The following is a 144,179-nucleotide window of genomic DNA, read 5'->3' as shown; positions in this document are numbered from 1 at the left end:
GCACCGGAATCTTTCTGCGTGGAGTTTGCATGAACCCCGTGCAGCGTGGGTTCTCTCCGGGTTCTCCGGCTTCCTCCCACACAGTCCAAAAACACGTTGAGGTTAATTGGTGATTCTAAATTGTCTGTAGGTGTGAATGTGAGTGTGCTTGGTTGTCTGTCTCTAAGTGTGGCCCTGCGATGGACTGGCGACCTGTCCAGGGTGTCCCCTGCCTTCGCCCTAAGTCGGCTGGGATAGGCTCCAGCCCCCCCGCGACCCTAGTGAGGATTAAGCGGTGTATAGATAATGGATGGATGGATGGATGGATTTGGCAACTTTCCGGAGACACTGTAGAGGAGTTGTTCAAGGAATGCCAGAAAGCCGAAAGTTTTACGATTTGTTTTTGGCTCTGATAATTGGAGTCAATTCGGTGATTCTTTTAAAGACATCATGCCTTTCAAACCCACTGGCATGTTCTGTGGTTAAGAGTGTTAAATATATATTAATACTATATTTTAAAGTGTCACTGACTGAAAAACTGTTTGCCGTTGCTTTCCCCTTGGTAATCATGTCTGCATTTATTAAAAATGTTTGCCAATATGTGTTTGGTTCATTTTTGAATGGATGTGTACATGTATTTCCTGTGTGAGCCCAAGTGTGAATGTGAGCCCTTTAACTTTTGACTTGCAAGCACCCCACGGCTGCTCTGATTGGTTGCCTCAGATCTTTCAATTTCATTGTTAGCATATCAAATTTTATTTATTTCTTTTTTACTGATGGCATACAATTGGACAGTTCCTGACAGCCCTGTCTTCCTTGTCCCTCCTCAAGCCTCCAGATACATAAAAACATAGTATATGCAACTAAATATGTAAACCCTGACAATGGGGTTGCAGCCATGGTCGACACATTTGTGTTAGCAACTGTATTATATATTGCTGGCATTATGCAATCTAACATCCCTGCTACAAACTAACTTTGTAAAGCTTCCTGTGGTTTTGAAGTTGGAGCTTGGAATGACGTCACACCTGAACTGACCATGTTCTAAAAGAACAAGTTGGAAAACCAAGATGAGCATCGCCTCTGATTTCAGGTTAGTCACAGATACCACTTGTTACCAAATGCATTACGTGCAATCATTTCAATACAAACAACGTAGCAACATGTCCACAGATACAGATTGGACAGTAGTTTGTGAAAAGTTGATTTAATAAGACACAAACAAGACAGAAGTGCTATAAACGGTGTATCACTACAGCTTTCTCAGGTTGAGCTTGGTGAGGTTTTTCCAACGTTGCCAGTAGGATGTCTGACCACAGAGGGCATTCAGTTTAAATTTCCAACTGGGAACTTGTAATTCCTCACTTTTCTGTTCAAATGAAAAGCACCATACAGCTTTACAGGGCCACCAGCATGGCCACAGAATCGTTTCTTTATTAACCAGTAACCAGATCTTGCCACTATAGGTGTTTCTTTGAATTTTGGCTTAATTTTCTGGGAAATTATGTTTGCTGAGGTTGGCTTAGCTTAAACACTGACCATGCAGAGGCAGCAGAAACAAATTACAGTTTATTTAAATGTCTAAACTAGTTCTAACATTTACTCCTCAGGTTTTCTGAAGGTGCAAAAGCATGCATGGAACCCACCAGTTGAAATTTGAATAGAAATTTCTGCTAATAGTTTTCTCAAGTTCAGCGTCTACTACCCTGACTTGCCTGCACAGGTGTGTATAAAAACATACCCAGCTTGTGTATACAGTGAGATAAAGCGTGTGTTTTGTAGTTTAAGTTTTGAAAAGTGTGACTATTACTGCAGAAACAATGCTCTTGTTTTGCTGCGTTTATGGATATTTCAGGTCAGATGGCAAGCCAGATGTTGCATTCCCCAGCTCTGGCAAGCCACAAGAGTTTAACGTTTTATTCTGAGTCATAAAGAAAGCTCTTGCTGGAAAAAAGAAAGATGTATTCATTTACTACTGGTTAGTGTTTACAACTTTTTCCAGCTGTTTCCCTATAACCTGTTCATCATAACACAATATTTGCCATTGCTGGTGTTATTTTACATATAACATATCAAATCAAATCAAATCAGATCAAATCAAGTTTATTGTCATTTTGCTGTACATACAACGGTAGTACAAACAAGATGAGAGAGCATTTCTTCAGGATTCAACAACTAAAAGCAATGAAATAAAGAAGTGTTTGCATATCTGGATCAGCAGTTCAACATTCTGACAGCTTGTGGAATGAAGCTGCTGAAGCTGTTGATCATTCTGGAGGTTCTTCCTTTAATGCTCCAGAAATGTTTGCCTGATGGCAGCAGTTCAAACAGTTTATGGAGAGGGTGTGAGGAGTCCCTGACAGTGTTCAGTGTCCTGCTCTTGCAGCAGCTCTGGGAAAGTTCAGAGCTAGCTGCCTGTCTGTCTGTCTGTCCACCTGGAATGATGTCTTCTCCTCCAGCTGTATGTCCGTCTGGGATGTTGTCATGGAGTCTTGTTTCTGTTAAAGCAAACACACAGCAGTCCCTCCACTCTCTGCGGGTTTCTCCCAGCAAATGTAGCTCGTCCAGCTTGTTGTTAAGCGATGGTTCTGCTGGTCTGGAGGGTTTAGCCTGTAGCCTGGCATGGATCCCGGCTCTCTTTCCCCTCCTCTGTTTACCTTCGTACCGTTTGCGCTTCCTTCTCTCTCGGTTAACTGCCTGCGTAGTCTCTGATCGGACTCTGTGTTGGTGTAGTATGTCCAAATCACAACCGACCGCTGCAGTTTTAGCAACATTCATTCCCCGCCATCTCTATGGAAACAAAAACTTTCTGTAAATTGATTTAATTGCACTCAAGTTTCAAAATATAGGCGACTTAAAATAGGATATTAGACATACCAAACGCGCAACAGCAGACACTATAACACTATAGTATTGCCCAACTCAGTAAACGTAATATCTGATTATGCTATGAACTGCAAATGCTTCTTTGACTTTGATTATTAAAAGGAACGATATTTTCCCTAAGATATCCATTAACACAGACACAAGGTTATGTGTATTTACACAATATGGCTGTTTGATGAAGATAAAAGCAACTGTAGATATAAAATACGACTTTATGGGAGACAACAATCACTATGAGGAGTCAGCACTGCTTTCTTTCAACACTGTTTTTGATCTCCACAAATTTCTGATGAAAATATTTGTCTTTTCAGCTGTTAAATGCTTTTTGCTCTTCACTATTTTGTGGCCAAAGCACAAAAAATACATAAGTTATGTCAAATTATCAATAGAAGTTAAGTCCGGTTCATACTTATCTTGCAGAAAACATACATATTTATATGATGGTCAAGAGAAAACTGTATTTCTGTCCCGTTTGTATTTGTCCCGGTAACAACGGAACACTACAGATGATTTTTTTCCCTCATCATTAGGAGGCACAGCCATTCATCAAGTCTTTGCAGATGCTTTGGTGGCAGTTAGTAATAAAAAAACCCCAAACTAAACTAAGTTACATATACTATATGGTCCCTAATTCTTCTCTATGTCAATCTGAAATAAAAGAAGACAGTGGTATGGTCGTTTTATTATCTTTAAGGTTTTAGTTCTGCTTACTTTTTGTATAAACCTGCCCTCACTGACTATGCATGACCTTCAAGGTATCTTGGAAGCGATTCAGGTGTAAACACAACAAAGATATTATATTTTAACCAAGGATATTCTCCCATATGAAATATAGATCACCCTGCACTAGTAAATGAAATATCCACACTAATAATGTGATTTTATTGTGAAATCCCTCTTTTGTTTTACCTTTCAGTCCTTCTTATTCAGAGAGCTTCATTTCTGTGAGAGTCACTCTGCCAAAGAAATTATTCATAGTTTTCAATCAGCAATTCGTCTGTGTTTAACAGTAATTGAATTTTGATATGGGGGCAATTATTCATCATTTAAGGTTATTTGCATTAATTTGAAATATTAATGGATTCTTTTGGGGTGACAGAGGAGATGAGTATTTGGTCACAGAGGAGCTACGCCACTTCAGGCACATATCCTCTGATTTTACCCAGCATCCTCCTCGGCTGGCTCAGGTCGGATGGAGGGAGGCTGCAGTCTGCAGATTGTTCCTGCTTAAAAAATATTATCCAGAAATCTAACGGGATTCTGGGAACACTCAGAAAGGAGCTTAAGAAAATCCTCCAATGTTTCTTGAATCAGTGTCCTCAGAATTATAATTGCAAATGGTGATTTTTGTTAAATCCAGTTTAACCTACACTGAAAAAAAGTGTTAAAAACATTTTTAAGTGTATTTAACAGCTACAGATTTCCTCTGTTATGTTGAATTACAGATGATAACTACTAAATTACACAAAAAGTACAAATTTGCATTCAACATTCCAAACCTGTAAATAATGTCCACAAGTTAGTTAGATTAAACAATAATAGATTCTTCTCCTGTTTTTACAGGTGTTTGATGGGAAACTTACTTCTATTTCTGCACTAAAGGGATTAATACAGATTTTTTTTTCTGTTATTAATGCAATTTCTGATATATTTACTGTAGTTTTTGCTTATTCTGCAGGTGACAATTTATAAACTTCTATTATATTTGTGTAATTTGACAGTTATTATCGTATCAGTGATGTCTTGTAGGTTTTTTAATGTTTATTTTTCGCTAAGCTGCAATGAATGAGTCAGTAAACTCCTAAAAACATCAATTTGAGTTACACACAGTCACAGTTTTTTAATGTATTGTTTTTTTTACCTTATTTTTTCTGGCATCCTTGCTGGCATCCTAAAATAGCACCAGAATGTGTGCCAATTTTGTTGTAGTGGCCAAACTTATGGCAGACGTTTACCTGTATTCTGGCTTAACAAGCCCATCCTGTACCTTGTGGTCTGGCTGCACTTCATTGTCATTCTACTCTAGGGGGGAAAGGCGCTCTGGATTGTTTGTATGTCTGTAAAGCAATCACAGTGGTCTGGGACAGAGTTAAGTGAAGGATGTGGCTCCACTGCTCCCTCTGAATAGTGACAGGTGTTTCGGTGGAATATTGGCATGCAGGGAGGTGAGCACTGTAATTAAAATGGATAATCCACCGAAAAACACGAGCAGGGCTGTCTTATTGCATGATCCACATCCTCAGCAAAACTTTTCAGTGTGGCAGGTTGCTGCTAAAGTGGACCTTGAAAACAGTAACACGCAGATGGTAAAGGGAGACGACAAAATCTACTGTAATTAATGGCCAAGACAGGCCTATACCTGCAACCTGCACTCTGTAAGTCAGGCTAGCAAGACTGTATAGAAAATGTTCTGAGTTTTAGAGAACTATATCCATATTTCATAATCACAATGTCATCTAACAAACTCAGCATACACAGAAGTCAAAGACGACGCCTGTTAATTAGTGAAGTTAACTCCGCTGCTACATGATTGTATAATATCCACTTCATTATACAGACTTGACTTTTTCACTTTGTTAAGGGATTTATAGGTAACCTACTTACGTTACTTTAACAGTTTCACTCTGACTCAAATAATAGGCTCTCTTTTTTTTTATTTGTAATGTTATTGTCCTTGTTATTCTGTAGTTTTGCACTTCAAAATGTGAACTTTGTTTCCATGTTGTACTGTACTGCTTTACACCGTGACACACAGTTTGTCAGAATACAATGAGCTTAATTAAAATAGACTAATTAGTAAAATGGTTGACAGGTTTATCGTTAAACAAATAGTCGTTAGTGGCAGCCCTGTGTTAAAGTCTGCAGAAGAACAGACCAATTGTCCTTTATTTCCTGCTTTAACAGTTTTAAATGGAGCTGAGCGGTGGTACTTCAGTGCACTCTGCTGGTGATACAGTTATAACACCTGTCAAATGCTTCTTTTCATTCAGTTTTGTGTTCCTGCATCACTGACAGTGCTATTTTCGGTTTGTTTGTCCCCTCAGACATTTTTAGCACCAGCCTCCACTGATACTGACATTCAGCTCGGAGTAATGCTGTAAGCTTCACAGTGCTGCAAGCATGGCTGTACTCATTTTTTCCTCCTTTCTTTTCCCTCCGAGTAACAGATGATAAGAAGCAATCCTGTGGTGCTACATTTTCCACTCAAATTTCAAGTGTAATGAGATTTTTTGGGCTGGATGCACAGCGAGGTTACAGTATGAGGAAGGCGGCTGTGAGAGATAAGAACAGATTGGTGTGTTAATAACAGAGAGGAGACCGTTTCAGTCTGAAAGAAATGATTTTCTGATTCAGTGCTCAGAGCTCCTTGATTGTTTTGACAACCTGTTAAGAAATTCAGGAGGAGGATGGCCAGCTCATGAAATTTGCAGATCCTGATTGACTTTAGGATATTTTCCTAAAGGGCATCCATGTGTGTGTAGGCTGTTGGAGGTGGGTTTGGATGTCTTTCTCAGCTGGTCTCTTCTAGGATTGGAGACGGGGGGGGCAGACTCCTCCACCCATCAGTGTAGCTGCTCTCTTAGATCCAGCAGACAGACAGATATTGGATCTTTTTTTTATTTTTTATTTTTTTATCTTGCACTCCTCGCTGTCTGGTCACGCTTGACTTTACTCAGTCTTTGCACATTTTGACAGACCTCAGCGGTTTCTCCACAGGTGTGAATGTACTTAATTTACTGTACTGGGGTGTAGCTGCGGAAAGATTTTAAAACTACTAAGGCCATGAGTCCAAGTCTCCCTGAACACCACCACAGAGAAATCTGACCACACTCCAAAAGGAAAGTCTATAAAATAGGTTTCATTACTGAGAGTTGTAAGATTTTGTAAATTGGATTTGAGTTTGAAGGTTCAAATTGTGTTTCAAACTTATCCAGCAACATCTGATTAAGAAACAGTGTAACTTATTTTGGGAGCTTAAAAAAGATCACAATTATGTAGACTTAGTCTGCCACATCTGCACTGATCTAAATTTTTGCAGCTTTGCGCAGTACAACATATAAGTATAAACTGTTAAAAAAAAAAAAACAACAACTATTAAAACCGTTATGTCAACCTTGTTAGCAAACAGTAGCTTTTTTTAGTCTAACACTTCCTAAACAGCATTATCATTCATGTCTGCCTTTCACTCTCTTTTAGCTCTGCTGTTAGTCTTTACAAACTCCTGAAGAAAACATCTGATTCTTTAGCTGGTAATTACTAGCGTTCTAGTCAATAGCCTCCAGAGGCTAGCAATTAGCATTGTAATGATAGTCCCTAGACTCGTGACAATCATTCTTAGGTTAATCACTAGCAACCCTTGGCTAGCGGCTAGCATTTTTGAACTAGTCACTAGCATCCCTAAGCTACCAGCTAGTATTTCTCAGTTAGTCATAAACATCCATAGACTAGAGACAAGAGTTACTTGGCTAGATGTTGCATACCTACCTGATTAGCATATGTAGGAAGGTTACCAGCATCCCTAGGCTAGGAACTTGTATTCTTAGGCTAGTTAGCAACATCCCTAGTCTCCTGACTAGCGTTCTTAAGCTAGTCGTTAACATTCCAAGGCCAGCGACTATCATTTTTAGCCTCGTCACTATCATCACTAAGCAAGCATAAACAATTTCAAGGCTAGTGCCTAGTTTCCCTAGGGTAACAACTAGCATTCCTGAGCTAACAAGTAGCATTGCTAGGCTAGCAAGCAACATTGTTTGACTAACACGTACCATCCTAAATTAGATGTTAACTAACCTACACTAGTGACGAGCATTCCTCAACAGGTCATTACCATCCTTCAGCTAATGACTAGCATTCCTAGGCTAATCATTAGCATCCCAAAGGTAGCAATAAGCTTACTTAGGCTAGTCACTGACATCCCCAGGCAGTGAACAACAATTCCTACGCCATTAGCATCCCTAGACTTACAACTAGCATTCCTAGGCTAGATGTTACCATACCCACACCAGTGAAGTGCATTCCAAGGCCAGTGCCTTGCTTTGCTAGGATAGTCACAAACCAGAATTACTAGTCAAAAGCATCTGCAAGCTAGTGACTAGATTTCCTAAGCTAGTTACCGGCATACCTAGTGCCAAGCACTCCTTGACTACTGACTAGCATGCATAGACAAGTGACTAGCTTTTGTAGGTGATAACCCCAGTGATTAGCCCTTTGAATTCCAATCACTAGCCTAGATCCAGCCAAATTCCTTCTGGCCTCCCAAGTTGTCATGATTTTTTACTCTGGAAATAAGACTGTCCAAATTTCCCTCAAAACAGCATGGTCTTTGTTTTGTAAATGATGGTCCAATGTCAGGAAAAACAGAAGATAAACCAAGATATGCTTTCAGACAAGGCTACCTTGTGATTGACTTCCATTGGGTCCAAGTTGTCAGTCAGGTTGTTGTGATGTCTGGTTTCAAACAAACAAAATTCTGACAATCAAAAAGGCATAAAACCATTCGCTAATGTCACTGAGGCTAAGTTTGCCTTTTATATACAGTCTCTGCTCAGAACCAAAATGGTGGACAGGATCATATGTAAAGGCTTTCCTGGAGTCTGAATAGAAACCTCTGCCATGTTGCTGAAATCCCCTAATTCCCAGCAAAACTCCTGACCTCCATGTTCTCTGCCCTGATGCTTTACTTCTTGCGAGTTTCTACCATCAAGTATTCAGTACGTGACTTTGTGAAGTCAGAACGATTCATTTCCACGTCCTAAATCTGCCATCCACCCTCAAAATCCACCTCAAGAAATCCCACTGACTTCACTGACTGAAAGATGTCGGCTAATATGCAGATCAGCGGCTGGAGCGGATACTTTCCCCTCCTTTAACTTCTCTGTTTTAATGTATCACCTTGAAATCCACAGGGCATCCTCCCAGGAGTCCCTTTGTCTATGAATGCTAATGGGATCTCTCTATGTTAATAATAAATAGCTGCTGATAAAATAATAAATTTCTAATGTCCCTCTCAGACCTTTTTCTCTCTCCTCCTTCTCAGATTAGTTTATCAGGGCTTTGCCGCCCCCCAAACACTTTGGGCTTAATTATTTAAAATGCTTGAAAAATTCATATCCTTCTTTTTTTGGGGTGCAAAAGCCATCGTTCAGCCTGTGAAAATTTGGAAAAAGAGGCGGAGGGGGATGAAATATTCAGCAGTGCGCAGGCCCTTCAATTATTTTTCAGATGCATGAATGTTAAAAAACACATGCAGAGTGAAATGAGCATTTTAAGGCAGAATAATTCCTACAGCAATATAATACGCCACTGTCAATTATTTAGGGCTAAATCTCCCTGCCGAGACTTCACGCATTTATGTTTAATCACGTTTAGGGACTTTGGATACAATAACTTGGCTGTCATTTGTTTTTTTCACCCTGCAGCAATGCAATTAAGTGTAAAAAATAGATATTTTATGCTGGCAAATATTAAAAAAGTGTCCATTTGGGAGCACATCCCAGAGGCTTTTGCTTTTTGTTGGATGGTCAGACACCGAAGCTGTTTCTATTCCTTCCCATCAATGTTTAACAGACAACAAAACATGAAAAAAAAGATGTTTCCATTCTCATCTGTAATTTAAGCATTCCTCCGTGTTATATCCTATCCCCGGTATCGCTCTTTCCCAACACAAATGCTTTTGTTTGCTAGCTGTCATCGTGTTGTATTATTTAGAGGCAGAACAAACAGAAAGCCTTCGCCGTCTTCTTCTCCTCTTCCTAATTCATTTGAACGCTGGCTCCTCAGGCCTGTCAGCGCATCCACCACAGGGATCAATTTCACCACCGCAAACCCACCGGATCACATCAGATGGGGACGCACGCTCTCAAAAAACGCCCTCGCTATCTTTGGTACCGGCCCTCTGAGGGTGAAATCTTTTGGGGGGAGCTTTCCTCACGCTGTGAAAAACTTTGAGGAGACGGGGTTGCAGATTAATAACAGTTTAAAACTCCTTCATGTAATTGAAAAGAACATAAATGAGAGTTAAATGATGGGCTTGGAGACGTATTTCAGTCTCAAATTAATTTAAATTGCTGCGTGACATGCCCAGAGGTTCTGGGTCAGTTTTTTTTTTCCATCGTCTGTCTCCTCCTCTGTCCCTGTTTTACCTACTATTTAAATAAAGAACAAGGAAATACAACTGAGCTCTACAGAAGAACCTTTGAAATGAAACAGGCCACAAGGTTGCTCATAAAAGTCAAGAAAAGTTATTTGAAAATGTAATTTTAAAGTTCAGCAGAAGTGAAGTACGTGAAACAACAGTAAAGTAATCAGCAACTTTTTTCAATTAAGTCATTTTCGATGCTAAAATAACCCAGAATTTCATGTGAGGATTTTCATCTTTTCTCATTGCAAACCTAACACCTTTGGGTTTTCTAAACTATTAACAGGACATTGATATGAAATTAAATGAGTATTGCAACTGAATTAAATCTCCTAAAAATCTAAACAAAAATTAAACTGAAAGAAAAAAAAAATCTGTAGAAAAATTATGCAAAAATGCTACATTTGATCGATGGTCATTGTGCTGTCCTTTGGTTCTTTGTGTGTAGTACGTGGTTGAGAGCACATGATGCCTGCATGTTCAGACCTCACTGCCTAAGCTGTTGCTTTATGTTTGCCTTGGACAAGAATCGTCCTTTTACAAGAATGAAAAGGAAAGGAAATTGTTGGAATAAAAACTGAATAAATTTCTGTGGTCTCAAGACAAGTGTGCCTCGTGACTTCCGATGTAAGCTAACGGTCTACCTTGGACACAGAAGCGTCTGAGGGCAGTATAGTCATCATCAGTCTGAAAACTTTATTTTATTTCATCACTATCGAGCTTTTTTTCAGCCTGCAGCTGTGTCTCAAACCAGTGTTGGACTTGTGGGTGAGCTCAGAGGTCTCGGCTTTCCCAACAGAGAGCAAACAAACACATTTTAGCAAGGGTGGCCTAAAGATGATAATATGGCATTTATTAGATCTCAAACCCTGTGCACTTGAAAACATTGCATGTTTACGTGAGCAAAACGTTCTCGTGAAAGCGCCCTTCTGCTCTGCAGGACTGTGACCATAGACAAACCCTTGGTGCTGTCAACCATTGGTTTCCTTAACTGTGGTTTTGAAACTCAGTGTAGTGGCTCCGGATATTGTCATCTTGTCAGTACCTAACTTTTCTTAAGTGCTAATCCAAAAATGAGCAAAGAGATGGAGCAAGAGTGGAGCTGATGGAATAAGGAAACACCTCTGGGCCAATTTTGTATTACTTTTTTTTTTAATGTATTTTAAAGTGGCCCCCTGTACAGTCATAAATGGGGGAATTAGCCATAGAGACCAAAACAGTTTTTTTGTGCTAGGCTATAAGCATGTTTATTTCTACTGAAAAGTTGGACATTTTATCATTGGTGTTTATGGGCAGCAGTGACTTTTTTGGAGCTTCAAGTGGACATTTGAAGAACTGCATTGTATTTGTTGACTTGTATTGTCCTTTCATGCTGGACACACTTTTTAGCACTGGAGGTTGCTTCTTGGTCGTTGAGCGAGTCCTCAATCATCTCTGTTGGCTGGTAATTGCTCAACATTTTCTCTGCCAGCTGACTTTTGAGACTTTAGAGGCGGGGACAGTAGCTGATGTCTCTGTTTTACCAGCGCTGCAAAACTACATTTTGGCATATTAAGTTATAGGTTTTGACTTTAACTTGAATTTGGTACATGTAGCCAGCTGTGAGGACCTGCAGTGTTTAACAGCATTGGATAGTTGGTACCAAAAAACAGCTGTCAGTGTCCTATTCTAATGTCTCATAAGTCCACTTGGTCAACGAGCGAGTCTTGGAGCAGTTGTGAGTGCTTGTCATGACCCCGTTCTTGCTGGACAGCATTTCTGCACATGAAGCAGAAAGATCCCCTCACGAGGATTGTTTTCTGCACCCATATCACGTGCATGTGCCTGGTTTTTACATGCACAAATTTTGAGACTGATAAGACACCATAAACAAAATAAACAAAACCAACATCTGATCAGTGCAACACCTCCAACCATAAAGGCCAAAGTACTTCATTCTTACTTGCTGAATATTACCTAAGTGAGCGTAAAGAACAGGTATTTTTCACCTCTGTTTGGTTAGATTTAGGAGAAGAGCAGGGTTTCAGGTAAATGGTCTTGGTTACAATAACAAACACACAAAGTCTGAAGTTTTGTTCGTCCATCTGTCCACCCAGACCTCCTCTCTACATAATTTGTCATTTTTTGCGATTACATAACAATGTTTATACTTTGCCTTCAGACAAGTTGTAACCGACAAATATTTTAAAAAAATATATAAAATCTGTGTTAATTAATTAAACATTGAAGGGTTCATTTGCAAAAACAGATAACTTCATTTTCACAAACCTTCAGAAAACCCACTTTTCTCAGTCAATATCAATCAAAATTAAGTGATCTCTATTTTTGTTATGTCATTTCTACTGAGTCAAATCCACTCAACTTCAGCTTGATTGATATTATCTCAAGCAAAGAACAAAAAACAAAAGTTTTTTGAAAATCTACAAAGATGGAGTTTTATTTTTTTTTTTGCAAATTAACTCTTCAATAAAATCAAAATGCACTTTTGAAGTTGCCATTTTTGCACATACTTCATTTGGAGCACAGTTTCTTTAATGTTCATACTTTGAGTCTTGTGCTGAATTTGAGGAAATTCGGTAGCCTATAATAACAGTTAAAACACTAAAAATACTATGTATTCTGTAGATTATCAGTGTTGTACCCTGTAGGAGCACAATATTTACAAAATGCCAATTGATATATTGATACTGTCTTGTTGTCAATAGTCTGTATTTTTCCACTGTTCCTACAGTTTCATTAGAACTTCTTTTACTTCTATAGTATAATTTCATTGTATAAATCAAGTATTACCCAACTGATTGCATACAACTTGAACATTTTTACCAGTTTCTGATAATGTATCACATTATCTGAAGTGAAACTACATTCTAAAATGAGCTGTCAAGCCTAAACTATGAGAGTAACATCTACGAAACCTGTAATGTGAAGAAGAAGATGGACAATGTGTGAATGAGCTGGGTATTATTTTAAAGATGACTTAATTTCAATAATTAAGTAGTCATGTGAATGAAAGTAAACTGAATTTGAAAGCATACACATCATTAAAACATTTATTAACCAGCTTCATGCAATAAATTATTCATTTGAACAGCTCCTTCTAAGAATCATGTCTGCTACATAGCTCACATTATCATCGTATTAATAATGTTATATTAGCATTACGGTATGAATTATTAACAATTGTGGTTAAACTGCAAGTCTGGACTGTTTGTTGCTGTTGTGGGACATCACAAGTTGCACACAATAGACAAAGTGTGTGTTGATGGCACAAAATCAGATTTAGGAAAGGCATCAATTAAGTAAAACACACTATGGCGATTGTTACGGTTATTTCAATTTTCAGTTTTGCACTATCCTTGTTTATTTACATGTTTGCACTTTTCATCCACCGCCATTATCTCGTCAAAATATCCTGAAGTCTTTAGTTTATGATCAAATACCTGCACACAGCCAGACTTAGCCAGAAGAAGTTAATCAAATCAAATTAAATGACTACGACATGCAAATGCAGCTCTCAGAATCTTTGGTAAGTGATAAGCTAAAAATAGGCAAGGTTTATAAGTGCTACTACTGTTTGAATACTCAGAGTTTTACAATTCACATTTGAGGACAAATTAAGGACAGTCAGTTTTTGCTGAAGAAAATGTTTTTTTCATGGAGATAAATGAAAACTTAAATGGAAACTTTTCCCTGCCTAGTATTTACACAGGGTGTTACTGTTGGTGCTCCAGATCGGTTTCTCTTTCTCAGAACTTTGCAACTCTGACAGCACAGGAGACAAAACACCACTGAGGAAGGAAGAGAGAAGAAAAAAGCTCCTGGTTCATTTTCTGACTGCCTGCAGTGGCATTACCAGTATAGCTACTGCTAACTGTCTCGCTGTTGTCCAGAAACAGCCGTAAGAAACCCAGTTTGAAATACAAACCTTGATCTCATGCTGTGCCGGTTGTATTAATAAGTAGCTGTGTTTTGTTGTTTACTGATCTAGTAGGAATAATACCAACTGAATGTCAGTCTTAATTCTGACAATATGATGAAAAACCCACTTGCAGAGGAGGTTAAGGTTAACAATGGCGAGCCTGAACCAGGTATCAGTGGATGGGGACTTCTAGGTTAGTTCTCGGAGCAGACTGCTGGGAGTCTCTAAGTATTAGTGGTGGGGGACACAGGGTCAGTGGTGTTTTTAGATTGAAAGCATGTCTCACAGAGGCCCCTGCGAGCCGTAGCCTCCACCAGGGAGGTCTGCGGGTGTGGTTGATGGAGGGTGAAGGGTGAAGCTCCATTGGCAAAGTGTGGCTGGTTGTCTATAAGCCAGAGGAGGGAGCGTGTGTGTAGCACCGTCATGCCACCACACCATGCGTTTTTATCATGTTTTTGTATGGTGGTTAGCATCAAAGACATTGAAATGAAACTAATGAAAATTTCCTCAAACAATTTTCTTACTGTATTGACGAAGTGTGTGTTGTCAATATGACATATTGTTGCTTTACTCAGGCCTTGTTTCCACAGTTATTCCAGTTGTTCCGTTATTCTTTTCCGCTACCTGGGGAAGGCTACCAGCTACCAAAAGTACTATTCCCTAAATTCTTTGGTTGAACACTTACAGAAACACTTATTTTGAGCAGTAAATTGACACTACATTATCCTGGAAGATTTCTTACCAGGTGGCAGACAGAAACGTGTAATGAAAATGAAGCTGAGAGGGAGCTAACCCAGCGACCTGTCAATCACAAGGTCTCCTCACCTTCAAACATGCCCGTCTTTACCTATTTTCTTTAATTTACTGAAAAAAAATGCTTTATTCAAAAAGCCTTGAAGCTAACAATTGAGACTGTAAACTCATTAGGAAAATGTTTACTGAGGAAACAGATCGAGGGAGAAGTAAAGTAAATTTCTCATACACTTCAGTATAGTCAGACTTCTTTCTGCAACCAGAAGAGTCACCTCCTGCTGGCTTTTAGAAATATTGCAGATTTTTTTTTTTTGTTTACGCACTTAAGCACTATATTCGATTTTCAGACTTGGTGCTACTTCCATCTTTTATATACAGTCTGTGGTATTATCATACGGCTCTACTTCCTGTTATATATATAATATACATTTTAAACATTTTTGTCAGCATCCCCAACCTGCATATTGTGAAGATATATCAGGTATGAAAGGACAGCAAAGTGCATAAAGTAGGAGGACAGAAATGAGAAAGAAGGCACAGACAATATATATATATATATATATATATATATATATGTTTTAGACATCAAGTGTGCTGAATTGATGATGAGCGGTAGGTGCTGTTACTGAGAATGTGTTATACTTTAAGTGCACACACACATATACGGCTGATAATCCCTGCAGGCCCCGGGGCCTTGCTCTCAGGCCCCTCAACCGGGTGACAACAAACCTGCCTGTCTGATTTATGGAAATGCAGATGGAGTTTTTATTACACCTCCTCATGATACACACAGACACATACAAAGATGCTTCTTGGTTCAGCTAAAAGAAGGACAAAGGAGGTCAAACACAGTCAGAAATGTGTCAACTCTGCAGCAGAAATGGTGATTGGATCTGGGCTGGCTGTGTGTAATTGTATTCCTCATGTTGCGAGGACATTAATCTGTTTATACAGTCTCATAAGTCAGTGTAATGTCCTCTGAAGGGATGGAAACTTTACTGCTGTGTGTGTGTGTTGGATCTGTGCACAAAGACGTCTTGATATTTAATCGCTGTAATTAACATGTTTAAGGATACAATCAATTATACAGTATGTTCTGCTGCTAATAATTAATGCTCAGGTCAGTGCGTAGTCTGCAGGTGTTGTTTAAATATAAATATCTGTGTAATATTTGTGTTTGTGTTTATGGGTTTTCTATAGTTTGAGGCTATGCTTTATGTAGACTGTAGTCTGCAGAAAAATACATCCTGTGACTGAAATATTATCCTATATCACATTATAACCCCTTGTTTTGTACAGTCCATTGCCTTTATTCATTTTTTTTTTGCATTTTATTTTATGTGTGTGTGTGTGTGTGTGTGTGTGTGTGTGTGTGTATACATATACATATATAAACACACAGATTTTTTTTTCTGATAGCAAAGAAAGAATTTCATAGTACAGGGAAACGTGTTTCCACACTGTACATATGACAATAAACACTTTGATTCTTGAATCTGTTAGATTTTTATTTCTCGTGCATCAATGTGTTCGCAGCGCCGACTGTTTTACTGGCTTTGTATTCGATTTGCCAATTTAGTCCATTGTCACATTAATTTTTTAAAACTCCCTGATTTTTACTTTATATTTAATCAGTTTATCTGTGTATTCATCAGCTTCCACAGCAAATTGAAAAAGAGTCTGCACTTTTCACATTTGCATAAAGCACAATATTTTCCTAGTTTCTATGGTATAAATGATCCCACCATCATGGTTCTGACATTGGCAGATTCCAGACCTTCCCTATGTAGTATTGAAGAGCTATCTCTACTGAGCATGTAAAAAACAGTTTCATACTCAGATTTTTTTCCCCTTGATGTAAAGACTTAGATATAAAAAAAAAAATCTCCAAGTATTACGTCAAACGGATAAGGAGCTGGCTAGACAGCTCTGAAAAAAATAAGATCATCAAGTATGGCTAGCCCTTATGATGACCAAGATAAGAGCTAAAAAGGAAAGATGGGGATTAAAAATGGCATTGACTTTATAGGATTATTCTATTTATTGTGTTTTACTGCTGTGCACGATGGCACATTTATAATGCTATGAATCATTTAAAAATGAATGTTACATTTCCTTGAATATTTATTTTACAAAAATTGAAAAAGCTGAAATCAACTTGTGCAATATTTTTTCAAGTGCTTGTTAAGTGGTATTACTATCCATTATCTATACACCGCTTAATCCTCACTAGGGTCGCGGGGGACCTATCCCAGCCGACTTAGGGTGAAGGCAGGGGACACCCTGGACAGGTCACCAGTCTATCACAGGGCTACACTTAGAGACAGACAACCAAGCACACTCACATTCACACCGACGGACAATTTAGAATCACCAATTAACCTCAACATATTTTTGGACTGTGTGGGAGGAAGCTAGAGAACCCGGAGAGACCCCACGCTGCACGGGGAGAACATGCAAATTCCACGCAGAAAGATCCCAGGTGTCCTCACTGGGACGCGAACCGGTGACCTTCTTGCTGCGAAGCAATAGTGCTAACCGACTGCGCCACCAACTGCAGCCCGTGGTATTACTGATGCTGGGAAAAATGGAAAAAACAAAAACAAAAAGAGATCTGCAAACTATGGATATTTCACTACTTACATTTTGAGTTTCTTTCTGTATTCGTCTCCTATGTGCTCTGTTCAAACACAGCCTGCAGTTCAGCTGAAACGTCCTTTGTCATGGGAATGTTGATCACAACAGCCTCACTAAAGGCTTTTCAGTCACTCCTCGGAGCACAGACTTTTTAGTTTTTTACAGAATGTGGTGCAAACAGTTTATTTTGGATGATTTTTTTAAAAAAGGGCCATGCAGAATAAAGTGATTTTAATAAACTCACAATTTTAAGCTTAGATTTGATTAGGTTTTGGGAGATAACGACAAGTCACAGACGAGCAATTCATAGGCTGTCGGAAAGTTGAAAATCCTACGATTCTTTCTGTTTGAAGACAACATGGTGTTCTGAGTGTCAAAGGAGAAGAAACACTTATGGAATTACAAGAAATACATAAAAAGCCACAACAAACTTGCTGGTACTGCTTGTACATACCACCAAACTTCAAAATGCATGCAACACGGCTGAAAAGGAGAGTAAATGTTACACCTGAGCGTAATGAGGAAGTTAGATCAGAAGTGTGAAATAAACCTAGATGAGATCATGTCTGTGTTTTTCAGCTGAATATTTATAACCTCAAGATCATCGGCAAAGGGAAGGAACACGTTCAGTAGATGGGGGAGGTAAAGGTTTCTATTATCAGGGAACGTAATCCTCTTTGTGAATGATACTCCCCGCCAGTCTTTAAAGAGTAAAAAGAACAAAGGGAGAAAAGGAGAAAACGATAGAAGGCTGAAGGAGTAAAAAAAAAAAGGACTATGACGAAGAGCAAGGTTTCGCTTGTCCACACACTTCATCATTCATCTGCCGTTCCCGTGGAGACGCCTCTCTCTCCTCCACACTTAAATATAAGAGCCTCAATCACCTCTCTTTCTTTCTTTCATCAGTCCCCTCCTCCTCCTTTTTTAACCTCTTTACATCCATTGGCTCTATCCTTTCTTCATTTTTCACTTCTGTTTCTTTTTTCTTCCCCCCTCCTTCCTCTCTGGAGTGCTCTTTATCCCCCAGTCCTCAGCATCCTCCCTCCCTCCTCTCCCTCTCATCTCACCCCCACATCCCCACCCCTCAGCGTTTAGTGATTAATGCGAGTTTTAATTGTCATGCTCACTTTTATGCTCATTAAAGTGTATTATGCAGCAGTTAGGGTATTAAAGTTCAGCGAGAAATTTCATGCATACTGATGAGAATGCAAATGAGCCCAGCGTGAACCGATACTATGGTTTGTGTTGTGTGTGTGTGTGTGTGTGTGTGTGTGATTATCCCCAGGAGTGAGCCAGAGTGTCATTATCACCCTTACTAGCCATTTTAGCTGAGCAGAGAGAGTCCGTCCATAGAAATCATGTTAATGGGAGTCTTAAAGCATTCTTTATGCCTGAATACCTGCGTAGTATTTAACATATGATGCTCTGCCTTGCAGGACATTTTCCCCGGGCATTATTCACTGAGGTGCAATCAATTGAGGTGGGCATGCGAGTCATATACATACAAATAAAACCATGGAAGCTGAGATTAAAGGTTTAGCATTGAGGTCTGCTGTGAGATTTCTAGTCACCTCATGTATGAGTGTGGTGAAAACGACTGAGAAAGAAGCTTTGTAGCAGCAGCTTGGATAGTATATGTGATAATGTGTTACATTACACTCCATACTGTGTGATTTCCTACATTCTGAGGAAAATGATTTGTACATTCCTGCAAAATCTGGACAATGGTCTCACTAATTAACATTGTAAATAGAACTTTATAGTAATTCTGAATTGCTACACTTGCCTTTTATTTGACTCATAATACCTGTTTTAACATTTTTTTTACTCATCAGTGTTACTGTTATGCACCTAACACAAAGTCAAATTCCTCGTATGTGGAAACTGAAAAAAACAGATTCTGATTCCGATATACATTAAATGTAATAGCCCCGCCCCTAAATGCATGTATCTGTCAGGACAGATGTAATGACGTCATGTAAACAATAATCACAACTCACTCATTTTAAAGAGATTTTCATGCTGTTTGTATTTTTTATAAACAAAATGCAACATGTAATGAGCTCTAATTGTATCTGGTTTGCTCATAATGCAAAAGCAGTAGCTGCATGCTGTTTTCTTGTTTTCACAGCTCTACCATTCTTTGGATTGCAACTTGAAGATGCCGTCTGCTCATGGACATGAAAATTGCTCGTGTGGCACATTTGCCAAAAAGGTTTTCTAGCTTTTAGGTTTGCTTCCGTGTTAGGCAGCGGCCTGCACATGCTCATTAGCTTTCCGACTTAGATCACAGACTGCATTGTGATAAGGAAACAAAAATAAAACTCATTATTCTAGGCTCTGGGCAGTTTCTGCAGATATAAAACCTCAGAGGATTAAGAATTCATTATACCATATCATCTTAAATGCCAACCGGGACGTTTATTTACCTCATTTGAAGAAGGTAACTGGAAGGTAACCTTTGTTTGAAGCAGGCTTGTGTTAGAGGCAGGTCTTCATTTCTTAAATTCAGGATTCCCTCTGTTTAATGAGTTTATTGGGTCATACTTAGCAAGAGGCTTTGTTTTGATTCACTCCCACTTGCTCTGCTGAAATTCCTGCCTAAAGTCTCCAGCATGGTATTGTGGTGGTGCTATGCAGAGCTATGCACAAGCATGTCTGCCTGTTGTGGCTGTCCGCTGCCCCTTTGGGGCACTATTGAAGATACATGGAATTATCAGAAACGTAGGCTATGGGCTGCCGCTTTAGCTCACCTGGTTGAACTGGTGACCCATACAGGGGCTATGGTCCCTGACGCAGCGGCCATGGGTTTGAATCCCACTTATGGCCCTTTGCTGCAACTCCTTCCCCCATTCTTCTCCCCCACTTTCCTGTCTCTCTCTCAACTGTCCTGTCTAATAAAGGCAAAAGGCCAAAAATAAATAAAAATGAATGTAGGCTACTCATGTTTGTGTTCTTGTGGCCCTTTAGTTTTTGGCCTTGTTGCATCAACAGTCATAAGCAGTGTCTATAAACATATGCAGTGTTTACTGTACCAAAATGAGTTTTTGTTCTTTCTGGTTCATGTCAGCCTCTGAACCAATCAGCATTCAACCTACACATAGTGTCATCATCGAGGGGCCTTGTTGAAGGACTGCATGTCTCCATAGCTTCTGCATTGTTAAAATACCCACAATCCTTCACTCTGCATGTACATATAGCTATGCAAATGGACACCAACACAGAACCATGAATCCCATCGATCCTCTTTAACGCTGTTATGACAAACTCAACATTTCATTTAAAATTAAAAGCCATCAGTGGACAGAAACCCTTAATTTCTAAACAGGGCTTTTATAGTGAAATGTACATAATGCTTAACTAGCAGGAACATTATCTGACCAGCACCAGGGGTTTGTGAAGACTTGTTTTTACCTCCAGCCTTTGTTTGTTCATGTCGTCCACACTCACGATTGCAGACTCAGCTTTTAATTGACTGGTACATCGATTCTATATCATACAGTCATAATCATGTATCAGTAGAAGCTGTACAATTTCAGGATTTTAAATATCGTTATCTTCTGCTCAGAGAAGGATCTATGCAATATCAGTGCTTTTGTACGTCGACAATAATCCTGTGGAGTATTGTTGTTTTCCGCAATCAAAGGAATCTGTACAAAATTTGTAGTTGCTACATATAGAGGAATCCGTACAATATCAGAAATACTTATGTGTATTTCTTGTTTATTTTTTTATTTTTGATGTTCCCTACAAGGGCTGCAAGGTGGCGCAGATGGTTAGCACTGTTGCCTCGCAGCAAGAAGGTCCTCGTTTCACATCCTGGTGGGGGCACCGGGATCTTTCTGCATGGATTTTGTATGTTCTCTTGCGGTTCCCCCTGGTTCTCCGGCTTCCTCCCACACAGTCCAAAAACATGTTGAGGTTAATTGGTGATTCTAAATTGTCCGTAGGTGTGAATGTGAGTGTGCTTGGTTGTCTGTCTCTAAGTGTAGCCCTGTGATAGACTGGCGACCTGTCCAGGGTGTCCCCTGCCTTCACCCTACGTCGGCTGGGATAGACTCCAGCCCCCCCGCGACGGATTAAGCGATGTATAGATAATGGATGGATGGATGTTCCCTATGTTTTTGCATTATCCCCTTTTGCTTCTGTAACACTGAATTTCCCCGCTGTGGGATCAGGATGATCTTAGCTTCAACACTTTTACAGACGTCCCTTTTTGTGAATGTGGTCTTTGGGGAATCTTTTTTGTTGCAGTATTGCAAGTGACTGCTGCAACAAAATGGCAGCAAAGCGCTCTATTAATACAGCCATGATCTTCACTGTGTGAACGAAATTTCACAGCAGTCCGTCCAATAGTTGTTGAGATTCCACAAAAAATTGTAAACCTCAAGGTGGCACTAGAGGAAAACCCAAAGGGGGTCCAAAGTCATTAGTATGTATCACTGGGGAAGCATAAATGTGTGTACAAAATTTGCCACCACTCCATCTAATAGTTGCTGAGATATTTCAGGGAAAAGTCGTGGACCAACCAGCCGAGAGATCGACAGGAGTAGACAGCAGTACAACAGCATTTTAAATGAGGCGTGTTGATGAAATGTATCTACTTGCAGCGCCGAAGATGACAAGAATCTTATTAACATAATGAGTGGCAGAAATTTAAATTTAATACAGTGAAGGAGAGATGCAGCCGAATGCCTGAAAAATGAGCACTAAGTCAGTTGTTAGAAGGTTGTACTGTCTTATTCAACACAGTGTGCCGTGTGTGTCTGTGCTGCCGTCTTCCTTTTCCCAGCCCACCCACTGTTCCCACCATGCTGCGTGAATAGGCTCAGTCATTACTGTGCTTCTCCTGTGCCGTCTGCAGGGTAAAATGAGACAATAGTCAAGATTTTCAACCAGGGGGCCTAAATCATTTACACAGCATGGAGCGAGTGTGCTGAAATGAGGCTGCTGATAACTCTGTCCTGCAGGAGCAGCAGGTGGTACTGTAACTGCAAGAAAAAAACGACAGATAAACTCATTACAGTGACAAATAGTGTGTTTATGCACGAGTAAAACTGTTTAAAATCGTGTCTAAAATGTTCCCCTGGTGCTGATCAAAAGGAGAAATCCAGCATCTTTGGATGAAGCTGCTGAGAGTTTTCCCGTTAGTTCAACATACTAAAGACAGAGAGCAGAAATACAGAAACACACAGATTTAGAAAAAAGTGTGGCAACTGTTTGAATGATAAAGTCCTGCTTTTAATCCTCTTATGGGTGATTATTCATCATTATCCGTGACTTTGCACAAGACTACAGAATTATTAAAATACTACGAACACATGCTTTCTTGACTTGATACTTTAGTTATTTTTGGCTAACAGATAGCTAATAATGGAGTTTAAAATGTCAAAAAATATGATTTAAAATGGCAAAATTGTTATATACTAAGTCAAAATTATGACATTAAATTACAAATGATCTGATAAAATGTCAAAAGAAAACAAAAACACATTTTAGACTTTAAGTTATAAAAATTACGAGTTACCAGGTAATATATAGGATAAAAAGAAAACATTATAAAGACAAAACATAAGAAATTGTGAGAACAAGAAGGAAAACTTTTGACAAAAAAGTAGTATTTGTAAGACTAAATGAAAATTTGACTTACTGAATCAAAATATACAAAAGTCACATTTTTATATTTTAAATGTTAAAAATCTGAAAAATAAAGCAAAAATTCGAATTACAAATTTTCAGATAAAATGTCAAATTTTGAGTAATACACAAAGTATTATATTTTGACAAAATCAGAATTACATTTTAAAAAAGAGTCACGTAAACAAAAAACGACAAGAAGTTAGAATCATGAAGTAAAATGCAAAATTTACAAGATTAAAAAGTCAGCATTTTGACATAAAATAAACTGCAGATAAATGTTGCATTTTGAGTTAAAAATAGTAGATACAAAGTGAATTTAGGAGATAAAATCCCATTTTTGACATTAAAGTCAAAAAATATGAGATAAAAAATTTAATTTAGAAAAAGTATAAACCTCACCCTAAAATTATGTTTTGTTTTGTTTTTTTGTTTTTTAACTTTTTGACTGTTGATACTTGAAAAAGTTACATTTATGATTTAAAATGTCTAAATTATGAAGTAAACGTAATGATTTGGACATATAAACCCAAATTGTGACATAAAAAGCAAAAAACATTGACAACAAATTTTTAATTAAAAATGAAAATAAAGATTAAAAACTAAAACAAAATTATGGTTAATTTTGGAATGAATTGTGAGACAAAAGATACAAAATATTAATTTAAAAAGTCAAAACATTTTACATAAAAGCAAAATATATTAAATGTAGATAAAATGTCAAATTTTGAGTTAAAAGGAAAAAAACAAGATTGTCACAGAAGTTAACTTATTAAACTAAAAATGTTGTTAAAAAGTCAAAATAATGATCTAAAATAAAAAAACAAGATAAAATTCAAAAAGAGAATAAGATAGAAAATACAAATCAATGGATAAGCAACATTTATAAAAATAAGAAATAAAGAAAAACAAAACAAGTTAAAATTACTGGATAAAATGTTACATTTTGGGTTATACGGTCAAATAAGTTAAGAAGTCACACCAGTTAAAATACAGAAAATTCAAAAATAATGGGTTAAAATGGTATAAAAATATTTTTTTATTATTATTTTAGAAAATGTATTTTTTAAAATCAATTTTAGTAGAAATTTTTTAAAAATGAGATACAATGTTAAAAAGTCCCCAAAGCTGACTTAATAGTGAAGAGTCAAAATTGTGCAATATAATACATTTTGAGAATAAAATATAATTTTGATTGAAAATTTTGTCTTTTTAATGTAAAGTACAAAAATACATTGAAGTCTAATTCTAATTCACAATTTTCTCCTACTAAAGGAATGAAAATGATGACTTAAGATGAATTTTACTTTTACTCCTAACTACGTTTCGTTATTGTTTTACTGGCAGAAATGGTCTTCCATATTTCACATAATGAGCTGTTTTTTCTTAAACGCTCCACATTCCAGCGGACCGTAAACGTCACAGGAGGCGGTGCTGCGTTCACTGCCCCTCCCCCCAAACCACGAGGCTCCAGTGTTGACAGGCCACTAACCAGCCGGAGGCACGCAGCGCTCAGTCCGCTGCTCCAGCTCACCGCCGGACCGAAGCTTCGTCTCTCCGAGTGAAAGCCACCGCCTGGAAGCGCCACGTCCTCATTACAGCTGCCCGCTTTCCGAAGCTTCTCTCTCGGGTCTCAAATGTGGCTTACAAAGGATTAACGGCCGTGCGGGAATTCACCCTCCAGTCGGTTGTTAGCGCGGAGCTAACCGGACCGTAGTCGACAGACCCCGCCTTCCCTTAATTTGTCAACAAAGGGGTTTGACAAGCTCGGAGAAGCCCAGCCCCCATGTTCCCTTAAAAGGATGATTTGGCCATACACGGCCAACAATCAAGCCGCGGGTAACCTCTTCCCTTCCCCATCCCGTTCATATGGTGCGTTGACTTCCTCCGTCGCCGTTAAAGCGGAGCTATCATGGCGGAGCGCGTACAGCAGCCCCCGGCCAAGCGGCTCTGCTGTAGACCGGGCTACGGAGCAACATGTAGGCAAGGCCAGCGGGCCGCGGGGGCGCCGTGCGGCGGCTCGGCTGCCACCCAGGGCGAATCGAGCCGAACCCAGAGCCCGGAGTCCCTCCTGGACATCGCGGCGAGGAAAGTCGCGGAGAAGTGGCCGTTTCAGCGGGTAGAGGAGCGCTTCGAGCGGATCCCGGAGCCCGTCCAGAGGCGGATCGTGTACTGGTCTTTCCCGAGGAGCGAACGGGAAATCTGCATGTACTCGTCGTTCAACACCGGCGGGGAGGAGCTCGGGAGTAGCGGGGAGAGCGGCGACGAGACGCGGCTGCCTTTCCGACGGGGCATCGCTCTGCTGGAGAGCGGCTGCGTGGACAACGTACTGCAAGTCGGTGAGTGATGTGATGAGACCGGGCTTAACGGGCACAAATTCAGACATCCTGACAATTAACCAGCCAGAAAACAACAAAATGACCCACATTAGTGATGACATGTGGGAACGACTCGGATTATACGGGCAGATAAAGTGACAGGGCTTGACAACAAAGGGCGACAGACTCACAGAGAGGCAGCGACGGGGCTTTAAATCTGCTGGGGGCATGAATGGGAATGTGTGACTGGGGCATTTAAATCCCTTTTAGCTCGGGGGCCAGTTTGAATGTGGAAAAAAGCCTCAAAATGCACTAATTGCGTGGAGGATCATGCTGAGTCTCAAACAAAAAAGGAATCTCCACATTTCTACACAGAAGCAGCACCAGAATTAATTGTGAAACTTTGTCAGAATGAGGACAAACAAGGCAGCGACTGACTGTGTTGTATCACAGTGATGTAGCTGATGTGACTTGTAAAAACAAAAACCCACAAAACAGAATTTAGTTATGTTAAAATGTATTTGTGGATTAATTTTTTGGTTAAAAAAAAAAAAACAATGCAGAATTTAGTGATTTTAAAATCTATTTGTGTATTAAATGTGATACTTTTAGAAGACAGAACTTTAAAATCTGTGATAAATGATTACATAAAACTATTGAGTAATAAGGGAAGTGCTCAGCGTTGGGTTGGGTCTCAACTGACACACATTACATTTGAATGAGTTGTTTTGTGTGGCACTGTTGATATGCTGTTGAATAATAATTAAAAATGCATTGTGGCTTTGTCAGCCTGCGCAGACACAGTGTGCTGCCGTGAGAAGTCGCTTAACACCGACGGCATTGGAAACTAGTCAAATATGCACTGTTGTTGTTGTTGTATATTTAGATCCAGAGGTGCGACGGGAGCGTTTACATGCAGAAGTAAGTGAGGGCAAAAATGAGAACAAACCGTCAGCATGCCAGCTTGTTTATAGCCCACTGAGAATGAGTCAAACAGGAACAGACACCTGTGCACTTGTGCTTGACAACTTTCCTCCACCGACAACTTGAATCAGAGCTTGTTTCAGTGTCGTTTTTCCACTTACAAGAGCTGAACTGTCTTTAAGATTTTAATTATCCAGCACTCATATCAAATGCCCTGCATTCCCATTGTGAGTTTGGCACTTTGTTCCCATTTTCATGTTCATTTGTGTCATTGAAGCTTCCTGTCGCCTCCAAAAGGAAAGCAAACAAAAGCATCTTTTCACTCCCTTGTTAAGTAGCAGAGATTTGGAAGGAGGCAGCGCACTGGGCACAGCGATTCCTTCATGATTCACACCAGTCTGCAGCCAGTTGGTTTCTGTCTGTCTGTAATCGAAAAGGCTGCAAAGGAAGCAGACGTGGTGTTGAATTGGAGCGATGGCTCACTTTAATGAAGACAGTCTTCAGTGTACAGTCTTTACGGTGACATGGTCGGCTGGACGGCTTTGATTGTGTTGCAGTCTGTCACCTGTGAGTTCGCCACACTCAGGACGCCTCCTCACAGAGGGCTGTAATCCCATTACTCTGCATGCTTAATTTGAATTGTAATGCAATCTGAACGCTTGAATTTCTGCGTGACCCGTCTCTTTTCTCCCCCAAACGCAGGAGGTTCATGTGGGCTTTGTGTGTCTGTGAACTCACAACGCTCTCTCTTGCCAAACGAGAGGCTTCTCTATTCCCAGATATTGGCAAATGTTTCTGTTGGGAAGAAAGCGAATTTGGGCTCAGTCTGCATTCTTACAAAGAGAAATAACAGTAGTCAACACACACAGTTATGTGTGTTAAAATATATTTGAGAGTCTGAGAAAAGATGAAAGTCCAAATTTTGACATACTAAGTCAAAATTATGACACAAACTAAAAGTTATCAGATAAAATGTCATATTTTGAGTAAAACAAAGAATAAAACAAGGTACAAAAGTCAAGTTTTTTAAATTTCTCATTTAAATTAGGATTGAAAAGTCTAAATTATGAGGAGACGAGTAAAAAAATGTTTTAAAAAAGTAAGAATTATGAGATAAAATGTCAATATTGCGATTCAAAATTTGGTCAATATTAAATTTAATAATAAGATTTTTAAAAAAGAGTAAAATAGGATAAATGACCACACAGTTCACTTCATTTAAAAGTCCAAATTATGAGATTAAATGTTAAAAATATGAGACAAAATGATGCAATAAAACAAGTCTAATTTACCGCATTAAAGTAAGAAATATACCACAATGTTGAATGTTTGAAGACAAAAAAGTGATTTATAACTTACGAAATCAAAATTAGAAACATTAAAAAGTAGAAATTATACAAAATAACAAATGTTTAGAGATAAAGATTAAAGTTTTGACTAATTATGTCAGAATTAATTTCCAGAAAGTCATATTAAATCATATTTTTTTGTTACTGAGTGAAAATGAGAACTCAGCATGACTATTTTTCTTATCCTACCAAACTCCTCCCAAACTACAGGAGGTTCATGTGGGCTTTGAATGTTTGTGAACTCACAACACACGGTGCTGCCAGAATGAGAGGCCTATATATTCCCTGATATTAGGAAATGTTTCTGCAGGGAAGAAACTAAATCTGGGCTTGATCTGCATTCTTACAAAGAGGAATAACAGTAGTCCACACACATACAGAGAACACAGGGAGGCTTTCTTGGCTGATTGCACCCCAGCCTGGAATTTGCTGGAAAAATAGAGCCAAGAAGTGATAAATAAAAGATGTAATCTCCCCACGTGTGGGCTGCACCGGAGGAGGGAGGCTTTCTCGCAGCAGACCTTGAGGAAATGAATTGGCACACATGTGCTGCGGACCCGCGCACTCCACAACAAACCCCCACTGTTAATCAGTGCAAAGATAAAGTTGGCCATTTTTTCCTTCTTGCAAGAAGTAACAGTGCAGCTTCTCAGGTGTAGACCAGAGGGCTGCTTTATTCCCTGGTTGTAGCCGGTATCGTAGTTTGTCATCGTGTTATTGAGCTGTGAGCTAGAAGTGTGCTGCTGCTCTGAATCCACGATTAGGGTACCGGTTGACTATTTTTAAGTTCTTTTTTTAAAAAAAACGTGTCAGTAATTTGTTGTTTATGACTTCACAAATGTTAAGTGGATGCTTTTGTGTTGTCTTAAATGACAGTAGAACATTCATTTGAAGGCATCACCATGGGCCAAGGAAATCTTGATGGATTTTTTATGGCATTTTATGACTTTTGACTGCCCAAACCATTCAGAAAATAACTCAGATTAACTAATAATAATTTATTAAAATCAAAATATTCTCAGAACTCAAGCATGAAAGACACAGGAAAACATGCAAATACAGGATCTGCAGCAGTATTGCTCATAGTTACTGCAGTCCTTGCCACCAGAGATTAAATTGCCTTAAACATTTCACTGAGCTTCTAATTGAAAGCAGTTGCATGAACAGTGAAAGAGTTTTAAACATTGACATTTAAAACAGAATGCAAATCTGCTGTTTTTAACATGTGTGCACTGTCAAATACAGCACAGACAGACATCCTCCATTGTAATGTACATTTTTAGGCTCGGAGGAAGACCAGCCGTGCAGTCATTTCTGCAGAGAGTTTCATGCAGAGAAGCAGCTGAGAACATGAAAGCCTTTTGTCTAATTCAGTTTGCACTCAGGGTCACAAAGCAGAAACACATCCTGCATGAAGAAACAAGTTATGCCAAGATTGTTTGAGACATTACAGAAAAATCTTAAAACAAGTGAGGCAGAAAGGGAGCAGAATTGAGGACAGAGCACATTATAAGCAGGGTAGGTGGGTAAACATTGTGACAACCTCCTGTTTTAAGTAAATTTATTGTACAAACAGCTGAATAAAAATGTATGAAAATAACTCATCCCACAATCTTGCTGCCTTTTGGTAGTACAGAACTCATTTATCAGTTTTATTTAACAGGTTTCAGTGGTGCAATAAAAGACCTTTGTTTGAAAAACATTCAGCAGTTTGTAATATTGACTCTAAATTCCCGGATACGGCACATTCTTTTCTGATTTACGAAAGCCCTTTATAGAGAACGATACAATGAACAGCACTCTTATTAGGCCTGTTACAAATAATAAATAATCGCCTGATTGCAATTATGAGCCGACCACCATCATTTGTCTTTATTTTGAGAATGAGTTTCATTCATTTGTATCAAAACAGCTGGATGAAATGAACAGAAATGCCATCTTTTTGTCATTACTTTTACATTGTTTATTGTTCTTTTTAAGTCAAATAGGGATTGACTGATATGTGTTTGTTTTGTGTTTTGTGGGCCAATACACAATGTTGGTAATCAGGAAAGAGTGATATCCAATATTTGGAACCGATATGCATTAAACATGATATGTTAACACCATGTGATTGCAGGGAATCTTAGACTCATTACAATGACTTGATTCTTAAGGGTTAATATGATGGAATATTGACAATATAGATAGGAGCAATGAGGTCAGGGTGTCACGGAACGATAGGACGCTCTCCTCTGTTTACTGTGAGATTAATTGATTGTGATTGAACAGTTTGTCTCCTGCAGTTATATCTGTTATTCTTCTCTGCCTTGTTAATCTTTCACAGTTTTATTACTTTTATTGCCCACCAAGGCCCAGATCTTAAAGCTTTATTTCTTATTTCCTGATTAGTGGTAATGACTGAGTCCCTGCTAGACAGCCATGTCTGTCAGTTAGAGCAGATCACTGAAGTTAATCTGACTTTAAAAAGAAGCTACATACTCCAGATAGCATTAGCCACAGGCTAAGAGGCCTAGCAAATCTCTCAAGTAACAACCTTAATCTAGCACCAGCAGCAAAAGACGTTTCAGTTGCACTGACACCAAGAAGGGAATTATTTGGGCATTATTAGTGTAACAGGGAAACTGAGGATGCTCGTGTAAGATTTTGATGTTTATTACAACTTTAGCAACATCTGCTACCTTAACTTCAAACACAGCTCTGCTAATTCACTGGAGCTTCTCCGCAAATGTGCTCATCTGTCTCTCTCTGTAAACAGTAGCTTTCAGTGATTGGCTGTTACTGTAAAGTATAACCAATCAGATAGAGCTGTGGGCGGGGCATTGCTTGAGACAACAGTGACTACAGAGAGAGCGGCAGCTGCATCACTCACAGTGTATGATAATTACCTTGTTTTATCAGAATTTGATTAATAAAAATAACAATTGACAATTTAGAAAAAAAAAAAAGCCGAATCACAGCCTGGCCAATAACAGTCAATCCATGTGCAGTAATTTAGAGGAAATTTGTTGGATTTGCAGGAAAAAAAAGTGGTGTTTAAAGGTTGTAAGACCACTAATCTAAAACTTCAAATATAAAATAAACAGAAAAGGACAATAAATCATTTAAAATAATGTTATATATTGAAGTATATTTACATCTTCATCCATACAACACCTGTGTACACTGTAAAATGTGCAGAGAATCCAATGTATACAGTTCCTATTGCTAACTTTGCAATAGAGTACGACTTCACGTTGCTGCTACCTTTTGTTTTTAAAGCACAGACAACCAGGACACCCGACGCACTGGCTACTTTTCATTATGCTAACTTAGGTTTCCTCGCGTCCTCTCTCCTCCTGTGACCTGGAAATCATTCTACCTCCACCATCACGGAGGATCTTCCAATTACTTAAATACACCTAGACGAGACAAGGACGCTTCAGGAGAGACTTAGAGCGAAGTAACTCAGGTGTGTCCTCACATCCTCACTGCGAGATGCTAAGACACGAGGGAGGGAGGGGAGGAGACAAGTTAGCATGAAGAAATACACTCGCTAAGGAGTTGTCATGACGTCTGTTTAATTCTGTCAAGTGATGCAGTATCCTCATCAGTGGTGCACATAATGCCCAGACTGGTATATTTCATGGTGGGCAAATTGGCAAAGGGCAGTTGGTCTACATATTTAACACTGCCACTGACTTTAATAACTGTGAAGGGCTACCCTATTAAAATTATGGCTGGCTGTGTAGCCGTCTCATACTGTTGAAGAGGAGAACTCAGTAATGATACTTTTGGATTTTAAAAAAACAACCACGAACCAGGCAACACTCTGCTAAGACTACCAACATATAAAAGCCTCATCATCGATCCAGGTCCTGACTTGGAAAGTCCTGACTTTAAAATATAACCAGATTTAGTACAGCTCATCCCGGGTGGGAAATTGGCCTTCGTATCAAATTTCAAGGCTATCTAACCAATAGTTTTTTGAGATAATTAACCAAAAAATTTAAATTTGAACCTCACCACGGCACTGAAAGGAAAGTCCAGGATGCCAAAGTCATGAAGATTCATCCTCTGGAGGTCATGATTGTTGTTTTTGTGGCTACCCATAGAGCCATCTTGCTGGCATGGCTTTGCTTCACTGCTTTCACTGTAAACATGCCACGGAGCAGTTCGTACAGTCAGTGTGTCGAGTATAGGGTTGAGCTGAAGTATAGGCTGCAGTGATTAAGTGTAGACTGGGCGGGGTTATTTCAGAGAGAAAAACATCAAAGCAGCACTACATTTAGCTAACCAGGGGAACACTTAGTTTCTATATGTGGTGTGAAAACGTGCTGTAATGTGTTTGCTACCTGCGTTACTCGGTTATTAGGTCACATTTAAGCTGCTTTCACTTTACAGGAGGTCAAATTCACACCTTCTTACACCTCATCTGATCTCTCGTTGAGTTAGTTCCATCTGCTTCTGCTGCTTTATGTCAAAGGTCAAAGAAACATCAGTGCTGCCTGTAGTCAATATCTGTAGTTGATGAGAAATAAAGAATCCTCCCCCCTCCCCTCTTTATTCTTTACTTATCTGCTCAGCTAGAAATGAAAGAAATCAAGATGATGGAATTGGCTTTAAAAGTGAAGATATTCTGATTAGTGATTAATGTACTGATTAGTGTTAGAAAATGGTGAAATGACCATTACAGTGCCACCCATGTGGTCAATCAAAACAGTTCAAAATCTGTTAATATTAAAGTTAGTATACTAGAAAATTAAGAAACCAGTAAATATTCACATTTAATAAAAAAAAATTGCATTTAAAAATTTGCTTTAAAACTATTTTTAAAATCATTTTTTTAATAACTGCAGAAAGAATCCACTTTATGCTAGTTATCATGTTGGCATTACTGGAGTTTTCTGGATTTCTGGTCCAACATGTGGAAAAATAGGTTTTTGTTGTAAAATATAACAACGGTGTCTAACTTAAATGCTAATATTATTTTTGAGCAGTTAATTCTGTGTGTAAAGAGCATTTTCACAGTTTAGCAACTTTGTGATTAGAAGATTAGCTGAGGATTAGCTTTTTTTGACATAAAATAACATCTATAATACCACTTTTAGCACATTCAATATGCACCAATTATTCACCTAAAGACAGCTGGAATTATTTAAATTAAGTGATTTGAATAATTTTTAAAGCAAGACGTCAAATATTTGCTGTGTTTCTCTGCTGTGTGTCACAGTGAACCTAATATATTTAGGGTCTGGATTGCTGAATATATCGCCTCAGCCTCTTGGAAACTGTGATATGCATTTTCCACTGTTTTAATATATTTTAGTAACTAAATAATTTTAGTAAGTCAAGAAAGTGAACAGTAGATTTTTCAGAAATGTGTTTATGTATCTAATAAATGTATCTATGATTAGCTGCAGCCCAAAAGCCGAAACATTCTTTTTGCAAATGGAAAAATCCTGAAATCCTTCAGACTCTGGAAGAAATATGTGTTTTTGCACAGTTGTACCAATTAAAACACAGCTGCTCTGAAACTTTTATGAGTGAGTTTACATCAACCTTGCTGTCGTTTTGTGCACTGAAGTGCAGAATTTGAGACTCAGTCCTCAAGTCTGTCACCGGCCTGTTGCTTCAGAAACGGGAGGTGATAGACAGTCATTACTGCAGCAGCACGTCCTCCAAGCTCCTGTGCGTCTACTTTGCCTCACATTTCATCATGTGATATTCAAAAGCTGCTCCGCTCTGTTGTGGTGCTCAGATATTAGTAGGTTGGGTCTGCTGGCAGCATTGTATAGCGTCACCATGCAGAGAAATCTCACTGGTGCACCTGTGTAACCACTGAAATGAGACCCAACCAGAGTCCATCCAAAACTTTGTCGGTTCTGGTTTTGCGATGATCACAGACGAGCGTTGCTGCTGATGTGCGGTGGTAGAAGAAGTGATCAGGTCCTTCCATAAAATCACAGACCCTTGGTGCAAGTGTGGACAAAAATGTCAGCTGCTGATTGGAAGTCGTGTTTGATGTTTTCTGTTGCCTCGTTTTTGTGAGTTTTTTTTAGCTTTAGTTTTTTTCCCCTCTTTTGTTGGTTTCTGACATTTCTGCATTTGTAAGGTCATTTTTGTAAAATGCTGTGAGTGTGTCAAAGGAAATATATGCACTGAAAAATGCACAAACAAGGAAAAGTTTAGCTTTCAGAATACATGTAATAATGCTCACGTACCAACAGTATATAGTAGCATATTCATGTTGTAGCAGCTGTAGATGGAGCTTGCTGAACCGCTGACGCTTATTTATTATTATTTTGCTTGTTGAACACTTATCTAGTCCAGTGGTTTCCAACATACAGGTTGTGGCCCACCAAAGAGTCACCAGATAAACGTGAAGGGTAAGGAGACGACTACTGAGAGAGGAAAAGTTCTGCTGTGCAAATAACTATTTATTTTGTGGATTTTTCTCTAATTAATTTTATTTATTTAGTCATATCCCCTATGCTAATCTGGCCAGGGCAGAATAAATTATATTATAATAAACCATAAAGTATTGATTGTTCAATGTAAGACAAAGATTCAGTTAGTGTTTTTCATAATGAAATGTTAAAAGAAACCAAAGAAAAAGTTAGAAATAGTTTGTGTCAAAAACACTGAGAACATCTGCTGCACAAACTTGCAAAACTTTTCAACTACTCTCTGTGTTTTCTGGCAAATTTTGGATCATTGTTCATCATTTTTAACAGTTATCAGGGAGTACACTGGTATTTCTTCACACACACACACTGATGTTTACACGAAGCCTCGGGTCTTTTGTGTACACTGATTACTGCCTCTCATCTGCAATTTTATGAAGAATCAATGAATCGGCGCGCAGCTACTGAAAGATGCAAAGCTTTGTGAGCATGCCGAGGGACGACCAGCCTTTTAGGTTGTTGATCAGCATTAATGGTGTATGCATAGCACCTCAATATGCTTCTGCTCTGCAAGATCAATTTTTATTGGGCGCATGCTTCAAGACGGGCTATTGGCAAAACCTGCCATTTTGAAAAATGGTTTAACACTACAGTGAGCATACGTGTATGAAATTAAGAAAAAGAGTCATGCGGTGGGTGTTGGTGTCCTGCAGCACAGTCGGTCTTAGTTTGGCTGTTGTTCCTGGGTGAAGTCTTGGAGTGTTGCCCGGGTATTTTCCAGGTCACTTCTGCTTCCAAGTGGAAGGAAGAAGCTCAGCGGACACGCACTTAAAATGGTTTATGCTGTTTTTGTAATTCAGTGTTCTTCTGTTTTATCAACAAATGGCATGAAAAGACAAAAATATTCTCTGACCAAAGCCTATTTGTTCATACTGTAGCCTCAAAAGTAGTAGTTTAATTTTTTAACTCTCTGAACCCCAGCAATTTCTGGCTGTTTTTTTCTCTCTCCACATTTTTACTCACTGTGGCCTCATTTTTGCTGAAATATAAAGTCCTCTATGGAAACAGCACAGCCTTCGCAAGAAGTAGAGAGAACTCAGAAATGCCTTTTTTTGCGATATGATAATTTCCTAAATGATGAAAAAGAGAAAATTAAAGTTACATTTCTTGGATTTTTTAATTTTATTTTCACAAAACCCAGAAAAAAAAACAAAAAAGAAAACCTGGAATCAAGGCCAGGTTAGCTGAAAAGTCCCAGAATTTCTGTCACGTGACTGTTGGTGAGAGCTGAGAGACTATCAGCTTCATGGTTGTGCCATGGAGACCAGAATGTTTTTCAGTTTTCTAGAGAAATTTGTGTGTTTTTTTCTGATTGAGCTACATGAATCCAATCCAATGAATATCTTAGTTTTTACTGTTTTTCCACTGACGAGTGGTATAATTTTGTCAAATTGGTTTCAAATGACATCAAACCCATCAGCAAGTTTTGAGGTTCAGCGGTTTAAAGAGTTGATGCAGAATGTGTGTGTTGTTGTACTTTTTTAATGTTATTTTTTGGCCTTTTTTTGCCTGTATTTCAGAGGTTAGTTGTAGAGAGACAGGAGAGGTAGGGAGAAGAGTGGGGAAGGACATGCAGCTGTGTCGGGGACTTGTAGCCCCTGTACATGGGTCACCCGCTCAACCAGTTGAGCCACTGGGGCGCCTTTACAGCACAGAGGAATAAGATCTCTCAGGATTGAAACACACATGATTCTTGTTAGTTTTTTTTTTCCAAGGGGCTATATCAACAACAACAAAGAACACTCAATATCAGCATCCTCGATCCTGAAAGGCGTAGGTTGTTTAGTAGTTAAAATTAGCTCATAATCTCTCGCCACAGCTGCTCCTGAACGCTCCTCTTCCCACATCCATCCACGTCTCCCTGATCTGTATTCCTCTGCCGCATTCCTTCATCATTAACCTTCAACTCGCGGGAGAGGAGAGGCGGCAGAGCAGAGCGGTGGATGGAGGAGGGGAGTAACTAGTTTACCTCCGTCTGCCCTCGATTGGCTCGATAAATCCTGTTTTGTCCTCATCGTCGCTCTCGTAGTCTGTCTAGCATGTCCACATAATGCTGCTGCTAGTGTTTCGTTCTCAATTCATCTGCTGATTATTGTTGGGGTTTATCGTTCAGGCCATAAAATGTCAGAAAATGTTGAAAAATGTTGACCAGAATGTCTTCAGGGTCCAAGGTGACACGCTCAATTTTTTTTTTGTCAGACAGTAAAATTCCAAAATCTTAAATATAGTTGAAAATTCAGGTTGAGAAACTGATTGGTTAAATCGCATAAGAATAATTAGCAAAAAATAAGAAACATTTACTGATTTAGGATTCTGCGGTATGTTCTTCTTTGTCTCATCTGATGATGAACTGAATGTATTAGTTTAGGTTGAATAAAACAATCTGAATACGTCTCTTTCAGCTTTTCACTACTTATTAATGTTTTACAATCAGAAGAATTAAGAAATTAATTGAAAACATAATGTGCAGGTTAATCAATGATACAATTATTTATTGAGAATTTGTTGCACTGCTATTCAAGTTTAAGATCACATATTACAAAGCGAGGCAGCAATTTCAAACTGGAATTTGAGGAGTTTCTGGCAGAGTGTCAGAAAATCGTGAAAAATATCATTGTTTTGTTTGGCAAATTCCAAAAGCCAGAATATTCAGGTTCAGGACCATAAATCAGTCAATAAATGAGTTGATTTACACAACGTTATCAGCAACAATTACAAACATTTATTCTACTTTCTCAAGTGTTGAGATTTGTTGAATAAAACTTGCTTTTTAAAAAAAAAATTCTCCCTGAGTCTTTAGAAAGAAAATATTCAGTTAAGAAAATCATTTTTGAGTGATTCATTTTATCACATAAGACAAAAAAAACGGTCATCAGATTCCCACAACTGAGAAGCTAGACTAACTAATATTCGGGAGTTTTTCTTGCAAAATTGCTTGGAAATAGTCGATTATTTCTCTGTTGCTAAGCGAATTGATAAATTGACTGATTGTTGCAGCTCCTGATGCCCCTTTGCCTCTCAGAGTCTCTAGTAATGTCTTTTTTTTCTCCAGCGGCGTCTGGGGAGTTATACTCAACCTCTCACTGTCACAGCAAGTCAAAGCCTGCCACTGTCCTCGCCTCATGGGAACCCAGGGCCCCGCAGGGTGAGCCCCGAAGAAGAGGGCCCAACAGAGCTGTTGGGTTCATAACAGCTGAAGTGCTCTAAGCATCTCTAACTCAGATTTTTCTGAGGTCATCCCCACCAAACAGCTAGTTATTGATCTAGTCTGTTGTCCTGAAAAGGAGGCTGAAGGACCGGCGGTGAACGTTGCAGGCTGAATGTGGAGCCTTTGTCTTGTCTTTTGTCTTTGTAGAGCAGGCGGCTCACCTCTCCTGGCCTGAGTGCTAATCAGAAGCTGCTCATGAGCAATGCTTACCTTTTAATGGGAACTTAAAGGTGTGATCCATCAGAGGCTGTTACCTCAGCTCACAGCCAGAGCATGCCTAATGAAGACGGATGTTCCTCTTCTCTCCTCTACATACATAGTATGTATGTATGTCTCCGCTCTGGCCTTGGTGGTTCTTTGTGCATTTATTTAGTCAAAGACATTGAGGTTGGGTTTATTTTTAAGCACTGATAGTGTCTCTTGCATTACAGTTCTGGTTGAGATGTCTTTACGGTTATTTGATTGGTCCAAAATCTGTGTTGGCAGGAGCTAAAATGGTGATTTCAACCAGCTGGGATCTGATGTTGTCAGCTGTCGCCTATTGCTGTCACTCCCATCTGTGATTTCAGCTCTCTTGATTAGGGATATAGGTAATGGTATTTTTGTTCTTAGTTGATCTGCTGAGAATTTTCTTGATTTTCTTTTGTTTAGTTGTTTGGTCTAAAACAGAAAATTGTGAAAAATGTCACTCAGTATTTCACAAAACCTAAGATGATGATGCCCTCAAACGTCTTGTATTGTCCACAACCCAAAGATATTCCATTCACTGTCCTACAGGAGGAACAAAATATTCACTTTTATACCATGGTCTGGGTGAATACTCGATTCTGATTGGCTGCAGGGTGTCCATTAAAAAGTGATATAGGACACCTATAAAGAAGTTCCGGTCAAATAACCTGATTGTTCTAAATTAATGCGCTGACTCAAACGGTAGTTGGNAATGGTATTTTTGTTCTTAGTTGATCTGCTGAGAATTTTCTTGATTTTCTTTTGTTTAGTTGTTTGGTCTAAAACAGAAAATTGTGAAAAATGTCGGTCAGTATTTCACAAACCTAAGATGAGGATGCCGTCAAACGTCTTGTATTGTCCACAACCCAAAGATATTCCATTCACTGTCCTACAGGAAGAATGAAGCCACAAAATATTCACTTTTAATAAGCTGGAATGAGAGGATGTAGACTTTCTTTTCAATTGGTCCAAATGATAAAAATATACTGATATATATAGAAAATCACACTGTTCAATAGAGGGTTCATTAGTTTCACTTGTATTCAATTTCAGATACAAGTTTGGTTGCATTATCAAACTCCAGTGTTGCGCCTTTACTTCCTCAAAAGCAGCCTATCCTATTCCCTTCATAATATAACGGCTAGTCATTCAACATTTTCTTTGGTCGCACTATCGGTATGCAATACAGCCATTTGGTTTGGCTGAAGCGCTTCTCATTGACGCCGCTTCCCTAGCTTTGTTTTGAGTGAATGGAAGCTCTAACGCCAGGTCGAGGTACACGTGTGAACGATTTATCAATATATTTAGATTTGTTTGTGTATTTTCATTGATTTGTGCATGGCTTTCAATGCTGTGGTAACACTAAAAGTATTACAAAAGGCCATGATGATATTATCAGTAATCATTGACACTGAAATGAAACATTTAATTTCAGGTACATCTCCCAGCCCTGTATTAAAACCAGACAATCAGCTCTATAAGCAGTTGATGATGAATTTAGTTCAACTGATCAAGCAGTCGTTGCAGCCCTATAATCAGGACAAGTGGCCTGCTGATGGGCCCTGAAACTAGCTAGTTTAGCTCGACAGCATCCAAGTTCAGGGTGAAGTACGAATTTAATAGCACAGTGGTTTCTCCCAAATGTTTAATATTGTTAAGGGCTAGATGTCTCAAATTGCGAACAGTAAATAACCTGCACTTTGTAAAAACTGTCAGGGTTATTGAGAGCATGTTTCCTTTCAAAACACTCCTCAAATACTCACCAAGAGACTTTAACTTAGACTCCACATTGTTTCCACAAATATATCCAGAACACTTTGTATATATATTGTGTAGAATGCAGGTTGAAGTATGTCTGTGTGCCTGCCTCCTACATGTGAACCTGCTCTGCCAGATAACACTCCTGCCATCTGCTCTCTGTACCTGTATGCCTGTGCTTGTTAGACCCAGGGAGACAAAATGTCACAGTGTTTGCTTAGCCAAATCCACAAAGTGGCCAGACTGTTTGTCACATAATGTAAACCCACTGACTGCTGTCATGGGACCTATAACCATTCACTTCCTGACTGCTGCCCCAGCTCTTTAAGTGGGGGATCTCCTGTCTGGTTTCAGTTTACTATTCTGCTTCTTTGCATGATCCACCTTTGCACTTTAGTCAGTATCTGTAATAACAAGCAAATGATCTTGTTCTCCTGGTCCAACTGTAGCTGCAGGCCTTTGCCCAACCGTCGCCGTGGCTCCACAGTATCTCTGACTCATAGACACGAGTCCTTCTGAGCTGCAGCAGTGCAGCACGTTGAAATTTAGACAAGTAAAACCAGGTTTTAAGGCTCGTCCTGAAACGTTTTTAATGATCCATTGTGTGAAGGCTTACATTGAACGTGTTGTTGTAACATGTGAAAAGTTGACTAATGCCTTAATGATTTATTTTTTTATGTCTGATGTGATGGTAAATGAAATATTTGCTTAGTTTTTCAAGTGTTAACTGGAACAGACAAGTAATATGAACTTGTGATGGGTTTTATGCTGTTTCCTGACATCTTCCAGACCAAATAATGAAACATTTAAAGTGGGCACCCCAAGTGATCCAGTAGTGCACTACCAAATAAAAAAGCGATTCAGTGGTATCTGTTATGGACTACCACTGTGTATTGCTGTTTTGATTAAAAACTATTCTGATTCAGCAGTTAATCTATGATGTCGCCAGTTGTCATGTTTTCATGTGATCAACCCATGATATGATATACTGAAGATGTTTGACTGTCTGAACCCCAAAGAGGCATGTTATGTTTTAAAAAGTGCAAAAATGACTCCTTCTAATAGCCCCAGAGACTGTGAAAATGGAGAATGTTCAGTGTTTCCTCTAGGATTTTTTCTGCAGCGGGGGCAGGCTCTTTGGGGAGCTGTGGTGGTGTAAACAAATGACACTTGACTGCAGATTTTACTTTTGCAACCTATTTATTGAATGACGAGTTGAATATGGCTTTTTAAAGGCTGAATGTAAATTAAAATGTAAAATAAGATTTAATTAAATAAATAAAAATAAAACAATAATTAATAATTTCATGATGGGACTGTAGAACCAGTGGCTAAGTTTGGACCCAGGCTCAGAACAATTAGTTTTTCTGGGTTTTTTATGGATGAGCTCTGAGGCTCTGTTGTAGGGAAATCCTCCAAGAGGTGGCCACTGATGCTCAGCAGCATACATGCTGCAAGCTGATCCCCTGCAGCCTGTTTCAGAACATTTCTATCAGGACAGAATAAAGTGGCATTATTGATCATTGCTCTTAAATGGCGCCCCGTCACTCCTAAATGAATGTAGAGGAAACACTGATCTTCCAGTTTTAATCTTTCCAGTAGTCCCAGTTAACTCATCTCAACCGTTGCATCTGAAATTTAATTAAGCTAAATTAACCAAGTCTAAGCTTAAAATTTTGATATTTCTGGAAAATCACTGCATTCCTCAAAAATAAATGGTTAGCCCTATTCATACTCTGGGAAAAACAAAAATCTCTGAACTTCTCAATGCCACTGAGAAGCTATTTGTAACTCAGCTACAACAAACAGCCATATAGCAAAAACGTAGGGACTTTTCTGCTTAGCTGCAAGCTGTGTTTTACACATAGCAGAGAGGAAACAAGTATGGAAACTGTAAGCAGTAAAAATCTGTCATGTGAAGCCACCATTTTCTTCCCACCATGTCCTGACATTTCTGACTTTCTCTATTGCTAGTCATGGTTGTGTTGTTTCCATAGAGGTGTGGGACTTTATGATGCTGTGAAAAATGAGCCCACAGTGAGTAAAAATGTGACAGAAGCAAAACATACTCAGAAACTGCTTGGAGTTCAGAGGGTTAAATATTACATTACCCATTGTCCTCAGTCACTGAAGAAGATGCCAGTTAGAGCAAATGTGTCGTCCCAGAATTAAAAAAGTAAATCATCAGCTGCAGATTATACCTTAGTGACGTAGTCAACATTTTGGCATGTGTTTTAACAAGGAGTTTTTGTTGTCATCCATGCTGTAGAAATGCCCCAACTGTATTATAAATATATGTAAATTTCAAACAAATAACATTTTCTTTGTATTAGACCCTCAAACTTGATACCAGCAGTTAATTTTGCAGGTTTTCTGTCAAAGATGAGAAACCTGAAGGCCTCATCAGGGGTTAATTTATTAGACTCACCACCTATAACCGCTTTTACTGACTCCCTGCGGTGAGTAAACTGACCTTTTATGTGTCGAATCAGTGGCGTGCCCTCTTAATTGATGATGGAAATGAATCCCTAATAATCGTCTCTGATTCAGCCCAACTATAAATGGCTGTAGCAGCTCCACACAGCTCAACCTCAGGGGTGACACAAGCTCTCACAAGCCCTGCAAACTCATCCGGTATGTTTCCGCTCAAACGGGGTATGCCTGGCATGCGCCTACAAGTTGAGTCATTGTTTTCATCTGTTAAAGATGAGTAATGTCAGGACGTGTGATGGAAACGGGATGCACTTGAAAACCGCATCGACTGGGCTTTAATGCAGTTTAAAGCGGGGAGCGGCAGCGGGGGAAGGAAGGATGATCAGATGAATGTGTGCAGCTGCATGCTGAGTTAGAAGCAGAGGAAGTTTCAAGTGTTCAAACTCCCACTGAAGCAAAAGTACAGCAGTATTATCAGCAAAATACACTTAAAGTATCAAAAATACTGCAGAAGAATTAGACTGTTCTTACTGATGCATTTACTGTTGTAGTAGCTGAAGGTGGAGCTACTTTTAGCTGCTTCATGCAAAGTTTGGGGATTCACTGCAGTGGTTTCCAACTATTTGTTTGTTTTTTTCGGGGAAATATTTGGGTCCCAAATAGTTGAATATTACATTGTGAGAGTTTTAAAACTAAAACATGGCTAAACGCTCCGACTGCAAGAGCCAGCTATGATTCATGGCTTTAACCTGTAATATGTAAAGATGTTGCATCTTATTCACTTGTCATAGACTTTCGTAAAGATTAATTTTAATACCTTGAGTTCAGATTAATGGATTTGAGACTTTTTCAGAATGTTGGGACATTGTATTTCCGAAAAACTGACTCAAAGGATCAAACATTTGCAAAAACTGTTTTCAATTAACTAATTGTAGCTATGAACTAAAACCATCTAATAAATGTGGCGGAATAAAACTGTGCTATATTTTCCTGAAGATATCCTCAAGTAAAGTACCTCAGAACTTACCTCGATGTCAGTGCTTGAGTGAATCTACTTTCTACCACTGACAGATGTAATATCTGTTCAGTACCAGACTGACGAAGGACGATGAATTTGTGCAGATTTGAGCAGCCGGTGACTTGGTCACGGCGCAGATGGATAGAAACTGTGACGAATCACATGGCAGCTGAGCAGGATGGCAGCTCCAGCTGGTAAATGAGATGCAGCAGGTATTCAGACAGATAAAGTAAGACGCAACAGAAACCAAAATAACGGTAGATTGATTAGGAGAAGGGCTGGACAAGGACTCAACATGATTGTTGTATTGTCTATCTTTCAGCCCAGTCACACCTGCTGTTCAGAGATTGTTCTGCAGAAATGTTGAGCAAGCTGTATTGTCTGTTTAGACCAAACAGAAGTGAAGCTGAGGGTGTGTGACTCTGGTTTGATGCGCTGCTATGATAAGGTGTGACCTGCATCCTGTTTTGACAGCGAGAGGCCCCTCCTCCGCCGTGACGCTGTAGGAAAGCATTCTTTCCTCTTAGAGGCACGCCGTTATGACGTTACGCTGACAGTTAAACAGTCAGCCAGAGACAAAGACAAGCCCTGGTTGTTAGGTTAGCTGTTGAACACACATCACAGCCATACACACATTTTACTGTTAATGATTTAGAGACTAAAGCTTTACCCAATGTCACAGCTTCTGTAGCCTCAGTTAGTTTGAACTGCCTTTCCTCAGATGCACCTTTAAAATGCAGTATACTCACCAATAAAATACAGAAAAAACCAGAACAAAACACAACAGTAAATATATGACACGTAAAACTTATGCATGAAAAACACAAAATTCAACAATGAAATGCGAAAAAAAAACAGCATAAAGCTCAATAGATTAGAGCACGTACAGTTGAAACCAGACGTTTACATACACTGTATAAAAAAACAAATAGCCTTTTTTTTCTCAGTATCTGACATTAAATATGACTAAAATGTTCCTGTTTTAGGTCAGTTAGGATTACCAAAATTACTTCTATTTGCTAAACGCCAGAATAATGAGAGAGCGAATTTTTTAGAGAACTTTTTATTACGTTCTGCCAAGTCAAAAGTTTACATTTCCTTAGTATTTGGTAGCCTCGCCTTTAAACTGTATGACTGTATGGTCAAATGTTTTAGGTTTCCTTCCACAAGCTTCTCACAATAGTTTGATGAATTCTGGCCCATTCCTCCTGACAGAACTGGTGGAACTGAGTCAGGTTTGTTGGCTGACTTGCTCCACACGTCTTTTCAGGTCTGCCCACAAATTTTCTACAGGATTGAGATCAGGGCTTTGTGATGGCCACTCCACAACATTGACTTTGTTGTCCTGAAGCCTCTTTGTAACTAATCTGGTGGTATGCTGTGAGTCATTGTCCATCTGAAGACCCATTTGTGTCCAAGCTTCAACTTCCTGGCTGATGTATTGAGATGTTGTTTCAATATTTCCACATAATCTTCACGCCCATGTCGGTACAGGACTGGTTTCACTGTGGATAATGACACTCTCTTACCAGCTTCAATAGCATCTTCGCGAGGTCTTTTGTTTTTGTTCTGGGGTTGATGTGCACATTTCGCACCAAAACACTTCATCTCTGGGACACAGAACCCGTCTCCTTCCTGAGCGGTATGATGGCTGGACATTCCCATGGTGTTTATACTTTCGTATAATTGGTTAAACAGATGAATGTGGAACCTTCAGGCATCTGGAAATTGTACCCAAGAATGGACGAGACTTGTGGAGGAGCTTTTTTGTTTTAAAAATTTTCTTTTTCTTTTTTTGTAAAATCTTTTGGGGTTTTAGACTGTTGGTTGGACAAAATAAGACATTTAAGGACATAAACTTTAAGGAATTTCACTGGACCTTTTTTAACAAACAGTTGCACATCGGGTCAGTCTTTACAAACTCATGCCGTGCACCCAAACCTTGTTCAAACCCACAAAACAAAAATAAAAAGAAAACCAAAGTTTGAAATTATAGTGTAGATGTTGAATGTTGAATGATGCACAAGACATCTGGGTTGTTTTAATTTGATGATGCATTGATGGTTTTGAATACAGAAACAGCTTTATTCTTTTTCTTGACATAGAAATTGCAGAAATTTAGATTAGTCAGCACTCTAAAGCTCTAAACACACAAGCATGTTTTTTCTTTTTCTAGCAAAATCCTCAAAGTGACACCATTTGTCAGAGCCAGAACTTGTTAAAACATACAGAAGCATTGAATGTTCAACTTTCCAAGGGTTCTTGAACTCATCATGTTAGGCATTTGTTTGAGTTGGGAAAATGAACCAAAATCTAAGCTTTAAATCACAATATTTGATCAAAATCATTTTATTCTGTGCTTGTCATACAAAACTTTGTCAAAAATAGAGCATTTGCTCAAAGCAGATTCTGTAAAAAAAACCCCCAAACAAGCAAAAATCGCACTACTCAGCACAAATGAGTCTGTCAGTGACTCAGCTGTGACCAACAGTCAGAATGAAAACTCAGGAACTTTTTACACAGAACAGAGAGGAGACGACAAGGGATATTAAAAGGAAAATAAAGCATACAAGTTGTTGGCAGATACTTTCAGCATGGTGAAATACCTTTCAAGAGTTGATGAGCAATGTAGTGTGAAAAACACCTAGTTTGTGGAGGTTGTACAAATCGAAGTGAAGTTGTAAATATCTATAGTACGTACAGTGATCTTTTAGTCTGGTGTTGGTAATACCTGTGGATACTGGAGAAATGTTGAGCATGTTAATTCCAGTTGTTTTTTGTTTGTTTGTTTTGTTTGCAAAATAAATTCTTATTATTATTATTGGTATTGTTATTCTGAATTATTCTAGCCATGGTTGAGCTGTTTCCAGGACCTTGACCCTTTCAACACCAAGTGTTGTGTGTGTATTCCTTATACACTTCAACACTAAGTATCTTTGGCTTGAAATTCATGATCAGATATGGTTTTGATTAATCACTCATAAATTCTTAAGTAGACGTCACATCATTACATATCTGGTATCAATCAAAAGTAGACAAGTTGACAGTTAGATATATATGAAAGTTTACTCTTGTCATATACATACAGGTGAAATACAGGTGTGAAAAAGAAAAGGTAAAGGTAAACTTCATAATTACCAGGGATATATGTAATTAGTTATCTGTTCTTATATACTGAGACATCAGCCAAAGTCTTGTAATTAGTTAGTTTTGATCGCTTATAAACATTTTGGAAACAAGGTAGCGAAAATCCCATTTTCTGGTGATCTTTGGGCTCAAACGACGTCATTTTACTTCATTTGCATAATTTTTTAAATGACTGACTCGCTTGTTGGCATACGGGGATTCCCACTGATAGCTTATCAAAATGAATGTAACAGACAGTCGCCATATACCGGAACCCCATATAGCGGTCTACAGTGTTGAATGGGAGTCATAATGCCAGCCTGGTATAGCAGGCTATACTGTCAAAAGGGTTAAACTGGAGTGTAAAATGAGCCACAGAGAGGGAAAATGTGACAGGACCAAGACAAAAGACAAGACAAACATGGCTCTCCATATTCAGCTTGTCTTTGAGTTTGAGTAAGTCCTACAGAGCACACTGGAATTCACAGGCAATAAATACATTGCTGAAAAGTAGCCGGAAGACATCTGGTTTAGTTGAACTTGGGTCTAAATGATTCAGAAGGTCTGACTCATCATTTGATGTAGTATAGCAACATACGGGAACTGCACTTTTAGTTCTCTCTTTATGACATCTCTGATCTCAGTGTGAATGTATGCAAACGTAGTGTGTAAAGATTGAGATATGAAAATACCCTTACTGGAAAGGGTGGGCGCACTCACATTTGTTTGGTTTAGTCACTTATACTATGTATGTGGCTTTGCTTCAGTGATGTTCTTTGCAAATGTTTTTAAAATTTAGAAAGATGGTGAAAACATATGAATGCATAACATCTGTGCCAAGTTTGACAAGACTGAGATATAATTTGAATTTTCTACTATCTGCTGTCCTCAGCACAGGCAGTTTTCACACACTCCCACACACACAAGCATTCTCACACACACACACACACCTACACACACACACACACACACACACACACACACACTTGGTGTTGTCAGGCTGTTTGCGGCCTCAAGGAAGGTGTCATGTCAGAGGTCAACGTCACACTGGTGAGCTTCATGAAGAAGCTGCAGTCCAGCAGGTGTTTGCAGCAGACTGGACTTTACATGCACCCTGCAGAATTTTCTTCTCAGTCATTGTGTGTTTGTTTTGTCCATGTCACACTTTTATAGCTCCACACCTCGTATTTTATGTCTTTAAAAGCCAGAAGGAGTCAGTAGTGGTAACTGCATTTTTTACCATGACTGCCTTTTTCAGAATAATCCCAACATAATGCTTAATAACACTCCATTTATTTGCATTTATTGCTCCTGCCACATGTTTACTTACTTTACAACTATATATCATTACTTTTGGGGGGTTTTTTGTTTGTTTTTTCCCAACCAAACAGCACGTCAAGCTCTGATAAATTGTGTCATTTTGGTTATTTTGTAAAGACAATGCCTTTTAAAGCCACCGGTAGGGTTCTGTGTTCTGAGAGGTAACTGAAGATTGACTCATTTTCAAAAGATTTAAACCGCAACACATCGACTTCCTCAGCAGATTGAGTTTGCTGAGTTGTCATGATGTCCGAAAAGGTTAAATGACGTATTGGTAGCTGAGCTGTCCCAGCTGAGAAAAAAGTTGGCCTCGTAATTCTTTTATTTTGCTTGAATTTAAAAAATAGTCTTGAGTTAATTTTAAAATTATGTAACATAATCATATTGTTAAAACAATAGAAATGATGTACATTTGCGTGGATACAATTTTGAGGTACTTGAGTGTTTTAATTGGCAGCACTTTTTTCACTGCATTTTAGAGACCCATGTTGTACTTTATACTCCAGCACATTTGACACGAGACAACTTAGTTTGCGCATTCAAAATATTAATACAAATATTAATCAACAAATAACTGATGATTTGTTTTTCTAGATTCAAGTAAAACCAGTTCATCCTCTCTCTACCAGCTGCATCATTGAAGTGATGTTAAAATATACATTACACAATAATATATACCTATCAGTGCAAAGATGAGTCGTCTATGTTTAATGGGACTGTGGTGGAGTAGAGGAGGGAGACGTTGACATCAAAGGGAAAACAGAATGCAGAAACAGCTGGAGTTGCACCGCCACAATCCCATCGGAACAGCAGAAACATTCAGGTTGCTCAGAGTTAACTTCATCCGCTCAGACTCCACGCTTCCCAACCCATTTGTTCTCACAGTGTTCTGAACTGCCGTCTATTCCTGGTTGTTTTCGGTCAGTATCTTAGCTGATGTGATCAAAGACGTGATATAAATAATTTTGAGGATTAAGCAAACCTTCAACTTTCTTTCCAGTTTTATTGAACTCTTGTGGACGATACAGACATAACTAAAGGCAGCATAGCACTTTATAATACTCAGTCAAGTCACTATCTTGTAGCTATTGAGGGTATGCTAAGCATCAGGGATCCCTTACAAACAGCTAACCTGGCCAAGAAATAAACAAACTCATACCCAACATAAAACCTCAACAGGATGTTTTTACAGGTAGTTTTTTGCACAGATTAAACAACCTTTAAAAGTGGATTTTGTTGCCTTTGGATGGCGTTAATTTTATGCTACTAGTCTTATGCTAAGCTAGGCTAACCATGTTCTACCAGCACATAGTGGTATAGATATTCTTATAGCTCTCAGCAAGAAATGTCCCACAATGTCGAACGAGTCCTTTCATGATTCCGACAATATTCAACGCTCGACGCAAGATTTAATAAACTACAATCAGATCAACATGTAAGCAAACACTAAAAGCTTTTATTTGATTGTATTTGTGTCTATATGGGATTCCTGAGCTCATTAGCAGCAGCAGCGCAGCTCTGCGAGGATCTCTGTGGAGACTTGCTGTATCTCAGGAGTGGGAACAAATGCATTTGGAGAGGAGAGGCTCTGGCTGGCTCGCTGATGGTCCTCAGAGGCTAAACAAATGACTTTCACCAAGCACATCAGGAACAGACAGCACTCAAACAAATGCTCTTAAATGTGGAAAGACAGGGAGGCGAAAATCCTCTTCTGTCCCTTTAGAAGCTCAAACCTCAGATGGCTGTTATTTTTCATCTTAGCAGAGACAAACGGATGCGAAAACGCCGGTGAAATTGCATGTTTGTCGGCACGTGATCCTCAGTGGGTGAGCTGGTTTTATCAGGGAGTGAAATGTAAACTCTGGAGGTTGTTTACTGAATTGTTTTGAATATCGGAGTCCAATTCACTCCATTATTAAAAGGCACTGTGCCCTCTGTGATTGTCCTGTGCAGCAGAAATGACTGAAAATAGTTTATGTTTTTCTTCAGGTTCATTCAAAAGCAAAAATACTCATTAAACAAAAAAGTGGCCCCTGTTAATAATATTTGTAGCTGCTTGTGGGGAAGCTGGTTTTGACTAGTTTACATACAGTGTAGAAGTTTAGTTCAAGGGTTCTCAAGCTAAGGGGCCGGGCCCTTTTAATGAGTCATAAAAAAAAAAGTCTGAGTGGTTAAATATTTAAAAAAACAAACAAAAACGTTGAAAACTTAGGTCTCAAAACTAAATTTTTGACAGAGAGTCACTCTACAGAACAAAACTGGGGCCACAACACCCAGGATGGACGGTACCGTGTGTCACAACATCAGCCTTCAAGAAAACACAACAACCTCTTGTGGTACCTGTCTTCATAATCCTCAAATTACATTACACGCGTCCAGTATCGGGTGCAGCATCTCTAAGTGCTTTGATAGTTGCGTTCGTAATCGATTCATGTGCTGCCGTCACTATCCGAGAGGTTTTTGCTAGCTGTTAAAAGGCCAGTCTCGCTTTCCTCTCACTGCCAGATTAAGTCGGTCTCTGAGTGCAGCAGCTCTTTTCAAAAACCAGTTTCCTCCCTGTGCTCGCTACAGGCCAGACAGGCCTCATTGGAGCCTGAATGGCAGCAATTAGACACAAATTTCAGCCGAGGTCCCTTTTTATTGGTCAGTGAAATGGACGCTGTAAACCAGTGGCTTCAGTGGTGTTCGCTGGAGGAGTCGTTTTCTTGTCTGAGTTACGAGACCGTCTGCAATTTCTCAAGCGTGGTAAAGGCGGCCTCTTGTTTTTGTGACAGAGCTGAGGAATTTCTGTCCACTTGGTCGAGAAGGACTCCTTCAGCCGTGCAGTATTTCAGTGCAGTCTGCTATTTCTAGAGTTCTGTTTCCAAAGCAGGACGCTGGATTACAGGAAGAAGCAAATAACTGGCTTTGAGCTGCAGTCTTGTTTTTCCTAATTACGTTTTAAGTCACTGCAAACTAGCACGAGAAGCCGTGCCAGGTATGACATATTTATTGGCTGGTGTGCGTGAGCATTGATTAGTAGGTTCACACTGTGAGGAAGGAGCTGTTGGTGAATGCTTAAGAAGGACACAGATTGACCCAGTTAACTCAAATCCTCATTGACCTCGTTTTGAGCTTGCGTGGAGGTGCATCCTCTAGCTCCTTACGACCCTCCTTTCTTAACACATTACCTTATTAACGGTGGCTCACTGCTCATCCCTGCCCCCTTCTCTTTTGTTCACAGTGACATATTTGCCACTTAAACATTACATTTATTACAGTATACAGTAGAAGTGAATACACCCCTGTTAGATATGACTTAAATGTCAATTATTGCATTATTTCTAAGTTGAACAGAGAATATTTTCCTGTATGCACAATCAAAAAGAAATACTGCAGAAAGTCTAGACTGAAATGCAGGAGTCATAATAGAAACTCAATGCAATGAGGGTGAATACACCTGTGATCACTGAAACAAAACTGAGCATGTCTTTGATTTCCAATTAGCCTAAGTACATGAACGTAGTTATAAATGAGCTGTGAACAGCAGAACTGTCTCAGGACGGATTTGCTCTGTCTTGTCTGCATCATTGGCTCCACGTGGAAAAGAATTATTGAAGAATCTGAAAAATGTCATTGTGAAACTTCAAGAAGATGGAAAATGATACGAGTCATAGTACCACTTATCAGAGCTGCCGTGGTTGTCCTCTGAAAATGATGTTACAGACAGTGCTCTACTTTCACAATCTAGCTGGGAAGAACAATATTTCAGGCTGATAACCATTCAAAACACACTGCGAAACCACACAGGAGTTTCTCAAGAAGAAAAAGGTGAAAACTATGACCTGGACAAGTGTGTCACCTGACTTGAATCCAACAGAGCACCTTTGGGGTATTTTAAAGAGAAAAAGTAGAGCAGCACAACTCCTCCAGCAAAGAACAGTGGGGAAAAAAATCATCTTAGAAGAATAGAAGAACATCTCTGCAGAAATTAGACATCTTCTATGCTGACGAGGATTAAGTCTGTCATTAAAAATACAGGTGGAGATGAAGTATTGAAAACACACGATTTCAATTTTTAATTTAATTATCTTATAACAAGCCTAAGCATTAATTTTTAATTTTAAACAACGGCAAAAATAACCTACTGTTCAAATCAGAAGTAATGCATTTACTGTAGAGGGATACAGTTTTGAATCATTGGTCATTTAAGTGATAATATATTCAATAAACGATTAAATTAGCATTCATCTTGAATTGACCTGTCTTTGTTTGTACAATTGATATGATATTCAATTCTCTTACTTATGCTTTGAGTCTAATCATCGTTTATTTTTGTTTTCATGTAAAATAAACATCTTGAATAGTTTTATAGTTTCAGTTTTAAGTCATCCTGAATTCATGGTAGGTCAGTTATGCTTCTTTAACTTCCATTATTATATCAGTTACCATGGCGATGGATGGTGCAATTAATGGCTGGAAATATTCTAGCATCACAGAAATCAGCTAGCATCAGCAGCTACACCATAAATTAGTTTATCTAAGTCATGACAGACAGATGGTGATCGGCCTGTTGTGAATATTGATTGGTTGTTTACTGCTCCTTCCTGCAGCCCCAGAGACACCTCTGCATCTCCACGGGTGAAAGATTAGGTTGCCCATTGTCACCAGGAGTGCACACAAAGCACACCTTGGCTGAGAAGCTCTTACTTATGCCCAACTGGTCAGGTTGGCTCCGGCCACATAGCTGAGACTGACCCGCCCTGCAGCCACAGTTTCAGTGGGCGACTCTTGCACACAGCCTCTGGTATGGAGGTCTCAGGATGAACTCTGTAGGGAGCTGAGCTGCTGCTTTCACAGGCTGACAACCACAAAAACACCCCCCATTCCCCCTCCTCCCCTCTGAATCCTATAGAGACGGCTTAAGTCAACTATCTTGGGCTTAACTGTGAGTGAAGTGTTAAACCTTTGAGTGTATCCAGGGTATCAGCAGGCCTAGTTGCAAAGTGAGTTGAGTTCAGCCTCCTTAAAAGGCTGTAGATACAGAGGTGAATGCACTAAAGCATGATAAAACCAAGCAAACATCTTCATCAATTTGACAACACATGCAGCATTTAGAAGAATACCTAACCCAATAGAAAATGCTTGGATCACACAGTACAGATGGTATTCAACTTTTATTCCCTCAAAATACTGTAATCTTTCTATAACGATGCCACAATATGATTTTACAGCCTTACATATTCTATTATGTCCTAATTCTGGTAAAGTCGTCATCATTTTTTGTTGGCACATCCAAAATAACAGTTTTTAAAATATCAGTTGACTTATTTTCCTGGTCTTTGTGGAATTTTAGACTGGTGGAAACACAGTTAACAAAGTGCTGAAGAAAACTTCAGTTCTTTGTAAATGGTTGTGGACGATCTGGCCAAAAGATGATATAATGACAATCTTTTAAGGAAAAATCCTGATCATGTGATTAGTTGTGCATATGGATGCCTGGATGCAAAGCCTGTCACTTTAAATCAAGGCTAAAGGTCTAACTCACAAATCTTTCCTTTCTGTTTTCACTCTGAAAGTTCCGACCAGAAGTGTTCATCAGTGCATGTTGAGTTTCCAACGGTATTCCTATCAGAGCACAAAGGTCTTCCAATTCACATCCTCAGATTAGTAATTCTCAGCTAAATGCTGTGACGATCAAGTCCAGGACTTTAAAAAAAGGGCCTGCCTTAAAATTTCAACATGACATGGAGATGACAGAAATCTTTGCAGAAATAACAAAGGGCAGAAGGAGACTTAAGATCCTGTAAAAGTTCCCAGACATCCGGTGGAAGCATGATTTGTCATATTACAACACCCCAGACTGGCGTTGGTTGTGCCGGGTGTGAAGGAGTTAAGTTTGGTTGCTATGCAGTGCACAGAGCTGTATTATGCAAGCTGTGAAGAGCAGACACACAGAGAGAGGAAGTGCATTACAGAATGCTGAGCTCAGGGCTTTGGCTCGCCGCCAAGCCTACACTCCTGCATGTGCACACTCACACTCTCAGCTGAGGGCATACCGATTTTTCCAGCAGCCTCCTCCTCCTCCCTCCTCTCGAGTCACTCTCTCTTTCTGTTACGTCAGTGGTTCAGCTGCGGGCCAGGCATGACTGGGGCAGGGCGGCGTAACGGAGAGCACCGATCATTCGCCTCTGTGTGCATAAAAGACGGGATGTGGACTGGTGGTTGTGAGATGTGCGGTCCGGTGTATCTGCTCAGGTGCAAAAGCAGCAGTGAGAACTGAAACACTGTTTTCTCTGTTTCTATACAAGTTTCACTCTCAGTTATTATCTTGTTCCACCTCCTTTGTTTTTGCTCGGGTCTGTATCACACAGCTTCACCACATCTGCAGACAGACACCTACTTTGTTTACAGCCTTCCTCCACCCAGCAGGGCGATATGTGTCAGCTATGTGTTGTGTGTCACATGCATGAGAACATTTGAGAAAAGTTGGAATGAAACCTCCCAGCTAAAGTTCCAGTGTGAGTAGCACACATATGTGTGTTTTATTATTGTACATTAGGCTGTTTGTGAGACTTATATAATGTGAAAGTATCAGGTACCCAGCTAAATAAATAAGTTAATGAATTAACACAATCTAGACCTGATCATCTTCAAAAATCAAGTTAGTCAGGTTCATTTGTATTATCTATAATGCAGGGTCTTAATCTTAATTGTTAAATTAGTCTGGTCAATCTGTATTTTCTGTAATGTTATTTGGTCTTATCCTTAATATTTGAACTTGTTAGCTAAATTCCAATTGTGTTTGTCTGTTGGACAGCACTCTAGCTCAGCACTTATTGTGCTATACAAACAGTAACTTTCCTTCGTGAAGGAAGCATTCGCTGCAGGACTGTTGTACTTGGCTGCTTTTGTTTTTGCTAAGTGTACTATTTATATTCTATGGCTTATTCGATTTTGACACTGCCACAGCAGAAGTTTCAAACTAAAGTTGTGTACTTTGTTGACAGCTGCTATCATAAATAATGAGCTACAGCATAAAAATATAATGGATAGAAACACTGTAGATGGTGCTGATAGCTGATTGTAGATGGTCATTTGTGCTGCTGTCCATACAGTACTAATGTATTATTTCTTTTCATCTGAGTCTCCGTTTCACGGTGTTAACTCTGGCTTCGTAGAATCTGGTGAGTCACAAATTTTGGTGCACCACCTGCAATGTCGTGAGATGTAGGAGGTGTTTTGGAAAACTTTGTTGCATTGATTTGAAAGTCGACAGATTGGTATGACATGCATGCTGTAAGATGTGGGGACAAAAGCTGGACTCATAAGCATTAAGACACACCCTGTGTCAGTTCAGTACATACTAGTTTTGCTGCTACAGTGCTGCTAATGCCAGGCTTAGACTACTGGAGTTTTAACCCTGTCCATTGAACCCTGTGTCACCCCACCCAGCAATCAGAGGAGAAATCTGATCTGGGATCTTAGTCTGAACTAATATTGGACTCAAAGTATTAGGTAATGTGAAGTGTTTACAGATCCTGTCTGAAACCTCCCAAACTGATTGCAGACTCATCAGGTCCACCCTGATTAATATTGAACGTGGTTGACATTTAGTAGTTAAATGCACAGCGATCCCACGCTGTTGTTAAGTTAAATGTTCCAGCCCTTTAGACTCATGTGAAGTACAGATATTGAAACTGACCATTAAAATCTAACTGCTCAAAACAAACATGTTGACCACATCTTTCAAAACATTTTCTCATCCAGACTCATTCCTGCTTTTGTTTGTTTTTTCACTGAAAAGTATTATTAGCAGTACGAGTTGTTAGCTAAAGTTAGCAAGCATTAGCTTTTGTTCTGTTTTCCACTTGTGCTACACTTGAAGGAATAGTTCAACATTTTGGGAAAATGTGCATGGCTATAGGCAGCAGTTGATCAGATTAGCTTAGCATAGAGATTAGATTAGCTTAGCATAGAGAATGAGTGGTCTAATGCTCTACAACGGTTCACACCGAAATCGTCATGAGAAACACATTCTGATTACTTTTCATGGCACAAAAAACAGATCGATAAACCTAATAACCAAGTGCTAGTGTTGCAAATTTTAGACTATTTTCTTAACCAGTAGTCGGCAATGTTATTAATCAGTAATGTTTTTAACATTAACGCAAATGAAATACTGTGGGTATTATTCTATATACTACTACTGAGCTGACTTGGGACACTACATACATTAGCGCTCTGGCTGGAAGTCATAAGCTACCACGGATTTCCTTGTCATGGTGGCGCATTGCTAGCAAACCCCAACAAGTGCAGAGTCACGTGACAAGTTGAATTTTTGACCATTTCTCAGTTCGGCCCTCTTTTTCTGGTCACCTTTCAGCTGGTACCGGGCCAATAAGTGGTCCGACCCATAACACAGTGTTGATGTTGGAGATGCTGTAGGGCAGATGTTTCCTCCTGTTTCCAATCTTTATGCTAAACTAATCTGACCGGTTGCTTCCTGTAGCTTTATATTTAGCATACAAACAACTTTAACATCAACTTGTAATGGTCACAGCAGCGGTTATACACAGCCTTGCTTTATTTTCTGAACAGCTCTCATCTCATTTCTAAAGAGATATGATGTAAATCTGTTTCTGTCTGCTCTCAAACGATTATTTAAACTCCCCCACAGACAGGATTTGACAGAAGGTCGCCTCTTTGACGCATTTTCCATTTTCTTTGGCTCAGACGACCATCTAATAATGCTGTCTGTCATCTGTCACTGTTTGGCATCGTGGCTTATCAGCCTCTCAGTTGGCCACGCTACATGTTTTTCAGTTTGCATGACAGCATGATGCAAGAAGTACATCATGCTCCTTAGATTCTGGACTGAATAAGCAACTGTGTCTCTTTGTTGGACAAGAACTGAGCTGTATATGTCAAAATAAATCAGTATGTGCTCCTTGTAGTCAAACTGTAACAGTACAGACATTCATACAGCTAATTGTAGATGATAAACTCTTACTGTTTGTATCTGCTGAGCTCTGACTAAGCTTCTGAAACCATCTGTTATCACTGTTAACCCACTAACCCGGTCAGATTGTCTGCTTCTTCCAATTACAGAAGAATTTTGCTCATGAAGTACTTGTTGTATCGGCATTTTTTGCCAAAACATGCCCATCTGCTGTGTCTCTCTAAACTCGACACAATATTTAAACCTCACTCCCACATGCGGCCACTGTGTTTTCAAATCTGTATTTGTCATGGGTTTTTTTGTTATGTTAAGGGAAATGACAGTCTGGTCATGTGTGGTGTACCCTCCTCTTCAAATTACAAAGTATTTCCATCAAGGTTTATTTTCCCACCAGAAACCCAAATAACCTAAAGCTTGAAGTAAGTTTAAGGTCATATGCACATTAAAATCAGCTTGTCTGTGTTTGTTCCAAATGTAGCCATAGGTTTTTGCTTTTAGAGGCCTGTAGGTTCACAGTATAAGGGCAGGCCTCTGTGCTGCTGGTGAAATGATCCTGTCACAGGGAGGAGGTGTTAAGGGTAAGGTAAGCACTGGAGGTGTTGTGGAAGGGAAATGAAGAGGAAATGAGAATATTAAGTCTTAGCACTAGTCTGTCTGCCCTTTCACTCTTTTGTTTCTTTCTATTACTGTTTTTCACCGGGCAACACTTTACTGAGTGAAATTAGGGTTCAATCCCAGAGTGAGGACAAATTCAGGCAGAAAAAGATGCAAAGGGAAAAAATACAGCAACAGCAGTGGTTTGTAGTGTTTAATCCTGTTGAATTATCACCTGAAACTGCAGTTCCACTTTCACCATAAAAATCTTTCACTTTCGTGCATAAAATTAGCTATTGTAAGTTTGTGCAGAGTGTCAATAGTTAAGGCCCCAGTGCATATCCTTGTGGTACCCTCATATTTATCATGTCTTGTTTGGAGACATGAGGAATGCTGATGTAGTTTGAGGATTGGTTCCGTGCTGAACAGTAAGTTTAGCTTCTTTCCTGGCTCAGCAGTGGAACATTTAGCAGCTAAAGAGCCAGATATTTCCCAACAGTGTCGGTAGAGAAAACTAGAGAAAACTTAACAAGAGTAAATATTCAACACAAATTCGTTGAATGAAAATGTTGCTATGTAACTTTTCAAAGTTTTAATTGTCAACTGTTTGCTATCAAGACTAACATTTTAAGTCTTGATATGTTAGCGACTGTTTGCAATGTGTTTTAGGTGGCCACAAAAGTAATTATTGTGGTTTTATTCCCTTTTACAGCATGTGGATGCTGTCATCTACAATTTGTTTCATGTGAAACAAGTTGTTTAGTTACCAGAACTACAGACAATAGTCTACAGATGCAGCTCTTAAAATAATACAAATCATATCAGCTACAAGTGTGCAAAAGGAAAAGTTTCTAAGCATTTCAGTTGTTTTGTAATGAATGAACGAATGAATATAAGAGTAATTTAACCTCATCATCTATTCTTTACAACAGAGTGTCGTGTGTGCATTAAAGGCCGTTTAAAGACATTTGAAATGGTTAAGTGTTTATAATTTTACAGAATAAATATTTATTACAGAAATATCAGTTTTTAACCAATTTACGTGAGGAGTTATATGAATAGAGGGGGAAACAGTTGCTGCAAAATGGTGTTAATTTGAGTTTTTTCTATGTAAACGCATGTAAATGGTCTTTATTGTCAAAATTATCAGATGGTTGACAGGATTTATTTTCTCTGTTTCTGTGCAGGTTTTCATCTCAGCGGCACAGTAAGGGAACCCGCTACATCTTCCGAGCCGGAGCTTCTCTGCAACGTGAGCGTCAGCTTTGATCGCTGCAAAATCACCGCAGTAACATGCAGCTGCGGCAACAAGGACATTTTTTACTGCGCCCATGTCGTGGCACTCTCGCTGTACAGAGTACGGAAGCCCGAACAGGTCAAACTGCGCCTGCCCATCTCAGAGACACTTTTCCAAATGAACAGAGATCAGCTGCAGAAGTTCGTTCAGTACCTGATCACGGTGCATCACACTGAGGTGCTGCCGACGGCGCAAAAGCTAGCGGATGAAATACTGTCACAGAACTCCGAGATCAACCAGGTTCATGGTGAGTAGAAGCGCTGCAATAACAGCTGATATCTGTGATTTTAGCGGAGAAACAGGTTGAGCCCATATTCTGCTTTTGGTGATCCTCCCACGGAAAACTCTGCTCCTTACCTGCCTAACATACCTTGCTTGAAATCGAGTCTTTTCCTCCCTTACCTATCTGCGTCAAACATTTGCACAACTCCTACCTAGCAGCAATTTAGGCCCTCAAAGACTAAACTGCTTCCTTGCAATCAGCCATTAGTTCCTCACGAGAGTCATTTCTGCTAGTGCTACTTCTCTATACTCAGAGATCTGGAGTTACAAACCAACGTTACCTGGCTTTGGTCGGGTCAGCTAACCAATCAGAGAAATCTGGACTTTTCAAGAGGACGGTCCTTAAAGACACAGGAGCTAAAGCGGAGCATTTTAGATAGAGGCTGAGAAGAGGCGATAAGATAAGATCGTCCTTTATTGATCCCACTGCAGGGAAATTTGCAGAGTTACAGATGCAATGGGGATAGCACTAAAATGTAGAGAACATCAGGAAAAACTAAAAATAAACACAAAGTGTACTGTTAATATTGTATAGACTGCTCTACATGGAGAAATTCTAATTATTACGTAGATTCCTGTGAATGTGGAAAACAATGTTATTGCCTACAGTTTTTTTAATACGTATAAAAACATTAATAATGCATAGATTTTATTTATGGTCATTTTAATTTCCTTTTGGACATTAAACATCTAAAATATTCTACTAGAGTTCTAAACATCTAAAAGTGCAGAATCTGGACTCTTTAAAATGCAACACACATACAAGGACATGCAGGTACCTCTCTCGGTCTCGCACCAGTGGACGTCCAGCTGGAGGCTGACGTCCTCGGAGACGACTTAGGAAAAACAAGCTGTTTAGGGGGAAACATTTTGCTTACACACACATACAGACACACTTGTGTTCGTCCCTCCATATGTGTGAGGCCTCTCTTTGACAGGAAAGAATCTGTAACCCCTGACCGTAACCTAAACTTAAATCCAGGTTTTAACCTTTGATGAGCCCTTTTCAGTTGTACAGAAATGTCCTCTCTGCAGCACTTCACAAGTAGCATTGGCCCTCACAGAGAGAGCAGTACACACACACACACACACACACACACACGTGTATTGTCTTTACAGTTATGATGTGTGTGACCACAAAGTACACACATGAGCTCTACTATTTACTGCCACAATGTGCAGTATTTTATATCCTGAACACTAAAAATCACTCAAGTTTTGTATTGTATATATAAGAAGCTCTTTTTACATATGAATATACAGCACATCATTTATTTGCAAGTAGTGTTTGCAACAGAATTATCGTAGTACAATGTGGTAAAAAGTGTTTTGTGCTGTATATTATCACATAATAATAATAATAATAATAATAATAATGTACTGATTTGTATAGTTTAACTTCTTTCTCGCAGCAGCTGTTTTGGCCTGTTTAGAACAAGTTTTAATTTCCATTTACATTAGTTAAAGCTTAAAACTTCTCATGTAAAAGGAAATAATTTAAACAGAAGAAAACAATATATATTTGTATACTCAGTAATATAGGATAGTGAATACATAATCTTTGAAGTAAATTAATTTTGTTCAAGTTTTGCAGTGAACCTACTAAAATATTAAAACCTTGCATGCCCTACTTTCTTCATTTCTTATCCACAACTGTACAAAATTACTGGTTTATATGTAAGAGTACAAATATGATATGATAATTATCACGTGATGCACTTTGTTGTAAACAAAAAACGAACAGTTCTTTGTTTACAAGCTTCTAATTGCACATAATTGTAACTTATAAGTTAGTAAATTTTTTTTAAAGCTTGCACTATTACAATACAGACTTGAGTTTTGGTAATTGAGCATCTTTTTTCACATGTAAACAGGTTGTAGGCGCAGAGAAAGGTTAATATAATTATAATATTTATTCTTTCAGTTTAGTGGTGCTCTGAGATGACTTATTGTTGTACTCAGTGACAGATTACAGTACCTTAGGGCTACAGCGAACTATTATTTACTTTACCAATTAGTCTATTGTTTTTTGTGTTAAGACTTGAGGAAGACTTTGGTTAAGAAAAATGAGCACAATGTAGATTTGAATTGTTGAACCTGCCATCTGAAACTCACAGGGTATTTTAAGATTATAAAGAAAAGCATTAAATTCTCATATTTGAGAACCTGTAACATGATGTTGGCATTTCTTCATGAAGTATGAAACAATTAGTCAATTATTGAAACACTGTTGACTCATTTTCTGTAATTGTCGAGTTGTCGAGCTCTGACGTATGCGCTCGTTATTTTTGTGGTTAGTTAACCAGGGCTGCAGTTAACCAAGGAAAACCCTGGTTGGCTGAAATTATACCTCCTCTTCAACCTACTCCACATGAACTAAATGTTCCACAGTGCATTGAGTGCACTCTACCTGCAGCCTTATTGGTCTAAATGAATTCTAAATCAACATTAAAAGCTAGTATTATGAAGCTCAATAAATCATATGAACCAGGTTATTTTACACTGAAGGGCAAGAACAGACTCAGAGCAGACCAGTGTGTATATACCCATATTCTTATGATTTCTGAAAATAAAACAGTATTAACTGATAATGCCACCATAAGAATGATTGAGAACCTTATTACAGAACTGCTGTTTCCACTGGACTTAATGGACATCCGTTTTTTTTTTTTTTTACAAATTGCAACCAGACCACAAATGTCTTCAGCTTAGTATCAGGTAGTTTGGAGCCAACTCCAAATAAATGTTTATGAAACATTAAAACTAAACCTGGTTGCCCCCATTAGGTTGGGCTAGTACAAAGTTTTGAATACACAGCAGTGTTTACAGGTAGTCCGGTCCTCCTGCCACAAACATAATGCATTCATTGTGGAAAGCTGCTGATGTAGCACTTTACACCTTATTAAAGTAACACCAGTAAATGTCTAATCAATGAGAATTTAGTTGGACAAGCTCATATTGACCAACCAACCGACAAGTAGACGTGGAGAATACAGTCGTGCATGCAACCAAAGATACCTTTTTAATGCAGTCTGTGGTCTTTTGTGTGTATGTCCTGCCACATTGCATAGTTATTTTCCTTTGTGGCACTGTCTGCTTTTAGGGTGCACTTCCAGTTGGATGTGTCTTATAGTACATTGCTATTCCAGTTTGTTTACACGCACAGCGCTTTCTTGACCTTAATCTAATTTTGTACAGTAGTTCAGTTAATGTACATGGTAGTCTTACTTGTTTGTAGATTTGCTTTGCAGCCTCTTGGTGGTTGTAACACTCTGGATTAGTCTCTCTTAGTGCTTTTGTGCACACTGTGTAAAATGGAAGACACTATTCTGCTTGAATCATACGAATTTAAACATCCCTGGAGACCTATGTAAAGTGCTAAAAATGTAGGATGTTTTCTCCGCTCATGGAGGCTGGTTATTGTTGCAGACTATTGATCAGTGTTTAAGTATGACCAGCACTACATTACTGCATTAATGCAAAGGGCTGTATATGCTGACACAGGCATATTCGTCCTGTGCTCCTCCCTGAAAAGGCACTTATTTATATTGAAACTGATGTTGTTTTAACACTATTTAAAGAATCGGTGTGGAAAGTAGCTGAACACATTTATACTTTTATTATTTCTTTTAACAAATACCTCACTTTACGATATTTCAGAGGCAAATATTGTTGTTTTTCCTACATTTATTATTATTTTTGCTTTTTAGAGCAATAGATTAGTAGTATAAAATGTAATCCACAAATACATTGTAATTAATCATTATTGCTCAAGATCAGTCAAGACTAAATTGATTCCAGTTATTAGTAATGAAGTTAGAATTAGCCCTTACTTGCAACACTAAATAAATATCATGTAGGTATGTAATGTAATTTATGTTACTTTGAAATGGGCCATTCTACATAATGAACTTTTACTTTTGGCACAATAAGTATATTTTGATGCAAATATTAAGCTATTTTTACTTAAGAAATATGACTTTTACTTGACTATATATATTTCTGGTGTTGCATCTGACTACTTGCACCACCACAGAATTTAGTAAAAACAAGTAAATGAAGACCAAATTAGTTTGACTTGTAACTGTCATGAAGACTTGCTGACTGATTTCTATTTTTCGGTGCAGGAGCTCCAGATCCGACAGCGGGGGCGAGTGTGGACGACGAGAACTGTTGGCATCTGGACGAGGAGCAAGTCCAGGAACAGGTCAAGCTCTTTCTCTCCCAGGGCGGGTACCATGGCTCGGGAAAGCAGCTCAACTTACTGTTCAGCAAGGTACCGACCCTCAAATCTCATCGTATGCAGCACTGTGATGACTTTGTCATGACTCTGATAATCTCTGATAATACCAAAGTGATTTGCATTGGGATAAATAATAAGGTTTGAACCACAAGGATCTGTGCTGGGCCCTTTACTATTTACACTCACACAGACTCTTACAGTCATAATAACAGTTTCTATGCAGATGACACAGCATTCTATGTGTGTGTGACTCCTTGTCAACCAAATAGTGACAAGACAAAATGTGTTTTCACGTCATGGTACTGACATGGTTCTATCCAAGCAGTATTGAGTGGTGTATTGTGATGCAAGATTCATGGGTTACTGAGATGTATTGAAGCTAAAGCTGAAAGAGTTTTCATTGTCATGAAGGCAGAGCTCTTTTACCCTGATAGATTACTACTGATGCTGCACGGCTAACGTTTTCCAAAGGAGGCTGCCTTACACCATCAGTTGTTTAAATCAGCTGCAAGAAGCGTCTCCTTTTTTACAATTTCTTTTTCTTCTCTGCTTAGTAAAAAAAAACATTTTATCAGCAAACCTGTTTAGCTGCATGCTAGCAGTATAACAAACATTTAAGCGAGCAGTTGCAGTATCACACACTTCATGCATTCAGAAGGTGATGCAGAAAGTGCATTAACATGTTTTTGTGTTTGGTGCTGATTAACAGCCAAGTTTGTTTAATATTGCGAGTATAGCAACTAATAAAACAGATTAGAAAACTGAATAGTCTATTGGTGTTTCTTACAGAAATTTTCACTTAGAAACATTTATTTGGCTTTCACAAACTGAAGTGATTTCCACATAGCCTTAATTCTGAAATGTTTTTCTAAATATCTAGCTAATTGCCTTCTGATTTAGTAATTGACAGCTGATGGATTAATTGTTGCAGCTCTAGTATCTACATATGCTTCTGTTTTCTTCTTTGCCTCTGCAGACCTCAGACCTCTCTATCAAAATGTATCTTGATCTCACTTTAATTGTCATAATAAATAGATGCTATATATACATTTTTTTACCCACAACACCCCTCTCTCTGTGCAGGTGAGAGAGATGCTGAAGATGAGGGACTCCAACGGCGCTCGCATGTTAACGCTGATCACAGAGCAGTTCATGGGCGACCCCAGACTGGCACTGTGGAGGCAACAGGGGACCACCATGACTGACAAGTACAGGCAGCTGTGGGATGAGCTAGGTACAGTACTGACTGAAAAACACACAGAGACATACAAACAGTCATATACTGTGGCTGCTTCAGCTTAAGAAAGCAGCTACATTATACTTTCATTGAGATGCCTGAGTTTGATTTAAAATTAAGACAAATATGTCCTTTTGTTTAAATTATGCTAACTGAAGCTTTCGACAATGAGCATAGTATTTATAAAAGTGTACTTCATATGCTTAAATAGCATTAAAAATACTTGCGAAACTGGGATAGATATTATCAACCTGGTGGGCGAACACTTGAAGAGAAACATGTAGCAGGATCTTGTAGTTCTGTCAGGCTGAGTTTTGACTTTTGTGCATTTGCTTGTAAGATAAAACAGCATTAAGACAGTTTGAAGTTTCAATGAAAAGACAGAAGATGCACAAAACAGAGTCTTATTTAGGCATGAAATACAGGATTAACCCGTAATCCCCTTCCACTGCTAAGTATCTAATAATTACTCTTTAGCTTTAATTCGGACCTTGCTGCTTTGCTGTGATAAATTAAGCTTTGTTTCGAAAGTATTTTTTTTAACAGATTATTTTTAACCTCACTCATTGTGTTTCTTGTCGGTCCAGACTTAAATATCAGTTGGATGGATGGATAGAAATTTTTTTCCAAATGTAATGATTCCTGAAGGACAAAGCCTGCAGACGCTGATGGTCATGTGACTGATTTTCGTGACATTTGTGTTTCCTTGAGGATGAATCCAAAACTAAATTAATCGCCAAAAGATTTCCCCCAAGAACCCTTAACCCTATTGGGGACTTTTGAGGTCTTTTGGACCCAAAGCCATTTGGTTGAGGTGACAGGAATTGTTTTTTTTTTTTTTTAAGATATTTTTTTAAATATAAAAAGAGGGACATTTGTCAGGCATTTGGAACCAAAAAATACATCAACTGATCAGAAAATGTATTGAACAGAGTATAAAAGTCTATAATGAATACCAACAAATAATTTGTACATATTCTTTCTTGGGGTGCAATGGACCCCGAAAGACCTTCTACGTATGGCAACATGAAAGTCATGGAATGGGTTAAATCAGAGTTTATGATGTTCTATCAGACAGACTTTTCTTGTAGATTAGTCCTAGAAAACGAGAACCGCCCAAGTTTTCTTTTTGTATAAAGCTCAAAAAAAAGTTCAGGAGTGACGTGTTCAGGTTAATTTGTCTTTCTTCACATGGCAGTGTTGATGTTGAAATGATGCATCGTGCAGCCCTAACAGGGAACTAGAATGCACCCTGTGGCTGATTGTTGACCCCTGAAACTGATCATCTCTGTTGCAGAAAGTAGAAATGCATTTATTTTTTTTGATTGTGATTAAAATGGTTCAGGCATCACTTACAAACAAACTGAGATGCAACACGTAAACAACAACAGTCCTCTTCTCCTTCCTCCTGTTTTGTTTATCTTCACCTCTTTTGCGACTGTTCAAGATTCTTTCTCTGCATTTCGTCACTCTCGTCTGACTGCTTTTTTTCCTCCTCGCTGTTGTCCTTGGTGCAGCTCTAACAAAGAGACGGAGGATAAAGCCTCTCTCCTCTGTTCCCCTCCCCCCGTCCTCAGCCTCCCTCCTACATTCACGTCGTCCTCCCCTCCCTTCACCTCTCTTCCATGTCTTCTCTTTTTTTCCCTCATCTCACCTCCTTTCTTTTCTTCTCCTGTTTCATTTTGTCATCTGTCATCCTTTATTTATCCTCTAACGTTTTCATTGTTCCCCTCCTCCTTCACTCTGCCTACTTTATGTGTTTTCTTCCTCTAGTCTGTTTTCATGCTTTCAGCCAACAGTGCGGTTAATTTCACACGTCTTTATTACAATTACAAGAATTAAATTTTTTCTTGCAATTTTTTAAAGCAAATATCTCCAACTTTTCTTTGTTTTATGTCACTTTAAGTTAAAAATCTTTGGGTTTGGAGTCCTTATCAGACATAAAACATCACATAGCAACAGTGCATACTTTATGAGAACCAATGCTATTAGAATTTTATAATAACATCAGTAAAAATAGAACCATTTCTTATTTTCTATTTGCTAAATTGGCTTTTGTGTTGGTTTACACACATGTTTTTAGCCACCTCTTGAAAGCAGTTTCACATTACTGAAATAATACTGAGGAGGAAACCAGTAACTAGTGATGTCATTATCTCAAAAGTAGTATTTTAGTTCAAGTTTAGAACCAGTAACTATTCATTCAACTAGTTTTGGTTAGTTTTCATGCCTCCGCCCCAGCGACAACCAAAGATCAGGGGCATCTTCCCAAGTTTTTCACATGATATCTCAGAAACGCCTTGGGGGAATTTCTTAAAATTATGCGCAAACATTCACTTGGACTCATGGATTAGCGGATTAGATGTTAGCGGTCAAAGGTCACTGTGACCTCACAAAACATGTTTCAGGCCTCAAGGATGAATTCACTAATTACGACAAATATTCACGTAAATGTCTGACAGGGTAAAATGATGACATTTAATCCTCTGAACCCATAAAACCAACCGCTTGGTTTGAAACGCGTGTTATCTTTTTTTTTTTTTTTTTAAATCCCACAATGACAATATTTATCAAAGCCAGCCACTTGAGAAACATGAGAATTATTGGATTTTCCATTTTTCTGGCGGTTCTTGAACATACCATGTGAGACATTTTCCCTTGGGAAAAATAAGCAAATATAAGCTTGAGATTGTGGTATGTCATTCACTGTATTCTGCTTCTGTCATTATAGAATTTGCTTAAAAATAAACCATTCACAAAAAAACCCGGGAAAATCTCTGCTCCCTGTATGCCTGGGAAGCAATGACTGACTCAGCTGTGACCAACAATTACATGACAAAATTCTGTGATTTTCACCTGACCTGCAGGCTGTGCTTACACAGGGCAGATACGAAAGAACAATAAAACATACTGGATCAATAAAATAATTGCAGCATGACTCAATAACAGTATATAGAGGAACAAGTTGTCGGTATGGTGTTGGAACATACATGAAGCATGGGAAAATATATTTCTAAAGCTGATGTCCAAAGTAGTGTGAAAAACAAGTAGAGATTGTAAAAATATGACTTGTAAAATATCTATAGCATGTGGAGAAACCGTTTTGTGCCACATCCAATGGGCACTGCAAAAATGATGATGTTCATATGTAAAAGTTCGAAGGACAAGTCTGGACAGACATGGATAGAAACCAGAGCTTGACTGGTTGAGTGAGGCAAATTACCATAAGGCTGTAACTGTAGATTAATAAGCAGCCGAAATTCGTTTTTACTCTTTTCTTTCCCCTGAATGCAGAGAAGAGTTACACAGCATATATCTGTCAAAGCAGCTAATTTGTTGCTTGATTAGTCATTTAGTATTTTTTAAGGCACAAACACAAACTGTTCTCTGGCTGCAGTTTCTCTAAAGTGAGAATTTGCTGCTTTTCTCAGTTTTCATCATTTTTAGCTGGATATCTGTGGGTTTTAGACTCCTAATCAAACAAACAAAACAGAAACCATGAACTTTTCATGGGAGGAAGAACTAGTTGCAGACATATGTTAAAGGTGTGCACAAGCAATGCCACTGTCTCTGATTTCATTAATAATAATAGTAATAATAGAACTATTGTCTTATTTATTTAAATGTGTCTTTTATTTGGGTTTCGATATGTATGTTTAAACACCTTTCCAAAACAACAAAAGTAGCTGTATGTTCGTGTCATTTTAAATAAAATAAAAACCAGTAACAAATCATTCACCTACTTTTAGTTACCTTCTTAATATGCAACAAAAATGGTGGCTGTTTTTTACTCTTTCTGTTCTTTTCGTGAAGAGAAAAACTCTGAAGAATTGTAGGTGCTCTACATTTGTATTTTTTTCTGCCTGCATCTTTTGAAGGACAGATCACTGATTGGTGGAACAGCAACGATTAGTAGGTGAATTATTTAGCAAACAGACAATGTTGATTTTTAAGAATTTAAATGTGAGACATTCATTAACTTTTGTAGACTTTTTTTTGGACAGGGCATGAAACAAGCTGACAGTTTACAGACAACAACAATTAACTAAGAAGATAATCAGCAGTTCAGTTGCCCTTCAGCCCTACTTTACATCTACTTTAAAGAGGTGATAATAAAGCTCAGTCACTGTGTTTTGAGGTTTGGTAAATGTATTTTTTTACGTCCTGTTTATAGCCGTAGGTCTCAGGATGAGAGTGTGAGTGTTATATTTGTGGACATCTGTGTGCAGGGGCTCTGTGGATGTGCATCGTGCTGAACCCCCACTGTAAACCCGAGCAGAAGGGCTTCTGGCTCCGGCAGCTTCGCAGGTGGAACGGCGTGGACGTCTGTCCCTTGGAGGACGGTAACCATGGCAGCGAGCTGACCAATCTGACCAACGCTCTGCCCCAGGGCCCTCCCGGCAACCCAGGTGAGACGACACCCAGCCGGAGCAGAATCGTGGTCTCTCTTTGTTTTATTTCTTCTCCTACATCGTGTCTTTTTTGTCCGTTCTCCTTTGCAGCGCCTCCTCCTCCTCCTCCTCCTCCTCTTCTGTTCTGCTTCTGTATTAACACTATTAAGTCGTCTTTCTGCACCCTCCCCCCTCTCTTTTAATCAAGTCTCCTTCCTTCAATCTCAGTGCCTGCGAGCCTTATTACCTTTTTAGTGTGGCTAATAGAATGAGCCTAATAACACCGCTGAGGTCCTGCAGCTTTTTCTAGCCTTAATTCGTCTCTCTGTTTCCACTAAATCAGAGAAAACACAGACACATGAACGTTTCTATCAGGCGGTAATAAAAATGTTTGGAATGAGAGGACAGGTGCTGTTATTACTGCTGATGCTTCGATCTGTAACAGCCCTGCATTTGGTTCTGTTAGAGGCATTTTTCAGTTCTGGTTAGTCAGTTTTCAAGTGAATATCAGTGTTTGCCGCTCCTTTGTCTCTCTACTTTTAAGAACTACTGCTCTGAAGTGCCATTGGAAGTACAATCATCACTGAAGTAATTTGATACTAAAGAAAACCTGAAAACATAATTATTCTAGGCAGATTCTACACTTAATGGTAGTGTCTTTTTCTTTAATTAGATTTTCTACGTTTTGGACATTTAATCACAACTGACACGGAGCCAGAACCGTCTCGTTGCGACGTGAGTTAAAACCCTCTGACGTCTTTCTTACAGATTCCCTGACTCGGCCTCACCGGACAGTTTTCACGCGAGCTATCGAGGCCTGCGACCTGCACTGGCAGGACCCCCACCTGCAGCACATCATCACCGAGGACCACTACACCAACTACTGTTACCACGACAACCTCGACAGCTCCCTGTTCGACGCCAGAGGGTGGCCCCTGTGGCACGGTGAGACAGCAGAGACTTGTGCTTTAGAGGGGAGGCAAGTGAAAGTAATAAGAGGATAAAAAAAGAACAGAGGGAGAAAATGAAATGTCTCTTCTTTTTTTCATCTCCTGTAGAGCATGTGCCCACCGCGTGTGCCCGGGTGGATGCCCTGAGATCACATGGTTACCCCAAGGAAGCACTTAGGCTGGCCATCGCCATCGTCAACACGCTACGGAGGCAACAGCAGAAACAGCTGGAGCTCTTCCGTGCTCACAAAAAAGGTCTGTCTTTAAGTATAGATTTTTACATTTAAAGACCAAAGGTGGTGTATTTCCCCTGTGATATAAGCTGTTCTGGTTCTAAACCAAGTGCTGGTGCCAGTTTGGAACCAGTTTTCCTGGACGAGAGTCGCTCTTCGCTGTTGAAACACGCAGAACTGGTTCCAAATTTGGCACCAATGTCTCACTGCGTTGGTGGAAAAGTGGTGTATGACTCTGGCTGGATGTTTAAAGTCGTCCTCCTGCTGAATGAAATTTTAGGTTTAAACGTTTACACAGCATTGTTCAAACATCCAAATGAAGTTACGATTAGAAAAACTTTAAAAAAAAAATTTTTTATTAAGCTAAACTACAAGTACAAGTCTGCTCATATTTTCAGCTGTCTCTGACACTTTCTACGTTACAGAGTGTAAACAATTCATTGACACTGTGTTTGTTACTGCAGAGCTGCTCCACAGAGGAATAACATCAGTCACCAACCTGGAGGGCTGGGTGGGCCACCCCCTGGACCCCATCGGCACTCTGTTCAGCACCCTCATGGAGATGGGGAGAGGCAGCGAAGACGGAGCTGTGCTCGACTTCTCAGGTACACACAGCAGTAGAACTACTTACATCACCTTTACGTGAGTGAAATTACCATAGCATTGATCTGAGTAAACATACGTATGACTGATCGCTGCTCACAGTGGAGCTGTTTTTACCTACTTTACTCACATTTGGGTCGTTCAGTTTAGGTAGCAGTTCCCAAACTATGGGTTGAGCCAGCAAAAGATTGTCTTCATTTTTTGAGGCTTTTTAAAAAGCTTTTTGTGAAATACTTAGGTACAGATGTACTTTTGGGACTTATACCTTAATGAAGCTGTGAGAAATTTAGATTTGAAGTTCGTTTTTGGTGCAAATGCTGACAAGAAGCTCCAACTACACTCATCAGTCACTCAGGCAGTGTTCAGTGTTTTTGCATTTTATAAGCTTGTCATACAACATAAAATCCTAATTTGAATAGTACCTAACAACTTTATCTGTCAAATAAACATAGTGGTATAAAAAGTAAAGTACAGTACAAGTATAAAAATGGAAATGCTTTGGTAATTATAAACGTAGATTGGTGCTTTCCTGCGCTGCAGATACAGTGCACACAAACACTGGTTTTCCTGAGTGTTCTTCCAACGTCAACGCTGCAGTGATTGTGTCTTTCCTGTCGGAACTGCAGGCCCTCAGGTCGCAATCAGCAGAGATGACACAGACGTGCTGATTGGCCTCCAGTCATCCTCCAATAACAGCTCATGAATAAGAAATGCAGCAGGAAAAACACTCCAATTAAAATGCATTAATTATGCAGGGAGCCCAGCTAGACGAATTTCAACATACTGTAGCCTGAAAAGACGCCGCAGCAGATCAGTTTCTCTTGAAAAGTGCAGTTAGTTCCGGACGTGTTCACTTTTATGTTTTTAGGTTTCATTTTCTTCCATCACTAGATAACCAATGAGACTTCTTTTTTTTTTCCTCTAAATTTGCAGAAAAAACATTTAAAGACATGTTTCTCTTTGTCATTATGCATTATTGATTGTGGAATAATGTGGAAATGCTAGCTTTATTCATTTAAAGGAAATGTACAGCACGGTAAAGATTGAAAACAGTAAAGTGGTCTGAAGGTGAATGAGGTGATGTTGGAACCACTATGTAGGAAAAGTTCTGAAAGTTTTCAATTAAGACTCTGCTATTAATAACTATGCCAGTGTGTGAGTGTGTGTTCACTGGGGACTGTGAACCCTCCTGGGATGAGCTGTGAGGTCTGCCAAGACATCATTAAACCATTAAAACACATGATTACCATCCTCAGGAGAGCACGCTGTGAAAAAGGAGCACCAGGATGAACAAATAGATCAATAGATTTATCAATACTTAGCTCAATCCACAGCCCAAAGGGAACATTTTCCTTGCCAAGTCATCCCTCACCCCCTCCTCCCCTCTCCCTCACCCCCAGGCTCGCTGGGTTCAGGCAGGAGGACGGAGCATCCTGTTCTTCCTGCGCAGCGTTTCTTGGAGGACGGCGAGTCGTTTGTGTCGCTGGCTGTAGAGACGGCTCTGATTGGTCTAGGTCAGCAGCGGGTGATGCCAGACGGACTCTACGCCCAGGAGAAGGTGTGTCGCAACGAAGAGCAGCTGCTGTCCAGGCTTCAAGAGGTCGACTTAGACGACACATTGGTGAAGATCTTCCGGAAGCAGGCCGTTTTCCTGCTAGAGGGTGAGTACGACTCAAAGGTAGAATTTTTACAATAGGGCTGAACAGTTGTTCAATTTCCAAATGAAATTACAGTTTGAAGCAAAGCAGTTTGTGTGTCATAAAGGCTGAAAATGAGAGAATATGTTATGCAGTATGTCTAACTCAGACAGTATTGAACTTAACCTTGACCTAAAGAAATATTACAAATTACAATATTGGTCAGAAAAATTTGCAATCAGGTCCTTTACTTCAGTTGTTAAGCCCTAATTCACAAGCATATGCTGACATTTAATTGAATGTCATCAGGTCAGACAAAATTTGGACCTTTTTCTTTTTTCTAGGTTTGCAAATACTGATTATTGGTATTAACATTAGATATGCTAATTTATATTCTTAAGTAGTTGATTTTGTCTTAAAATGTCATCCCATTTTTTAAGCTGTAATCTTGAAATGTTGCAGCTTGTTTGACCCACAACCCAGAACACAAGGAAATGCATTTTACCTTAATGTACTCGGACTGTATCGAATCAAAAACATTTTGGCGGTCTGAAATCATACCTACCTTACGACTAAATCAAAATCTGCATGTTATCTCTAGATGAACTAAATGTTCCACAGAGCACTGAGTGCACTCTACCTGAGGCCTTATTAGCCTGAATTAGATATAAATCAACATTTAAAAAAAACAGTAAAAGTAATAAATAAAAGTATTTTCAGAATGTTAAATCATTTGAACCAGTTTTTTTTTGTTTTTTTGTGTTTTTTTTCTGAAATAGACCTGGAACAGACCAGCATACACCTGCTCATATTCATATAATGTCTGATCAATGATCTCAGCACAAGAACTATTGAGGAATTTAACACAGACAAGCTAGCTGCTGTTTATTTGATGGTCTGCCATGTTGGTTGTTGAGCTGTGATATACAAACGGCTGTTTGCAAAGTTTACACTCCACTTTTTGGCGACGACTACTTTGACATGGTATCAAATAGTTTGGAGCCAACTGTAACTAAACGTTCAGTAAACGTTTAGTAAGTTAGACCTAACAGTCTCCATCAGGTTGGACCAGCCTGAAGTTGTGAAAAAGCGGGGGTGTTCACAGTTAGTCTGTTCCTCCTGCCATTGGAAATAATGGATGAATCTTGAAAGGCTGTTCATGTATTGCTTTTTTCCTTGTGAAACGAACACAGAAGATTGCACGATTAATGAGAATGTGGTCGCATCAGAACATATCAACCAACTAGGAAAAGAAACTAAAACAGTTAGAAACGCTGTTTACTATAAATCTTAGGAGGGAAAAATAAATCCGGGATGAGAAGAATAAAAAGACCCTCTTTAATTTTGTGCAATCTAAAGTATTATTATGTGGATTTTGCTATTTTGGGCAGAGCCAAGCTAGCAGTTTCCCCATTTCCAGTCTTTATGTGAAGCTAAGCTAACCTGCTTACCCGACACACGAGCATCAGATCAATCTACTCACCGAACAGGAATAGTTCCCAAAATGTTGCACTGCTCCTTTAGATGTTTCCAGGAACTGCACTATCTGCACACATGGACATTCCTGTTTCACACCCTGAACCACAAACACCTCTCTGTGCTTTATCAGTGTGTTGTGTTAGTGTGTGCGCTGTTGTGTTAACGCTGTGTACTTTAGTGCATGCTCTGCGCTGTACATTTACACTTTGTATGTTCCTGTGTTTACAGTTGTGTGCAAGCACTGTTTGCATTGTCGGTCTGTTTGCTGACGTTGTGTGTGCGCATGTGTGTGTGTATTGAGGACTATAATAAGCTTGTGGCTTGTCATGGTTCAAGGCTCTTTTCTCTGCAAACCCACTAATGACAGAGCTGCTCAGCCCCTCACATGCGGCTCCTGCTCACTCGGCTTGGTTGTGATTATAAAGCAGAGGCCCAAAGGAAGTCACGGCTCGTATATCATTATGGAAAAGAGTTAAAACAAATGTCATTTTTTTCTGGTCTTTTAAGCTATGTTAACCTATATGTCTGGTAAAATTCTGCTTTTGTTATTATCAACAAATCCCCCTTAAAAGACCAAAACACACTATTGTTGTGTCCACCCCTCTGATTTTTAGATCATGTAAATTTTTTTAGTCCTCTGTGCCACAGAGCGCCATTGTTTCCTTAAAAAAACACTCTTAAAAACACATCAGTTCGCCACACTGTTTGATTGGGTGACATGTTCCTTTATTACCTTGAACACATGTTGTAGTTTGTTTTTGATTTAATCCCACATACACTTTTCTGCTGCTCTAAACACTCACTAGAGGACCAAATGTGTATTCATCCTCAGCTAAAAATAGTCCCCAACAAATTCAGCATTTCCTTCTGTTTGAAAAATGCTTTCAGTGTCCGGCTGTTTTAGGAAATTAATTAAACTTTTTTTTTTTTTTTCCAAAGAATTATATTTTTAGTAGATATCAGCGGATATGAGTTGAGAGTCACAGATTAGGAGCTACAGGCTAACACAGTGTTCAAAGGATTTGCTGACAATCAGAAAAATACAGAACACCCAAGCTTGTTCTTCCTCTGACGCTTGGTTTTAGAACACATTTTTGCAATATGTAATGTCTTGCAACATTTGTAATGAAAAATGATGCCTTCTGTCACAGAAATTGCTAGAAATGATCACCAGAGCGCCAAATGTGGATTCATCCGCAGCTGAAAATCCCCAACAAATTCAGTTTGAGTTTTTTTTTTCATTGTAGTTGTTGACAAGTTTTCAGGCCACATTTTTAAAATGTGTCATGACGTGCAGCATTTGTAATAAAAAAAAAAAAAGCAACTATGCTTTATCCAAGAATAATGCTTATAAAGAAGCAGCACATATGTATTCATCGCTGCCGAAAGTGATTTCCAGCAAATGAAACATTTCCTCCTGTTTCAGTAGCTTTTGCTAAAAACTATAGTGATCAGCTATGTTAGGAAATCCTGAGCTTTTTAAAAAACAAATTAAACTATATATTTGTGACCCTTTTTCTGAGTAGCAGAAAGATTTAGCTACATTCAACTGATTAGATGTTTTAGTGTGATTGAAGAAGCTTGCTTGTGTTTGTTCCCACTGAATTCCAGAAACCTTGGTGTCGTTGTTTGTAAGGTTTCATTAATACGTGATGAAAAGCAACATTAAATAGAAATATTTTTTTCAGCCCTTACAGAGTGATACCAAGGACAATAAATCATCTTTCTTTGCATTTTATGTTGTATCAGTTTGTTCTTTGTCATGTTTTGTAATGAGATGCTTTAAATTGTTTTACTAAAAGTCAAAATTAATCTCAATTCAAAGGCTGGATAAAGAACTCAGAATGGAGGGGGGAAAAAAGCAGAGTAATGGCAATCTAGTCCTTCAAAAACTGACATTTTCAAATCAAATATATGTGTTTTCATCTGTTATTTTTATTTATTTATTTTTTTAGAGGAAAATGGTAATGAAACTAAAAGAAATTAATTTGTTTTTTTAATTTCTGTTCTGTGCCACAAAGAAAACCAGGCCGCACAGAGAAGTTAAGGATGGATTCATCCTGAAAGCTTTTCCTAGAAGCTGTCAGCCCTTCAGCTCATCTGTTATTCTTGTAATTTCCTTTTCTTACAAGTTGACATGTTGTTTCAGGATGTTCTCTGATGCTGTTTAAAGTCCCTGCTTGACTAACAGAGCGATCAGCCTCTAAAACACAGCTGACTCACACTGCTCAGCTCGCTCTGCCGGTTTAATCAGCGCTATCAGACTTGTTGACACATCAGGCTGGGAAACAATCTGGTACACAGGGTTACTGTCCGGTCACATGTGAAGTATCACAGTAGCCCTCCTCTGTGTTCAGGTTGACTGTATAAACTCATCACCACGTTGTCCTCTTTCTTCCAGCTGGTCCTTACAGTGGCCTGGGGGAAATCCTCTACAGAGAAAGTGTCCCCATGCACACTTTTGCCAAGTATCTCTTCGCCTCCCTGCTACCTCATGACGCCGAGCTGGCGTACAGAATTGCACTGAGGGCCATGAGGTGAGTCACCCGCCTTTTAGCAGCTAGACGTCTCGTCTGCCCACATAGAAATTAGACAGAATATATCTAAAGAAAGAAAAAACAAAAACATAGCCTGTGAATATTAAGAGTTGGTTCTTTGAGATTAACAGTGTCAGATTAACGTTAGTTTGCCTTTTTATAAATGTCAGCAGCTGTGTACATGTTTGGAGTGTCTCTCAGCTGTTTTGTTGCTACTTCTTCTCCATATAATGAGTTTAGTTCATTATCCTGTTTCTTCCAAGAACTGTAATTTTTTCAATTGCGTTACTGACAGACGGCGTGTGGTGCACTGAGCAATCCGAGTCTGCACAACACTTAAAGGCATCCTAACCAGGACATATGTCCACCTCACCCACCTGGTGGTATACAGACATAACCAATAAACACACTTAACAAACAGCAGAGCAGTCAGCAGGTATCATTGTTTCCTCTGTGGCATTGATTAATGTGACATCATTATCAATTAACCAATAAACCTTGATCAATCTGACAGATTCATCTTTTGTTTAAGGTCATGCCTCGTCCTGCCAGCAAATGTTTTATCCTCATTTTAAGAGATGTGCCCCAGCTGTACAAAAAGTAACATGTCCAATCATAACTTTACTGACTCTAAGGAGCTTCACAAACCCAAATGAAAATGGCTGTAGCTTCTGAACCACTCTGACTATAGTGACCTGATAAACGTGGCCCCACCACAAAAAAAATCACTAAGGTTTCTTGTGAAAGTGTCAAAAACCTGGATGTGAAACAGAAACGAAGCAGAGACATCAGTAAAAATTAAACATTTTTGTCCACTTAAAATGAAATCTGATTTGTCACTGTAAGTAATTTACAAAAAATGCCGTTTGTGATTTGGTCATTTTGGGAGTCAGAGTGCTGCAAGAACAGAATTACAGCAGTCATCGTGACTTTAAAATTTATGTTTAGGCTCTTGTGCAAAACACATAAGACATGAAAGAAATGCAATATTATTTTTGCAAAGGCAAGGACTGAACCATGTGATACCAAATATGTTTGTGTTTACTGACATGGTGCGTGTGCGTCCTCAGGCAGTTTATGGGGTTAACAGTCTTCATCAGTGAACTGTAGCATCTGTGGAATCATACACTGCAGCTGCTGATCAGTAAAAGCATCAGTTTGACCTGTTGTGCTGCTGTTTATAAGATGCTCCTTACACTCTGCAACAGTGAATCATTTTCTACTGCAGGAACTTTGGGGCTATTTTAGATCGACCCAAACCTTTGTGCCTATTTCTTGTACAAGAACCATCCCTGCAGGACCTTTTTCAGGGCTGATTTCAGGAGGAAAAAAGTAGGGGTCAACCAATTATCGGCCTGGACAATTTTCTGGGCTGATATTTGCCTTTTTTCCGATTATTGGTATCATCAATTTTAATAACCTGTAACAGATAAAAGACGGGAAGGCATGGCAGGTTTATTTGAATAGCACAATTCGTACCCAAGGTAATTCAAAGTGTTTCACACAAAACTATAAGAAGACAGATAAAATCAATCCACAAAACATAAATGTAATCATTAATTAGAAGAATACAGATAAAATACTTTCAGCTGTCATATGCACAACCAAATAGAACTGTTTTCAGCCTGGACTTGACCATTGTCAGAGCTGAAGCCTCTCTCACATCTTCTGAAATCCAATTCCAGACTTTAGTTGCATAAAACTGGAATGCAGCCTCACCGTGTTTGGTCCTAACTCTGGGCACCAGCAGGAGACCACTCCCTGAGGTTCTCAGAGCCCGAGATGCTTCATAAGGCACTAACATGTCAGAGATGTACTTTGGTGCTGGACCATGAAGAGACTTGTACACAAGCAAAGCTGTTTTAAAGTCAATTCTCTGAGCAACAGGAAGCCAGTGCAGAGACTCGAGCACTGGACTAATATGGTTGTACTTCCTGGTTCTAGTCAGGACTCGAGCAGCAGCATTCTGGATAAACTTCAGCCGTCTTACAGCTCGTTTAGAGAGGCCAGTGAGCAGGCCTTTACAGTCGTCTAACCTGCTGGAGACAAACGCATGGATTAGTCTCTCTGAGTCTGGCTTAGACACTATACCTTTGATTTTGGCAATGTTTTTAGATGATACAAAGTTGCTGATGTTATTGACTTTATGTGGCTGTTAAAGTTCAGGTTGTGCTCTGCTGAATTAGAGAAGCTGTGTTTGGAAGGTCAGGTAGCGGATGTTGCTGAAGTTGTAATAAGGACCTACAGGACTCTTAACGTTTGTCCCATCCTGCAAGCTCCTGCAGTAGAAAGCCACCCAGTGTGTCTGTAAGTAACTGAGTAGTTAACCGATGTTACCAGTTCTCAGGAGAAACAGATGTATGAACTAAACTCATCTACAAATTACAAAGAGAATTCAACAAGAAGAAGCAACTAAAGAGCTGAGATAAACATGCAGGCCACAGCCAACATTAGGGGGAATAAAGCAGAGAAAGCCCTATAAGGTGATGTGAATGTAACGTTACTTTTAGTCAGATATCTTTTATGTTGGTACCAGACAGAATGAGTCTGTTCCAGGATTAATGACGACATGCCATCTGACGAGTCCTTGTGGGTTTCGCTGAGGAGGTTCATGTACGGTTTTCGAAAATCCAGCATTTTAAGATGTATCCCAGTTTGTAGAAGCTCTCCTTCTGGAGGACAAAAAAATGACATTTTAGTTTGCATTCAGGGCTGAAACAGAAACAAAAAGGTGCATTTACACTGTAGGTACTCAGTGCTGAAAGGAGGAACAGACGCGAAGACAGCGAGGCAGGAAATTTAACAAACCTTCATCTGTAGCCCGCCTCCCTGCCTGCTGTACGTCTCCTCTGGTTAGTTAGAGATGGAGGAAACAGAGTCAGATTCAGGAGCTATCTGGGACACTGTTTAATGACAAAACCTCCTTTTGCTGGAATATTCACTGAATAATTCAACACTGCTGAGAACGACTTTTATAAAATGTGTGAATAATAAATACAGGCTGTTGGTTTTCTCTCTGACCACCGCAGGAAACTTTATTTCCTCTTGCACAAATTAAACCCCTCTGATTTTTAGATCATGTAAATCTTTATATCATTTTCCAGGCTGAAATTAGAACAGGGGATTATTAAAGTACAGCAGCTATAACTGGATATAATAGCACTGTGGCACTGTGGTTTGGTTGAAAACGAGTTATTATTTTTAAACCAATCCTTTTCTCTGTGTTCATGGCCTGCGGCAAAGATCCACCTGAGCTCAGGTGTGAAGACACAAAGGAAAAACTATTGATTGATCCTATAATAGGAACATTACACTCTGATAACTTCTTTACCTCCATTCGGTGTTCTTCTGAGCGGACACATCTCTTCTTGTGTCTGATAAAGTTTTTGTCTGCGCTCAGGTTGCCGGTGCTGGAGTCCACGGCCCCCTCCGGTGACTTGTCTCGGCCTCACCACATCGTGTCGGTGGTGCCCAACCGCTACCCTCGCTGGTTCACTCTGAGCCACATCGAGACACAACAGTGTGAACTTGCCTCTACCATGCTCACTGCTGCTAAAGGTACACACACACACACACATACACGGCTGTTTAACCTACATTTTAACTTCTGGATCAAATCTACACCATAGATTCCCCAGAAATGTAACTAAATATCCCAGCAAGGAAAACTGCAACAACTGTGACTGGTCTGCTTGGTAGTAATATGCCAAGGAAACACAGTATATTGATTTACACGAGGATAATGCTTCTGTAAAACAAAATGGAACATGTAATGGGCTGTAATTGTATCTGGTTTGCTCATGTTGTGAACACAAGAGTTACTATTCTATTAATGCAGCCGTATACTGTTTTCTCATTTTATTGCTCCGCCAGTCTGTGTTCAGACTCATTTTATTCTGACGTCTTCTCTCATGTCTGTGTTCCAGTAATTTCAATAAGAGTAACTGTTGTTGAACATTTAATAGCTCCAACCCGTACATGATCTGCATCATTTGAAGAAAAGTATCTCGGACAACTGTTTTGGTGTAATCACAGAGCAAGACAGACACACCAGTATTAATGCTCACAAGAGCTTAGGGCACTTCTGTGGACTACATCATAGGTTCAACGCAAGAGTGTAAATCAAGTTTTAGAAGGTTGGCAGGATTGTTTCAACAGGCAGCTCACATTGGGCTTCACAGTCAAATCTACCATGTTTAATACTGCACAGAGTAGAAAACCAGTAGAGTCAAGAAGTCCAACTATAAGTATAATAGCTTTTTTTAGCATGATAATTCTCTAAATTATTGCACCCTGGATAAGCAACAGAAATGGGATGGAGAGTTTGTCCAGTCTGAACTGGTGAGCTGCACGGATGCTGAATGGGGCCACATCCACACGGCTTGCCAACACAGTAGTGCCCGCCTCTTCAGGTCTATCTGCTAAGCGTAAAGTGTATATTTTCTAGGAAAATGGTATTGGTTATCGGCTGATATAAAAAAATTAATGCCTCAAATTAGACTGGATCGGATCAGTAGGAAGAAACCAAAAGGACTCCCTCGTCTAAACTGTCACTGCGTTCACTTCCTGATTCATCACACTCGTCATCACATGGCTTTTTTCTGAACAGACGTCAGCCAAGGTGGTTAATTCAACCTGGATAATGAATTTAGGCACCAACCTTGGTGTAGATGCTAGCAGCTGCTGTGCAGTTAAGGAAATCATTGATCTTAATTTTCATCAATGCTGTTCTTTCTCTAATATTGTCTACTACTAAACAACCAACACTTTGCTTTATGTTTACAGTAGCATCTACAGCCAGAACTGAACAAAGCTTTTGAATGTCATTAAGTAGGTCCAGCTGCTTTCCTTTTAGCACTTTGCTATAATGACTTGAATAGCTGAAAAACCTGTTGTGAGAAGATACAGAAAAGATTTTACTGCACGCTGGAAGCCAGAAATAACTCTGCCTCCCTGTATGTTACCAGGTGATGCTCGTAAGCTAGAAACAGTGTTAGAGTCCATCCAGAAGAACATCCACTCCTCCTCCCACATCTTCAAACTGGCCCAGGATGCCTTCAAAATCGCCACTCTCATGGACAGCCTGCCGGACATCACGCTGCTTAAGGTCTCCCTGGAGCTGGGTCTTCAGGTAAATGGGAACAAAAAAAAGAAAACCCAAATGCATACATCAGATGTGTTGCAGATGTTGCAGACTCGGCTAATCTCGTATTTCCTACAGGTGATGAGAATGACCCTGTCCACGTTGAACTGGCGGCGGAGGGAGATGGTGCGCTGGCTCGTCACCTGTGCTACTGAAGTTGGTGAGTGTGTTTTTACTACCAAATAAAATAAATTCATGCATACAGTGGCAGATTTACCTCTCAATGTTTTAAGTTATTTTAGAAGGGTCTTGAATACAAATGTGTTGGTGTCCTACACATGGGGTAGGAGTAATGGTAGCATGTCTGCTTTCGGCTATAACACAGATTTGTTAATAGTAGCATCAGCATGTGAAATGGTTGGATTTTGGTTAAATGTCTCAGTTGATAAAAGCATAAATGCACAACATTAGTTACATGACTGTCAACAGACAACTCTTACCTAGATAATTATAAACGTTAGTGCTCAGTGTTGTGGCCAGGAGGTGTAATTCGAATTTTTATTTTTTATTTTTTCAAATAATCTCCAAATTAATTCTTTCTGATCAGCTGCAGAAAAGTTTGGACATCTAATTCTTTATCTCATCAAGACAAAAGTCAAACTACACATCAGTGGTACAAGGCTTCATGAAAATCGACATGATGTCGCTGCATGATTTGACCTTGGAGTAGGATCCAGAATATCATTCACACACTAAGATATCTGACCACTGACTTTGGCACTCCTTGTTTTTTCAGTAACTTCTCCTTCTGATGGTCCTGCTTCATTTTGGTCTGTCATTGTTAAGAACTGTTTAATCCATTTTTTTGTAGATGCTGTTGTGTTTTTAATTAAATAGAATTAAAATAAATACAAAGATAGAAAATATTTGTTGTTCTACCTCCATGTCCATGCCGTGCCCAGCTACAGTTGAGGAAAGAAAATAGCAAACAGCTACCAGTAATTGTAAAGATGTTTGTGCCTGTGCATGCTTAGATATGTGAGAGACTTTGAGAAACAGCAGGCCAGACTTCAGAAGGCCCATAAAATAGGTTTCAGTGGGCTCTCTGTGAGGGGCTAGGAATGACTGGCAGGGCAGTAATTATGGGAGATTGGTGGCTGTTGGCTGATTAAGTGGGCCTTATGTTTGGTCCTGAATACTGAAGCCAGCGGCTGATTTCCCTGAAGTGGACGGGAAGTTGTGTCCAGAGGGAGGGAGCTCTGCAGAGGAAAACCCTCCTCCCAGATGACTTCTTGTGAATGTAGGGTAGTGACAAGGAGTCCCTGTTTCTGTTTGAATGGGTTCATTGAGAACATGCTGGTTGGTGATGCAGAGCAGGGCCACGTCGCACAATATCCGATTAGAATGTAAAACGCCATTGTACGACTGGTGATGTATTTTGATTAATGATGGTAGAGGACAGAGCTGGGTCAGAAAAGAATCTGATGCAGTAGCATGCTATTCAACTATTGGATCCACTGGTCAAATAGAGATTAATGTTAAAAATCAAGGACTTTAGTACGACTTCAGCAGTGGGAAATACATTTTTGATGTCTTGAGGGTTAAAGGTGTGCATTTTACATTTACCAGCAATAAAGGAAAGGAGAGGGAAGAGTTATAATGCATTTTTAAAATTGTGTAACTTAAAAGACACTTTATTTATCGTCAACTAAACCCTCAGTGTTTTTTGGACTTTCCTGCCCTCTGTCCATTTTGTTTCATATTGTATAAATTCTTTTTTTTTTTTTTTGTAAAACAATTATTAGCAAATGATAATTAAACAGAATGAAACTGTACATTTGTTGGGGACTATTTGAGCATTTCCGCATTTCTATTTGAGTGGGGGCTATTTGAGTATTTTAGTGTTCCTATAACCTAATCAGAGATGATGGGCACTAGATTTCCTAATGACTATTTTCCCTGTCAAATTAACAGAAATTTAAATCTAGCCTTGTCCAACTGCAAATAATAGAAACATCTAAGATGATAAAAGCAGAGGACCTTAGATCGAACCTTGAGGAACGCCACTTTTCACGCAGGCAGGAGAATTTACATCCAGTTAAAATTTGTCTAGTTTCCAACAAAGCAAAGATTCCTTCAATCCTGTATTACCTGTTACCCGAAGAGTAAAGTCCCACAAAGATGAGTCAAATTACTCTGGTGGCATATCAAACAGTAACAGTGGTTTTACTTTGTCATGAACACAATAATATGAAACAGACTCTCATTTCAGATCTCCATCTCAGATTTCCATTGACTTCTGTTCTTTTATAGTCTATGTTGTGCGCAATGAACAAAAGCTTGTTTTGATTTTCAGTGAACAGTGGTCGTAAAATGCTGTGAAAAAAATTAAACATACCGTATTATATGTAGCCCTGCAAGCCCTCCCTTGAAAGTTCCTGAACTGAGTACAACTCACTGCGGCAGTATTATTCCATTCAGACCAGGATTAGTCAGGTGGAAGTTTCTAGAAGGTTCTTTAGGTTGTGAAGCAGCTTTAGCATTGCAAGATTTGTTAAAAAGGAACAATTTGTCTTGCCAGTCTTCAGCCTATACGTTTGTGGCTGATAATAGTTGGTTTAACAAATCAGTGTCCTATAAGGAACTACTGGCAGCCACGGGTGTATTTCAAGTGTGAAGTAGATGGCGACAGACTCATCCAATCAACTGCCAAGTATTTTTTGACAGTGCCAGCTCTTCTCCAAACAGTTTTGGAGAACAACTTTGGTTCTGTTTGACAAACCATCTGGTGCATCAGGTTAGAAAGTTTGAACACAGCGAAGTAGTGCAAAATTATTTGAGTGACAATATGTAACTGGGATTTTTCTGACAGATACGGTGAATTACTGTTTTTCCAAGTTCAGCGTCAGAAATCGTGAATTAGACTTACTGTATGAGATACATGAGACTTGGCCCATGTCAGTCCAATCACAGTGTGAGCGCCTGAACTATGTAGATGTAATAAACATTGATCAAAAGTAATTCAAATTCAATCAAACTGAATGAAAGGATTTGTCTCATTATTTAAAAGCCACGCCTCTTATACCCTGAATTGCAGCTGTTGTAATTTGAAATCGGTTCGTTGTTCAGCCCTACTTTACACTAACATCTCTTCTCTCTGTGCAGGTGTGTTTGCACTGGACAGCATCATGCAGAGTTGGTTCACCCTCTTCACTCCGACCGAAGCGACCAGTGTCGTGGCGAGCACAGTGATGTCCAACAGCACCATCGTCCGCCTGCACCTGGACTGCCACCAGCAGGAGAACCTGGCCAACTCCGCCCGCACCCTGGCCCTGCAGTGTGCCATGAAGGACCCCCAAAACTGTGCCCTCTCAGCTCTGACGCTGTGTGAGAAGGACCACATTGCCTTCGAAACAGCCTATCAGATTGTCCTGGACGCGGCCGCCACAGGAATGAACTACACGCAGCTGTTTACAATAGCACGATACATGGAGCACCGCGGTTATCCGATGAGGGCATACAAGCTAGCAACGTTAGCCATGACTCACCTGAACCTCAGCTACAACCAAGACACGCACCCGGCCATCAATGACGTGCTCTGGGCGTGTGCGCTCAGCCACTCACTGGGGAAAAACGAACTGGCTGCCGTCATCCCCCTGGTGGTGAAGAGTGTCAAGTGTGCCACCGTCTTGTCAGACATTTTGCGACGGTGCACGCTGACGACGCCGGGCATGGTGGCGCTGCACAGTCGCAGGAACTCTGGAAAGCTGATGTCTCTGGACAAAGCTCCACTCAGGCAGCTACTGGACGCCACGATCGGGGCCTACATCAACACGACGCACTCAAGGCTGACACACATCAGCCCTCGCCACTACAGCGAGTTCATCGAGTTCCTCAGTAAAGCCAGAGAGACGTTCTTCATGGCGCACGACGGACACATCCAGTTCACACAGTTCATAGACAACCTGAAACAAATTTACAAGGGCAAGAAAAAGCTCATGATGCTCGTAAGAGAGAGATTTGGTTAAAAGACAATCGTGTGACCAAATCGCCATTTTTTTTTTTTTTTTACTTGAGTCTCCTTTTTTATCCTTTCTAACTTGAAGTGAAAATCCACCTAAAACAACATCCATGTGAATCTTATTCTTGTGATTTGGGACTGATGATGTGGAACACAGTTTCCTAAAGGCAAATAATTAAATGAAAAGACTGTGATGTGAAAGCATACCAAGCATGAGCACAGAGAGAGTCTAGTGTCGGACAGCCCAAACTAAAAGTGTGAAACATGTTTTAGAGCAAATTTTCTCCTAAAGTTGACAAGTTTGAAACTGAAAAAAAAGACTGTAAACGATAAAGGCGATGTCTGGGGCCAGATGTGTCACGCGTGTGGATCGAGACTAAAACAGAGTGCAGGTACATTTTTGGGGGGCAGATTTATGAAGCTGTTTACCATGCAGGGGCATTAAAAGAAAAGCCTGACTCACGTAGTTCATATCGATAATTCAAGAGAAGCTCCAACTGTAGCCACAGCCGCTAATGGCTAACAGCTAATGGAAATACTGTGGATGTGACTGTGACAAACTGAATACTTAAATTTTAGTACATGTGTTTGTTACTTTGGTTGAAACACTCCCACTGGGTTTGATGCTGAGCCTTCCATTAGACAAGACGGGCGTTCAGTAACAGCTTCACACCCGGATGTGAAGCTACAACCATGGTCTTGATCACAACAATAACCCACAGCTGTGTCTGCCAGTCATGACAGTTCGCGTCGGCTATTTATCGAGCTTTAGACAAATTACCTTCAACAATGATGTGTACCTTTCAGGCTGCTACTAATGATTATTTTTGATTGATCACAATCGTTTGGTCAATGAAACATTTTTAAAAATGTGTACAAACACAGAGTAACATCCCTAAATGTCTTATTTTGGCCACTGAAAGTCCAAAACCCAAAAATATTTAGGACACAGATAAGCAACAAATTCTCCCATTTGAGGCTTTAAACCAGCTAGTGTTCTGCATCTGTTTTCTGGTTCAATTGTTACAAGTTATTATTTGATTCTTAAAAATAGTTTCTTTTTCTATTGCTCAACCAATAAGTCACATGACTAATGATTGCAGCTGTACTTATATTTATGTTACTTTGGGCTAAAGTATATTGACAATATTATGACTAAGGCCATGTCTGCACTGACATAGATCATTTTGTGAAAATGAGAAAATTAAGTTTGTAAATACTTCATTAATAAACAAAAAATAAGCAGAACTTTAACTAGCTATTTTGACAATTGAGTCAATTTTTAGATGAGAAGATGCCAAAAATCTGTTTTCTGCTCCTTAAATGGGAAAATTAGTCAAAACAGTTCAGTGAAGTGAATATCTGTGTGGGTTTTCACTGTTTGCGCCGACAGAACGAATCCTTTTTTTTGCCAAAACTATAATAGTTTGTATTAGCCCTGAAAATATATTTTACTTTTTGATTGTGTGTGTCGCTTATATTTAATCTGCTTCCCATTTCAGTCACATCTGTGTGTATCTGTGTACACTCTGTGTGGCGAATACTCGTTTTTTGTGCGTACACATCACTTGATACATCTGGCCCTGGGTATTGATTTGTATAAAATGGTAAAGTTCGCAGGAGAGGACTGTCAGTTCGTGGATGTCTGTGTGTTTTTCCCTTTACATGTATGACAGCGAGAGAGTTGTACGCTGACTGTATCCTGTATTGTCCAGTGGCGAAATGTCTACCTTGCACTCCTCTTACTTCCCTCAGCTCACAGCCTCAAAGAGAAGTCAAATGGCTTTAAACCAAATGGAGCAACTCCATCTGAAGTGACGAGTACCTCTTTTTAAGGATCCAGCTTTACTCTTCCCCCCGCAGGCCTCCTCGCCCATCTGCTCGAGAAAAACTCCAAATCCGCCATCAGAATTCATATTACTGAGTTATTTTCTGCCATCTTCAGGCTGATTGTTTTGGCTTTGCAGTGTTGTCTCAAATGTTCAGTATGCTCATTTTAAACCGTCACAGCGCTCGCTCTTGTGGAAACTGTCAACATACATTCTCAGGGATTTCTCTAAAAAAAAGCCGATGAAAAAGAAGAAGAAAAAAAGAGAACAAAAGCATTTTATCGTCCTGTATATATGAAAGTATATGTCTGAATATGAAAAAATGTATATGTTAACTAATTTATGACAGAATATTCTATGTAAGGCACAATACTTGAAGCTGCAGTACTTTTGGTTTTTGAAACAAACATGAAAAAAAAAAAACATATCAGTAAGACTTCAAAAATGTTCGCCTTGCATTGCGTCAGGGGCCGGTCTGAACGCTAACACGCTGCAGACATGTGATGAACTGCAGAGACGGCCGGCTGTAAGACAGAAGTGGACACAAAACACAGAAGTGTATTGAGAGACGACTGTGGCGGCAGAGCGGCAGCGACGTACAGCTGCTGCAGAAACCTGCCTTCACATCAGCGTCTGCCGCGACTCACTCACAGGCCGAAGCTGGTTCACGTCCATGCCTCCTCTTCTCACATCTCGACTTTGTGCAGGACAGAAAGTTGCTCTAAACTGTAGGTCTCGACTGTTTTTTTTTAACGCTCTTTGTGTGTTTAATTTCTCTTCCTCTTAAACTGATTTCGTTTCTCTCTAGAATTCCTCACACGAGAACAGCCTTCTTTCTTGCCTTGTCTTAATGCTTTAAAATAACCAAATGGGAGTTCTAACTACCAAACTCTTTTCATACGCCAACTGACTTTGGTTGCAGCCTTTTAGTGTCTTTAATTTGTAGCTGACTGGCTCTGTGTTCTGTGCTTTAAAAGCTCATCTCATCTGTTCTTCAGTGTCGTCTCTTAGAGGTCTGTTAGTAGCTCCTTTGTTTAGAAACGAATGATGCTCCCTTTTATTTATTACTTTAGGTGAATGATTGTACAACCATGTCGACATGCTCATGAAGTTGAAACTAAGATTTGATACACTGATCGATTTATTTATGTAACTAAATCACTGTTTTATAAACTTGTTAATGAATCAACACTTTGTTTTGAGTAAATTAGTTTTTTGAGAGGAAGATGTCTACGTGTTCTTTATTATTTCAAGTTGTTGCTGTTGCTTTATCTGCTTCTCCACAATCCACATGTGACCCTTTACCCAACCACACTCTGAGATAAGAGCTATACAAATAACAGTATTAACAAACGTCCATAGAAAAGTGTTTACAATAAGAAAATCTCTCTTGGCAACAGACTGATTTTTAATAACATTTTTTATCAAATGAATTGTCTATTTGAGGGCAGAAGTTGACACTCAACATTTTCTGTGAAAAGTAAATCCAATGTACATAGATATCCTTAATGCAGACGAAACCTACTCAAATAATACTGAAAAAAATTACAAGCGATGCAAAATGACTGCAAACAGATGGAAAAATGATTAGAGTTACAAAACGATAGCAAAGAGATCGCATCAGCTGCAAAGAGACAAAGGGCTTCAGAATGTCCACAAGGAGACAAAATGTCCACAAAGCCATGCATATAATTTCAAAATAATGCCAGACAACAGAGAAGCAAAATGATGCAAAGTGACAGAAGACAACTGAAAAGGGATATAAAAAGACTACAGACGTGAAACAATTACAGACACATAATGGCTGCAAAGAGATTTAAAAGGACTGCAGTGTCCACAAAGATACACAAAACAGTGTAACCTGAGCACAAAGCCAAGCAGAATAACCATAAAATCATGCAAAACAATTGCAAAAAGATAGGTAGAAGACAACTGCGTAAAGTGATGTAGTGTCTCCAGAGAGATGCAAAAACACACATCGACATGTAAACGACCGAAAAGAGATGCAAACAAGCACAAATAGTTGTGAATGTAAAAGTAAAGTAACGACTGCATAGATGTGAGAATGACCTCTAACAAATGGAAAACAAGCAGACAAGAGACAAAGAATCTCAACGTCCACAGAGACATCAAACGATGCAACATGACCATAAAGCCATGTAGAATAGAATAGAACTGAATAGAATAGAATAGAATAGAATAGAATATCCTTTACTAGTCCCACAAGAGGACATTTGTAACATTACAGCAGCAAAGTGACAGTAAGAAAAGCAAGCAAACACAACTATAAATTACAGTATATACAATATAAATAAGAAAAACATGAGGATACTAAGAACCCAAAATTAGGAATATTTACATGAATGAACTGCATTGGGTTTATTGCACATGACAGTGTGGCAAAGAACTAAAGACACGCCACAGAGAGAAGCAAAATGGGTAGCAAGAGACAGAAAATGACTACAAAGAAATTTGAAACATTCTCAAAAATGCAAACTGATGTGAAACAACTGCGACCACAAAAACACAACTGCAAAAAGAGAACTACAGACATACACAACGACTGCAAAGAGAAGAAGAGTCTCAGAATGTCCACAAAGTCGTGCATAACAGACAGAAGAAGATGTCACACAGCTGCGCACAAAATGATCATAGAGATGCAAAATGACTTCAGAGTTGTGAAACAACAGCTATTCAACTGCGAAAAGATAACGTAATGACTTAAAATGACCAAAAAGTCCTACAAAAGCAGCTGTATGAGGATGCTACACAGCTACACATAGATGAAAAGATCACAGATCAGTGCTTGAAGTGATCAGTACACGGTACCAGCACTGGTTAGTGTCTTGTGCACCAAATGTTCTCACAAGCTGCTGCTACTGTTGCTCGTCCTCCTCATATCAGGTTCTTTGGAAGATTTATAAAGGCCATAAATAAACTGCATTACCCAGCAGGCATTCTGTTCCTGCCTTCCAGCTCCTCTTTGTCTTTCCCTTATCTAAAGTAAGGAGCTTGCAGTGCATCTCTTTGAAACGAACAACTTCTTTGATACTCGAATAATCAATTATTGAAACAAATAATCAACTATTCAGATTAGAATTTACACATTTACTAAAAGGCTTTTATTCAGCGGTCAGCTTTTATATTAAGTTTGAAGTTGTTTGAGGGATATGCTAGTTAACAATAAAGACAGTGAAGATGCTCCTTATGTACTTTTGTAATATGTGGTATGTGTGTTTTTTGGTGATTTACGTGAATCGTTGCAGCCGACATGTTGGACTGACATTAATCTGGTGGCTGACCTTAGATTATATGTTACTGCTGAGCTTCTTTCCAAACATGAAATCAGTTTCCAGTTAAGTCAACTGTAGCAGAGGAGGTAAGACCATAAAAAAATGCAATTATACAAAGATTCCAGACAACTATAAAGGGACCAAAAATGACCACAAATAGATGTAAAACTAGTGCGAACAACATGACTGTGTTTCCTAATAAACCAGTAAAGATGGAGGGGAAACAAAAGTAAATAGGTGTATGGTTATTTTAGATATGGTGAAGCCAAATATTGGTGCTGTATTAATAAAATAAAATAAATTCCTTAGACTAAAATTATCTATATTTTCTTTCTTACATTTTTTACATTTGTAAGATTTACAATATTGGTATTGGCCACAACAAACAGAAAATGATCAGTTATCATCAGCCTCACAATTCCATATCCGTGCATTTTTATTAAACGCAGTATAAGTCATACCGAGGACACAGTGCTGAGCTGAGTGGCATCGGTCTAAAAGAAGACCTGATAATAATCACAGCAATAATGTGCATGTGAACCCTTTCAGTCAAAGAGAAATCTTCACAGCTTTTGATCCAGATCGATTAGGTTTTTAAAAACAAGTGCTGGCGAGCACAAGTCAGCAAGAGAAGAAACCAGACAGCCATGTGTGAGAAGATGACTGCAGGAGTTTTTATTTATTTATGTGTGAAGACAAACAGAGGATGATGGATTATTTGGATCTCAGTTTGTTCTTATCGTTGAGCTGAAGCTCCCTCTGACACATCGCTCTCCTAATCTGCTCATTTCATCAGCTGATTAAACAACGAAAGTTTCTCAACAAACTTCAGATTATTCTGGTCTTGTGTGGTCTCTGGCTGGAGCTCAAGTTCGCCACCTTGATGTCAGAAAAGTATTTTTTTTGTTTATTCAGTTACTCTCAATACTTTTACTGTTTCATTTCATATAAATCTTTATTTAAAGGTTTGTTGGGTATCTGTTGACAGATGAAAACCATGGATTTATATTTAGACAAATACATAAACATGTATCCTAAATTACAAATTAATGCTTTTGAGGATGAAGTCATATTTTTTCAGACATGTACAACTACATTTTAAAAAAGCATCTCCTATCGTCCACAAACACAAAAAAATGACCTAATGTGACCACAGAGCCATACACAACAACAAAAGACAACTACAAGAGATTTAAAATAACTACAAAGACACACAAGAACAGCTACAGAGAGATACAAAACAAATACAACGGTGCACAGAGTGGCTGGAAAGAGATCTGCATAGACCGAGTGTAAAAGACTAAAAATTGCTACAAAATGATCACTCACGAAGACATGCAAAATAACTACAAAAACACAAGTAATAGCTGCACAGATGTGTGAAAAATCCATATGGGATGTATAACTATAAAGTGACCCAAAGTCTAAAAAAAAGTCCACATTGAAAAAAAGTCATGCAAAAGAAGCCAGACAACTAAAAAGAAAATGACCACGATGAGATGCAAAATGCCTTCAGAGAGAAACAAAGTGACCGTGTGGTCTATGACCGTGATTCACTCTCATCCATCTGTGTTAGCAAAAACTTAGGTTTTTTTGTTTCTTGAATGACTCTCAGTACTTTTACTGTTGTATTTTGTATAAATCCTAGTTTAAAACTTTGTCAGGAGTCCGTTGACAGGTGATAACTATCAAGTTTTATTTACGAATATTTAGACAAAGACATAAACATGTTTCCGGACTCACATATTAATGCCCTCAAGAGGGAAGTCATTATTTCTCCTCGGGCTCATTTTACTTCCTACAAAGATCATTTTGGGCATTTGAAGCCTTCCTTGTTCTACTTCCTGTCTCTTGTCAGCAGCAACCAGGCGCCCGAATGGACGGGAAGCTCTTTAAAAAAGGAGGAAACAAAGGACCATTAAATGATCTATAAACTCTGTAAGTGGAGACTTTTTGATTACTTACATGCTGATATGCAGGTTTATTTCTAGAACACCCTGTCACACACAGAGGTTATTCAAAGTGCTTCACATTAAACATAGCAAACATCGAGACCAAGTGCAAAAGGAACACAGAGCAATATGAAAAAGATGTTTCAACACAATTTAGGTCTTTTGGGATCTTTTGGACCCCAGGCCATTTGGTTGAGGTGACAGATATTGTTTGTTTTTTTTAGTTTGAAAGATTTTTTTTTTTTTTTAAATATAAAAAGAGAGACATTTGTCATGCGTTTGGAACCAAAAACATGTCAATTAATCAGAAAATGTATTTAACACAGTATAAAAGTCTATAATGAATATTAACAAATATTTCGCAAATATTCTTTCTTGGGGTCCAATGGGTCCTGAAAGATCTTCTCCGTATGGCAACATGAAAGTCCTGAACAGGGTTAAAAGAGTTAAATAGGGAATAAAATGACATAAAAGCAGGAAAATAAGAGTTACAGTAAAAGTTACACAGCAACTTAAGATATTCAGAAGCCTCAGATTTATCTCAATGGAAGACGGAGGCAAACAGAAAAGTCTTAAGGCTCCATTTAGATTAAGTGTGGCAGCAGACCTGCAGTTTTCTGGGAGTTTATGGTAGAGCATCGAAAATGAAAGCTGCCACTCCATGTTTGACTTAGTGGACAAAAAAGTAGACCTTTTCCAGACAACCTTTTTCAAAATGAAGCAGCAGATCAGAAATGTATTTTGGTTCTAAATCATTCAGTGCTTCAGAAACCAACAGCTGTAAAAATTAATTACCTGCCAGTGTAAAGACCTCAGAACTGACATGATGTGATCTACTTTTCTGGTCTCAGAGAGGACACGAACTGCAGCATTCTGAATAAACTTTTAGAGAGACCTGTGAAGACACTGTTACAATCAAGTCGACTAAAGAAAAATGCATTCCCAAGTTTGATCAAGTCCTGCTAAGACAAAACTAACTTAATTCTTGATTTAGTCTTCCGGCGGAAATAGGCTAACCTGGTTTTTGACATGTTGCTGAAAGTCATGTCTGAGTCCATGACCGCACCATGTTTCAGGCTAGGTTTGTAGTTTTTTAACATGACTAACTGAAGCTGATTACTGACTTCTAATCCTTGTTCCAACATTAACTTTAGCTTTGTCTTTGTTTCCTAAAATGCTGGCACATCCACTAATTAAATTGTTAAGTCATTAAACTACTAAATACTATCTCACTCCTGTATTGGATATTAGTCGTCTGCTAACACGGTTGCGTAAAGTTGTGTGTCACCAACATAGTTATAAACATATTTTGTCTTTATTTCCAAAAACTGAGCTGGAGGGAGCATGTAGATATTAAATAGAAGAGGCCCCAGAATGGAGCCTTGGGGAACTCCACAGGGAATTTTTTCCCCACTCAGATCTGTATTTACTTACAGACACAAAGTAGTCCCTGTCCTTTGAGTAGAATTCAAACAAGTTCAGTTCAGTGCCAGAAAGTGCTGCCCAGTTCTCTCGTAGGTCTAGTAATGTGTTATGGTTGATTGTGGCAAATGCAGCATGGAGATCAATGTGATACTGAGTGTCAGCTTGCCGAGGAGATGGAAAAAATGGAAATGGAAACAAAAACCTGCCTCTATCCACTTCCCACATGGTACCTCCCTCCCGGAACAAATAAAAGGCGTCCGAACCCCTGGAGAAATCTTTTGCCCACACACCCTAGGAGCAAGAGGACAGGCAGAGGTAAGTTCTTGTCACCAATTTACCACAAAAGTAATATAAATGCACAGAGTTTATACCTGTACCTTATATTTGCATGTGATAAGCAAGATGATGCTGCCTGGCATCCCAGCTGCAAACCATGTGCTCCAAACAAAGGAAACATATCACAGCTAACTCAATAAACATTTTAAAATGAAAGGGTGTGTTGGTCTTTCATTTCAGTTTACCATTTTATCCATTTATCTCTAGTGACGGCAGTCCGTCGTCACACTGAGAGAAAAGTACAGCACAGACAAGCGGAACAAAGTACACATGAATATACAACAGGTATACAACCAAATAGCAGAAAGTCCATTCAAGTCAAAGACAAGCTTAATTAAAGTACAGACACTTTAGACCAGGCTTTACAATAAAACTGATTAAATAAAATCATTGGAGAGAATAACTTTACCTTACTCTTAAAATGGCCTGACTTTGGGACAAATCTAAATTCCAAGAGGAGTTGGTTCCTGCAGCACAATAACTAAACACCATTTCACCATGTCTGGCCTGAGCTGTGGGCTCCACTAGCTGTACATCTCAAAGACCTACCAGGCTACTGCAAACATATCTTAAATATATTTTGGGCCCAGAACATCCAGAGGCTTGTAGACAATAAGTAGGGCCTCAAATTCAATTCTATATTTAACAGGGAACCAATTCAGGGATCTAAGAATCTTCTTGCTGTTTGTCTGTATTCTAGCAGCAGCATTTGAATGAGCTGCAAATGTCAAATGGTCTCAATGAGGAGTGTATGCAGCAGCCCACTCTACAGATAATTAAATCATGAAAGAGCTTTTCTAAATCTTGTTTGACACAAAGTTTCTCAGTTTGTTTTTAAGATGCCAGAAAGAGGATTTAGTTACAGCTTTGATGTGGCTCCTGAGAGTTAGGTCATCATCAATGATCACACTGAAAGACTTGACCTGGCTGTAAGGTTTTAGTGGTTTGGACTCAAGGTGAACACACATAGAAATATTTCAGTCAGGTTGAATGACATCTGGATTAACAGGTGCTCTAAACAAAGAAGTCCTGCAGAGCACGACGTAGAACAGCAGTAAATGTAAACACATAAAGGAGTCCATGAATCTATTAAATTGGTTTAATCACACGATCAGCTAAGCACAATAACTTCATACCTGATGAACAAATCAGTCAACAAACTGCCCTAAAAGAACCACATTACCTGCATTAGAATTAACAGGAGTATGTCAGCCTGATGTCACGAGAAGCAACACTTCTGTATGAAATCAATGCCAAAATTCCGAAACTAGAGATAATGTAGATGCAGGAGCTACACAACATGTAAAAATGCAAAATGTCTGCTAGATAAAACACTTTTATTCCAGCCCATGCTTCCTCTCCTGCACACTCTGACTGCGTTTGCGTGCTTATGTGGAGGGTCTGCCTCATTAGGTCCAAACCAGCTGCCGCTAAGTGTGAGTGGGTTACAGAGGCTCCACTGCCACCGTCCAGGCTGCTCTGATGATGATTTACTGACTGCACTCTCTGCAGTACAAGTGTTTACGTGTCCAAAATGAGGGAAAAGGTCTACACATCTACAAACATGTGCAGCAGGTGGTTATCTCAGAAGGATGGACTCATGAAGAGAAAAAATGCCTTGAGTAAAAATGTCAACAAAAAACACAACATACACGCTAACCTCTCTGTAAAACACCTAATGGAAACATTTCTAAAACCCATAGAAACTCTGTAGGGTCCATAAATGGCAGCAATGTTTTTTTGGTTTTTCTTTTTTAGATATTAACATTATTGAAAAATCAACAAAAAGTAATGTTTGACTGTCTGTGTGAGCGTTGGGGATGTTAAATCCAAACTGCATCAGAAGAACATACATCAGAGGGTGAATCAGCCACAGAGGACAGGAAATCTGATGCCATGACAAACGTGATAAGGGCTCAAGTTCTGCTTTGCAACTTCATCAACAAAACACAGTCTGCGGGTGATGGTAGTGACCTGACTGACCTTTTACACAAACACATATACACAACACATACTTGGATGTACCTGCAACCCATATGATTTTATTTCTTTGTCGTTAAGTAACTTAAATGGGGGGATCTGTTGAATTTATGGGCATTTTGTATAAGCTGAGTAAGCTGTGTAAATTTACTAAAATTAACTAAACCTCTAGTCATCTTCTGATGTAAAATGCTGTTCACGGTGTCATGGCTGAACGAACTCACTCCGGACTCTCTCGTAACTTTGGACGGATTTCATCTGGTTAGGGTGGACCGGAGCTTGAGGGAGAGTGGTAAGAAGAAAGGCTGGGGACTCGCCATGTATGTGAATGAGAGATGGTGTAATGCTAGCATGTTAGCGTACAGAGCAGCGCTGCACGAAGGATGTTGAACTGCTGACGGTTGGTTTGCGGCCATTTTACCTGCTGAGGGAGTTTTCACATGTCATGGCGATAACAGTTTACATCCCCTTCTCAACTGATGCTACTGTGGCCTGTGAACTCATCCATAGTTCAGTGTCCCAGCTGCAAACATCACACCCTCAGTCTCTGATCGTCATCTCAGGAGACTTCAATCATACATCGCTCTCTACCACTCTCCCCACATTCAGCCAGTATGTGGACTGCCCAACCGGAGACGGTGGGGCCTTGGACCTGCTGTGTGCGGACACCAGGATGCATATTACTTAATTATTATGTTCTTGTACTTTCTGGGGGATCAATAAAAAAGTATTCTATTCTATTCTATTCTATTCTATTCTATTCTATTCTATTCTATTCTATTCTGTCCGATTTGATTCTGTTCTGTTCTGTTCTGTTCTGTTCGGTTCGGTTCTATTCTATTCTATTCTATTCTATTCTATTCTATTCTAAAAACCTCAGTGTGAATAGAGGTCACTTATTAATCTATTTATTCATTAAACCCATGAACATCTGTGGACAATGCAGCCCTTTTCGTGGACTTATTTTTGTTTCTTGAGCTGCTGAAGGTTGAAGCTTATCTAATGAGGATGTCCTGTCTGTGTGATTAATGCAATTCTTCCGCCTGACTTCAAATTTGGTATTGAGTATCGTAGAATTAGATTAACCAACAAACACATTTCTGCTACTGTGACGTCCAGTTTATTAGTCCGTGACTGAAGCCACAGCTAAAGAACACATCACTGTTCTCAGGTTCGTTGGTTTAGCAGTCGGCAACTTTATGATTCACATCTTAAACTGCCTCCCACAACTGGAACATCTCCAAAATCTCCCCAGCGTCCGTCTGTCAGTCACACACCTCCACACAGACACATATATATCATGCTGTATCTCTCTGCTGTGCATTCACCTCTTCATGCCATTCTTGCCACTTCAGGCTATTTTTTTGGGCCACAACGCACCGAAATGGTTTCAATCAGAACATATCCTGTAAGCAGCCAGCAGCAGCTTATTTCTGTAACCCCATCTGTGTAACTGGCACCGCAGATAAATCTTATCACCCTTAATCACACATATCCTGTGTGGACGGGCCTGTTATTCCACTCCTGCTGCCACATTAGTACAGCCATCGACTGTGTGTTATCTATCTGTGATGGGAACTGCAGAAATGGTTTGTCTCATGATATCGGATCTCAGAATCTGAAAAGGCTGAAGTATCGGTGGGATAAGATACGCTTGTTGTAGGTGACATTTTCTAATTTAGCAGTTTTAAAAGACCCTTTTCTCTCCACTATCAAGTTAAACCAAAAGAATTGATGCCCCTTCCACTTACTTTCCTGCTTGTAAATGTTTCTTTACCTGTTTTCTGTTAAATATCACAAGCAAGTTTGTTTTTGTAATGAAAATGTGTACTAAGTAAGTACTAATACGTAATGTCTAAATACTAAGTAATGTTCACAATAAATGAAAAGTCTGACTGTTTTCATTGGTGCACATATCCCCTGCATAGTTGGATGCTCATGTAATATGTGTTTTCAGGTGTGTTCATGTGAACGGAGCTTCATGTCCCTGACCTGCAGCCTCTGGCCTCACCAACCCACAAAAAATACTTATATTCATATTTACTTTTCTGTTCTGTTCTGTTCTACTGCTTTCTGCTATCTTGTTTTCCCCACCCCCGCATCCCCACTCTCACCCAACTGGTCGAGGCAGATGGCCGTCTTCCCTGAGCCTGGTTCTGCCAGAGGTTCAACCCTGCTGATAAACTATCCCTCCATTATCTATACACCGCTTAATCGTCACTAGGGTCGTGGGGGGCTGGAGTCTATCCCAGCCAACTTAGGGCGAAGGCAGGGGACACCCTGGACAGGTCACCAGTCTATCATAGGGTTACACTTAGAGACAGACAACCAAGCACACTCACATTCACACCTACGAACAATTTAGAATCACCAATTAACCTCAACATGTTTTTGGACTGTGGGAGGAAGCCGGAGAACCCGGAGAGAACCCACGCTGCACGGGGAGAACATGCAAACTCCACGCAGAAAGATCCCGGTGCCCCCACCGGGATGCGAACCGGCAACCTTCTTGCTGCGAGGTAACAGTGTTAACCAACTGCGCCACCTTGCAGGCCCTGATAAACTATAATTTTGTAAGTATTGTTTGACTTAAAGACAGATATATCACTATCTACAAAATTATTTCAGTATCAAAGTCAGAATTTTATTGAAATAAGTATTATGTAAAATGGCTTAAAAATTCATCAAGTTGATATGGTTTCATTTGCAGACAGACCCACGGTCCTGATATACATACATGCATCAAGAAGCACTGCAGCTGTGTTGATGCAATGCTGCAATACACAACAGCGCACGATGTTGTATCTGTATCTATGAAAAGCTTTAGTCAGACCTCAAACCGAGTAGAAAACACGATTGACATTTATATTTTTTTCATGTCACCTCATCGCCCCAACGCAGAACTAATGTTTTTGTCTCCTCCTATTTCCGTCTTTTCTTCAGTGGACATTTGAATCACAAGATTCATGAACAGCTGCACCATTTTACTGGCACTTTGTCTACTTCTTGTTTTTTTCACCACACAAACTTTTCCACTTTAACCAAGTTTAAAATCATGTTACTTTGATCTCTTTTTTGTATGTGCAAATTGAAAATCTGCATTAAACCAAGTGAAAAGAAATGTACAGATTTACAACCAGCATCTACTGTCTCCTCATGACAACAAACCTTCACAACAGCCCAGACTGTAAAAATCAGGTTTAATTTACCACATTTTAGATTGTATTAACTGAAGGAATCTCTGAGCGTGTGACCCTGGAGCAGCAGAGGAGTATGTAGATCACTGCTGCTCGGATTCCAGGCAGAAATATGAGGCTGGACAAAGCACCTTGGTAAAGATTACTAGACTGCACCAATCATCCATCACGCTCAGGCCTGTCCTTGGAATACATAATGTAATGATAATCTGATCCAGTATGCAAATGCAGGCACAGTGGGGTGAGTGCAGGGAGAACAGTCCACCTGCCCCGCAACACAAGTAGCCCCCAACTACAGATCTGATGTCAGATTACAGGCCTCAGTAGCTTTAATGCAAAGAGCCATGCAGGCTGGAACAAAGGCTGTTACTGACGCTGTTTGCGTAGTCAAATGAACAAACCAGCAGCATTGTCAGCAGGTAGGCAACGTGATTTAGCTTTTCTATGAGATTCACATCAGTTTAACCAGCATCACATTCAGTTTTCTGTCTTGAGCTGTTGTTTTCTGCAGCTCTCTTTCTAATCCATGTGGCGCATGCACAAAGCCATTGACTTAATGCACCACGACTGTCACACCAACTTAAGGAATTAGAGTGTCTGGCACTGAGAGAAACATCTCAGCACACACAAGCACATACAGAAACATGCAGCGATGTGGCAGCTGACAATCATGTTTTAACCTTTCTGTTTTTAAAAAGCAACTTCTAACCTTTTTTCTGAAAAGCGCAATGTTGGCTGTTGTGACTTGTTGCAAAATAGGAAGTCCAGTTTGAGCAAACATTTTCCGGTAGGAGAAGGAATTACTTCAACAAAGCATGTATTTGTACAGCCAAGGTTGGTTGTGTTATCAGTCGCTGACGAGATGATGATGATGCCACAGATGCCACAGTGTAGATTCTCAGTCATCCAGCACATAGTAATCCTAAATGCTTCAGTAGAAGAAAATAGACTTCTTTGTTCTTGAACATGTCTCAACTCTTATCTTCAAGAATGTAGCAAAGAAAAAGAATGACACCAGCAAATGATACCAGGTGAACTGCTAAACTCATCATTTGTCTCCTGATTGCATCCCTTAGTCCCTGATGAAGAGAAGACTGATTTGATGCATTTATTGTCAGCATCACTTACTAAAGAAGGTATGTGGTGCGATATGTTTGTATACGTGCTTGTATTCATCTCTGGTTCTTATTTTTGAAATTTTTCATGTTAAAATGTTCCAAACCATCTGCACACTACTTCCTTTATTTTAACACAATAAATTATAATATAACTACATCACACACAAATACATCATTTACTCATCAAGTCTGTTTTTTCATGTTTCATTTATCAATACAGCAATGAGGGCAGTTGATAATTGATCATTAATCTATCAATCTCTGTTTATAATTTTACCAATTAAACATATATTAATTGTAATGGCAGAAGACGAAGGACATGCTCACCAGAGCGTGTACTGTAGGTTAGCTGCAGTACCTGGTTTTACCGCCAGGTGGAGACTCTTAACGTTTATTACTGTAGTGACCCCAGGCAGTGGTCACTTGGACTACAGGCAGTTTTTTGCAGCAGCAGCAGCAGCAGCAGAGAACATTGTGGGGGATTAGCTAGCAATGGGCACCATGACAAAGACTTTTGTGGTGGATAATGGACTCCAGTCAGCATACATGTAAGCACATAGAATGGAGGCTACCAAAAATTTTCTAGATAAAAAAAATATTCCAGCTGCACTGTTTTTCTATGAATTAAACAGCCTCATCAGTCTATGGAAGCATGTCCACTGTACCTCACTTGCATTAACACTTTATAACAACTGTCCAATGATAAAGCTGGTGATTATTGCTTACAAGCCAACATTGCTTGTGATTTTTAAGGTTTTAGTTAGGGCTGGGACTTTAACACATTTATTTCAATTGATTAATTACAGAAATAATTACGTGTTTAAACAAAACAAAACAAAACAAAACAAAAACAACCAAAAAAACGCATTTAACTGCACCTTTCTCAGTTCCCTAATTTCTGGCACACCAGTAACACTGATACTCAGACTCCAGCCTGTAGGCGGCGCTTATGCACCTGAAGTTTGTTTGCCAGCCACAAAGAAGATGCACAAGATGCACTGCCACTGTGTGACGTCAGCGAACAAGAAAGTTTGGTGAACAGTAATGGAAGATGAGACAGCATTGGCTGGTTCGTTGGGTGGAAAGTTGGATTTTTTTTTTAGCTCTTTTAAAAAAACTTCCCGATGGCAGCTTGGACAAGAGCATGGTTATGTGCAAATTGTGCAACAAAGACTTTTAAGACAAAAAGTCTTAAAATGTTGAATATAATAGCACTTTGAGTTTGCATTAATCTGTGATTGTGGAAGACAGATGAAAAAAGCACAGATAAATATGGATGAAAAATACACGTTTTTGTTGTTTAAGTTCACATATATGTCTATTCATTGATTCAGTCATCAACCAAAATGTACTTGAATTGAAAAACTTTGCTTATTGTGTCATATACTGTATATTATATATATTCATTAATTACAAAGCCTCTAATTAATATAATTATTTTTTAATTGCATCCCACCACTAGTTTTAGTACTTCCTCATGCATATATTGAAAATGTTCATAAAAACAAATGAATGGAAATGTACTTACTGTCTTTATCTTTTTTACAACACTGGTCCACAGCAGAAATATTCTCTGCATTTTGTGTTTTTGCTGGTTTCGAAAGTCTAATGTCTTTGTCACTCACTTCTTTTGTCAGTTCTGTTGTTTCCAGAAATGTGTGAATCTGCTGTGACCCAGATGAAGGCGATGTTTTTCTTTTGATTAATTATCCCTAAACTGGTGAACAGGAGTTCATGCAGCGGTGTCTGACATGTTGTTTACTACCTGCTTCAGGCTGTACCCTCATAATTACAGTTCAGAAAAACCTACATATTGCGGCTTTAATTTGTTGTTAAGCCATCAATCTGTGTGGTGCTGTATCTTCCACCACACAAAGCAACACTTGTACTGTGTTTGGAGGCTTTTCATCCTCTGCTATTGAGCACTGTTTGATTATGTTGCTGGAGTGTAACCATCCTGGTTTGCAGTGCCAATAAATTCTGTTCAAAGTGGAGCCAGATCCCTGGAACTGATGTCTTTTCACACATCCAAATCAAACAAAATCCAAACACTATCACACTTCTCTGGAGCTGCTACATTTTGCTTGAGTTGGACCATCCGTTTATTACTTCATCATTTCAATTACCTGCACAGTTCAACAACCTGTGAATGGATTTCCGTTTCAAACCAAACAAGACCTTTTGTCTGTATCAAGATGCACCATATTTATGACCTTTTCTTGCAGGATGAAATCAGTCTCTTTCTTTCGCCGCTCTTTTATCTGCGTCAGTGACACTGGGAGCTGATGTCGTTTTCATTTTGAGTCTCGTGGCCCGTAAAGTAGAAAACCATCATATTTGCTGCTTTAAAGGGAATCCAAAATGTCACAAGCTGGAGCGATTGCTGTCCATAAAGTTTTCATAAATGTCACGGTGAACGAAACAGCCAATAGCAATTAGATGTTTCCTGAAAGGCCACCTCTGCTCCTTAACAACACACAGAGAAAAGAACGTCCTTTATCCAGCTATTTAGGCCTCGTTATTTAGGTATTTTGGTCAATTTATAGCATTTGTTTGATTCAAAAGTAATTACTCTACAGAAGAAACTTGATGGTCAGTTATACAAGTGGCCAGTAATAACTGACCAATCAGAGTCTCGCTGGACCAGTTGAAGATTTCCTCCCCAGTCTCCTAGCAACAGAGCGGGCCTCTCCTCCTGTTGATTGGCATTAAGTGCTGTTGATAGTGAGGCTCTTTAGCCCCAGTATTAATATCATCTCTTCACCGGGAGCCTTTTCATATGTGAATGAACAGTGATGTGCTGGAAGAGAAGTCTCTTTACTGCCTGAGTGTGGTCAAGTTATTGTAATCAATTCTATCTTTTTGCAGAGAGGCCACTTGGCAACACTTATTTTAACGCGTGACGGCATCATTTATAAGCAGTATGTTGTGCAATCATATTGTGCAACTACGAAAATATTACTTTGGTTTTCCTTCTAGTTTGTGAACTTTATAGACGTAAGGATAGAATGAATAATTTGTAATTGATTATTTCATGTTTGTTCTGTAAAATATTACAAATTACTAAAATAAATCACGTCCAAGGTGATGTCCCCACATACATCAGAGTAAGGGTATAAAACTCTCATTCTCACTCTTAACCATGAGCAATTCATAAAGTCATTACAAAAATAAATAAAAAGATTCAACAAAAGTTGAATATTTTGCATTGCAAAAAATTAAATCAACATGTATGACATTTTTCCACAGGTGTTAGCAACAGTGGGAAAAACTGGAGGCTCCACATACTTTAAATACTTAGCAGTATTTACTTTATTGATCCAGTATGTTTGATTTTCCTCGCAGAGGCCTGAGATATGTAGAATACAGTAACTTTGATTAAACATTACAAATTTAAGCGATGATTTAAAGCAGGGGTGTCCAATCCTGGTCCTTGAGGGCCACAATCCTGCATGTTTCAGATACTTCCCTCTTCCAGCACACTTGATTCAAATGATCAGGATCGTTATCAGACTTCTGCAGAGCTTAATGATGAGCTGATCATGTGAATCAGGTGTGCTGGAAGAGGGAAGCATTTGAAACCTGCAGGATTGTGGCCCTCAAGGACCAGGATTGGACACCCCTGATTTAAAGTAATAATTAAATCTAAAAGACAAAAAAAGGATACGCAATAGAAAAAAAAACTAAAGGCGGATGGGTAACCTAAGTTCACACAAAGAATTGGATGAAAAATATTTCTGAATAGATGAAGTAGCTAAAAGTGTTGGATAAATATCTGTAAAAACTAACGGCACTGGATTTATGGCTGACGATTCAAATAGTTAGTAGACATGATGCATAAATGATTAAAACATACAGCTTCTTTCACTCCAAGTGATACAAATGCAAACCTGACTGGAAGTGACCTAACCATTGTTTCAGTTGTAAGAGAACATCATGATTTTAATTATTAATCCAGTTTTACAGGATGGCAACAAGAAAGACTTCTGCGCTAAAACATAGAAAACACCACATTTACTGAGTTGGAAAGCTCTTTACCTCCTGATCTGCCACTAAGAAAAGTTTGACCAGCCTGTTGTGGTGCAGAATGTGTGGTCACATTGATGTCATTAACATTTCCAGGTACGTCCTCAGCTAAAATTCCATGAAAGCTCCCTCAGAGGTGAACATGTCTGATCCCAAGAGAAAATATGTAAGAGGTTTTATTGATATTTATGACCAGGGTTTATAATTAAATACTAATTAATACCTCCAGAGCTTACGCCTGAGCGCTTTCTTCCACATCGTCCCTGTCACAAGATTAATAGTTGCCATTTATTCAGCACCTTAACAAGCCCGCAAACCCGGCTTTCAATGGAATTAAGAGATATTTCACTCAAACCCATTACCACCTGAAAAGAAGCAGCATGAATTTAATATCAGAACCGCCCCTCTTGATAACATTCAACCTCCCTGCAATAACTCTTTAGCAGCCGATGTACCGCTGTAATGTAATCCCCTGTGAGATTTACGATAAAGAACAAATCAGAAGGAATTAATATATTACAGTTAATTTATATGCCTTTGTTAAAGCAGGGGAATCTTACCTGAGGGCATCCATTACCTTTAAATTGCATTAGAGTGAGAGGGGCAGTTAATTAATGTGCATTACTGGACTATATCTGCTATCTCAAACTTAGCAGGCTGTTTAAAGATTGCTGCTAATGTTTGACCATGTAATTAACTGTTAAGGTGATTTTCTTCTTCAGTGCGCAGCAGGACCTGCTCTCACCAGGTATCCCGTAGGTCTGCATGACAGAATTCACCTTTATGCATCTTTTTATCAGTCCGGTCCATTTACAGTCAGCGGTACAGTCTGACCTTTCCTTCTGCTCTTTGAATTACTAACTGGTCTAACTGTCTGGACAAGAAATAAATCAAGAAGCTTCACTGGCATTTTCAAAGAGACACCAAAGTCCACGTGTAGCTACTGCAAAACAACCCATTTAAAAAGCTCAATTGAAGGCAAGTGTATTTGCAATTGCAATTCAGCAGATGCAATGAAAGTCAATGGAAAAGTTAAACACAAGAGGAAAGCGCATTTCATGTAAGTGGTTAAGACTTTGGTATCAGCTTGTCAGAGGGGGAGGATAAGTTGAAGGTGATAGGAGGAAGATAAAAGCTCAGACCTCCTAAAAGCCAGACGCTGGAAGCAGTGATGTGCTGCATGTGTGCAAAAGTCTTTCTTTTGACTATTTCTGCAGACTTAATTGCTATTAATTTGTTTTACCTTTTAATCTGTCCTTTCTACAGCTTTAAGAAATAAAACTATAAAGCAGTCTATTGATATTTTATATGTTTTTATATTATATTCTGTCTGCTTGCTTGTATTTGTATTCATTGTAAAGTTTCAAAATAAAAGAATATAGTCTACAGACACAAATGAGAAACAGTCTGAAAGTATCAAACAAAGCTTCGTTTTGTTTGTTTACTTCTGAATTCCTTCAGGGCAGGATCCAATAAACAATAGATGGTTATCAGCTGTGGCTTAAAGGACAAAATCCTGCACAAAGCCCAAAACCAACAAAGGGTTAATCCATCTGTCAGTGCTCTCTGACGTTCTGTCTCTGAAACCTTGAAAACAGGTTTCAAATATATGCCTGCATTTTAAAAAAGGTCACTAATATCCTGAAACAGCTGGACACTGTATCAGATATTACTGGTAAGTAGAGCATTTGTTGGGACTATTTTCAGTGGCGGATTAATTCACATTTGGTGAATGTTTGGGGCATCAGGACAGTTTATTTGGGATTAAATCAAAATAAACTGAATTACAGCTCTATTGCATGCTCTGTTACACACACAATACAGGTTTCTGTGATAAATCATGGAGTATCACCGGACTTCTTCTTTAGCGTTGGTCTCATACTTGTCGTAGATATTTCGCTGATGTACAGTTCTATATATGCATGTGTATGTGCTGGGTTTCACCACTCACACAGACAGACACTCACTCTATTTCAAAGCTACATTCAGTGTTATTAGCCTAAATTAGCTCTGACCTGACACCTCATCTCTGCTTCACAGACAAACCTCCGAAGAGCAGGCTGAGACTCGCCGAGGTCCTGCCACCCTGAATGTCTCAGAGAATAAACAAAGAGAGCAGAGGACCGAGTGAGGCCGGGGCAGATAGATGAAGGAGTGAGTGGAAGAAAGGTTGACGGGAGGCTGGAAAAGGCTCTGTTGAAAATTGTAGACAGAGACCAGGAGCTGGAGAAGATCTGGTGGTGCTGTGGTAGAGTTTAGTAAAGAAAAACTTAATAGAAGACAAAAGGGCAGGTGGCACGATTATTAATTGAAAATAATAAGTTACATTAAACCATCTGTTCTGGGATAGCCTCTCAGGTTACAGCAACACGTACGAACACTGACATGTGTCGGGCCAGAACAAGGCAAGAAAACACACTAAGTTGTCAGATGTTGGCACAAGACGAGCAAAATGTATCATCATGATGAAGTCACACAACATTGGTGATTTGGAAATGGGTCAGCCTTCGTCAGGACAATCAGTTAAACACATTTTTCTTTTTAAAATGCCTTTGTGCTGCATTTTAAAAGATTTGTTCACATCACTATGTGATTGCTGCATTGTCATTGGTTGACCACAGTCAGTGCTGCAGTTGTAGAAAATGGCAGCAGCAGAGTCTGACTCGGTTCAGTGTAAAAGTTTCAAAGACCCAAGTCTTCGGAAGTATTTCAAATGATCCCAGAACAAAATGGTGATTTTTTTTTTTTACACTGTACAGAGTTTAAATGTCAGACCACAAGAGCACAAAAAACATCTGGAGATAAAACACAGGAGGCCCTTGACTTCTGTTTGCTTCTCTCCTGCTCTGCGTGTTGTCTAATAAACTCACTAAAGATGGCGGTTGTGAGCTGAACTGTATTTTCAAAAAAATTGGAACCTTCAACTAAAGTCAATAAATATTTTTACACAATAAGGAGAAAATGTTGCCTTAGCTGCTGTTTAATATACTGATTTAAAATTCTTCACTGAGCTAAGAGGCTTGATCGTAATTTGGATTTCTTTTGGAGTTGCATTGCTGACTTAAATAGTAATAAGCTGCAATTTTTTATTTTTATTTTTATTTTTGTCCTGTTGGAGTTTCTTCTTTAACATACCAACCTGTGGTTACAGATCACACTGTGCCATATAATACAATGACATAAAGTTTGTCAAAATCAAATGAGCTTAAAGTTAAAAGGTAACTTTGGTTATTTGGAGGGAAATTTATCAGCTAATTTTTTTACAATTGACGCCATAATAATATTGCTTTTAAAAAGCTTTTACTAGCTAGTACCACTTTTTCAAAATATATATGTTTTATAAGATGTTTTTGAATTACAGTTAACGGTTAGCTCACCAGTGACATTTGTTGATTAAAATGGAGAACAAACCAGGGTTCTTTATACATGTTAAACCTGGGATACTCAACTTAACATGGCTGAGGGCCAGATTTGGAAAATGAAAGGTTGGGGGTCTATTAATAAACTACATTCATCATACAGCATCCGCAAACTTTGAAAAAGGCTGATGGCTTGTGCTCATATTTTGATACATTTTATTAGCTCCATTGCAATTCAGCAGCACATATTCTGAAACATCTTTAACAGCAAAGCCGCAACCTTTTTCTTCATGCAGATAAACATTGAATAAATTCATAAACTATTAACAAGTTTTAAGAAATCAAATGGACACATTTCAGCTCTTTTAGTGATAAAGATATATAACATGTTATGATTCAATTAACATAAACACATACCTGCACAGTGCAAACCAGTAAATATTGGAATACTTCAGAAATGTTTTTTGTTCATTAAGACAAAAGCATGCAAAAAAAACCCCAACTGGCTTTGTCTAAAACAGTCTGAACCAGGAAACACAGATATGGGATCAGATGCTCAAACTTCTTGCATCACACCCAGTCAGTTGTTGAGTTCCCTTTTAATGTGAGGTATTGGATCTCATATCCTTTGAGAGCTTACTGAAGGATGGTTTGTGAGATGTCAATGCAATATGCAAGCACTGGTTGAGATGTGAGTCGGTGAGTCTGTTGCGCTTTTTGTCTTTAATTAGATTCATCACTGAAAACCCTGACTCGCATACATAGGTGGATCAGAACATTGTCAACATGTATATAGCGAGTCGTTTTGAATTTGGATACTGATGAACTGAGTGTGCCCAAAACTCACACATCTCTCCTCTCTGAACTTGGCCCTCAGGACATCATTGGCCTGCATCTGAACCAGTTCCAGCTGGAGACCACCCTCGTTGATTTCGGGCACAGCGTTTTTTTTGCGTCTGCTGGACAGCTCCCGGTGACAGCAACGGCAACAGGGGTGCGCACAAATAGCAGCAATTTCTGTGGGATTTTGAAGTTGTGAAACTGCCATCTGAAGTTTTCTAACAGATTTTTCAGCAATGCTACCATATGTGACAGTACAGTCCCATTTGTAGGAACATCATGCAGGGTAGGGAAGTGGAGTTGCTTTCCCTCTATGTCCGCCACCAAAACACCCAAGGTTGTCTGAAAAGCGTTCACTTTTTCAAAGAGCTCTCCCACATTTGCATCCACACCTTGGAGCTGCAGGTTAAGTTGGTTCAAGTGGCGAGTGGTATCACACAGAAATGCAACCAGAGCCACAGATTCCTGGTCTTGCATAAACTGAGACAACTCTGCGATTTCTTTGCACAGTGCAAAGAAGCGCTGCAGGACTCGCCCCCTGCTCAGCCACCTGACATCATTGTGCTGCAGGAAGTCTGAATATTGTGCGTCTTGCTCCTGCAGCAGTAATTTGTAAAGCCGGTGCTGCAAGTTTAAAATTGAGTCAATGTGATTTTCAATTTTGATCATGGTGTCCATCGCTCCTTTCATTTCACCGGACAGTTTGGTGCTCAACACCGTCTATGAATGATGCAGTGTAGTGAGTTGACCATGGGGTGGTCTGACTTGAGACGTGATGCTAAGTGCTTACTTTCACAAGCTCAGTGTCCACAAATGGCTTGCCCTTTTTCGCCATTTCCCAGGTTACACGAAGCGAGGCAGCAGTGGCTTTTTAAGCAGAAGTAGTTGTAGTCATTAAGATTGTTGAGGCGGCTGATTAAGACAACTTTAAAGCTGCAATTTTGTCAGTGCTTCCAACTGGGAAAGCTGCACTGTAGCTAGCATGCTTTGTGTCGTAATGCCGTTTAATATTAGCAACTTTGCATACAGCAACTGTCATTTGACAAATTAAACACAACGGTTTGGCATTGGCATGCGATGGCAATGTAAAGGCAAACTCATCTGTCCATTTATTATTAAACTGCCTGTTTTCAATGTCAACTTTTCTTCCCTTACTAACCTCACTCATTTTTTGACAGAGCCAAGAGCAGGCAGACTTTTCTTTTGCTGTGCAGGCCAGAAGTGATTTTTGAACCATGCAAACTGTTCACTGCCTTCAAGGCCCCAAATATAAAAGACTGTGTGAAAACTAATGAGGACTCCTTTTACATCCAGTTCCTCTTGTGAAAGCTAGGAGAAAATATTCAATATTTACACCATGATCAAAGGAAAAACTTGTGCAAAATATTTTAATTTGGAACAATTATAGGAATGATCACGGGCCAGTCAGCAGTCACTAAGGGGCCGGATTTGGCCCGCGTTAAACATTACGCTTCTAGGTATTTTAAGCTAACATTGTATAGCAACAATAGCTAACCAACCAACCAATAACACAGACGACAGCATTATGATATTTTGAGATAATATTGAGAAACATAAAAGCCAAAGAAAATTTTTCGGTCGACCAAATACTACAGGTGATGAGGAAAAGTGGATCCTCAGTTCGTTGAAGCTCAGCTGGTCGTCCTCTAAAGAGAAGAAACTATGCTTAACGCTGCCATCGGTGTGTTGCTGACTGGGCCGAACAACTTTTCCATCAGAAACCTGGTAATGTCAGTTCAAACCTCAGCTGCAGTTACTCTGTTTGCCTTTCCAGTCACTGTAAGTTTGTGACAAGCATTAAACCCATAATCACTTTGTAAATCTAAATTTTCTGATGTCTGTATATATACTTTAGTGTTATTATGTGGCACATAAAAGTGAATACAGCTGTGAGTAGCAGGATGCAACAGCGTGATGTTCATCTGAAAGCACTGTCGCCTCTTTGAGCCATATGTGTTGGACCATAGCGGCTGCAGAGAGAATATTCATGTGTGCTTTGGTGTCTAAGTGTTTTATCTATGTAAAGTTCTGTATATATGTCACTATATGTGTGTAACTGTGTGTGTATTTGCTCGTGCCTGGCTCAGATGTAGTCTATACGTAACCAAACTAAATGACTGTAATTATTTTTCAAGCTGCAAGCAACTCATGCATGTTTTATTTCCCATCTGGACCCAGAGCGCTCACAACGGTGATCATTTTCTCTTATCTACTACCCTTTGTCTGTCTCTTTCGCTCTGTCCCAGAGGTTTTCAAACTGAGCGGCTCCGAGGCAAACATACCATGTGAGGTAAACGATGCAGGAGCATACTGGTGGTCGAAAACAACAAGTTACTGTTGTTTAGCCGCTGAAATGGTTGCACTCATGTGTGGTAAGTAGATGGAACTGGAACAGGGACTACTTTAAAACCCATGCTTCCCAGTTGCTGCAATTTGCATAAAAAAATACTCTGAAGCTGCATCCATACAAACATACATTTAAATATCAAAACAATGTCCAGATAACCGTTTTACACTATTTTAGACAAACACTGAGAAATGTCTCCCCCACACACCCCCACTTACTCCAGGCTTCCAGCCCCCATTCCAGTCCTGTGCTGCGTCTTGCTGTGCCAGATTTGGGGTTGTGGCCCTTCGTGTCTTTTAGAGAAGCTAGTGATCTGTAAACTGACAAATGAACTGTGAAGCTGCCTGCCTCAGAGGGGCACATTTCTTTGTAAAGTGGAGCTCTGCCTCACCACCGTCTCTGCTGTGTTTACATCCAGTCGTTTATGTAGCAGGTGAGTTTCCTTGTTTAGGTGGAGGGCGACAATAATGAGCATGTGGCGTCATGTGTATCATGACCAAATGAAAGCCATTAGCCAGCTGCCAGCTGTGCCTATAAAGACCTTTAAAAAGCTATGAAGTCGCTGCAGGGTTGTACAGTGTATAGGATGTATTTTGTGCTATTGGTAGCACATCATATAGAAAACAAACTTCTTCTGATTTGTTTTAGCTCAAAAGGTTTTCACCAAGTAGGCTAGCCTATCTATGCTCTACGGTTTGGCTGTTGTTCAAGGAAGGGCTTGTTTTTTGGTCATATTTGCAAGTCAGAACCACACAGGCCCAGTTCTACAGTTCTCAGTTGAAATTTCCACGATAAATGTGTCATTACATTTTGAGTGGTGAGTGGAAACTCTACCATCATGAAATGCACTCAGTACAACAGCAGGTCTGCTGCATCTTGTCAGTCTGTGCAGCTGCACTTGGACAAATTTAGTCTTCAGTGTTTGCTAATTGTCCAAATATCATTACATGGATTGTCTATGATGGCTGGGGAGTCCAAAGTCAAACACCAGCAATGGCACAGCGTCCACAGCTGCAGACACCAAGGACAGTAACAGGTTATAAATCATTTTTCCTGCATAGAGGAATTTTAACCACTGCCAAAGGAAATTACCAGCACCAAAATGAAAAAAACCGAGAATAAAAAATCCTATATCAACACAATAGGTTATTTTCTTTATCACACGATCAGTTAGAACAGACAAATAAATGGATTTCTTGTCAAATAAAGAACTAGAGACTCATTGCCTTTATTGTAAGCAGACTGATCATGCTTGGGTAGTCACTCCTCAAAGGGTGCACAGTTGTTGGGCAGGAAAAACCCTGCAAATTTTTGGAAAAATAAAAATTTTGATGCCACTAGAAAAAGTCAAAGGACCACCAACATTATAACAACTCATCTGCAACAGGACCCGGATGTCTGAGGTAAATTTCAAGGTTCTTCATCTAAAACTTGAAAAAATTCACTCAAAAAGTCCAATAGGGTTAAAATGTAATCATATCCCACTTAAAATTAGGGATCAAACAGATCCTAGAAATATTAAAATCCTGCCTTATTCCTCTGATAACCACGACCCACCTTTGTGTGAGGACCCCAAGCACCTACACCCCCCAACATCATTAAATTAGTGTGTGTGCGTGTGTGCATCAGTGCATGTATATGATAATAGTCCTACACATTTGTGAATGCTCTGCATAATGTGCATGTATCCGCGGTGTGTATGTGTGTGTGTAAATGCACAGGAACAATAGGGATCACGTGGCTGTAGCAGTGTTGGTAATTGATGAATGGGACGAAGAAGAGAGGACCCTGAGGGAATACTCCACACCACTGTAATCAAAGCCTTCATAGTGTCCCTGCCTTTGACTAATGGTCCCAAAAAGAAGCCTCTTACAGCCTGCCTATTCAATTCCTTTAGCTCGGTGTGATGCAGACCTCCAGAGAGAGGCCAGCTGGGTGGGAGGGTGTCAGATCTTTTACATCAACCCAGCCTCGCTGTCTTTTACAAACAGGTGAGATACCCAAGTAAGCAGTGTTACTTACGTCAATGAAAACAGCACATCAAATATTGATTGATTACCTACATTCTATTTGCTCTTGTTGTTTGTACATCCAATCGTCTCCTGTACCTTGACCTGGTTACTTCTTTCATCTGCGTTTTACTTATTCACATGAATGAAATTACCTCTATTGTTGTGCACTTGCACCTTCATTTGTTTACATATGGGCTCAATGCTGTTGATATTTATGCTCCCATGATCCTATACGTAACACATTTTACATGTTGGGGTAGATGTGGGGTGTACACAGTTTTATTCTATATATCCAATAACCTGGAAAGTACTTTGTGTTCAAGCTTGACATAAGCTACAAATTAAGGATGTCCTGATGGGGCTGATAAGGACCATTTTTAACTGACCACATTAATGTCAGTATGAACCTAAGCGTAGTTGTTTTACATCTACATCACACAGGTGCAAATTTTTTTTTTTAATTTTCAATGAATGTTGCAAAATCAATAAACAATTGATCAATTTATCATGTAAAATGGGCATGATAAACATAATATTCGCTGTTGTAAGCCACACACAATACAGAATATATCCATCCATCCATTATCTATACACCGCTTAATCCTCATTAGGGTCGCGGGGGGCTGGAGTCTATCCCAGCTGACTTAGGGCGAAGGCAGGAGACACCCTGGACAGGTCGCCAGTCTATACAGAATACAGAGCAGTTGTTATATACATATATGAGGTGTGCCAGAAAAGTTTCAGGACTGGTATCACAAAAGATATATTTCAAACCCAAACTACAAACTAGGAGTTTTCCCCTTCAGACTATCAACCAGTATGTCTACAAAGAGATCCTGCAGCGTTTGCTTCGTTCAGTCCGCGAGAAGAAGCGAGAGTTGTGGCAGGACAAGTCGTGGCTGCTTCACCATGACAACATGCCTGCTCACAACACCCTGAGCATCCAAAAGTTCCTGGCTGAGAAGAACATCTCTGTGCTGGAGCAACCTCCCTACTCACCCCACTTGGCTCCGTGGGATTTTTTCCTCTTCCCCAAGCTCAAGGGGTCATCAAGGGGACCCGTTTTGAAGACATGGACGACATCAAGATGGCTGTGACGACGGAGGTGTGGAGGATCCCAATAGAATCCTTCCAGGAGTGCATTGCGGTGTGACAGAGAAGGCTGGGAAAGTGCATTAGACTCGAGAGGGATGACTTCGAAGGGAAAAACTTGTAGTTTGTAGTTTGGATTTGAAATATATCTTTTGGGACACCAGTCCTGAAACTTTTCTGACACACCTTCTATATCACTAGGACATAGAAGTGCTTGCTAGCCAAATTAATCCCATCTTGGTTTGGTTTCACATGTGTATTGGCTGAATGTCATTAAGCACCACAGAAGTCTTTGTCATGGTGCCCCGTTACTAGCTAAATCACCAAAATGGTCTCTGCTTGCCAATACAGAACTACTTGTAGTCTGAGTGAACACCTCCTTGGGTCGCTATAGTATTAAACAGTAAGTGGCTCCACCTGGTGGAACAATCAGGTACTACTACTACTTGAAGTGTGCGTTATTCAGAAACATGCTATTGGGTATCAGCAGATACAAAACATTAAATGACTCAGATCATGGGCAAAAAAAAACTGGATTGGGACATTCCTAAATAAAATTACTATTATTTGTTAATGATGAAAACAAATCTAGAGTCCAAGTAAAAATAGGATGTAAGAATGAGAGCTGTGATGAAATGTATTTCATTTTTTAGGCCTGTGTGTATCACATGAAGAACACAGAAGTTGTAGTATATATAGTAGTCGTACGTAGTAACTCCACACAGCAGAGCCTAAATGAAACACTTATAAGATAGTAAAAAAAAATAATTAATTAATAAAATTAAAATTAAAAATCAGACCAATTACACTAATGGTAAATACAAACTAGAATCAAATGGTTTTAGATTTTGTTGAAAAGAATCTAATTATTTAAGTCTGAGTAAAAATCATACACATTTTTGTCAAAAAAATAGAAAAGGTTCCTAAATTAACAGCATTAAAAGCATCAGGGAAAATATTTTGAAGCACAACCTTGTTTTTTGCTTCTGTTTTTTGTCCTTCACCTTCAGCCACAGTCTGACTCTGTAAACCTGCCTCATTCAGAGGTGCTTACCCGTTCTGTAGCTGCTGATTTATGAAGTTCATATGAAGCCGTTGCTCACAGGCAGGTGAGGGATGGAGGGCAGGAAAGAGCGAAAACAAAGAAAGCAAAAAACACAGACATGCACATTAATTGATGACACTGCACATTATTCATACATTATCACAGTGACATTCATTCTGACCTCAAGTGGAGCTGGTGTGAAATTTTTAGTAATAAAGTATGAAAACTGTGGCTCAGATTTTCTTCTTCAGCAGCATGCCCTTGCTTGTAGAGAGCAGCACCAATGTTTGTGTGTACGGCTTCTTATTCACTATGAGCTCAGCAAATCAATAAGTGCAGTCAATTTAAGCCAAGTCAATTTTAGATATCAGAGTCTGACTGATACGGGATGTCTGAAACTGCAAGAAAGTTTTGAGACAGCAGTATATATATTTTAACATAAATAAGCATTTCTATAAGAATTCTTTTGAATTAGGTTATTTACAAGTAAAAAGGGGAAAATGGTCAGTAAGACAAAGATCAAGATTCACTAATCAAGCTAATTTTTCATCCCAAAATCACATTTCCTTCAAAGAGTTTTACAGTGTGTATCACAGTCATTGTCCTCTATTTTTAGATGTTCCAACAAATTGACCAACAAACCTTTAATGGGAATTTAAAAAGGAAAGAAGCCTCAAGAAGGACATTAGAGAAGGGATGCCTTCTCCTGTGCAGACAGACAGTAAGTACAATGCAGCAGGGGTCTTCTGTCCAGACTGAAATAATGACTGCATCTTCATGCATTATTGTTAATTAATTTACTTTCCAGTCATCTTTAGTTCATGTTTAAAATTCAGAAATGCACTTTCTGGCCGTTTTTAAGCATTTAATGGTCAGAGTTTTTCCATCGAAACAATATCCTGCTTTTCCTTTCTTGTAATTACATTTAACTCTCTGGACCATGGAAGTCACAGATGGGTTAGAATTACATGTCATCTTAAAAAAATAAATCAAACAAATTAAAAAGCATAAATTACACCATTTACTAGAGCCAAAAACTGCAGAATCATCAAATGTTCAATTTTCAGACAGTTCTTGAACTAATCATGCTTGACCTGCAGTTCCACCAGGAAAACTTAAAATCATCAGAGCTGCAAGGTGGCGCAGTTGGTTAGCTCTGTTGCCTCACAGCAAGGAGGTCACCGGTTCGCGTCCCGGTGGGGCCACCCGGATCTTTCTGTGTGGAGTTTGCATGTTCTCCCCATGCAGCGTGGGTTCTCTCTGGGTTCTCTGGCTTCCTCCTACAGTCCAAAAACATGTTGAAGTTAATTGGTGATTCTAAATTGTCCGGAGGTGTGAATGTGAGTGTGCTTGGTTGTCTGTCTCTAAGTGTAGCCCTGTGATAGACTGGTGACCTGCCTTTGCCGTAAGTCGGCTGGGATAGACTCCAGCGACCCTAGTGAGGATTAAGTGGTGTATAGATGATGGGTGTGATTCATGAATGTGCCCAGGACGATATGTTAAACTCCTTGGTGCAACTGAAAAACCAAACTCAACTGTGATCGGCAGCCATATGGCAAAAACTCTGAGACTTTTCAGCTGAACTGTAGCTGTGTTTACACAGAGCGCAGAGTAGACAAGTATGGAAACTAATTAAAGAGACTGAGAGATAAATAAAACTTACTTGAGCAACAGAATAAATGCACTCATAAATGGTAGAGAGGGGAGCAAGTTGTTACCAGATACATTCAGCATGGTAAAATATCTTTGTCGAGTGTGCATAGTAATGTGAAAAAATTTGCACAGGTTGTAAAAATGTTAGCAGAATATATCGATGTATTTTTCCAGTGTGGACACTTGAAAAAAAATGCTGCATATGTTAATTCCATATTTCATGCTTTAATGGCATTCTAAGTGTGCCATCCAGCACAGAAGACATTTCTCTATACGTCTAGTCATGATTGTACTGTTTCCATAGAGGTGCAGGACTTTATATTGCAATGACAAATAAGCCCACAGTGAGTAAATATGTAACAGGAAGGGGGGAAAAAACGCCAGAAAATGCTCTGGTTTCAGAACCCCCCAAAAATATATGGATTTTTTTTTTTTTTTTAGTAGTAGTAGTTTTTAGGTTTTGACTGTTATTTGGACCAAATAAATACTATTTATGAGCCACTTTGAGTTCTATGTAATTGTGATAAGAATGTTCCACTGTTTTATGATTTTTCATAAAAACCAAACACTTTTTTTTTTTTTGCAAAGTTTCACTTTTAATTGTTTTATGCATTTATTTTTTACTGAAACAACACTTTTAATGCAGAACCTGGACTTGTACTGAATACTGTTGTATTATGTTATATCATCTTTTCTTCCTACACACCAGGAGCAGTTTATTCTGTTGTTTCAAGCCCAGAGCCACAATTTAAACAAAAGCCTGGATACATATTAGCTTGGTTACCTTTTTCTCTTAAATGTCACAGCAGTGCAGCCCAGAAAATAAAATCCAGCACACACATGCTCACACCATTACAAATGTATGGCATTACTCCTGCACATAGTGTGCTTGTGTGGCCTTTTGCAGGCGTCCTCAGAGACGTGGCATTGACAAACCTACAAACAGTAATTGGGCCATTATGACTCCCTGCGATGGTATTGATTCCACTGTTTTAGGTGCAGGCGGGTAATGGGCGTCTAGACAGAAGGGTTCATATTGCAGGCAGTAGGGCCTGCGCAGTATTAGATACAGTAATCTTTATGTTGTTCATGAGTTAGGTGTGTTGTTTTCTGTATCGCAGCCTATTGGAAATGATGTAATTCAGTAGCGCTTTTGAGCACAGATTGCATAGTATTTCTGTGTGCTGGGGGCAGGTTTCTGTGTGTTGTGAGCTGGTTTTTCAGTATGGACAGGTGCTTGGGGTAAATTCGTACAGTTGCATGTAAAAGCTGTTTCACTCCTGGGCAAATGGTGCTGAAAAGCAAAACAGTAATTGTGGCATATGAAAAAGTCTGAACACTGCTCTATTTGTAAAACACTTGTTAGGCCTTAATTTCCTCATTAAGACTTGTGAGGAAGCTCAAGAATTGTCATTGGGAGTTGTCAGCTGATGACAATTCAGAGTTGGATCAATTCTCTGACTCTTCAAACCATATGGTAACACTCAGCAACCAGAGGGTCCTCTTAGCAACCGACCAAAGACCCTAAATCGAGCTAACTGATTTCTACAAAGAAGGAGAAGGCTATAAAAAGACACTAAAGTGCTTCCAGCTTGCAATTTCCACTGTCTGAAATGTCATTAAGAAATGGCAGTTAAAGGAAACTGTAGAAGTTGAGACAACATCTGGAGGACCAAGACATGCTTTCAGACAAAACTGAGCAGTTGTTGAATGTTTGTAAATGAGCTGCAGGAAGGCTGAGCTGATACAGGAGTTGTGGTGCACCTTCCCACGGCACAGAACTGATGCACCAACAGGGTCTGCATGAAACACTCAGCACAAGAGTCAGCATTTGAAGGAGGGCTGTCAATGATTAACATCAATTATTTGTTGTTGATAATTTAACAGAAAAAAATATATATAAACTGATAAGGCAGAAGACGAAGGACATGCATGTTGAAAATGTATTGTAGATCAGCTGTAGCACCTGGTTGTTCCACCAGAGAGAGCATTGTTGGGGGTTAACAAGCTATGTGTGCCACGACAAAGTCTTTTGTGATTGTTACTGACTACTGTCCAGAGCTCACATATTCTTGGTGAGCTAAAATCTGCTGGGCCAATGTTTTTACTGTACAATGAAACAAAATAGGCTGCAAGGTGGCGCAGTTGGTAGCGCTGTTGTCTCGCAGCAAGAAGGTCGCCAGTTTGCATCCCGGTGGGGAGACCAGGATCTTTCTGCGTGGAGTTTGCATGTTCTCTCCGTGCAGCGTGGGTTCTCTCTGGGTTCTCCGGCTTCCTCTCACACAGTCTAAAAATATGTTGAGGTTAATTGGTGATTCTAAATTGTCCGTAGGTGTGAATGTGAGTGTGCTTGGTTGTCTGTCTCTAAGTGTAGCCCTGTGATAGATTGTTGACCTGTCCAGGGTGTCCCCTGCCTTTGCCCTAAGTCGGCTGGGATAGGCTCCAGCCCCCCACGACCCTAGTGAGGATTAAGCGGTGTATAGATGACGGATGGATGGATGAAACAAAATGGCACAATAAAAGCAAGCCCTGTCAGTTGTGTGTGTTGCCATAATTAGCTCTATTAGCATATAGCATGTGGTCCACAGTACTCATCGATTATTAGTTGATGATGCTACCGCTTATTGGTTAAGAAAATTGTTCAAAATTTGCAACCCAGATCTGAAGTCTGCAAAGAAAAATCTGGAGAAGACAGAGTCCTACTGACACCAGCTGTGGGTAAAAAGCTTGAGCCACTAAGAGCGCACAAACAGATAAGAGCTCATTTCACGATACAGACTGAAGACAGTCAAAGGTGTAATATTATGATAAAGTCGTGTTCTGCAGTTGTACACATCATGGATGAAAGAGTGTCGCTGCAGAAAGCAGGCTGGCTACAAAAACCTGTGAAATTCCTGAAGTTTTGCACATACCACAATTACTGTTTCATTTCTCTCATTTTTTAAGTTCATGAATAAAGAACAGCAGTGTCTTAACGTATGAAGAAAAGATCATTTTTAAGCCTGTTGTAGTTTCTTCTTCTCCCGTTAAAAATCAGCTAGTAATCCGTGCAGGGGCACCCACACTAATGCATACAACTATAGACTGAGAGAGACTCCATATGGAAAGGGAAGGAGAAAACATGAAGATGGAGTCCTCTTTTCCCCGGTCCAATTATCACCAGAGTTAAAACTAATCCCACTGGCTACAAGAGCTGAATGACTACAATCTGTTCCAGGTTGCCTCCCAACTTTGAAAATCCTGTCACCTGGAGAGCAGAAAGCAGGCGAGTGGGATCTCATCAGAGCCTCGCTGCTGATCAAAATCAAATATTACTGAGGCTGGGTTTCCATGGCAATAATGCGCTGCCCCCTCCATGACATCTGGGGGTTTAGCTGTGAAGGAGGCACCCGCCCTTCCTTTCTTGTCTGTCTGCCTTCTTGGTTCCAAACGTGAGCAGAATAGATGAGTAAGCAGCATCTTGACCACTTTTTCACCTTGTGTGAATCTACAGAGTTGTGTGCACAGCACTCCCATGGGCTGCACAGGGACAGGATCCTGCCTTGTGTGGCAAACACGCTCCCTGTACTGCAGAACAGTGTCGGTCCACAGAGAAAATGCTGAGGCCATCGATTGCTTTCTCCACGGGGGCACAATGTGCAACCCGTGAGCCCACAAAATGTCAATGGATATGAATTGTGCAAAGAACTCTTGATCCCCTAATTTAATATTGTATAGCTTTACAGAAGGTCGAACTGTAGAATTAAATATCAACAATTACATAGCCATTTTATTTTGCACATATCTGTTCAGGATTTTCAGGATAGTTTCACATTTATTCACAATTTGCTACAAATACAAAAATACACTACAAATCAGGGGACAGGGAGATATGTTAACATTTTCCAACTAGCCACCATCAGTCTAACAACTGGTTGCTGTTATACGCACAGAGGTCGACACTATTTCAAAGAGACTCCGGTGGTGATCGATGTTTCCCATACACTCATTTATTTGCATCAACACTGACCTCCGCATATTGATTTTCTATGTTTTTACTATTTAACATGGGCAAAATCTTGTTTCATTACAGAACCGCAGGCAGTTCTCACTTTCTCTCACAAACGCATCAGACCCGTCTGAAGAGCTCCTCCTCTCTGAGCATCTCTGAATCGAAGCATGTGCAGGAGGAACAGAGTAGACTCAATCTCCAATGGTTAGTTTCATCAACATGTCCACACATGTTTGTCCAACACTGACTCATTAGGAATCCACCCATATGGCTGTTTTCTGAGCTAATAACGGTTTTTATTAATCAATTACTGACATTTGAAACTGACACACATCTGTAGGAATAAATACAAATCTTGTTGTTGAAATTGAGAATAACACAAACTCCAATGCAAAGCTTTAAAATGCCTTAATTTCAAATGCTTTCGACATTTATCCTTCAGTGGTAATAGGCTTTTAACCAGTCAGATGGTGCTGTGGGTGGGACATGCATCAAAGCCGAAGTAGAACATTTTTAAATAAATTTACTTTACTATGAATAATCTATTGATAGCAATAATTGGAAAGAAATATCAGATCTGATCAGTCGTTCTCGGACATTAGTGATGTTCTGATCTGTTCTGAACACAACACCGACAATCTGGGAGACCCAACTCCTCAGTTAGTTATTGTATTGGTTTGCACCGGTGTCTTTTACCTTATGTGGCTCGTAGTTTATCACTAGCCTCTATGAGAGAGAGGCAGAGAGACACTGTGAACAGTGCATAAACCTTTACTTTCCTTCCTTTGTGGGGGCTGAAAACATAGTATGCAACATTTGGGTAGCTTTTATACTGACATTTATGCCTATCTGCACATTTTACAGCTGATTGTAGACAGACAGACCGCCAGTTTCTATCAAAACTGCTCCAAATAAAACTCAGCGATGGACCAGTCATCAATCTCCAATAAATTTGTCCCATCGTCTAATCTTTCTCCAAATAAAGGAAACTTGCTGTGAGTAAATAGCTGCACTGCAAATACATAAACGTGCTGCTAAGACAGACATTACAGCCAAACACAAAATCCATTGTAAATACCAAAAAGACAACAAAATGCTGACAAAAAAGCTCAGATTGAGGATTATTTTAGTTTCATCATGTAGATATTTGCTATCGATGTATTTAACATGCAGTTCAAATAAGAAACTCTGTTAATGACTTTGCTCGCTCAGTCATAAAACACTGCAAAAACTGCTGTTTCCGTTCATCGGAATCAGGAAACATCATTAGTTGCGTAACACAGTTCTGTTTTGTTTTTTGCAAATGGCCATGAGTGTTGTGTTTGTGTTTGTTGTTTTTTTAGTGGGGCGGTTGCAGCGCACAGAGGTCTCCGAGCCACCGTACAGAACACCCTTTGAACTAACGCCTTCCCTCTTTGTGCCCCGACCACTGTTTCTAACACCAGATCCTCCTGCCTTCCCACCTTCTGCCTGCAATATTCATCTGGGAGAGTGCTGCCATGATGAAACACACATTTTAATGCTTACAAGAACACTGCCCCGGGCTCTTTTCGCAGCATCAGTCACCTACCATCAAGTCAAAGCTGCTTCTGAGGGGTGAAAGTATGAGCAAGCCGCACACACACACACCACACCGAGAGAGATAAAACAACAGGACTGGAGTAGGTTTAGCTCCGGTTGCTCAGCTGTGTGCAGGTATTGGCTCGGTGTGCTGATGATTCAGTTTTGACACTCGGCTCTCTGGTCCTTTGTTCAGTCTGTCGCAGATGTTTGAGTGTGTGTGTGCGTGTGTGTGTGTGTGGGGGGGAGGGAGAGTGTGTGATGATTTTCACCGTGGTCTACTGATCTCCTCGCTACATTAGGCCAGGTCATTCCAGTGATTGCTGCCAAGGCTGCCAGCAGACCAAATGAATGTGTGAGGAGACAGGGAACCACATGCATATATTTAGGCATCAGCAACACAAAACTGGAACACAACTGCAGCTTTAGAGGCTTTTTTTATAACTGTACCAAAGGTGCTGAGGATAAAAAGTTCTTCTTTTTTTTTTACAGCTTTTTATTGTGTCCAGTTGAGCGCTTGCTTAGTGCAACCTTCATGTCATGTATCTGTTCCCATAATTACTGTCTTCTCACTTGTAAATAGCCTCCGTGTCAACATTTAAAGGCGATTTGTATCCGAAAGCTCTCATATATCAGACTTGGTGCTAAAAAGAAGGAAAGTGCTGGCAAGAGCAAAGAAAACATAAATGTCTCACGTCAGTCATCAGCTATACATTATAAGCACTGAACAAAATGGATACAGAGCTGTATCCAACAAGTACACTATGTTTAAGCCTCACAGGAGGGTGACCAAATGTCCTGTTGTCCCAGGACATGTCCTGTTTTCATGTCCTGTCCAGGCTGTCCTGGTTGTTTTTATAAAGTGATGAAAATGTCCTGGCCCTGTCCAATGTATTAAAATGATAAGGCATCTTGGAGTAGACTTGATACTCAAATGAGTATCATTTGAGTAGCTGACCGGGCTAGACCAGGCTAAAAAAGTGTCCTGGTTTTCGGTAATCAAAATATGGTCATCCTACCACACATGTCCAACTCCAGGAGCAGTAATACAGCACTGGTTTATATTACATATTGTCCTGCTAGGAGGTATGGTAGGTTTTTAAAAAAAAAAGAATTTAGTGTCTTTCTATTTTGTTTTCTGGGTGTTTTTGAATTTAAATAGCAGGAATCTGCATTAGGCAGTGAAAAGAGATCTTTATTGTTACGATGGTGTGAATGCTTGCAAGTCGTAATTATGGGAATCTTTTCCATTAATACTTTCCTTCTCCTGTGACAAACCTGCTCCCAAACAGCATCATTGTTGATTAAACTCTGAATTACTCTCTTGATTAACTGATTAGCTCTAAAAAAAATAATGTCAGAAAATGGTTGAAATGATTTATCAGTTTCCTGAATCCCAACATGATGTCCTCAACTGCCGTGTTTTGTCCACAACCCAAAGACATTCAGTTAACTGTTACAGAGGAGGAAAAAAAATAGAAAATGGTCACTTTAAGAAGCTGGAAATAGAGAATTTAGATTTTATTTAATTTTGATTTTTTTTACTAAAAGCGATTTTTCGAAGATCACAATAGTTTGTGATTAATTTAATAGTTGGCAACTAACTGATTAATAGTTGAAGCTGTACAGCTTTGTGACGGTAACAAGGCCTTTTAAAAAAGTGGACATTACCGTTGTTGTGACTGGACGGATATATCAGCAATTGCCGATTTAGTCCATCGTTTTGTGGCAATTCTGTGAAAAACGTTTGTCATATTATTTAGCTAATTTTATGGTCTGCCACCCTGAGAATTCAGCTCAGTAGATAATTAACCTGTAAAGTGCAACTCAAAGCTAATAGGAGCTGGCTGTTGGAGTTGGAGCACGCTGACAGAAGTGATTAAGTTACTGTCATCAGCCGTACAGAGTCTAGACAGACCCAAAGTTCAGCATAACCGTTATTCAAATGGTGTGGAGTTGTTTATCAACCAGATTAATACTACAGATTGACTTTGCATGATCCAATGAGAAGGATTACTTCATGTGTTATGTCAAGTTTAAAGAACGACAAACTTATGCCAGATAATTTGCTTGAATCCTGCCGTTTTATTTCAGACTGTTTCACTGGCCTATACACTATTACACTAAATATTACAAAGAATCGTTGTGGTAATTTGCTCCCGATATCACAGTAAAATGAATTATGTGCCATGCAGGTGCTCTAACAGTAATTAATGAGGCATCTTTAAATCTCTGTTAAGTTCCACTTCGGTGCAGAGCAATTCAATATACTTTATACCATTCACATTAATGTTTTTTGTTTGTTCTGTTGGGGTATTTTCCTTCACAACAAACATGGTTGGTAGGAGATGAAATGACAGGAGATAGTGGGCTCTAATTTAAGGAAGAAGTGGCAGGCAGTTAAACAGATGAAGTGAATGACAAGGAGTGTGCGTGTGTGTGCGTGTGTGCGCTGCAGGGCAGTATAAATGAATACACAGAGGGCCTCATTCTGTCTGGTCCATTGTCTTAATTGTCATACTATTCTGTTTTGCAGACACTGTCCTGTGATCACTGAAGGAGAAGCTACACAAACACACACAAAGAGTTGATGCATGTTCAGTGGCTCACAGCTCCACTCACAGGTCCAGCACTGTAATGCAGCCAAATGGACATCAGCTGGAGTGTCTCAAAAGTTCACCTGGCACGTTAAAGTCTGCGTACGACTCATTGCAAGAAAAATGCAGTAAGAAAAGAGGATCAGCGTTTGATCAATTAGCAGCAGCGTCTGACTCATTCCGGTCCTTTAAGCTGGTTTCCATCAGTGTCCACAGAAACAAATGAGACCAGCTGCTTCAATTCCCGGAGGATTGTAGATGTCCACATGGAGGCAAAAAAAATTACCACAAAGGCACAAAACGACCTCAAAGACACAAAATGAAGAATGCAGAGTTAAAAAATAACCCAGACGGGATGTAAAACAACCAAAAAGAGACACAAAATAACCTGACACTGACTAAAGCTACCGTGTAGACACATGATGACTACAAACAGAGGCAAAATGACTACAGAGAGGTGCAAAATGGATGTGTAATGACCAAAAATACACAAAATAGCCTCACACTGATGCACGAGGAACAAAGAGATACCACAAATAGACACAAAACTACCAGAAAGGTGTACAAAACGACCAGGAAATGACTCAAGTTGGTCTTTTTAACCCTATTCAGGATTTTCATGTCACATCCAAAAGACCCCAAAAGTCCTGAACAGGGTTAAGCATTGTGTCTTACGAGATGCTATTCATAACTGTACAGCACTTTGGTTCAACTCCTGTTGTTCTAAGTGTCCTTATAAATACATTTTACTTGACTTGACTTATACAAAACTGCCAGCTCTCAAAAATGACAACAAAGAAACGCAAATCAACCAGAAAGAGAGTGAAAATGATCATAAATGTTTGAAAAATGCTCACAAACTGATGCAAAATGACCTGAAAAGGATGCAGCACAACAAAAAAAAGGGTAAATAACCTCACACTGATGAAAAAGGATTACAGAGATGCCAGCCTGTGACAAAATGGCCACAACAAGATACAAGACGACCACAAAGAAATGCAATTTGATCACAAATAGATGCAAAACTACCACAGACACAAATTTACCACAAATAGATAAAAGATGCAAAATTACCAAAACGTGATGCAAAATGAAGAACAAAGGATGTGAAACAACGTAAATAAGAAAAGAACCTTACACCTACACAAAGTGATAACAGAGATACAAATATATTGCAAAGAGACACAAAACGTGTAAAGGTGTCTGTCCATCGGCGTCGACAGAAACAAAGACTGGCTGCTTAAACTCCCAGAGGTTTCTGGTTATTAATTATAGAGGATCAGGCCTCACTAATGCAGGTGTACGTGATTAATAGTATTCTGAGAGGTGGAGGACAAGGCCTTCAGCAGGTCTCTTATAAATCTACTCTTTTCAAGGAAAGACAGACAAACGCAGCACTCGCACACATCAGTCTAAACTTGTTCAATCAATCACTCAGTAAAGTGTGTTTTTACTTTATGAAGCTCCTTCGCAAACTTCTAATCTCCCAGCTATGTGTCGTAATTACTGATTTATTAGTGTATTTTCAGGATCAGTGCCTCAGACTTGTACACAGAGGGAGATTTATTGTAGCTTGTGATTGCGCTTTGTGTATCCTCGTGCTGAGCTGGAGGACGTGGGAGACCAACACAGGAATCCTCCACTCTCCCCCATTTTTTTTCAATGTCATGCAAGTTTTGGAAAACCGAATGCATCTCAATGAAGATGAATTATTCCTTGCAGAGAATCCACGCTTTGATTTCTCCCTAATCGAACTGAAGTTTGGCTGCGCACAAGTTCTCAGGCACAACAACACATGCATTTTTCATAAAAGACGGATCATGGAAAGCAGTTCGCAGTAGGACAGCAGTGACATATTTTGTGCTGAATACACCATGCATATTTCATAGTGAAAAATGTTTTCTCCCCAGCAGCTTTGTCGATGCACAGGCTCAAAGGATCCGAGAGGGATCGAGAACTGTTCCACTTGGCAACGTGAGAAAGTGGAGGCCTTGCTGTTCACCGTTTTTGTACATAAATCTTTCACTTAGTTTAAATCACATGGTCAGAAGAAAAAGCCCACTTTTACTAATAGTATTTCATTATTATTTCACTTAAAAATCTATAAGCTATTAATCAGCAGAAAACTACAAAGGCAGAAAGCGGTAACGACGGATGCAGTGAAGAGGGCGAAAAAGACTTTTCAGCTGGAAACAAAGTTAAGTGACTATTTTAGCTCCAAACAACTACAGAACAAATAAAAATGCAGATACTAATTTATCTTTCAACAATCTTTGGAGAATATGAAGGGAAACACAGTAATTCATGTCAATGTTAACCCGCTAGTTTAGTAAAATCATTCATTTATTTCTTTTAATTTTGTTATACAGTTCCTAGTCCACTATATTGTTTATATTGTGCTGACTGGCTGTTAGGGTGAGAATAATGTTAACTTATTCTTCTATGTAGTTTTGTTCAAATACAATAAAACTGATCATAGCCATGTGTACATGTACACACTGTACACAACCAGAGACAGTATATATAAAGTAACTCATTACGCCACTGATGGATCTAATCAGTGTTTAGCACTTACACTCTTGTTTGCACAAGTGTCTCATTTATAGTCACTGTTTGCTGTTGTCCACCTGCTGTTGCTGAATTTATGTATCTATTTCTTACACTTACTTCATTAAGTGGTTACCAATGGCCACAATAAGATGCAAAACAACCAACCACTTACACAAAAACAGACAAAAAGAACTACAAGCAGACACAAAACAACCAAAAGGAGATGTAAAATGACCATTATTAGGTGCAAAACTACCACAAACACAAAGAAAGTGCAAAAGACACACAAATGACTACTGAGACATGAAAAAAGACTGTCAGGGGATGCAGAATGATCGAAAAGGGATGCAAAAAATAATACAATAACATGCAAAATTACCACAAAGATATCAAAAAATACAACAAAGAAATGCAAAATGAGCACTAAGAGATGCAAACCTATCACAGAGACACAAATGCCCACTAATAGCTGCAAAAGTGTCACAAACAGACAAAAAAGATCACAAGCAGAAATAAATTGATGCCAATCGGTGTTTGCAAAAATGACCAAAAAGTGACCCAAAAAAAAGGCATAAAACAATGCAAAAGAGCCCCAAACACATGCAAAAAATGGCCAGAAGTTGATGGAAAATTATACTCTAACTACTACACTATACCACTACTTATACCACTTTCAGTAAAAAGAGATCAGAAAAATGACCAAAAAGAGACATAGCATGAACACAGTGATGCAAACCTACCACAAACAGATACAAAATGGCCAAAGAGGGATGTGAAATGATCAAAAAGACAATGTAACCACAAACTGATGCAAAAGTACCACAAGGAAACACAAAACAACAGGGAGAAGAAATCATACAACGATCACAGGAGATGCATAATTACCAAAAGGTGTGAAACAACCAAAGAGACACTCACAATTGTAACCACAAACCACTGCAAAACTACCACGACGACACATCGACACAACCACAGAAAATAAATTACCTGTAAACAATCACAAATGGATGCAAAATGACTACATAAAGAGACTTAGTACTACCACGGTCTGTTTGCTGAAGTCAGTCTGCTTGTGAAAAATGCCAAATGTGGATGTGAAACAACCAAGAAGAGACAAAATAACCACCAAATAGCTCCTGCTTTCAGTGTGCACCTATATAGGATGGTTGGAGGCCCCTGGACATGTGCTCAGGGGCCCATTGACTTATAATCCATTCACATCATCACAGTCATTTTGTTGTTTTTACTGAACAATATAAACATTTCTCCACCTGCTTGCTGAACAGAATACTTGTGATTATGTTCACCTATATTCATTGTTCTTTTTGCTGTGTGTCCATGTTCTCCTAATGCGTGTTGTTATTCTCCCTTATTGGTATGTTATGAACATTGTGAATCCAGTGTTAACTAAATTCTGCCCAGATATGGTCACTGGGGCTTTTTAGAAGTGTAACTAAACACACCATTGACATGCATGTGAAACTGGGTGCAGCACTTATATAATTGTAAATTCCCATCTGCCAACAGTGCAGCACAATCACTCCCCGTCATCTTTCAACTGTCATCTGCTGCAGTTTGTCACAATCCATAGCATCCCACTGCCTCACAGCTGACAGCTCAGAGGCCCCACTGAGGGGAATCAAATGGATTGTGAGCACAGCTATGTGTGTCAAATTGAACGGCGCACACTCGTTTGTGAAATATACATTTTCATATAAAGGCTGACAAAGAAATTTAATCTCAATACAGGGAGCGGCTGAGGCATTGTCACTGGAGAAAATTAATTGTTACCCGCTCTGCGGCGGCCTGTGACAGTTTTTGAATAGGCTAGATAATGGCTTTATCATGTGGCCATGAAAAACAGCCATATTGAAATAAGTGACAAGCAGTGCAACAGGAAGGGCACGAGAGCTGCAGATACCGGACGGCTCGGCAGAGAGGAATCGATGGAACCACGTTAAAAACAGCGTGAACATCATCTGACGAGACATCAATTCCCAGCGTGTTGACATGTCTCACGAGTAAAAATGATAAGGTTTCATAGCTGCCAGAGACAAAAGACTTGCCTGGATTGGGCCCAGTTTCTGGTCTAGTTGGTGGAGGACTGGTGGAGAGAGGATTGCTGGGAGTATTGGATTTCTGTGCCACACGACTCTAATGCATCTCATTAGAGAGCTGAACCAAATAGGTTTGGTTTAGAGAGAGTATCAGGTCAGAAAGAAAAACACTTTAGATGGAGTCAATCAGCTGCTGCAGAGTCTCATTCCAAAATAAAGTTTCCCATTTACAACAGCTTGCGAGTACTTGATCTCAATTTTACCAATTCTGAATGGCTTAAACGGCTAAATACGTTTATTTACTTGACTTAATACAGTAAAAAAATCAAAGTATATTATATTATTGTTATTATTATCATGCTATATTTTAGAATATTGCTTTACATTGAGGTCCGACATGTTTTCATGTCAAAATTATTAATATTTAAAAGAGTTTTCATTCTGAGAAATATTTATGCCTCAAACATGTAACTAACTCAGGGGTATTGCAGATTTACAAAAAGTACAAAATAACCTTACACCTATCCTTCAGTGGACCTAAATTGTTAATTAATATGCAAATATAGGGATAATAAATGGATAAAAGAATGTTTTTTTGTTTATTTTTAAAGCACAATTATTGATATCTACAGGGATTTGTGTTTGTAGCAGTTACAGATGGGTATATTACAGTATTATTAAGTTAATGTGTAGTTTATGTGTGTTTTGTCTTTATACGCTTACAATCTAAAACAAAGAGGTTTTTGAGGGGTCAACATTTTTTAAATTATAAAAAACCCTACACAAACCCTTAGGAGGACCTTAATTCTTTAATTAACATCTAAATCTAGGTGTTCACACCAGGCACATGGAAAACACACTGATAAACTAATAAGCTATACGATGTGTTAAAGAAGATTTATGCACGGTTTAAGGCTTTAAATGGGTGAACATAGCCTAAAACTGATACTGGGGAGTTTTCAGTATATATTTGAAATCATGGTTAAATTTATGGTTAAATAAATCAAAACTTAGGATTTGGATTAAAACTTCATATTTTCTAACAAGCGTGTCTGACATGTAGACACATTGCACCAAGTATGAGGATAATTAAAGAATATGGTATGTAATTTATTAAAGCATTTCAATGCATATTTTTAATACCTTAACCTCCTGAGGCCCAGAATTATCAAACTGGGACATTACATTTTACATTTACTTTATTCTGCTCAACTAAGAGTTGCTGTCCTCATTATTAGACACATTTTTGTAGCATTTCGTGGTTGTGAAAGTCCATTACGCTAATCAAATAAATAAATAAAATTTTAAATAAAAAATAATTATAACAATGCTCATTAAAACATTCTACAGACAAAACAGAAAAGTAGAAAAAATACAAAACCTTTTAGATTTTGTGGTTGAAACTTGCTTATTTGTGCTTAATAATGTTTGTAGTTTAACACAGGGCACAAATTTGACAGATTTTTCCAAAAGTAATCAGTTATATATACTATAAGCTATAATTCATATGAAGACATAGTTTTTCCTAAAACTACATCCTGTTCAAAAAACATGTCTAGTTTTCACAGATCCTACTAATCCCAAATAGAGAGGAGAAATTAAAAATGCATGCAAAATCAAAGCTCAGGTCTTAGGAGGTTGAGGGATTTGTTTTCCACAATGGAATACATTCATGTCTCAAATGTGGGATTAATTATTGTGTATATTAAGGCATTATTATGCACAGTTTATGGCTTTTTAGGGGATAAACATGTTTCAGAATTGACACAAAAACCATCAGTGAATGTTTTTATTTTCACCGTAGTTGAAAATGTGTCACGATTTATTTTTGTGTCTCATTTTTTATTTGATTTTTGTTTCTCTTTTATACACAGTCTAAGGCTTTTTAAGGGGTGAAAATTCCTTGAAACGGACACAAAAACACAGCCAAAACCTAATTAAAGATACCCTGATTTAATCATTGATGGGTACATTAATGGAATGGATTTGGATTCAAGGTGATTATTGCATTTTATGTTGCAATCGTGTATCTTATGACATTTCTGTGTCTCATTATGCTTTTATTTGATGTTTCTACTTTTAAAAGTGCCTTTGATGGAAATGAAAGTGAACAAAAACAGTAATTTCAAGACAAAGAATCAAGGCCACAACAAGAACATCAAACGTCTGCTGAGCATCAATTAAAAAAGGAGGATTTTACTGATTTCTTCTTTGTCATTTGCGTGACATAATCTGAACAAAAGGCAGCCCTGGACGAGGAGGCTGCAGTGCTCTGTCAACATTTAATGTGGGCAAATGAGCATGAAGGGATATAATGTGATGTTAATGGTTCAAGGTCATTATTGTGCTTAAAAGAATAGACTGAAGTGAGGCAGCGAGGTTCATACAAGGCAACTTGGTGTGACCTGTCAATCAAAGGATCACTGTAACATATTCCTAACATGTCAAAGGAGCATTTTTGATGTCAGCTACATCAATCCATGTCGACAGCCGACCTGAAAATACACGAGCGTCTCTGCCTCATTCCTATTCCCCTGGAGTTTGTCTCTCCTGGGCCCAAAGATTCGACTCAGGCGTCTAGAATCAGCCCATGAAAACATAATGAGCAAACATGGCAGTAAAGAAAAGCCTGCTAGACGGAGGACTGGGGGATTTTGTGCTACACACAGTCCTACCACACACTTCAAAGTAAAGCATCCTATCCCTGGAGAAGTCTCTCTCTGCTCTCACCCCTAAATACTGCAGCAGCGTCCTCCCCCTCCTGCCCTCTTCCTCCTCCTCCTCCTCCTCCTCTCAGTTTCTAACCCTCCAATTAAAGGTCTCTGGCCTGCTCCCTGACAATCACTGTAATGTAGCGCAGCTTTTCAGTTTATTTGTGGCCTGAATAAAGGCACAGCTCTCATATATGAATTCTAAATCATCTAATTTCATATTCAACTGACCTACGCAGTTACACAAGGACATTGTTTAGCTGAGTGGACGTACAACAGCCTGGATTTTTTTTTTTCTTTTTTTTTTTTTATGCATAAAGATCGGTGCGTGAGGTTAACGACAAGCATAACTTTTTTTTTTCATTAAACGACATCAAGAGAAGAGATGCGATAGCTCTAACTGCCAATGAAACCCTGGGGGGATGTTGCAGCTCCACTGAACAGGACTAAGGGCCCCATCGTTGCCAGAAACCATTACCCACTGAAGCTGCCCTGCTGCCACGGCCTCCACCGTGGAAATGAAATCAGTAAAATGGACGGTAATTCGATTGCCCCCTCTGTCCTCTCTTAGAACCGCTCAGACCTTCCAGGCCTGGTTCTTCAAGTTCAGACCTTCAGGTTTGACAGTGAATTTTAATTAGCAGTGGAATCTGTGCCACTACAGTGCAAGCAGTAGATGACATGTGCTTTCATGGGTCATCTTGGACTCAATAATGTGACTACCGATATGACAGGCCTCCATGTCGCATAAGCAGCCACTGATAGAAGAAGGGTTTAAAAACTTTAAGGTACCAAAACAACAATGTCAAAATGCTCCATTAGAATTCCTTACTTCTTTGACATCTGGTAGTTTCTAGCCGACACTGAGAAAACATTCAGTAAATGTTAAATACATTAGACCTAGCAGCGTCCATTAGGTTGGACCAGTTCAAAGCTGTGTAAAATGGATTCATTCTAGAAAAATATTGAATTTAGCACATTTCCTTTATGAACGTAACACCAGGGATTGTCTGATAAATGAGAATTTGGTCCAATGAGAGCATATTGACCAATCAGTCAACAAGGCAAGCTGAAGACAATTACAAACCTAATTATAAGCAAGTAATGCCTTGTTATACAGAAGAATGTCCCCTGTCAATGTTATTATATATTATACTGTTGGTTCATAAAACCAAAATGCATTAAGGTTTAGCTATACACTACATATAAAGATAGATGTAGAATTTGGGTTTAAAAAACGAAGGCCATTCAGAAGAACCATAAACATGCATTCTGCCTGACAGCCACCAGGAGGCGACTCCTCTGGCTACAAAAAGAAGTCTTGCTGTACAGGAGAAAATGACTGGATTTTTCACTTGATTTGTTACATCAGTAAACATTTTGCTAACAAATTTATGATGTCAATTGTTAGTTTCGAGTCTCCTTCAATACAGCATGACTTTCATTTTGTAAATTACGGTCCCATTTATAGGAAAGTAGAAGATAAAGCAGTATATGCTTTAGGATGGGGCTACCTTGTGTAACACATTGCTGCACACAGTGTCTTCCAGGTCTCAGTCAGAGCCACCACTCCCTTGCCACTTTTAGTTTTAAACCAATAGATGATAGAATCACAGTGTTACGTTCATATTTTATTTAGAGTCTGTGGGTTTAACCCCATTCTTTACTGTCCCCTAGTGTTTGGGCATCTACAGCTCATTAACAGGTGAAAAAGGTTGCTCAGTAACCAAAACTAAGCCATGTATCAAACAGATGCAGCTTTAAATATTTTTAGCAGTTTTTAGCTAAAATATGTGACATTGATTTTTCACATTTTCTTCAAAGTTTACTTTTTCTTTCATTTTTTTTTTTTTTTTTACATCCACCCTGTGTACATGAAAACTTAAGTACTTCAATAAATCAACCTGAAACTTGCTACACCAGATAAAAAGAAATGTAGAAAGTAGATGTTAACTTTCAAAAGCTGTGTAATTATTACTTTCGCAGGTTCACTGTAACACACACACACACACACAAAAGAAATACCTGCTCATTTAATTTGTTGCTAGTAACTGTCAGTTGGTCATGGATTTCTTTATATGTTATCTGCTCCAGGCTCAACATTCCCACTGAGAATAGTAAGGACAGCTCACATGCACTTAGGCTTCCAGAAGTTGACCAGTAACAACAAAATAGAGCTTTTAGTGAGATGGGCCTAAAGACAAAGACGCTAAAACAGATAGTTTTAGACAAAGGAAAAGCCAGAGACATTATAATGGAGATACTTTCCACTTAAAGAATCCTAAATAAAAATCCACTGAAGAATTCCATAATGTCAAAGATGGTGTTTATGTGACACATGTCCCATCTGTTCTTGTCTGCTTTTCAACAGCCAAACCAGGCATCTACCAGTCAACTGTGTTGTTGCAGGAGCTCAAGTGTGGTGTTGTGAAATTTTGGACTTGTGTACTGGAAGCATAACCTGGGGAACACTTCTTTAACCTTGTGTTTGGGAAAAGTCACTGTTTTTCAATCAGATTTCACTAGTGATCCTATATATGTTTTTATGTTCATGTGACTGTTAGAGTTACAGTTATGTCTCTCTCTCCATTCATTCAGATAGAAGCTTGGTCTTGTTAGCCTGAGCTATCTGCCCGAGGGCGTTACCAAAATTGCTGCAGAGAAACAAGACTTCCCCATAAGGACGTTGGATGAACTAAGGGAATGTATAAAGGGGCAGCATGTGAATCATACAGATTTGCTCTCATCGATTCCCAAGCTAAGAATATAAAGCTGGAAATCAGCATAATAACTCCTCTTAGAATAAGAAGATATAACCCAGTGTGTATGTCACCCATCACCCCCCTGATTCTGCTGGCTAGAGATGTGGTAAAGCTGTTAATGTCATTACATGTCTGAATGAAACTACAGCAGGATGAATTTGAACACACATGGCTGATATCATCTTCCGCACCACAGGTGAGTCATATAGCCTGCATTACCTCACTGTGTGAATTTACAGGCAGTGAAACACAAGAAGCAGGCCTTAACAAAGTGAAGGCAAGTGGAAGAAAGGGGAATTTCCCAGTCCCAAACCGCCTTCAAAGGATTTTCATATGCAGTGTCTGTGCAGATCATGAATTATCCATGATTGCAAAATAGATCTCTTGCTTGCGGTAGCTGCACTACACGGAATATTGGTATGTAAAATAATGCGAATTATCCCCAGAAATATGTACGCAAGCACAGTCGTCTGGGTTCAACACCTCAGGAGCACATTTCCTACGACACTGAAATGTCAGAGTGGTTTGGTTGAATTAGTGGCGTTTGCATCCTTTTATAGAAGCATAATTACTCTCAAACATGCTATTCGGTGTATTTTGTTTCCATTGTATGACATCCTCTGTCTCTCGAATTCATCCACACACCTAGACACAACGCCGGCACAATAATGTGTGTCCATTAATCCTGGGGAAACCAAAGCAAACAGAAGAAAAGCACTCTCTCAAGTCTGACAGGGGAGGCTGCGGTTGCTGGGGAAACGGGAGACAGTGATGACCGACGCCCCGGGGACCGGATGGACTGATGGGTAGCGAGGGGATGTGTCTGTGTTTGTGAGTCTGTCCGTCTGCGTGGAGCAAGAGGGAACGGGTGTTGCTAATGACAGAGTGAAATAGGGGGAAGTGTGAATACGTCTCAGTGGATGGATGGTTGCTGTGCAGGGGGAGTGACAGCTAACAGCTTAGGGCAGGCTGTAGGAGGGGGGAGGCTGGAGGGGAGGGTGGGGGACAATGTGCCAGGCTGACAGATGTTTGGCTGAGCTGCAGCGGGTGTATCTCAGCACTCCCAGCTTCTACTTTTCGTTCACTTTTTTTAAACACAAACTTAAGCGTTTGCTTTAACCCTCGAATGGATGCTTGAGGCTGTCAGTGATCCGAGACGCTGACATGCCGTCTGAGTCAGTCATTAATTCAATTAGGCACTCAGCTGTGATGATATGCACTCTGAATGGCACAAAGGTCAAAATATGTCCAGTTAGTGGTCCCAAGTGGTGTTAGGCCTCCTGAAGGAGGCTCATATAGTTCCCTAAGCTGCCTCAACCCTGCGGCCATAAACACACAAGTAGTTTTCCAGGACAGATTTCCAACTTTTAAAACCAGAAAATCTCACAAACACTTCAGAAAAATGTTTCCCTTCACCTGCTGTGGTAACAGCTGCAGAAAGGAAAGAGAGCAGAGTTTCGAAAAGAAGAGCTGCAGTGAATATTTCATTGTCAATTATTCTCTTGATTATTGCCTAAATTAATCTATTAGTTGTTTGGTCAATAAACTGTTTCTCAAAGCTGATGATGACATCCTCAAATGTTTTGTTTAGTCCACAATTCAAACACATTTATTCTATTGTCATAAAAGAGGAAAAAATACAGGAAGATATTTACATTTAAGAAGCTGAAATCAGAAAGCATTTATCTTTTATTTCTTAAATGATTACTTAAAATGATTAACCAACTGTCAAAATAGTTTATTGGTTGACAGATTATCAGTCAGTCATTGCATCTTTACTCAAAAGTTAATGGTTGATCTAAAACTCTTTAGTTTGTCCACAAAAACACTGAACATCTGGTGGAATCTTTCCATCTGAGATATATATACATATACACTAAAAGTGGGACTTCAGGTCAGTGGCAGCCTGAGGATGCAACAATGTCAGAAAAGGGCTCAGACATTTATAGGTTATGAATTAGTTTTTAGAGCTGCAACGATTAATCTGCTCAACGGACAGAAAATCAATCAACAACAATTTTTTATAATTCTGTGGTTTCAGCTTCTCTGATCTGCTGCTTTTCTGACATGTTTGACAGTAAATTGAAAACTGTGAGGTTTTAGACCCTGTCGACCTGATCACGGTGACCTCTGAGTGGCTGTAAATTGCATTTTTTTTTTGTATTAGAATTCTTTAACTTTTAAGGCGCTATAAAGTCTTGAACCAGACTATCCATGAGAAATGTTAGTAATTTATGAAACAGGATGGTCCCTCAGATCCTCAGGTTCTTTTCTTTAAGATGTTCTAAAAGCAAAATGGAAACCTTTGGTGATTCTGCTTTTAAGGAAAGGAGCTGTACATAGTGATATTCCTAAAGGTAGATTAAAAGTCCTATTTGTTTAGTCTGGCTTTAGCGTAGTGTCGAATAATTTCATGGTTCCTTATGTTTGTATCACTCTATATTTCTAAGTTTTTATTGAACTCCATTTTGTATTATATTTCATTATCTGTATTTTTGAACCTATATTTTAACCTTGGACTGTATAAAATATGCTACATTATTAAGTTTGATTTACAAACAATAAACACAGAAAACAACTCCCTGGTTAATCACCAGTGAGAATAATAGTCAGTTCCCAATGTTTGTGCTATTTTGTTAAGTGCTTTTTCCTATTGATAATATGCCAGGATTTAATGTTACAGTCTGAACACTGCTGTAAAGTGTATGTCAGAATCGTTCTGTTACGCTTTTCTTTTGTCTCTTCTAAAAAGAATTTGATCCTGAAACTGAGGTACACACTGAACTGTGAATTTTGTGTACATTTTAACCTCTCATAGGTCTGCAAACAGCATTTTTTTCATTGTTGATTCATCTGTTGAATAAGTTCTCAATAAATCGATTGGTTTATTAAATTGGCTGAACAGTTAATGAGTTTCAAATCAAAATCTCAGTTTGAAGGAATGCATTCAGGAAATTGCGAAGGCTGCTGTTTAGGATACACATTAAGCAGCAAATCTCACCTTGGTCTAAACTGTCGTGTCAATAGTTTTATGAATTCATGTGGTCCTCATTATGTGACAGTGTTTTTTTTTTTAAAGTGGCAATACTCCATCACGTTTTAAATATATTACATAGCAAATATTTAGCTAAAGTTTTAATTACAAAACTTGCATTGCAAATGGAACTGCAATATCCATCACTGACATGTTAATTAGACATGTATCTTCTCTTTGTTCAGCACTACAACAAAATGTTAGATTATGGAGACAATTGTCAATCAGTGTTTCCCAAAGCTCCAAATGACAAATGTGTTGCTTTGTCCACAACCCAAAAATATTCAGTTTACTCTTATAGAAGAGGGAAAAAAAATGAAAATATTATATTTATTTATAACTAACAAAAACCCATAATTACGTAAACAGCTATTTAAAGAAAGCTAATAAACAATGCTAATGGTATTAACTTAATTTTCAGCTGCAAAAATTCCTAGAAACATGAAGGGGAACTCGTGTGTTTTTGTTCCTGTGGGTGCTGTATATTACCTGGCAGTCAAATCTACTCTAATCTATTTTTTCCAATTTAAAAAAAAGTTTAAAATGAAGGAAAAACAAGTACACATGGAGACAGAAATTAAATGCCAATAAATTACATTAAAAGAAGGACATAATACAACACAGAGCGTAATTCAGTGTATCTGTTGGTTCTGTTGCAGACATCTGCTGCCATCCGGTGTTCACTGCACGCAGGCACAACCATGAGCTCACACTTTGGTTGTAACTAAATACTCCTAGATAACGTAATATGCTGAATCATATTCTATTTACAGAATGTGATCTCAGCAACAGTAGAAAAGCAGAAAACTACTTGTAAACAAAAGATAAATAAAATCAAAATACATACACTGGAAAAAAAACAGAACAAAACAGGTCACCAGCAACAAACTCATAGTAACATGAGTAAATGTAATAGTTCCTACATTTACCCCTTAGAGAAGGAAGAAAAATAATGAAGTAATGGTATAAAATAACATTTAAGAATAAAAATATTTATTAATTCTAATTTTAATAAATACAAAACATAACCCAGACAGTATCACTTCAGGCTTGTAAAGAGGTGGAGACTTTGTAGATCTGCACATCATAGAGGAAGCAGCAGTGTAGCGTTACATCGAAGACAGTTCTAGATAGAAATGGATTACTCTTATTGGGGGGAAAGAAAAATTATAAACAGTCATGGAATACATTATGAGACCACACTTGTTTTCCTCAATTTCTCGTTCATTTTAATGCCTGGTACCACTAAAAGTATATTACCTGAACAATACAATGAACACGACAAAAAATGCAACTGATTTTATGTCCTATTTGACATGCTTGTATTCCCAGCTGGGTATATAAGAGGCTATTTCATGTCATAAACAGCACTGCACATGCAAAGGTCTAGAGTGGTTTCCTGCTTACATTCAAGCAGTAGCACAACTCAGAAGTTGTCAGCTCTCACATAATGCCTAAAATAAAAAAGATTATGTGAAGCCACAAAGGCAGCCATCTTGGCACTGCTGGAAATTGGCATGAGGGAGAGACAGGTAGCGAAAAAACTGAAGATCTCCAAAACAGCCGTTCATTACACCAAGAAAAAACAAGCCCAACATGGTACTACCGAATAGCTCGCTGGAAACGTCTTGTGTGTGAATGAATAATTGACAGTGTATGCACTTTGAGTTACTCCTTTAGTAAGAAAAGGGCTATATAAAACTAATCAATTATGATTATTGTCCCATGAGATGACCACGCACTCATCTGTTCCTGTGTCAGGAATCGCCATCAGACCTCCAGAGACCTTAAAAATGAGTGGGCACTGTCAATAAATGTGACTTGTTTGGCAAGAACGGTTCAAAACTGACTTCTTGAAGCTGGTCTGAAGTCACACAGGGCACGGAAGAAGCCCTTCATCAAGGAAAGGCAGAGGAAAGCCTCTCTGCTGGGGATCACAAGGATTGGACTGTTGATGATTGGACTAAGGTTCTCTTCAGTGATGAATCCAATTTTCAGTTGATGCCCACTCCAGCCAACTTACTGGTTCGGAGGAAGCCTGGAGAAGCCTATAAACCAGACTGTCTTGCCCCTACAGTAAAACATGGAGGTGGATCAGTGACTATTGTTTGAGAATGGGTGGAACAGGACAAATGCAACTGTGTGTCAGTCCCTCCTGCCTTGAATGACTGGTTTTTCCAACAAGACAATGCCTCTTACCACACAGCAAGGTCAGTTAAAGCCTGGTTGGAGAATCAGAACATTGGAACCATGCCTTGGCCTGCTCAATCACTAGATCTTAATCCAATTGAAAACCTGTGGAAAATCATCAAACAAAAAATGGAGAACCACAAGTCCAAAAACAAAGCAAATTTGTTTGAATTTGTGCTACAGGAATGGGCTGCTGTGACAGCAGAATAAGTCAGAAGCTGGTGGAGAGCATGCCAAGCCGCATGGCTGCAGTCATCAAAACAATGGTTATGCAATCAAGTACTAACTCCTGTGTGTATCATGTGACTAAAACAGACAGAAAAGAAAACATGGAATGTTTTCCCCTAACCCTAACCCTAACCCTAACCCTAAAAGCACTGTTTTTGGCAGTATAATGCCATAGCTATTGATGTAAGACCTTAAGTGATTTTGGCTATTACCCTAACCCTAACCCTAAAAGCACTGTTTTTGGCAGTATAATGCCATAGCTATTGATGTAAGACCTTAAGTGATTTTGGCTATTATTAAGAAAACCATGGAAAACGGTTAGATATCAGCTCTTACATTAAACTCTTAAGAGGTATTTTTGTATCATTATATTTGTCAAATGTACAAAGGCACCTGTAGTGGCACCAGGCATTAAAATGAACAAGAAATTGAAGAAAACAAGGGTGGTCTAATCATTTTTTTTCCCATGACTGTATATAACCTTGATACATAGAGATGACTCTTAGAGATTTAATCAGTGACCGAAGAAGGAAATTTTATTATTTAGATTTAAATGCTGCCTCTTGTTACAGTAAATAGTCTGAAATCATCAAGCAGACGTCTTTAAGGTTTCTCCAGAGGCCTGGATGAAACTACAGGGGACTGAGTGTTTGCAGTCAGGAGCCCTGGGGCTCTGGATCAACCTGAAATCAGGTTGTTCCAGTCAGTTATTCTGAATATCTACTGGTTTTACAAGGTTGGGTTTATCTGTTTAAAAATCCCAAAAAATCAAATTTTCTGCCCTATTTCAGCACTTTGTGACGAGGGTTGTGAAAAGTGTTATTACAATTATTTTTAAAGTGACAAAACATGAGTAAAGTAGTGCGAAATTAAGGTAAAATTTCAGTGATAAATATTAATTAACAGGTGAAACTTGACAGATGTTTTTTTTACTTCAAAGTTTGGTGTGAGGCACCACTACAACAGCTGTTGTCAAACATCAAAGGCTTCATGCATTTATTATTATGTTACAATTTAAAATCTATGTCTTTATAGCTCACAGAGACACTCTTTTACCAGTAAGAGAGATCATATTTCTCTCATATTAGCTTCTCTTCACTGGCTCCCTGTAAAATCCAGGATAAATTTTAAATTCCTGCTTTTAACATATAAAACTCTCAATGACCGAGCTCCATTTTACCTTAAAAACCTTATTGTACCGTATCATCCTAAGAGAGCCCTTCGCTCTCAGACTGCAGGTCTACTTGTGGTTCCTAGAGTTTCCACAAGTAGAATGGGAGGCAGAGCCTTCAGATATCAATTCAATTCAATTTTATTTGTATAGCGCATATTTACAACAACAAGTCATCTCATAGCGCTTCACAAAGGCAGAAACAGAAACACCCAACAATCCAAAACATTTGGATTCCCTATAAGCTTCAGCAGTCCGAAAGGCTCCTCTCTTATGGAATCAGCTCCCAGTTTGGGTTCAGGAGACAGACACCCTCTCTACTTTTAAGGTATTTTAGTACCTTCCCACTGTTGCCAATCGCTAGCTCAGAGGAATTCCAAAGGCTACTTTGGGTTGTTGGGTTCTCTGTTTAAATTTGTAAGGTCTATACCTTTCTTTGTTAAGCGCTGTGTGATAATATGTGTTGTAAACTGCGCTACACAAATAAAATTGAATTGAATTGAACTGAATTTTAAAGTCATTCTTTTTAACTTTAAATCAGGAGTCGACTAATATGATTATTAAGGACTGATATTAATTATTAATAATCAAGACCAATCAGATATGGAAACTGATATACATTTACAGTAAAAATTAAAGTCTTGGTGTTAAAATTCACTCCAACATGACAATTAATACGACATTGTTTATTCATGTTCTGTTGTAAGAAAAGGAAAGAACATTTATCCGTCAGTGCTGATTGGCTGCTACTCTTGACATGTGACTGATCAAATAGCCCTGTGGTGAGACATTGCTGGAGAACAGAGTTGTGACAGAGGCAGCTGTGTCACAGCTAACGCAGTGCATTTTAAAATTAACTAATTTTGTGAAGAATCTGTTCTCCCAAAATTTCAGCCAATCTAAAAACTGCCAAATATTTGATCCAGTAATAGATTGACTCCTATGCGTAACATGGTAGCTGAAAAACTGTATTATCATTTGAAGTAACATAAAATATAATTAAAGTAGCTAAAAAAAAAAAGTACAGTTGAGTGAAAGTATTTAGTTTCTTCTCACTGCTGGATTACAGTGAATATTTTAGTGATAAATTTCAACAAACAAGTCAAGTTTAACACAGCACTAAAGTTTTCCATCTCGCTGAGGCCACTTCTAAAGTTGACCACTATTGACTACTATTACATCACCATTCCCTCTGGTAATACAGTAAACTTCCTCATCAGCTCTAAATCATCCTAAACTGCTGATCAGATCATCACAAACACCAAGTCTGGCAATACTTGCACAAACAAGTTATCTTTAAACCTTTTTTTTTAATGTACAATTCTACAGACCACGTGTGTCCTACAGTTTTGGTATGATTGTGATTATCCATCATGACATACAGCTGAAACCAGGAATTTATATTCACTGTATAGAAAGACATATAACCTTTTTTTTCCCTCACTGTCTGAAATGAATTCAGACTAAACCTTTCCTGTTTTACGTCAGTTAGGATTACCAAAATTATTTCCATCCATCCATTTTCTATACACCACTTTTATCCTCACTAGGGTCGCAGGGGGGCTGGAGCCTGTCCCAGCTGACTTAGGGCAAAGGCAGGGGACACCCTGGACAGGTCACCAGTCTATTGCAGGGCCACACTTAGAGACAGACAACCAAGCACGCTCACATTCACACCTACGGACAATTTAGAATCACCAATTAACCTCAACATGTTTTTGGACTTGTGGGAGGAAGTCGGAGAACCCGGAGAGAACATGCAAACTCCACGCAGAAAGATCCCGGTTCCCCCACCGGGATGCGAACCGGTGACCTTCTCGCTGCAAGGCAACAGTGCTAACCAACTGCGCCACCTTGCAGCCCACCAAAATTATTTCTATGTGCTAAACGCCAGAAAAATGAGAGATAGAATTTTTTAGAGATTTTTTTACTACTTTCTTCAAAGTCAGAAGTTTACATACACTAAGATTACTATGCCTTCAAACTATTTGGGAAAGCCCAGATGATGATGTCATGGCCTTGGAAGCTTTTGATAGCTTCATTGACAACATTTGACTTAATTGGAGGCACACCTCAAACACACTGCTTCCTTTTGTGACAACATGGAACATCTAAAGAAATCAGCCAATATATCAGGAAGAGAATTGTGGACCTCCATAAGTCTGATTCATCCTTGGGTACAATTTCCAGATGCCTGAAGGTTCCACGTTCATCTGTTCAACCAATTATACACAACTTTAAACACCATGGGAATGTCCAGCCATCATGCCGCTCAAGAAGGAGATGTCCCAGAGATGAACGGGTTTTGGTGTGAAATGTGCGTATCAACCCCAGAACAAGAGCAAAAGACCTTGTGAAGATGCTGCTGAAGCTGGTAAGAGAGTGTCATTATCCACAGTGAAATGATTCCTGCACCGATATGGGCTGAAAGGCTACTCAGAGACGAAGAAGACATTACTCCAAAAGCAACATAAAAAAACAGATTACAGTTTGCAAATGCATACAGGGACAAAGACCTTCATTTCTGGAGACATGTCCTGCGGTCTGATGAAACTAAAACTGAACTGTTTGGCCGTTACAACCATTGTTACATTTGGAGGAAAAAGGGGGAAGCTTGCAAGCCTGAGAACACCATCCCAAATGTGAAGTATGGGGTCAGCAGCATCATGTTGTGGGGGTGTTTTGCTGCAGGAGGGACTGGTGCACTTCACAAAATAGATGGCATCATGAGGAAAAACATCATGTGGAAATATTGAAGCAACATCTCAAGACATCAACCAGGAAGTTGAAGCTTGGGCACAAATGGGTCTTCAGATGGACAATGACCCTCAGCATACTGCCAGATAAGTTACAAAGAGGCTTCAGGACAACAAAGTCAATGTTGTGGAGTGGCCATCACAAAGCCCTGATCTCAATCCTGTAGAAAATGTGTGGGCAGAGCTGAAAAGGTGTGTGGAGCAAGGCAGCCAACAAACCTGACTCAGTTCCACCAGTTCTGTCAGGAGGAATGGGCCAGAATTCATCAAACTATTGTGAGAAGCTTGTGGAAGAAAACCCAAAACATTTGACCCAAGTCACACTGTTTAAAGGCAATGCTGCCAAATACTAAGGAAATGTATGTAAACTTCTGACTTTGAAGAAAGTAATAAAAATTTTTCTAAAAAATTCTCTCTCTCATTATTCTGGCATTTGCAAATA

The 144,179-nt window shown here is 39.2% G+C and overlaps 1 protein-coding gene across 1 annotated transcript; it reads left to right on the top strand.

Moving 5' to 3' along the window:
- Positions 1 to 24,861: 24,861 nt before the first annotated feature.
- Positions 24,862 to 87,659, top strand: LOC103369940 (zinc finger SWIM domain-containing protein 6). The gene is made up of 14 exons (XM_008298800.1): positions 24,862 to 25,288; positions 57,800 to 58,156; positions 62,319 to 62,467; positions 63,518 to 63,668; positions 67,901 to 68,080; positions 68,831 to 69,007; positions 69,121 to 69,267; positions 69,710 to 69,850; positions 71,249 to 71,509; positions 75,366 to 75,501; positions 78,902 to 79,059; positions 80,469 to 80,632; positions 80,723 to 80,804; positions 83,750 to 87,659. The coding sequence occupies exons 1-14, from the start codon at positions 24,862 to 24,864 to the stop codon at positions 84,610 to 84,612; spliced, it is 3,393 nt and encodes a 1,130-aa protein (XP_008297022.1). The 3' UTR covers positions 84,613 to 87,659.
- Positions 87,660 to 144,179: the final 56,520 nt, after the last annotated feature.

This window comes from Stegastes partitus, unplaced genomic scaffold, assembly GCF_000690725.1.
Source record: "Stegastes partitus isolate 25-593 unplaced genomic scaffold, Stegastes_partitus-1.0.2 Scaffold1351, whole genome shotgun sequence".
Classification (NCBI taxonomy): Eukaryota; Metazoa; Chordata; class Actinopteri; family Pomacentridae; genus Stegastes; species Stegastes partitus.
The sequence above is the reverse complement of the archived record's forward strand: the minus strand, read 5'-3'. Positions and strand labels throughout refer to the sequence as shown.

Bases quoted from the DNA above. Each gene is read 5' to 3' on its own strand.
- LOC103369940 (XM_008298800.1), top strand. From the start codon at position 24,862: ATGGCGGAGCGCGTACAGCAGCCCCCGGCCAAGCGGCTCTGCTGTAGA. The intron at 69,851-71,248 runs GTACACACAGCA...CCTCACCCCCAG, and splicing joins AGCTGTGCTCGACTTCTCAG to GCTCGCTGGGTTCAGGCAGG. The intron at 75,502-78,901 runs GTGAGTCACCCG...GTCTGCGCTCAG, and splicing joins ATTGCACTGAGGGCCATGAG to GTTGCCGGTGCTGGAGTCCA.